Here is a 130,505-nt window from a genome sequence, read left to right as displayed (position 1 = left end):
ATTGTTGATTTGAATTTGTGTACATTAAAAAGTGAAACGAGAAGTAAAAAAAGTTTTCTCAGTTGTAACGATGATAGCAAAATAGGATTACCAGATAAAGGAAAACCACTGACATGAAGGCACATCTGATGAGAAATGTACATTGTTTAGCTTAGAGACTGACTACATTAGACTGATGTACCCAAAAACTTTTATACAAATCAGTAATTAAAAGCAGAGTCCTGTCATTGTTTCTGCTGACTACTGAGCTTGTTAGTCATACCATATTTAAAATTAGCTGTTCCATGAATGGGAAAACTAAAAATCTGTTTCCTTGTGAATTAATTTTCTGTGCTCCTCTATTACAACCTGTCTTCACCTGGTACAGCCTATATGAACCTACCTCTCCCTGTTAAATGTTGCTGGTTCTGCTCACTGTTCCCTAAATTCTCACACAGTGCCTTCTCCCCATCTCTATCTAAGCAAGAACTATCATATGTTCTACCTTTTTCCAAAGCACGTAGGTGCCAGTTGATCATCTACTAGAACTGTGGTGGTTGCCAGACAAATTTTCAGCAGCTGCCAGGCAGGCTGGCTCCCCATCAGGAAGTGGTGGCTGGGTGCTTCACTCTTTTTCCCAGCTGAAGCACTCCTACTTCAGTTGCCTTTGTCCAGGTACTGATTTTCAAAAATCCTATTTGAGCATGGTTACACTAGGACATCACACAATGTAGTGTTCTAAGCCTCATTTCTTTAGAATCCCAGGAAAAAAATGGAGATTTTCATGTGTGCAGACATAAAGTTTTCCCTTTAATTTCAATGTGAGGTTTCATTTTTTGAACATTAGTATTAAAGCACACCAAAGGTAATTAGATCATGGAAAGTGAGCAAGCTGTATGTTAGATAACACTACTTGCAGCGCTTATGAAAAAGTATAAAGATTAGAAGAGGTACATGGACAAACACAGAACAAATTCTGGAGCTAGGAATAGAAATTAAAAAGTGCTGATAGAGATACTGATATTTTGACCAGATATTTCCTGGATATGGAGACTATTTATTTCTTCAAGTTTTGAGTCTGACTCTACAATGAATCTCCAGCTGAAATTTTCTGTAACTGGAATTTTTAAATCTCCTTCTGGTGCTGTGTGTGCCACCAGCCAAACAATTGCTAGGGAAGGATATCAAAAACTGCTAATAAAAATAAATAATATTTGTTTTCACTTTTTATTTAATGAAATAAATTTTCATTATTTTTAGATTTTTCAAAATGTGGCATTTATATAACAAGTGAAAAATTATTTAGCAAACTTAACGTTAAACCATCACAGCTGTGCAGAATAAAAAAGCCATGGATCTACTCTTTTGTTGGTTAGATTTATTCTGTAAATGGTCTAGCCTAAAATGTTTCAGCGTTGTGATGTTTTGGATATTTTTTAACAGTAAAAAAGCTGTTTTAAAAGGATGTCAAATTCTAAGAACTTGCTAAAATAGTTTCAAGTTACTGCATGTCTGCTAAGCTTAACTGTGTGTTTTTATCATTCAGTTTATCATTATGTTTAGGCCATGTAGTTCACCAAAGTCTGTCTCCTTACCTAGATAGATAAAACCAGTAAGGGAAGAGTTCACTTTCAAAACCTTTTTCCTGAACATAGGAATATTATTCTATATATTCCATATAAATTACCATTATTATATATTCCATATATAGTTTGATATAAACTAAATGTGGGAAAAGCTTTCTTATTCAGCCTGGTCATATTGGCAAATATATGAAGCCTTAGGAGACAAAGCACTTCATTTTGCTAAATCTCTCACATTCATACCTGCTTATTTTATTGACAACCCACCATGCCAGAAAAGGGACTTGATCAACAGGGTTAAGAGATGTGGCATTGCATTTATTGTCTGTTAGTGGTTTACATCACGTTTAAGTAATATTGTAGGACATGCTCTTCTGTGACCAGGCATTTAAGGAATTTGGGTAGGACTTAACAAAAGTTAAAAATTACCTTGGAGAAGAACAGCACATCAAGCATATTCATTATTATAAATCAAATAAGGCATTTTTATGAGACGTGTTTCATGTAAGGAAAAGGAAAACGTGCAGTGATTTCACTGAAGAATATTGTTGAACTGATAGTGATAGATAGATAGTGACTGGAGCGTTGTTCAGAAAGCCACTGAAATGGGGTAGGGTCACTATATGATCTACCTCAGTGGATTTGATGGATGCAGGGTATTTCTGAAAAAATGCCATGTACTTGGGAGCCTAGCATCAGCCTTATGTGTTTGAAGAATGCTGCCCCAATTTCTGTATTAAAGGGCAAGGAACTGTTTGAAAGTGGATGGTAGAAGCACACATCTTTGAAAGATTTTTGCAAAATAATGGGCTATAATTACATTTTCAAAATAGAGTTTAGCCTGATGCATACTCTTCATTTCATTGTTCATGAGTTCAAAGGCAGTTGAAGTTAGCATTACCTCCCATGGAATGCAAATGAGTCCCAATCCAATTCACCCTGAATAATCAGGATCTTTCTATAGGCACTATTAGGAGCCAGGAAAGGTTTTTAGATAGGAGTTGTGTAGCACCAACTAGGAATAAACAAGCATAAGAGTCAAGGCCAGCTGAAAATGGCCCAGCATTTTTAAAAGGTAAGAAAGCAAATTACATAGCAATCTATTCTAAAAAATTGTTTTGGCAGACAGTTTTGTATTTTTAAGACTGATATGTTCAGATGTTATGTCTAAAATTATATTTTTAGGTAAATGATACTCCTCACAAGGAGCAATCTTTGTGTGTCATGCTTTACCAATCTAACTAGTTAGAGCTAATTTTGTTGAAACATTACTATAGGTATTACAGAGGCTGAGACCAATGTTCCATATTCACAATTTGAAGTTTTAGTATGTCTGGACATACTGCTTTCAGCAAGAAGGACACAGCAGCTTGATGTTGACTTTGTGGAATGCTATCAGACGCTGAGTGTGCAAATTTTTATCAGAATTAATTTTTAATCACTTTTGTATAATTTTTTTTACAATTATGACCAGATTGACCTGAGAGACAATAAGGCAGATGGCTGACTTCTTGCTTGGAAACATTTGGTTAATGAGGTGAATGAAACTTTCACCATTAAAATCTAAATATTTTCTTCTAGCCACTATGATCTCAAGCTGACAACTTCCATTTGGAACTAAAGCAAAAGGAGTGTGGTTTTCAGCAGAAAAGTATTCAGCAGGAAAAAAAAGTGTGTTAATAGCCAGACTGAGATTGTAGATGATAAATACTTTTTTTCATTCTCACAAATGCATTTTTTCATTATCTCTCTCTCTCCCACACTCACAATTTTACAGAGCACTTACATTTTAGTAAACTGATCTCTCCACTGATCATAAATGTCCTCTGTTTTGTTACCAGAAGGCAACATATTTGCTTCCAATTCTTGGTCTCTTGCATGTCATTTTTCTAACAGATTTTCAGTCCCTTTCTACCTTTCAGTTGGAAGTGTCAAATATTTCACACCAGACTGTGAACGTTAGGACAGCACAAAGAGAACAGTCTCAGAACAGCTACTCTGAGGCAGATTTCTGGTCCCCCAGACACTGTAATGCTCTCCTAGTAGCTCACAGCAGTTTCCTGAATCAATACCTGGTCCTTTGGAAATTGTGACAGCAGCTGTGCTGGATCAGACAAAATCTGGTAACACACAACTTGAATAGTGTCAGGGCTTTTTAAGCACTCTTGAAGGCTCTGCAGGATTTGCTGGGGAAGAAGTGGTATTTTTTGTGGTTTTTGGCCTTACAGGTATTTTTAAATGAAGTTTCCCAATAACTATTAAACAGATGCAGATTTTCATTGATCATGATATTACACAGCAAGGGAGGTGCTAAGTTAGCATGCATTACCTGAATCAGTTTGGTTTTGGTTTTTTTTTTTTAATTTGGAATTACCACTTGGTTCCAATATGCACTGTATAGGAGGAGACAGTGAACTGTCAGCCCCTGCCCACTGCCTCCATGTTGTGAGTCTTGTGTGCCCCTGCTCTATATAACATTATGTAAAATTCTCCCTGTTCTCCATCACCCAACATCTCTTTTCCAAGCTGAAGAGCCTTGGCCTGTGAGCTGCTCACACAGCAGAAATGCTTCCAATACTTTGACTGTTCTTGTTGCTGTTCTCTGCTTGTTTCCAGTTGTACTTTTTTTTGAGATAGGTGATACACTACAGAACATAGATGAGATGCACACAAGGTCCTGAATAGCTGGGAAATTATGGACTCTCATAATGACTTTCTCATTGTTCATGCATGATTGGCTTTTTTGACTGCTACTGAGTAAGGAAGTGAAAGCTCTTTGAAAGTCCCTCTCAAACACCAAGGTCTCATTCCTGAGTCCTAGTTAGTCTGTACTGAATTGAGATCTGGGTAGGTTGCCAGACAGAGTGAAGAGACTCTAGAATCTAGGAGATTGTTTCAATTTGTTCCTGATTAACTTTTTTCTTCCTTCTGGAAAATAAATTTAGTTCTGATGCATTTTTCTGTCTTTTTTTTTTTTTTTTTTTTTTTTTTTTTTTTTTTTAGATTATTTATTACTCCATGTTTCCTCTAATATAGACTTTTCTTTCACTTTATAAGTCTATATATAGATATGTCCTGTCTCCTCAATATAATAATCTGAGGAATAGCTCTAATTATAGCAGTTACTCTTTCTATTTTAGTCTACCATCTCCAGCAGTGAAGAGCCCTCTTGATTATTGCTTCCAAAAGAATTGCAAGAAACTATGCACCAGGCAGAAGCTAAATATTCTGGTAAGAGAACAGAATCTTCCCTCTAAATACCAAGAAGTAAGCTGCTGACATATGCCCAGCTGGGAAAGGGCTTGGGTCCTTCCCAGGCCTTTTTCACCACCCTGGTATTCTTCTCTGTTCAACCAGTTTTCAAACCCCATTTGTTTAATGACTCAAAATGTTCCACTTTCACCCATCCACTGACTTCTTATGCACCTTGAGAACTAAAGGGCAGACTTTTTTCCACAAGGAAAATTCCTTGTTTGTCATTTTCTACCACACTAGTGTTTGTCATTTACTACCCACACTACTAAGTTAACTCATCAGAAAAAAATTCAGCCTGCTTATTGACATTGAGGATATATATGTATATCCAAGTTTTTTAATTGAGTGGTTTGTTTCACTTGGATGGTTATGTAAAACAGTAAAATAATCAAATAATGTATTTCTAATATGCAGATTATTTTTCCCTCTAGCTTACATATATATATATTATACAAACACATATTCATTATTACAAATTGCAGTATTAGTTATCATATTAAAATATATGTTGCTATGTATATTTAATATATGTATGTGTATCATTTTAATCCTGTTAAGTATTACCAATTTTTAATCATGTTCGTCTGATTGCAGTAGGCTCATGCATTAATTCTCACACACGTTTAAGCAGCAGCGCTGGCAACAATGCTGTATTGAACTTTATGTGCAACTGTGGTGTGGCAATGTATGCTAATAAATCCTTCCCACCACAGGTGACCTAAGATTAGGACATATCTGTTCATTAGCTAGGAATGCACATTTGCATGTCAGGGCGAGTCAGAAGTGCTAGGCTGAAACCAGGAGCCCATCCCAGCTAAACAGGTGGGTGCTAAAAGTGAGAATTGGAAAGAGGAGAGGTAACAGTTGAGGTTTTGCCACAGAACAGACAGAAACGTTCTTTCAATAGAATAGTGTGAATTGAACTTTTAATTACTATGTGCTCTTTTCAGCACAACAGATGAAAAACTGGAATTGAACAGCTGGAAGCATGAACTATTTTCCAGGAAAAACCTGCCTTGAAAAGTGCTTTGTGAGCATGTTGGAGTTGGAGAGGCAGATGTGTGATTTCACAATTTGATTCTAATTGTGCTCTAACAAGCTTGTGTATTCAAGTCCTTGGGTTGGAGCACTGGCTGAGGACAGGTGCTGTTTAATGTGATTCAATTAGACTTTTGTGAATCAGTTTAAAAATACAAAAGTAGCAGATAAATGCCATGCATAATAGTAATGAGATTATTACGCAAATGCCTTTTGCAAATACTCTAAAACTTGTATAAGGTTTTGGCATTTTTTGAACATAGCTTCTGACACCGGCATCTCACTCTGATCAGAAGCTAATCAGGAGATCAGAAATTAAGCAGGAGTGAAGATGATTGCAGAAACATGGCTGACACTTATAGCAGAGATGTCAGAAAGTGTAGCTAAATCCTTCTATCCAACTGCAGTAAGTTGCATGGCATCTTTCACAGGACTGGTAGTAATTGCCCAAGTGCATGGAATGGTGCCCACTCAACACCTCAGCTGGGTGTAACTCTCTTGCAGCTAAATGGCTTCCCAACATTTTCAAGGTGTCCTTGAGACAGGTGCCTTCTGCTGTTTCCCTCCTTAAGGGTTTGCATTCTGCATTTATCATAACTTTCAGTTTCCCTTTGCAAATCTATCTTGATGCACAATTTTCTCCCTCTTTCATACTCTCAGAAGGAGCCCACAGACCTTGTTAAGCATATAGCCCCCATAAGTATACAGCCCATCTCTGTGGGCCATAAAGGAGACTTGCACAGTATTCTTGCTGCAACTTCACAATCAACTTCATTTTCCTTAGGGAAGTTAGTATTCAAGAGGAGTTTGTAAACATACAGCATGTTGTTCATGTCCATCCTGAAGCAGAGCAAGCCGGTGGAGATCTTTCCTCTGTGCCCTAAAAAATGCTATGTGCATAACGTTAGCAGAAGTAGCACCTGGGCAGTCTCCTGCCTGTAACTTCTCCAAAGTCAGTCACACTACAACAAAATGTCAACTTGCCTGTAAAATCTGCCTGCAGCCTCATTGGCACAAGTATTACAAGTGCCTTCTCTCACCCCAGTCTTTCACTGCACCAAGTCCTAAGGAACAAGGACAGATCTCCACCCATATCCTTTCTAATTATTTTTCCTCTTCTGATGCTCAAATGCTGCTAAGCATTATAGTAGCTCACTGTCCTAAATATCAAATCAATCCTACCTAAATGCTTTGTGTTAAACAAAGCTAAGAGCCCCCTGAACAATCTTGTGCTTGCTCTTGCCAAATTCTGCCCATAGTGATGCTATGCCAAGCACTATGAGTCAGTCACATCTCACTGCTGAGTCAACCTGCTCAGCTAATTTTATCCTGGACGCAAATATAAATGAGAGTGTTGCAAATGGTAAGGACATGATGGTGATTTGCCAAAGGAGGTGACTGTGGAGTAGACACACTGTCAGGGATGTGTATGGGGAAAAGGAGCACGCTGGAGATCTGTACATGCCTAGTTGTCCTCACCTAGAGGATGCAAATACCAAGTAGCTCAACGTCACAGAGGCCAGAGGAATCACTGTCAGATTGTGCTGATATTTAAGATACACTCTCACACATACAAGATATACACATCTAAAAACACTTTTCAGTGTTGAAGTTACAGTAAGTGAATGATAATGGCTAACCTTCAAATAGCCCTGGTATCAAATGATAAATGTATGTTTCCCATGAACAGCAAATGCACTTCAATCTTCTACTTAAACTCCTTTTCAAAAGATGACCTGGTTTTAAAGGGTTTTTAGCTTTGATTGTGTAAAACACTTGGCACCATCCAGTGGTAAAACGGTGGACTGCTCCTTCATAGCAGTCTCAGTAATAAAAAAGGGAGAAATTATGTAATTGTGTATTGAATTTTGTAAAGAAATTTTGAATATATTTTATCAAGGTTATTTGAAAAAGTTTATGAGGTTTTCTCAGGAAAAGTACTGGATTAAATGTTTTTGTTTCCATCAAACCAAGTTGGATCTGTCATTGTTTCTTCTTGGATCTATCATGGCAATCAGTTTCAGTATTTTTCAGTCTAAATTACTGAAGTTGAGTCTATTTGCATACGATCAGCATAGAAATAATGTTCACTTTAGCAGAGAAGCTAGTATGAACTTTTTTATTATTCTCCTTGGTGATGTCTTAAAACAATAGTTCTATAAAATGGAAGCAGAAGTAGTAACCTGCATTGTTATGAGACTTGCTTAACTTCTCCTTGCTGGCCATTGAATAGGCTTGAATGGGGCCAGCCAGTGGTAAAGGCAGTCTGCAAAAGTGGCAACTGTAGGCAGATGAAATGAGTAGATATCAAATACAGAATTTAAAAGACCACAGTTAATTTGGTTCTAAAATAATAACAGCAACAAAGTCTTTTGTGAGGCCAAACCCAATTCTGAAATCTGAAGAGATTTTAAATTATGCTGTAATCATGCATCCTTTCAATTAGTACCAGCTTTGGTACAGATAACAATTAATATATGCATAACTTGATCAAAGAAATAACAGACCAACCTGTGGGGTAAAATTATCTATAATTATACTGGTTGATTGTTACATAAATGTTTTTAATTTTGCCAATGTGTGCTTATCAAATAAGGATTAAAATACCTTCTTCTTCTTAAAAAAAAAAAAAATCAAACCAAACCAAACAACCAACCTAAGAACCCACAAACCAACCAAAAGCCCAAACCTGCTCCCATTAAAATAACCTTTTTTATTACTTAAAAATTTATTTTAATAAGATGCAAACTCCAGTGAATGAGCTCACACAACTGAAGAGATAGAAAAGACAGGCAGAAGAGCTGATCTCTGAGAAGGAAAAGCAGGTCATTCATGCCAGGCAGCACACCAACCTGAATAACAGTGAAGAGAAAATCCTTGTCTTACAGTCAAAGGTATTTTTCCTGATATCACTGAATAACACAAAGCATTTATATGGATTGAATCCTCATGTTTATCGGAGGAGAAATATCTGATGCAGAAAATATTTCTCCATTTTGCTATGGATACAGAAGATGGAATTCAGCTTATCAGAAAAGGAAATTATTAATGTTAGTTTAAATTAATTTCTTTTAATCTACTCTTCAGACACATAAGCTCAATATTTTAGTAAGAGGTGAAGACTTCATTCTCTACTGTTAGTTGAAATCAGTGTTAACTGAACATGGGACTCCCATAATGGGAAGAGCATTTGAAGACTGCAGCAGGCTCCTTGAAAATCAGGATGCCCAGCATCTTCCTGCATCCATAGCTTGTAACATTATGCTTTTTATATATGTCTTGGACTTCCAAAAAAAGGGGAGAGAAATTTGAAGGGCCTTTTGTGACATCTTGACCAAATTTTAGGATGTTACATGCAGTAAGAAGTTTTTCAAATTGTTCTTTTTTTTTTTTTTTTTTTTTAAGTACTGGGTGCACTCAATTGTAGTAGCTTGTCCAGCTTCAAGAAATAATGTGCTCAGAGAAATAGGACAGTGATTCCAGCAGTATGCAGAAGTGCACAAAACCCTCTTACTGTTTGTCCCAGTGTTAGGTCCTAGAATCCCAAGTACAAATGCAGAGAAATGTGTGGTAGTTAACAAAACGTTACTCCTTAATGATTAATCAGGACCAAAACACAGGAGTGCCGTATCATAGAAGAAAAAAGACATTTATGAGGGAACAATAGGGAGAGAGACAAGGGAGATGCATTGAGTTTCATGAAATCTTCAATAATATTTTGGTGTAATTCCCTTGTAGAGGCCTTGTCACTACTCATAAGAAAGTGATAGCAGCACTCTGCTGTCATCCTCCCAAGCCCCACCTTTGGCAGGGAAGAGGAAGGCTTTCTGCAGGCTTTGTTATCAGCAGGGAAGATGATCTGGGGAACGGCAGTGCTGCTCTGCCAGCGGTGGTGTCTCAGCTCCACCCAAACACCAGACGACTCCCAAGGAGGAGCCATGGATGCCCACGCTGGTACAGCCCTGATTCCAAACTAATGTACCTTGCCTCCAGCTCAGCTGCTTGGCTGGGGCTCAGTGCAGGACTGGCTCGAGTCCCTCTGATCTGGAGCACAGGCCGGCTGCACTGAAAACTGCTATTCATGTGAGCCTCGGGAAGCTTTTGTAGGCACAGTCTGAGTAACAGAGTGTTTCATTTCACACCTTTGAGAGGAATCTGTTCTACAGATCACACATCCTTCAGCTTGATCCTCGTGTCATCTTGACACTCCCTGAATTTAGAATTTGCCAAACCAAAAGAGCATGCAGGGATGGTGCTTTATCACATGGATAAAGCCTTGGCTTAACAAGGGCTTTTAAAAAACCCTGCAAAGTATAAAGACATGTTAAAAAAAGAATATGCAGTCTGTGGTTTGATTGTTTTAATAAATCAGGTAAAAAATGAGAAGCTATTCAGTATTTGCTCTGTTTCCCATCACTCATTACTTAGCAAAAGATGAAGTCGGAATGTGTTGTAGATTTTCAATAAGCAAGCTACCTCTTATCACAGAATACTGGCATCCAAATTACTGGTATGGTTTACAGATAAGCTGTCAGTTAACCAAAACCTGAATCTTCATGTTGATGTTGTTCTACTTATATGTTTACCAAGCTAAAGCAAAGTGCAAAACAACAAACAGCTGTAGAGCAGCCACTTTCTAAAAACAGGAGAGAGATTCTGAAATTGCAATGGCTGTACCTGATGTGGACGAAGAAATTTTTTTAAATAGTGATGGCACAGGAGTAGATAACATGCAATATGAAATTATTTGTCTTATGGTAGTTGGGATTTTAAAGGCACAGAACTCAATTTTAAATGCATTCTAGTTTTGGGAATCAGTTATGTTCTTACAGAGGTTGAAGTCACTCTAACTGGGCATCCAATTCTCTGAATACACTTTGCTCATTGTGATAAATTGCTGGCAGTTCTCCTTATTCACTTTTCTTCTTTAAGAGAAAAGGAAATGAAACTTTATTCTCATGTTTGCTGATTCTACAATTGATCCTTAAGAGGCATCCTTTTTACTGTGAACTCCTTTTAAAGAAATCTTAGGGGTTTTTTTCCATTTTTGGAAGGATCCATATCAAGGGTTTTTCATAAATTGGAATTTTTTTTAAAAACCTAACTTTTCAGTGAAGTGTGATTCATATCTTTGCATCATGATGCTAAATGGATACCTATGTAATGACATTACAATAGAGCTATCTGTTTCTTTCTGCTATTTTTAAAGGAGTTGTTACATTTTTCTCTTGGTGATATAGATAATAGTCAGGGATGTTGCCAGGTTGGTTCAGTCACATGGCAGGATGCACTTCCACTTCAGTCTAGAGATGTAGGATTTAAACCTCAGAAATGGGTATTGCATCCAGCAATGCATCAATAATTCCAGGTGCTACCCATTCCATCAGTATCAACAGCACTTCAAAGAAGAACCTCCTTTAAGAAGTTGAATTAAATGCTTTTCAGCAATAGCTTTTGTACCAGATTCCCAATGCACATATACAGAAATGAATGCTTTCTAAACTAATAAAGAAATCTACTTCTGAGCTATGAAAAATAAATTCTGTCCTTGCTTTTGGAATGGCTTCTTATCTTTTGGGTATAAAGAAAACATTGTAAGAAGACAGAAGAAGCCACATCAATTCTGCTAAGTGAAAACTAAATCACATCTATCATTATTATTTTACCTGTATCAAAGATTGATTTTAACCCATTAAAAATTTAATTGTCATAATATGGATTCACCAAGTCAACTTTCTTACTACAGCATCATTTTGCCAAACCTGGAATTTTATTGTACGGTTTATTGTACAGCAGGATTGGCACATCACTAGATCAATGGACAGAGACGTGGATCCAAAACTGAAGGACAGGGTTCCAAGAGAGTAGCCCAAGCCCAGCTGGAGGCCAATTACTTGGGGTGCACTGGTCTGCAACAGATAGAGTGGTGGTGCCAGTAAGCCAAGTGGGTTGATCCTTCCCTCTGCTTAGCACAGGTGATGTCATGCATGGAGTGCTGAGTCCAGTTGTGGGCAAACATGGACATATTGGAGCAAGTCCAGCAATGGATGATGAAGATGATTGAGAGACATTTATTTGAGGAATGGCTGAGAAGGCTGGGATTGTTCAGCTTGAAGGCTCAGGAGGAATCTCATCACTGGGCATAAATATTTGATGCTTGCAGTACCACTGGGGCAGCCCCTGGGCTTTGTGTTGTGCTGGGGAGCACAGGCAATGCTGTCTGAAAAAAATGGAAAACCTCAAGAAAATTTCACCAAAGGACATGTGCATGGGTACCATAAAGAGGAGCTCCAAAAAGATTCCTAAGCCAGACAATATGAACCAGAAGAATCAGGTGATGGGCCTCTGAATCAGAAATTGCACTCTAAGTTTCACAGAGGGTGACTGGGGGAAGGACCTCCCTCTCCCACAGCCGTGGGGGAACTTACAGCTGCCTGGGAGTCTATTCCAGGGTGCAGGTTGGAGCAATGTGGGTTTTCTTTTCCTCAGGTTAATGGCTTTGTACAAACTTTTCATCTGCGTGAATTAAATTGATTGCCTGGTGTTTAGTTTCTGACATATGTAGTAGCAATGTCCATGCCCTACTTCTCAAGGAGAGCTACTGACTATGTTCTTGGGGAGGTGAGCAGTTTTGGAGTACAAAACCAGCAAGTTTTTCACTCCATACACCACCAATGAAGTTGTTCAAGGTTAATAACTGATCTGAACAAAAGCCTAGACAAGCTGACTTACAAACCAGGATACTCAGAGCTTACATAAAGTGACAAGGATGCTCTTTGAAAGGAATGAGGTGATTCTGGCAGGGGTGGATGCACATTGTCAGGCAGAATTGCTGAACACGCAACAATTCTACAAACACAACATGACATTAAGTACATCCTAACAGGGACTCAACCTACAGACATTTAGCCCACACCTGGCTGCACAAAGCAGGATTCAGTTTTAAGAAAAGCACTTCAGATATTGCAAGGAGTCTCACCTGGTCTGGAGCTGCTGCTGCTCCAGAGAGTTTAGGGGTCACATTGGGGTTGGGCTGCACATCTCCGCTCTATCGAGGCATCCCAGACTCTCCAGGAACTCCCAAAAGACATTGAACGTTTGTCTGTAGGTAACTGAGTGCCTTCTGTACTGAATATTTCAAGTGCTTAAATATCCACTAGTATTTTAGAAGTCCTAGGGTATCCTGCCTGTCCCAATATGACATTTCAAAGAACTCCCACAGATCTTGTGTGATACATGCCAGCTCATGTGGGTATCTCAGGTCTTTTGGACATCTAAAATGGTTCTATGTATATATGTTTAGACATTTAATTGCCTTCCTTCATTCAGGCAGCTAAGTTTAGTCGTGTGCCATCTGGTGTTGAAAGAGCCACGAAGGAATCAGCTCTGAGCTCTCACCATTGCAATTCATCTGAATCACTCTAAAGCTGTGTGTCAAGGTGGCATGAATCCACGCCTAGAATGCTGGGTTTCTTTTGTATTTTAGCATGAAAGATGAGCCTTTACATCAACAAATAGAGTATTTAATCTCACAGGTTATAGGAATGAATGCTGGATTTTTTATGGCAGTGTATATATCTTTTAGAATGTCCTGAAAGCCTAATGACAACACATGCTCACACTGTGGTATCCACAAGCCCCAGCATATGTGTCAGCAGTTTGTAATCACTTAATGTATAAATTCTAGTCTGAACCAACCTTCATTTTCACTCTCTCTCTCTCTCTGTTTTATTGGTGAATAGTTTGATGTGCCTTCCCACTTGCTCATCCTCCATTTTTCACCTCACAGTATCCATTTCCATCTCAGGCAAACTGGAAAAACATTTGAGAAAGAGGAGAAAAGACTCAATTTATAGGACAGCCAGAAATCTGTTGAGCAAAGGGGGAAAAAAGTATTTAATTTCTCAAAAATATTCTAAATGACCTCTGTGAACTGTCAAAACACAGAGTAATACTGTCACTGGTAGTCCTCTTACATATTTATCAAAGGCAAATGCAATGAGTGATCAGAGCTTTATTATTTTAATAGAGATGTTGGCATCAGAAAAGGATCTTGATTCAGATTCTTTGACATTAGGAGCATAGTGATCAATGCTGGATCACTCATGCAAAGTTCAGTTCCACTAATCCCAGTTATGAGAAGTCAGGATGTTTGAAGGAAAACAGAGCTATCCAAGAATCAAGCAGATATTTTTAATTCATATCAGTAATAATGAAATAATTTCCTGCTCATGATTCTATCAGAGAGCATGTTTCATACGAAGTTAAACACACTCAAAAATACCACACAAGGTTTGCGTGTTCATTCTTACATTCTGTTAGTTACAGCTGGAGAAAAAAAACATTTCATGGTAGGAAAAGAAAAAATGAAATGACTTTATCATCAGACCATTAAGATGATTGGGAAATTAGTTTCAGAACCATTAAGACCATCATGAAAATCTGTTGATAAAAATGTAAATTTAAAATTTCAAGTTCAGATTAAATCACTAAAGAGCACAGTGTTCAGAATTTTTTTTTTTTTTTGTAGAATTGTCTTCTGCTGCAGGCCCGGCATGATGACATCCAGTTACGGGGAGTATGACATACATGATGGTAAAATAAATACATACTTAGATTGTATTCCAAATTATTCTGCCTGTCCCTAGTATAGGCATCCTTACAGCCTGACCAATAGTCACCTAAACCAATAGTCAAAATTCTATCTTGCTGAACTGTCATGTCTTCATATAATCTTATGGATCAGATAACGTGTAAAGGAAAATATTGTCCTGTGGTAGACAATTAATGTAATGCTTCTTATTTCCATTATGTCTTCAGACTCAGACCTGTCCTCTGCTACACATTATTTTTTTATCAAGGTGTACCAAAGAAGGTAAAGGAGAGAGATTTTGGAAGAGATTCCAGGAGCGGTTTCATCTTGATATAAGAAAGACATTTTTTACAATGAGAGTAATTAATCACTGGAACAATCTCTTGAGGAATGTGGTCAAGTCCCCATCAGAATTCACCTTCATGAGCTTATGGGATGCTTTAGACACATTTCCTCTCACTCTAGCACCAGTTGAAAATGGAGTTAAAAGTTTTAGTTACTGTGAAGAGGTAAGGTCTAGTGTGTGTGATATTGTTCTCTAATAATGTATTTGTATCATTTATCTCAGTGTTATTTTTTATAGTGTTGCTAGTATCTTTCTAATATTGTTCTAGTACTTTTTCACCCATGGAGCTAGAACCCCACTGTATGAAACTGCAGGCTAAACTACAATCCCTGTCTGTAAAACACACAATGCAAGTAACATCTCACTGTTGTACAGTGTAGTAACACTTCATTTCACACTTCTAAATTGTAACATCGCCCTAGGCATTAAGCATACAAAGAATAAGAGATGAAAATCAAAAGAACTTGCTAAAGAAAAACTCTGAAAGAAGATTGAGTATATTCTATTTTAACTTTTAGTATTTCTATCAAATATCAGAACCCACAATATTCTGGGAACTGAACATTTAGCATAGCACATTTAGCAAAGAACTCAATGACATCCGAATGGAAGGAAATTAATTGTAATACCATGTATGAACACGTGGTTTTTGAACCTTGTACAAGAAGGCACAGAGCATATCCTTGGCTTTTCCATCCATGGCATATTCCTACAAAGATTTAACCTGCTGCTGGAGATCTAGCTTTGATTCACAACTGGAATGCTGTGCTTTGCTGCAGCCTGCCATCTTTTCTCCAAAGTGCATGTATGCACAGGACATAGTCTATCCTGCTAAAAAATCATTGGCCTTTAGGACCAACAAATTCCACTGGTATTTCACAGTCTTTAGATGGTTTGCAAGTCTGTGAATTATTCAGTAATTTTTCCCCATTATTTTCCATGGAAAATCAGTAAGAGTTTAAAATACTCATTATCATGCAGAATCCTGCCTTAATCCCCATAAGCAAAATGCATGTAGTTACTCCCTCCAAGAAGAGAGACATCCACTGAAGGCTGGCACGAGACTGGATGTTGTCACTTTTGTGTTAGAGGACAAGAACCAGTCACTGCAATGACATAAACATGATACATTTATTTGAAGCCTATTGCTGTTTTATTGTGAAAATGGTGTAATCTGAAGTGTGTGATAATACATAATTGTTTCAAAAAATAAAATAATCTGGCTTTTGTTTTATTCTGTCTGACCTCTTAAAAACCAAACAAAACCCAACTGTTTTTAATTTCAGCATGATGGGAGAGACAATGACCTTTCTCAAGCAACAACTAAGCTCCTACAATTTGATTGAGCCCTTTCAAGACAGAAAACAAAGTCTGAATTATGCCAGTCTGTTCAGACATAGAAGTGAAACAAAATCTCTTGCAAGGCAAATTTGATGAGGAATCTCACTAAATCAGTGATATACGTGGTACAATATGAAAATGCATCATGTACTGTAGGTAGAAAATTAATCAGCTATTTTACAATTCAATTCCATAATTTCAATGGAATAGTAATTTTCTCATAGAATCCACCTTTAAAATGCTGATTTCCTAGCTACAGGAGGATATTGTTAATGAATGGTTTCTTTTTCCTGTCAAACATGCCACAAGATGAACATATTACTGTGGAACTCAAGACTTACAGGTTTGTTTTCCTATTTATAGCTCTCTTAAATGCAGAACTAGTTTTGTTGTTCACCATAACTTGTTAGATAAAACACTGGTTGGATTTTCTTTACAGTAGAGGGCATTCCTGGTGTAGAAAAAGAAGTAATGTATCTAAATGTAAAGGATAAATCAAACTGAGCATATAAGCATCTGGTAAAATTTCCTGTTGTTCAGTAATTTGAATAGCATATGCTGCTGTAAGATTTGTAATTAGGTTTGTACATAAGCAGTATTGTTAATATTGTTGTAGCCCTTTAACTAGATTGGGTGCTGAGTTTTCATCATGCTTCATAGGAACTGCTTAGGCTGCTTTAGAAAGCCCTGCCTATATTTGCAGAAAAGTACATTTTCTGATTATGCTGATAATTTCACATGTTGAGAGAAATTTCTCAGGGATTTCATGCATTTGTGGCTGGACTTGGCTTTGTGTTTTTTTAATGTAATAGTTGCTAGCATTTCTGAGCTAAATCTTGTCACGGTAAGATGTCTCTGCATTTGAAATTACATGAGTGCAGGAATTCATTCTTCTGACAACCTCTGTTCTGCTTTTGTCAGTGGTAAATTCCAGCTCAAGGAGATGTCAAATCACAATGAAGAGAGGTTTGCCTAGGAAAAAATAATGATAATTCACGCCTTACGGATATTAAAATTCAAACCCACAAATGTGTGTGTATTAAAGGAAAATCTCATTAGATATGTACAAATTAAAGCTGTTTTGGCCTTAGCTTTCTATTTTTTTTAAAGGTGAGAAATAAGTCATTTTGATGCTTTGCTAGAGAATTTTAAGGAAAAAAGGACCTCTTATTTTCTAGGCATAAACGGTCGTTTCTCTTTGACCAAACTACATAATCATTTTCTTTCAGATAATTTTCTTCAAAGTATGACCCATTTGTATAATTTCACAAACAAATGCCCAATACTTCTTTCATCTGCCCTTACTGTCTAGCTTTGTAATTTTTAGTAGTACAGGCTTTGAGAAGCCATGCGTCCTCAATGTACCCTGGATGCATTCAGTAGTACCATACACTCAAATTAGATACAGTGTCTGACTGATAAATATGTGGATAATCAGCCATGGAGAAGGCAGCCTTGCTAAAACAATATTCCGGACCCTTCCAGGAGTGAAGTTAATGTGGATTGGTAACAAAGTGTGGAAGTTATGTTGGCACGAACAAACCCAGAGAAAATCAGTGCTGCAGTGTGAACTGTGTGTGGTAACAGAGAGAAAAGGATCCATCAGAAGGCTAGAAAGAACAGGAGAGGAGTGATAAGAAAAGCTCGTGACTCTCAGAGAGTCCGAGCCAGCTGACTGTGACTGGCTATTAATTAGAAATATCCAACATGCCCCAATGCACCTGTTGCATTCCACGGCAGCAGATAGTTATTGTTTACATTTCTTTCCTGAGGCTCCTCAGCTTCTCAGGAGAAAAATCCTGCCAAAAGGATTTTTCAGAAAATATCATGGCTACAATACATGATAGCGTGGGCTCTGTCATTATTTTGATGTGTTCCCATGCTTCTACCATAGGAGGTAGAAGCAGAACTTGACACGCACAGGTACTCAGATAAGCCATGAACTCGTTCACCTAGACCGCTTCACTGTGCCCTGACACACCAGCTACGCCTCCGCTCCGGCGGGGAGCCCGTGCCGCCGGTGCCTTGCGGCTCCTGGCTTCCCCTGGGGGGCAGTGCCGAGTGCCTCCCTCAGCGGGGCACAGCCGGAGGTGTGCTGCGGTGGACACGGCGAGGAACAGCGGGGGCGCCGAGGGGCCGGCCCGGACGGGGCCTGTGCGGGGCGAGGGGGCCGCGGGCACGCGGCTGGGCCGGAGCGGCGCCGCCCGGTGGTGGCGGGGGGCGGTGGCGGCGCGGCCCCGGCTGTCAGCGCCGCCCGAGCCGGGGTGCGAGCGGGCTCTGCTCCGCTCCGCGCCGCACGTACGGCTGAGCCCGCGCTGCCATGGAGCCGCAGGCACGCGGTGAGTCTCGTCGGGACAGAGCCCTCCGGGGCGGCGCGGGCGTCCCGTCCCTGCCGCCCGGAGCTGCGCTCACCCCTCGGGGAGGGCCGTGCCGGCGCGGGGACAGCGCGAACCGGGGCGGGGAGAGCCCGAGGGAAGCCGCGGGCGGCGGCTGGGGCCGGTGAGGGGAGCGCGGTGAGCGGTGGCCGTGAGCGCTGCCCGGTGCCCGCCGCCTGCGGCAGCCCCAGGCTCGGCCGTGGAGCGCGGCACGGCCCGCGCCCCGTCCTGCACCCCGAGCCGGCAGCCCCTTGGCTTTCCTTGTGGCTGGCATGTTTCGCGGTCAGGTAGCTGGCTGATAGCTGTGTTGAGTTAGTGCCGTCGAGGTTTGTTGGTTGGGTGAGGTGTCTGTGTGTCCTGCCCCGCTGTGTGTCCCCCTGCCCCGGTCGGGCTGCAGCCGCTGCCTCCCGGGGACGAGCGGGACATCGCCACCCTGTCCTGAGGCAGCCGGAGTGCGGGAGCTGCCTCCAGCATCTGAGACCCTGGGACTCGGCTTCCAGCAGAGCTCTGGATCCACCGAGAGCCGCTTAAAATTCGATCCGCTGAAATATTTCTGCAGCTTCAAACGCGGCATTCATTCACTTAAAGTGAGCATTTTCTATTGCAACAGTTACGACTTACTTAGCTGTTCATCTCTCTCTCTGGAGAAAGTTAATTGGTGTCCGAACAAGAAAAGAAACTTTTCGTGCGAGTTACAAATGATGTTTGTGTCAGCCAAAGAGATTTAGCGCAGACAGGTCTTGCTCACCTTTATAATCTTCCTTCTGTTTTCTAAAGAACCTCATGGCTTTGTCACACAGGACTAAGCTGGTGGTACAAATATTTCTGCAAAATCAGAATGTTTAGGAAACGGTTTATGTTATCTGTAAAACATGGAGATGAAATAAGCATATGCTCATTGAAACTGACAGAAAAAAAATAGGCTTCTTAATTCCTAGTCAGGCAGTTAAAATCTGCCTTGAACAAATACACTTAAAAGAGGCAATGTTGGCTGCAAATGTGTTTGTATGTAAAGGAATACAGTGGAAAATTTGAGTTCATGATGCTTGTGAATGAGAGCCTTTCTGGCAAGTGTTGTCCGTGTGCTGTCCCAATGGACGCATGGCTGAAGCTGCCTGCTGAAATAAATACATCTGTGGTTCAATTCTCGGGATTTTTAGAAGTCAGTATTAAGACTACAGCATAAGACTGTTATTTAAGTAATTCTCTGAATACATCTGTATAGCTACTATGATGGGGTCTCCTATTCATTAAACAGGACCTCCATATGATACAGAATTTGGATAATTTCTTGTTTTGTAGAGCTGATGGAAAACAGTATCAGTTTCTGGATAGTGGTGTATGTACGTGTGAATCTTTTGCCTTTTCTGACTAGTAAGATAAGTAAACACACATGTTCTCAGTGTGTTAAAAATTTAGGTCAATAAATGTGTTTTGCTAATGTATATTTGGGTCAGCAGCTCTGTTACTTCCCCAGGTCTTGAATGAATTCTTCTTCTGGATGACTATTGGCTAGTGAGAGAATGTAAAATTTTACCTGTCTTGAGTCACTTTTTCCTTTGGTTTTTCACCCCTGTGTGTTTTTTTGGTTTTTTTTTTTTCTGTAATCTCTCAGAACAATCTCCCATTAAGAAAGAAAGAAATTAAAAAAAAGAGTATTGCTTTGATAAACTAGCAGTACAATCCCAGATTTTTTGTGGTCGGTATTTGCATGCCAGAAAACCTTTGTTTTTACCCTCCCTTTCCTTCTAGACTTAATTTAGTGCATGCTACTGCAGTTATGGAGCCTTGCTGGCAAAAAGAATCCAACCTGTATGAGTCCAATGCTGTCAAATTCAGTTGAGTACATCTAAGCCCTGGCCAGAAGTCTGAATTTTTCAATCCCAGTTACGCATTTTGCAGAGAACAGTTATAGCACTTTACTAACAAAACAATAGTAATTTCCTTGAAAAACTGCTTTACTTCCAATATCTCCTTAAGCAGCAGGAGAAATGTGTATACATTTGAATGAGTTTATTAATTGCTTCTAAAGAACTTTCAGATGCCCACAGAGAAATGAATCCTGAATGGTTTGTTCCAGTGTGCTCTGCTGGGGTATTGTATTCCAACTGAAAAGATAAAGCTATGCATTCAAAGACATAATTGTGTTGTCTGTGCCATTTTATATTGTCCTTAAGGCAGGCTATGCCTGAGTAGACAAATTTTGTATTCAAGGAATGCATGCAAGTATAAAAAACAGATTTCTTCAGAGCAGAAAAATAATTTTTGTCAGCATTTTCACATAGCAGCATGAGTTAACTTAATGAGTCTTAATGCAACTGTGGACAAAAGAAAAGCATCATGTGTAAATGTATCAAGGTACTGGGCAGAGCTTACAGCTACATTGCACGAGTTTCTGGGGGGTTCAAGGCACAAGGTAGTATCTGTCCATGCCCCAGGACTGTGAAAATGAACTGCTCTGATACTTACTTTATAGTAGTAGAGAGAGTTCATGGACTGAAACAGAATTACTTATACTTGAACATATTGAATGTGTCTGGCATCATTCATGTAGATGAACTAGATAAGACCAATCAGAGGGTAATAGTAATTAATGTTAAAATTATTTTGAAAATAAATAGTCACATGTTCCATGTCAACAAATTAATATGTGTAATAATTAAAAAAATACTTTATCTGAACTTTAAGCCTCTGAGTGTTTTTCTCTTTGATTACTCTTTGTTCTTAATGGAAGAGCTGATCTGGGAGCACACCAGCTAGGCTTGTACTAGGTGCTAAAAATTTCGTAAGAGCATATTTGTTTTCCTTTCTATGGCTGCCAGTCATTTCTCAAGTGACAAGTTTGGAAATCTGAAGAACAGTGTTTCTCTTTGAAAGGGAGGAAGATCCAAACTGTGTATGTGCCTCTCACTATACTCATTCTACTCCAGATCCAGATTAACTGACTATCACATGTAGTCCTGCTTTCCAGTTTAAAACTGTGAATGTCCTGTAATAATGACAGTACCATGGATGTCTTACTCTGTCTCTCATCAGAGAATCCCCTTTTTTAACACTGGAGCTTTGCTCATTACATATTTGTCTCCTTTTGCAATAATTCTCCATTTCTTCATGCGTCCAGATATAGTTGTACCCTCTGTGTCTGTCACATCCTCTCTTGATTCTTACTTTGATAAAAAGCTTTGATGTGCAGCTTTCTGCTCCCTTTTTACATACACAGGTAGCTCAGCCAGCTGCTTGCACTCCTGGCCTCTGAAGGGGTTTTTGAGGCATGACTCTGGCAATTCTGGCAATTCTCCTTGGAGCTGTTCCCGACAGATGTTCTGCATCTTCAGCCAGTTATTTGTTGTAGCCATAATAGCTTGCAGTGGCTACACTCACCCCTGTCAGGTATTGTGGTGAGGGCTGTGTTTAGTTCAGATGTTGGATGACTCCTCCTTGAGGCCTTATCTCATAGGCTTGCAGCACCTCACTTCTTCCCTCTGCCGTGTGCAGCTGGCATGCTCCTTCTGGGATCCTCAAGCCATCTGCATCTGTCCTGTGTAACAGGGCAGAGAGGCAGCACCTTGGCATGTGCGTTTGAGTGGAGCTTGTGATCAGAGGAATGTCATGGGAAGCCATGCATTAGCCCAGTGCCCTCTCCCTGCCACAGTGGCACCAGTCAGGTGGTCTGAATTCTCCGTGGTGGGAGGCAGTGGTGAGGAGGACTTGTGTTACCTTGATACAGTGTACAAGACTTGCCAAAATGGCGTTGGCAGCTTGGTCAGCATTCTCTCTCCTTGCTAGCTACTCCTGTGGCTACCAATCCAGACAGGAATCTGGATAGAGTCAGTCTTGCAGGGGGAAGGTAGGGATAGGGAACACATGGTGAAGCTATCTCCCTGCAGCAGCAGTGCTGTAGCCATCAACCAAAGCAGTGTCATGCTGGAGAGGGCAGCATCTTCCCTATCCTCATGTTCGAGTCTGGTGCTTCACCAAGGAGCACTGACTGTTTTGTTCACCTTTTCCATAAGGACAGAATACAACTACTGATTTGGAGCTGATTTAGTGTAACTGTTTTATGAGAACTGCCTGTCCACCTATGCTTTTTGAGGCATCAGGATTCACTCTAGTTATCCAGGGGTTTGTGCTGTCTCTGTACTGCTTACTAGAACTCAACATTGCCCCACAAGGGAAAGCAGGAGAGAGGACTTTGCAAAGGGGTGAGAGGGTATTGGAGTAATTGAACCAGCCATGCTTATTTCACTGCATGGTGGAAGTTTCAGCTGCTGTGTTAGCAAGATCACATGTGGAAAAAAGGTCAAGAGAAAAAGGCAGGGTTGTAATTTACTATAGGATTCTCAGATATTTAACAACTGTGCACAAAGCTTGAAATAATAGCTCTTTCATGCTTTTTATACTACAAGGAGAGAAAATGCATGTGTGAAAGGAGTTATTTGGTATATCAGATTTTAAGTAAGTAAATGTCTGAAATCAAATGCAGTGCTTCTCTTACATTTTTGTACCTGTGTTGTTTTCAGCTTCATGACTCTTGTCATGGGTTGACATTCAGTTTGCTGAGGCTGAGAAAATTTGAGTGGCTTCATGCTACACCTGAGAACTGAAAATAGTGTACTGTGGGATTCAGAAATGAGATATAAAAAAGAGACCTCATCTAGAATCTAGGACCAATCTTACAAGTATTTTTAACTTTGACAGTTTTGCAGCCATGAGGACATAAAATGTAGAACATGCTAAAACAAAATGTAGAACATGCTAAAACAAAGACATCTAACCGAAAATCATGTTTTAAAATTCTTGCTCTATTTTTTTCTCCTGTGTCTTATTTTGACAGGTCTGATGGTATGAGCCCTAGAAAGCAGCACAAGTACAATCTGAGTGTGCTCTGTGTACTAAAATGTGTTAGTAGAAAGATGAGTATACTGATACTGTCCTGACGTGCCTCACTGACTAGTACAGAAGAGAAATGTGTGGAACTTTTGAGGTGCTTTGTTTATCATGTGCTGCTTGAAGTATGCGGCACAACCTTAACTGAAGATTGCAGAGGGTTTGAAGGAATGTTGCCATATTTAAAAATTTATGTATAAATTGGGAGCTTGTTTTAGCACAATCCTGGAATTCGGATTTAGAAAGAATGTACTCAACCCTTGACTTGGAAAGTGTTTTCAGGGTAGAATGAATTCTTACTTTCTAATTAGAAAATACCTCTTGAGGTAATAAATAAAAATGAAATCTGGGCAGGCTAGTTTTATCTGATTTTACTTGTATCTCATGGAAATGCACAGTTGCAATGTGCATTTCCATGCACATGCATTTCCATACCCGATTTTATATATATGGTATGCTATAGTCATATCACTGTTGTCTAAACTGGGCTTTTTGGCTGCTGCATGCTCTAAACCCATCTTGTATGAGAAATGGTGAAAAGGGAAATATGACAAATAAGGATTTTAGTATCATGTCACACTGACCTTCTTTAAAATCCTTCAAAACTATGTTAAGTGGATTTGTTTCATTCTTTAGGACAGAGGTCATATTACTTAGCCATCTTTGAGGTCCATGGATCAAAATCATATCTATCATGATTATACTTTTGTATCCATGATGTGGTTAAGTGTTGCAGGTGAGTAATTGCAAACCACATATTTAGCAAATGCTTGTATTGTACTTGAGCAGTGAATCTCCCTTTTCTTTCTCTTGTGCTGTCTCTCAGTCCCTCTTTTACTCCATACAAAGAAATAGAATGACAGCAGTGAGGATCTTGTTGCAAATGTTCTTATCGAAAAGTGTAAAACAAGTGCAAGAATGCAACATCTACAAAGTGATACTTCCTGAAGTGCCATTCTACCATGATGATAAAGCTCTGCAGTGTCTTCAATTTTCCCTCTCCCACTTGGGTATATTTTACCTTTTCTGTGCTTTTAGGATTTAAAATCACCAGATGATAAAAAGGGCTCCTAAAAAGCTGCTCTTGTAATTAACTACTTCTGTGTAAGATTTCTTGAACTTTTTGATCCTTTGTTACTTATTCCAGCAAAATTTTATTGTGCATATATTAATGGCATGTGGTTAATGTCATGGTGAAGTGAAAAACCTACTAGTGGATCCCCAAGCAGACAAGAAAAATTCCACTGCAAATAGTTGCATAAAATACCAGGAATTTCTGTTTCTCTTCACATTACCTGTCATGTTTTCGTATGTAAGCTGATTGTTGAAAAATATCTCATTCTTGTAGGTAAAGCCCCAATCTTTCACAGCAAACAAATAATAATACAGCAGTAAAATTTATAAAGACATATTTACAGAGAAAAAGAAAAGCCATCATTATGTGTGTGTGTATCCCAATAAAAGAGCTTCTTTCATTTAGTCTACTCTCCAGCTAATGGGCTTTCAGATGCTTAGGAGCTATGTAGTCAGAGATCCAGTTGTTGGATTTTTTTTTTTTTTTTTTTTTTTTTTTTTTGCATTTCTAGTCACTGAAGGAGAATCCAGGGAGCTGAGAGAACTAGGCTGGGGGTATAAAGAACAGAAGGAGGTCTAATGACTTGTGTCATTTCCAGAAATGGAAGGCAATGGTATGTCTTGAGCAGTCAGTTCCTTCTGAAGCAAGAAAGGCTACCAGGAAGAATGCACACTTTTGGGGCTTTTTCTGTTGGTCTTCTAGGGTTTGGTTTCTCTAAAGCTGTCCTGCTCTCACCACTAATGTACTTTAGCCAGCAGTTATCCTTGCCGTCCACCAAGAACATAATAAGAGTACACAGAAACTAGAACACTAGTGGTGCTTTAGGCAGAGAGACATCTATCTAAAGCTACACTTAGAAAATACTTTTGATATTCATACAAGTGTGAAGTGCCTATAGATATGGTGTTGATTTTCCCAGTGAAAAGTGTTTGCACAAAGTGTTTACATAACAGGCAGCACAGTTTATTTTCATGTGCTTTCTTGCTGAACAGGCTACTTTTGTTTGCTGATCAATGAAGTTGTTAGGACCAGATCCTCTCCAATCTGTTTCTTCCTCTATTGCAAACCATTCTTTCTGGACTTTTTTTTTTTAGCATTTATACAGTCTGATTTTTCTCTAAGCTTTGCATTAATTTGTCAAACACCCTTCCTCCTTAGTCATTCAAGTTGTCTCTATTTTGTACCTGTGCCATGCTTTCAAATTGCATTTAATAATTGCCTAATAATTACAGTTACTAACGTATAAATTGTAAATGAAGCATAATTTAAAACTACATATGATATTAATTTAAAGATCTGTATGATTAATATGCTGTAGATATTTGTAAGTGGTAGCTGAAGGGATGTAATGCTTTCTGTGTTTGCTTCTTCAGTAAAGAGTTAGGTTTTTCTCTGTTCACCTGTTTGTTCAACTGTCTTTTCACCAGTTTCCTCACCAAGAAATTGCCTTGCCACCTGGGTGGGACTAAGGTGATGCAGGTTTGTAGTTACAAAAAAGTGGCTTATCACTCTCTAAGAGTTTTAAAATACTTCTGCATAGCTGCCTCAGAATATCTGTTTTCATTGTGCTTTAGGTGAATTTAGTAGTATCTTGTCATGCTGATATTGGCTAAGGCATTTTAGGTGCTTATCCTATCCTATAATTCCTCTTTCTATGTTTCTCACTTGAATTAAAATGTTCTTAGATGCACAGAGTAGACTTCAGGTCACACTAAGGTTTTTAGAGGATGATACGGACCAAATGTGTCTAGTTAGAAGGTCTTCTGAAGGCCTTAGATACTTGATATTCTTTCTCTGGTGCATGATGGGCTGTTGCAGGCTAAAATTTCATTTTAAAGTGATCAGAGATAGTTGTATTTAAACACATCCAGATTTTTCTTGGAGACAAGTGAAATATATGTACATTACAGAGCTGGAAGGGCAATTATGCCAGGAACAGAAGATTATCTTGTGCTCAAAGTATTTTAGGTAGATGGCAGCTATTAACTTATTATTGTGGGAGGAAGGAATCAAAGTCATAATCAGAGAAAATAATGTTTGCCATGTCATTACCTAACCAGTGCTGTGCACTATTATGTGGATACGAAGAACCAGTTGAGCCATGTGCTCTTGCAAGAGAAAATCCTTTAGTCATGTAGTGAGATAGGTGGTTCAGAGCTCTTGATAGCAAAGAAAAGATGACAGTGAACAAGGAGCAATTACTTGAATAGCCTGTCTGATTAAAAAAAAAAAAAAAGGCTGCTGAATAATGTCATTCAGGCATTCATATAAACTGAATCACAATGCAGACTTGAAGACTTAAATAAGGTCTTTGCAGAGCTAAATAGCAGATTTTACCAGGAAACTGCAAGTCAAATACTACAGGTGGGGGAAAAATGTGTTCTCTTGGTTTTAAATTGCTTCAGAAAACAGAGAAGCATAGATAATCAGCAATATAGATGAAGTCTGCAGTAAGAACAAGGAATAGAGAAGAGTATGTAATGATAGTAGTTTTTACCCATTTAGAAGAGGCTCAAAGATAGGAACCAGATTTAGACCTAGATCCAGAATTAGAAGGTTACTCAGTTGTGTCCAGTTCTGCACAGAAATATGGAGCATGGACATATCCTGAAAAGGGAGCGGCAGTATTTTGGTCCTGGTTATGTGCTGTACGTGGGAGTCAAGGATGGGGAGAGTAAGAAGAGAAAAAAAATTTAACACTTAAGTTGAGTAGGTATGAAGATGTGAATGAAAGCTATTAGCAGGGAGGCAAGTATTGGAGTTCTGGTTTATTTCAGAAAAGTACGTTGTGTTATGTCCCTCTTGCAACAAGTTCCTCAGGAAAATATTATTACTTAAGCTAGTAGAAGAGTGAAGAGAAGATGAGCGCTGTCTTGTGCTCATTTTCTAGACTTTCTTAAGGTGCTGAAGTTAAAATAGACATTATTTCACACTGGGTGATCTGTAAAGATTCTAGATTGGAGGTGTGAATGATATTCTTGCCACTTGAGTGTGGTCAAATGCAACCTCAGCAGCATGGCAACTCTTGCCATGTACTTAGCTAAACCCCGTCCTTCTCTTGCCCATTGGCTTGCCATTGCCTGTGCCCATAGCAGCTGTCATAGAAGCTCACCTTCTTTGGTTCAGGGCTTATCTTCTCAGCTGATCTTCAAGGAAAAAAAAAAAAAGCCCAAATTCTGCCTGTGTCAGCTGCCATTTTCTGCTGGTATTTGAGGGTGAATTGGGGACCTCAAAGATTGAGGCTGTATGGTGCGGCTGGATGCGCCAGTCTCTGTCGCCTGGTCCAATAAATAGCCCCTCTTCCTGAAGCACTGTCTTCGTGTCACTAGGATGCATGGGGCATGCCTCCTGTTTCTACACAGATAGCCAGGGCCCTAAACCCCCGGGACCTCCACTCAGAGCCCCACTAAACAAACACATTTCTTTGTGTGGGCAAAGCCGCAAAGTTAATGATTCCAATAACTCTGAAGGCCTTAAAGTGGAGCTTAACACTAGAAGCAGAATAGTAAGTGCTTCATTTCACACCTCAGGATGCTGGCAAAAAAGCTCGTGGGGAAAAAAAGTGAAACTTGGTGGTGGACAGGCCCAGATGGATGGTGCTATTCTGACTGAGAAGTGTTTTGTGTGGCCTGTGTGCAGAGAATGACTGTTACACTAATTCCCAATTCCAGGTTTATCAGAGCAAACCATTGCAGCAAGACATCCTGGCTGAAAAGCAGTGTATCTGCAGGAGGTGGCGTGGCACTCAAGTGAGCTGTTTGTCAATATATTTGGAGTATTTCCTTTAAAAAATAAAAAATTGTCTCATCTTGAGTAGAGAGCCTGTGCAACAGAATATGGCTGTTGTCTCTATTAAAATGTGTTGTTTTCAAATAATATTCATATAAATGAGCTTTGTTTTTATTGGCTTTAAATAAATTGTGTTGTAGGTAGATGCGTCCAAGAGTAGGTCAAGTTTATTTAGGGAAGACTAGGGGAAGTTTCGACTGTCATATGACACAACCCTCCTCCCCACTCCCCCCACCCTGTTAGGAAGGCAAATGTGGACCGGTGCAAAGTAGCTAGTCTGAAAGGATTATGGGGTGAAGCAGGTGGTGCTTAAAAAATGGGGGGCTGGGAGGAAGAAGGGCACAACACACAAGACATATCTGCTCTGAGAAGTGTTTGATTCAGTGCCTCATTTTGGTGGCCATGAGCTTTTACATAATGTAACATAAAAATTAGGAAAAACTCTGGGGGAAGAAACTGTACCTTTCTCCCAACTTAGGGAATGATGTCAGCTCTGGGGCCTCTTAAAAAAGGCATGGAGGGCCATAGAGATAATGAGAGAGCTGGAGAACCTGTTCTAAGACAGCAGGTTGAGAGAGTTAGTGAAGAAAAGGCTTTGAGAAGATCTTACAGCACCTTCCAATACCTGAAGCGGTCTACAAGAGAACTGGAGGGACTTCTTTCAAGGGCATGCAGTGGCAGGACAAGGGGAAATGGCTTTAAACTGACAGAGCAGGTTTAGATTTCATACTACAAAGAAATTATTTACAGTGAGGGTAGTGAGACAAAAGAAGAGGTTACCCAGAGAAGTTGTGAATGCCCCATCCTTAGAAGTGCTTAAGGCCTGCTTGGATGGGGCTTTGAGCAACCTGGTCTAATGGAAGGGGTTGGAATTAGGTGATCTTTTAGGTCCCTTCCCACTCAAACTGTTTTAAGATTTATTGTTGCTAATTTATAATTTTGCTGCCTACAAAGCTTAGTCACAGATCACGGATCTTTTGTGCCAAACAGTATGCAATAAGGCAGTCCTGGTCCTTTAAAACTGTGATCTTTACTCTCCCAGTATGAGAGATTGATCACAGAGGGGAAAGATCATTTGTCCCTTTTCTTCCAGCATTCCTAAATGTGAACATTAGTCTATGTAACAATATAGAGACATTTATTCTGTGTTGAAACAATGGAAAAAATGAATTTGAGCCTGAAGAAGATACAGAATCTATAATGCACCTAAGTATAATTGTTTCCTGTGTATTTTCTCTAGTACATTTACAGGACCAAAAGTGACACATCTGTCTTACATGTTGAAATAGCTGAAAGGGGGTGTGAGAAAAGCAGGCAACCTGCTGGCTGCAGCATGATTTTGCTCATTTTTAAATTACACTTTTAAAGATCTTGTTAGTTATGTGGTTTTTGATCTAAAGGACACTAAATATGACTACATGAAGAATTTCTTTTGTAATTAAAAAAATATAATTTTATTACTTCTTGTAGTACAGATACATTGTTGGAAGTTAATTGAGGAGGCTTTTGAGTTTAATTATACTGCAGTTAGATTGCTATCTAATTATATTCTTTTGCACCTGGCTTTAGAAAAGTACAATAAACTGATTCATTCTTAGGAGAGAAAGGTTATTAAATCCTGCCATTAAGTTTCAGCGATTCTGATTCAGTGAAGCAGATGCATGATCTTAATTATACAAATGATGGTATTGCCGTCACTTCTACCAGCTGAGGATGGGACCCCAGGTGCCTCTCTGTTCAGAGATGAGAAAAATGTACTGTCATGTATTTTTAGTATGAAAGGGTGGGTTTAAGAAATGTGACTGACAACTTCCACCTCTGACTGCCAGCATTTCCATGTCAGTTCTTATCTTCCCCTATATTACTTTATCTCTAGTTTGATTATATATGCATTATTCCTTCATTTGCTTTATGCTGTGTGTTACAGTTTCTAGAGTACCTTATTTGTAGAGAACAAGTCCCTTTTGTGATGCAATGTTATCCACTTTCTCATTCCCTATTATTCTATTGTGACTTCATCTTTTTCCTTCTTTTCCCCTGTTCTTCCTGAAGAAAAAGAGACTCTTCCACTTGAGGCATTTTTTTTCTCACCATTGACTTCACAGAAAGTTATGCAACATGATCAATAGAAAGCACAGAGAATGGTACAGTGCTGTCATTACTTTCAGTTTGACATAACAGAAGGAACCTTCTACTGTCTTTAAACTGTTACATTTCACAATGTTTTGCTTTGTTTTTCTCCATAGCTACAGCTTGAAAATGTTACCCTTGTCTTGTCCAGGCATTCAGGATTATTACTCTGTACAGAGAGATCTTGCTATAGGGTAAAATGTGCAAGGTCATCCTTGCATTCCTGGATATTTGAGATAATTATTTTGCTTGGAAGATCAGTTCCCAGGTTGAAATCTTAGGTTGAAGTAAGTCATATGTATTTTTTAACTGTTATTGCTATTCTCACTATTCTCATCATGTTTCCATGTTTGGCATGATTATCAAACTCCTTATCAATGTATATGGTTTCTTGGTGCAGTGGTCAAGCTGTTGAGTCTCTTTTCTGCCAGTTTTTTGTGTGTAGATTGTCTGTTTTCACTGGCATAGATTGGCAGCTGTGTCAGCAGTTTGTGGGGGAAAAAGAAGGTAGAGATATCCTCAAGGTATGATTTTTTTATAATTTCTTTTTTTATATACTAAAACAGACAAAAGAATCAGCACAGTACAACTGGCTGTTTATCCAGTGGCTCCAAATAAAAGTTCTCCTTTGTTTGGAAATCGGCCAATCTATCTCATAGCTATGGATAGATTTTCTTACTGCTTGGCTTTGCAAGGGTTAAGAGATGGAAGGCAAAGCTTTAACAAAGTCAGTAATAAGCTGCTGCAGGATGACCAGGGACACCTACTCTGAGATTTTAGACTACGTCCTAGAGCTCTTGAATACCCAAAAGCTGTACTCTCTCCCTATCCTTTACACTACTGCCAGCCTAAAGCTCTGTTGAGAGAAGGAATGAAGACACTTCCCCATCCATCTCTCTCTTTGAAGGAACATACTCAGAGCAAAAAGAAGATTGAGCCCATATGGTTGCAGAAAGTAGAGCCTACATTTTTCTGTTATGTTTATTACATTTTTAGTCTACATCACCTGTGCATCTTAGCCAAAGTGAATCCAGCCTCTGAGTTTGTTTTTCAATCATAACTTCAAAATCAACCTTATCTTTTCAGTTCTAAGTCCTTTAGGAGAGTGGCAGGCTGTATGTAATTGTTAGGCTCAAGCCTAAGCAAGTTCATGACAGATTCAGACTTGTCCACAGTTAGAACCAGACACAGAAGGGAAGATCTTCCTGCAATAGTTTGTTTTCTAGATGAATTAAATGATAACATATTTTCCTATTTTGATCTTCCAGTAATAACTTTGTAGTGGAAAAAAATGGTATGGAAATCCTTGCAACTTCTGTTAGCTTTTTCTGATCAATTTAGTTATTTAGTACATGCTTCTAGCCCCCCTTGTCTCCCCCTTAATCTCTATATCTGGCATTAAGACTACATTATAAAGAAGATCAAAGACACTAATGCAGTGTCTGGACAGTTCCTTTGTTCTACTTACCATTTCATCCCTTTGAAGACTTAATTGCAATTTAAATTTGTGAACAAGTGTTTTCCAAATTTAAATAAGAAACTCTAATGACATGGCAAAAGAAGCTGTAGCAAGTCATTTTGCTTACTAGAAGGGTTATGTAATATGTTTTCTCACTATTTGATGTGAATTCTAGATAACAAAGTAGATATGGTAATTTTAATTAGTTGGAAAACAAAAAGCAGAGCAGTAAAAACACTTCAATTGTTAAATGCTTTGTTAACACAAAGGATCATCTATATATTTCCTTGAATGAATGGTAAAAAATGTACACAAACAGAAATATGATGGTTTTTACCTTAATTTTGCTGTCATTATGGTTAATTCAACAAACATCAGTGCCTATAGTATCAGCTTTTCCTTTGCTGGTTTTTGGGGGGGGGGGGTTGGGATTGTTTTTATTTTTTAAACAGTCAACATACAAGAAATAGTCTGATATGTAATATTCTAGAACATGGGTCTGAGATGAATACAGAGAAAAAAAAACCACAAAAAGCACTAACTAAAACATCTTTGTGTAGTTAATCTTTAGATACCTGAGTAAGTAAAAAAAAATCTGTCATGGATTTTATCATTGTATTATTTGGTTATTTTAAATTTTGTGGAATAGCTACAGATCTTCTAGATTCTAAGTGGCTTATTAAATTTGTCATCCCTACGATTCTACTAGCAAACATATGCACAGGTATTGATCAATGTTGAAACAGTTTCTTGCATTAAATCAGATTTAACAGCAGACCGTAGAATTAGGGTCACTAGTCTTAGCCACAATTACCATGAACTTTGGGAGAAAATAAAAAATGCCCATTTCAGCACACTGGAACTACTTGCATGGTTGTATTATTTTGTCATACAAATCTTTCATAAGAACACAATAAATGTGCTTCCCCAGGTATTCATCTCCTCCTACTTCTTTCTATATAAACCTCCTAATACAAAAGAGGCTCATTTGTTTCAACTTGGGTCCTTCTGTATGACTTGCAGTTCCTATTTACTGATAATCCCATACTTTTAATGTTTCATTCATATCATATCTAATGATATATGTGACAGTAATTACTAAAACTTTCTCTAAACTAGAAGCCAAACCATGTTTTGCACTGATTCAAACCTATTTCATGATTTCCCACACTTTATGGGGGCAGGGTTTTTTGCTATTTTGAAGTAACATAGTTACTAACTACTTCATAGTTAGGCAAACTACACATGAATATATTCTTAGTGTAATTTGCTGTAGTATCAGGAGGTTGTATGAGACCATAGGACCTGCAGTCTTGTCTCCAGCAGTCCTACGCCACAATACGAGGCTATCTAGAAGAGATAATAAGGGAGGTGGGCTGGGTCTTGCATCTGTCTCTGGGCAGAGTCTTGTGGCAGCATATGCCAGAGCTAATTGTTGATTAATTGATTAAGCTCTGGATTGAGCTTCACTGCAAATGGAGAAGTGGAGAGAAGGGGATAGGTAATGAGAGAGAACTCCTTAGCTGACTATGGAGAATGAGGGAAGAGAAGTTCAAGGAACAGATTCTGAGACAGCTTCTCTTCCACTGATGACTCTTGTGTGATTTTTTTGTTTTTTTCAGTGTAATAGAACTGCTGGACAGGCACAGCAACTGAAATTAAATTCAGGAGCAACAGAATTAAGTTAATCTGTATAAGACATAGTAGGAGAAGAAAACAGATGTTAGTTAGTGGTAGTGTCTAAGCTCTGTCCTCATGCCTTACCTGTTAGTGGCCTGCTTGAATGAAACTTGGAAAACCTGTGCTTTAGATCAATATATGGAGGTCAATGCCTAAAATACCGTACTGTTAGTAAAGGACATAAGAGATACAGGACACTACCAATGCCACAGGTTCTTGTAAATGGCTGGTAAACTACTGAATGAGCTCTTAATTCATTCAGGGAAGCTTGTAACACCTATACTACAAGGTAAAGCAAAGGTTATTCAACTACCCAACAACTGAATTGCTCTTCTAAAAGGGTGGAAAGTTAATTTCCAATTCCACACCTGGATATTAGTGCGATTCTGAAATAATAGCAGCTCTGCATCTGAACAATTAATAACAATTTAATCACAATTCCAGATTTTCCAGATCTGACCACAGCTGGAAGCAAGGCATGATCTTCAGTATTTCTGAGAGGAGTAGGTAAGAGGAAAGTGAATGCAACTTGAAGGCAATTTTTTTTTCCTACTACCAATGACCTTATGTTAATCTTGAAAACAACTCAGGTACTTGTACCTGATCACCCTTCCCAGAGTGATCAAGCCTCCATGGCTCATAACTAATACCTATGCATCATTAAGCAAAAATACTGTCTTTCTCCAGAGCAGTTCCTGTGTGTTGTCAGGTTATGTAGCTGGGCAGGAGAGGAAAATGCCTCGGTCTTCTTCAATACTGGGAGGAGACCTCATAGCAGTCTACAACCTTCTCATGAGGGGAAGTGTAGAGGCTGACACCGATCTCTTCTCTCATGACCAGGGGACAGGACCTGAGGGAACAGCCTGAAGCTGTTTCAGGGGAGGTTTAACTTGGATATTAAGGAAGGGTTTTTCACCCAGAGGGTGATTGGACACTGAAGAGGTTTCCCAGGAAAGTGGTCACAGCTCTAACCCTTACGGAGTTCATGACACTCTGAAACACATGGTATGATTCTACGCTTTGGTCTGTGCAGGGTCAGAAGCTGGGCTTTGATGATCCTTGTGGGTCTCTTCCACCCCAGAATATTCTATGATTCTATGCTTCTATTCCATGCCCACCCAGAATTTTGAGGCTGTAAGAGATCAGAACTTGTAAGTGGGCTTACATCCCTTCAGTTGTACTGGAGGGTGCTAGGCTGCTCCATCTCCTGCATGGTCAGGGAATCACAGAACTTCTTTCAGCCTGGAGACCAAAGTGTGAGAGATGACACTATGTAGAGAGAGAAACCAGTGACTGGAAGAAATGTTCTGCTGGCCTTGCAGCGTCACACAGTGCAGAGCACCCACAATCCTGAGCAATAGGTACACCTGTGATCCAAAGCATCCTTGAGTCCTAGCTTAAGGCTCCAAAGCACTGTGTTAGGTTATCAGCATACCCGGGCTGATGAGTTCAGTAATGGCAGTGGAGAACTAGTACAGTACGAGTCTGAGCTGGTGGATGCTAACCTCCACTGTGCTCCATTACAAATGTAATGTCCTAATTGTAACCACTCTGCTATTGTTGCTGCTAGAATCTAAGTATTCTCACATGAGGAAATTTCAGAACTCAGACTGGCCTAAAGAAGGCTGTGACTCACAGTATGCTGTAGAGATGTTCAGACTGGAGCTGTGAGATGGCCAAAGTGAAACATTTGCAGAGGGACAGTGACCATTATGGAGGACTCTCGTTATTTGAACAAGAAAGTAGAGACTGAAGGATCAGACTAGATTTTAGAGGACTTAAACAAGAAGCAAAGTACAAAAACTGGGAGAGAAACTGGATGAGTTTGCAAAGTATCATAGAGAAGATTGACATGTATTTGTTGTTTTGGAATGGATTGTAATTTCAGTCCAGTTTTGAAGTTTAAACTTGACGATTGGGCCAAGTATTAAGTGTTATTCATTTTTTTTCTGGTGATTTTGTCCATGTTGGCTTCCATCTCTTACCTAGCTGTTCCAAAACTAATGTTTTCCCTTGAGCATGGATGTATCTGCCTTCTTTTTGATTTAAGGATCAGTTGCTCTGAGATTACCTCATCTCAACATCCATCCCAAGGCTTCCCTTAAGGGTTTTTAACCCTGTTGCCCCTTAGATCCTTCCCAGCATTTCCAACAGCTGCCCTGTACCACTGCTCCTCCATCCATGAAAAAATAGACTGCTTTCAAGACTGTGCAGACTAAGATTAGCTTGAGTCCCATAGCAACACTATTAATTCTCAAACAAATACCAAATAACAATTGTGTTTAGAGATGTAGGGGTGTTAATAAAGGTGATTTGGGAGCATTCCTACTGAATAAATATGCTTTTCTTTGTCCTGATTTCAGCAATCTAGGTTTTCCTGGCAAGCTGCTTTTTGGATAATAGCTAAGATTTCAGCTACTTCTATATGCCATCATGTTTTTAAAAGGTTTTGTGCTTAAGGGTGGTGATCTATTTCTGCATATGGTGCCAAGCAGGGGTTCAGCACCTGTGTTGCTGCTTTTTGTCTTCCCACTCAGGGAAGATTGTAATTAACAAGGCTGAATTCACTCCATCATGTTCTGCAGGGAAGCTGGTGGTATGAATTGAATCAGTTCTATTCTGTTAAATAGAAAGAAACCCAGGTACACTGGGAGACTCTAGGTGAAGGAAATGGCAGAAGGCTGGAGGGAATTTAGTTTTCTGCATGAAAATGTAAAGTACTCAATTTCAATAGACTTGTTCCTTGTAACCTCTGTTCTTTAATGCCCAAACTTAACTAAGCTGTATTTTAATCTCTACATAATAGAGTATACAGGCCTCTGTGGGGCTAGGAAAGAAATTGTTCTCTTTCATATTAAGCAGTATACAGGTCTCAGGAGTCAGCAGAGATGGCTCATTACCCTGCTAGGGAACTGAAATAAAGGAAAAGTGCTGTCCCAGGTGTAACCTGGAGGAGATTTTTGTTCCACAACAGAAGAAGCTCTAGAATTTAAGGCGAGTTCCAAAGTGACTCAAATGTTTTCTGTTATCTCATGGTTTGTATTGTTTTCTCTGCAGACCATAAAGAATGAGAGGCTTTTAGCAGCTGGAGCCCCAGCAATCTTCTCTTCACTGAATGATTGGGAGATAGGAAGTATTTTGTTTCATCAGTACCTATTATGCCAGGCAGGCCCTGGTCTTGCAAGCATTTATGTATGCACTTATCTTGCTTATTATATATACTGACCCTGATCTTGGGCATGCAGAAGAAGAAAGTAACAAGGTCCGGTGTATTTGTCCCCCCTTCACAGGCTTAGATTGAGCAATCAAGGAATGCTTCTCACTAGCATTCAGAAAATTCAAACAATAGGTGTGGCATTTGCTTCTGCAAACTGTGTGCATCTGTTAGGTTTCAAGTTGCTGCAATCAGAGGTACTTCTAGAGAAAACTTGGCTCTGTAATATACTTCCTTTATTATTCAGTGTACTATTGCTACTCTTCGCAGCGGTGATCCACATTAGCCAGCTTTCTTATTTTGAAGAAAAAGCTTTCTTTTTTTTTTTTCTGTATTGTTAGAAGCAAGAAAATGCCTTATCAGGGATTAGTAGGGTCCAAGGTGATGAATTTCTGGGAATGAGTGGTGTTTACACATATTCAATTGCTCCTGTGCAGACACACTGATACTTCCAATAGCTTTTCAGAAGCAAAGAGAAGCTGAATGCAAATGATTGTAGCAGGAAAAGGTTGGTTTTTCTTTGCTTGTTTTCTTTTTTTTGTTTTGGGGGTTTTTTTTGTTGTTGTTGTTGTGGTTTTTTTTTTTGGTTTGTGGTTTGGGGTTTTTTTTGTTTGGTTGGTTGGTTTTTTCCCTAGTGGGTAAATACTATATCATTCTTGTATTTTAAGGGATGCCAATACAATAGTTGAAATAATAATGGTTGTCTTGACCTTTTAAATTTTTAAGGCCTGTTGGAAACTCAGTCATTCCATGAAGCAGATGAAGACGTGGTCACTGATGTTGATTTCACCAATATGATTTCTGAAGAAGAAAAAGAAGAGTTAAAGATTGAGCTAGCCAAGGTAATAAATTTGAATTTCTGTGAGTGTTACTGTTTCTACTCCCTCAAACTGGAAACTACTAATTTTAGGATGAAGTATACATCATAAAGGCGTGCCTTACCTTTTTGGTAAAATTAATCTAGGCAACAATAATGTAGCTTATAATTTTCTTATATACCTATTTTTTGAAGGTTAAATGTCTTATACTTGATGTTTGTACTTTGAAAATCAAATGCACATTCCCATCTTAGTCAAGATGTGTCTTTATAAATGTTCCTTGAAAAAGAATGAAAGGTGTTCTCATTAGATCTGTGGTATTGTTGTTACAGGGGTTGTGCCACCTGATAGAAAAATTTCTTTTTGTGGTGCTCAGAGGAAAAGTAATGATGACGGTTACAGAAGAGGCTGATGATAACGAGCACAGTAATTTAATCACATTTTTGTTTCCTTTGGCACTGATGTGTTTTGAGAAGGTAGTATCTTTTTTCAGGAGTCTGAAACTCAGGATACTCTGAAGAGGCTTTAAAATAATAAGGAGATGGGAGCAAAAAGGTGTGAACCACATGATCTCTTTATTACAAAGATTAGAGACTGTCTAAATTTGGTCTGCCATGGAAGAATAGACTCAATTTTAATTATTGCTGCTGGATGCTGCAGAAAAGTGAAATTCCAGAATGGAAAATGAGATAATGGGGAAAACTGTGGGTTTAATTTTTTTAAATATGAGTCAAATAACAGAAATCACAGCCATATAAATGTGAGGAATTGGTTTTGCCTTAACTGGAATACTTAAATTGATATAAAGTTGTAGTACTTAAAGTACTTACAAAGTACTTACAAAGTACTCTAAGAAAGAACATCTGTAATGATTTTCAAGTAATTTACCTGCAGTGCTGATTCAGGATGTTCAAGTGAAACAGAAGACTGTTTTTTCACTTTAATATTTTATCAATCTTTGTGTTTCTGAGTTACTAGTTAACTTGTACTTTGCTGATCCTGTCACATCTGTAAATAATCAGAAGGAAGCTGAAATTTTACCTGATCAGTTTATCAAATTAGTTAGGAGTTGGCATATTCATTACTGGCTTTTTATGAGGACCAGAGGCAGTGGACACGCACTGAAACACAGTAGGTTCCCCCTGAACATCAGGAAGCATGTTTTTAATGTGTGTGTGACTGAGCAGTGTACCCCAAGATGTTTTGGAGTCTCCATCCTTGAAGATATTTAAAAGCTGCCTCGGTACACTCCTGGGAAACATGCTCTAAGTAGGGCTTGAACCACGTGTCCTACTGTGGTCCCTTCCAGCCTCAGCCATTCTGTGATTCTCTTCTCTGGTGAAAGGGACTTCACTGGCAGGTAGAAACAAGGAGGGAAAAAAGGCCAGAACTTCCTGCAGTCATCTGAGAATGATACATCTCTCTCAACAGAATTAATCTCAAATGTTTCTGGGTGTCCCTTCTGCTTACTGATTGCCATAGGAGAGAGAATTCGCATTAGCTCATGCTGGAAATGCTTTAATTTCGGTACTAACATGCAAGAGATAGATTGCCTGTGAAATATTATGCTCTTGACTGACCTAGGAATTGTTTTCCAAATTCCTCACAGCAGTTTACTGGCATGAAGCTGATGCTTAAAAGCAAAATAAAACTGATAATTATGCTAGGAAAGGTTTGGAAAACTTGAATGTAGAGTGAACAAAGTCTGAATAAAGTCTAAAGTTAAATGAGGCTTATGACTCTTATAAAAGACTGCAAAAAAATGTGTGACATTGCCTCCTTCAGAAAGAAAAATTTGCTAATGTGGGAATTGGGTAATGTTTCCTTCCTAAAATCTATTAGTCTTTACTTACAAGCCCTTTCTGCTCCACCAATGATAGTTTTGTTTTCTTCAATGTCTTCATGTGCCAAATAATACCTGTTTGAGCCTGTAGGAACAAGCACCTCTCCTACTGTTCTGAGGGGTAAAAATCATCCTTAATTCTTCCATCAATAGTTGATAAAATGGGGATCTGTTTGTGAGCACCTGTTATGCATTTATTTAAGCAGAAAATATGTGTTTCATCTCTGTGTTGTGTATCTAATGTATATATATATTTTTTCTTCCTCCTTCTCACTCTGACATTAGGAGAGGAACAAGAACTACTGGTTTTCTGGCAGGATTTTTTTGTATCCTCTATTCTTATTCTCTTGCTAATAATCTCTTTTTACTGGAAACTTCTCAGAACGTGGACTTGCTCTGTTCTGGTATTTGTAGCCCAGCTAAAACAGCAGGGCTCTGACTCTAATCAAGCCTTAGGATTTCTACAATGCAACTAAAATGAGTAACTCTTACAGAAGCTTCTAACAGTCATTTGAATTTACAGAGGTCAGTCTGACTTTCCAGAATAACAGCAGAAAATTGTCGCCCAAAAGCTTTACATAAGGCCAGAAGATTGTTGGCAGAACAGATTCCCCCCGCCCCCCTCGCTGTGAGGAGCATTGTACAATGACTCTTGAGTCATGCTGGGGGCTGAGATTTTGAGCTACCTTGCTCACTGCTGTCAGTTGTCCTTCCATTACACTCATCAAAGCACTCATTTACTCTTTGGTGTCTTCCCCCTCCCACACCTTCCCAGGAGGAGCTATCTGCTTTGATCTAGCTGATGCACAGCATCAGCAGTGTGTGCTACTGCATGTTTGTTCCCAGTTTGAGGAAAGATTATAATAGTACCTTTTTCTGCAAACTTATGGGACAAGAGAACTTTGCCTTTGTATGTTGTGCCTATATTCTTCTGACTCTGCTGCACTTTGAAAGAAGGGAAGGAACCATGAGAATTAGAAGCTTGTATTTCTCTTGACCTAAGCCCTAGTTTTATAATGGAGTTATAAACACTTACAAAAGTGGACTAAAAAAATTCCTAAACAGGTGATGCCAGACTTCCATGAGAATTAGGTATGTTACATGCTTAAATGCTTTTCAAGATCCTACTGTAAGTCCTAATCCTTTCTACCTACTTCAGAGTCATCACTGATATTTGAGCACTTGAGGGCGGCTTTGTATCTGTCATTATTTCAAAGTGATAGAAGTTGAGGAGGATTTTGTCAATTCAAAACTGATTGCTGTGTTATAAATAATAAATTACTTTTCTTTAATCAAAAATGTTGCTCATACTTCTGCCATTGAGCACAAGGCTAATGCTTGCTTAGGTTATCACAGCTTTAAGATGTCTATTCAATGGAACAGATGGAAAGTAATTTTAATAGAAGACCTGAAATGTTTATGTATCCAAGTACCTGATGATCAATCTAGTGCTGGCCCATAAGTGTCCTTTAGCAGTATTGCACAGGTAGTCATGCACTAAGGGGTTTGCTCTTGGTGAGAAACAACCAAAAAGAGCTCTGAACTGCTGCCTTAGGAATGGTGACATTTGTGCTTTCTTTCTGTAAGCATATAACCAGTTACCTTCTCAGAAGAGAGCCTCTTGACACCTGCCTCTTGACAGTAGTCCATTTGCAGGTTAGGAATATAATGAAGCCTAAAGGACATGGGGAGGAACAAAGCAATTTGGATTACAACAGTACTGGTGAGGCGTTGGCATCACAGGCATTGGTGAATACTAATATCTGCTTCACTCAGGTCATGATTTTGCTTTGTGTTCGTAGCCTTGCTGCTTAATTCCTGAGCTGCTTGTACATTGAAATAGCAGGTAATGACAAAAGAAACTGATAGCTGGGGAATTCAAGGATGAGACTTTTCCAATAACAGTGAGCTTGCAGCCAGTTTTACAGTGAGGCAGAATGCATTAATGTGTACAATAAAATAATGCTGGGTACTGATATCCTACATGTAGCCTCGGAGGTCACTACTGCTTCAGCTGGTGCTTGCATCATTCCCTGCAGCAATGGAGTTAAATCAGAGGGAGACTGTGGTTCCAGGGAGCTTAGCATATGGTAATCAGATAAGTTGCCATATGTTACCTTACTAACATATGGAGGAAAGAACACCGTTGGTAGGGGAATTTCTAAACCTGAAGTGAAAGGCAGCTGCTCTGGTGTCACTTGCCCTTGTTAGCTTCAGTATCTCAGTGTGCTACTTGTACAGATTGGCTTGGGAGGCTTCCAGGTGAAGAATGCAAGCCCCTGCTCACTTGCAGGAGTGCTGCCCAAAGAGCAGGATTCTGAGCCAATGGCAGGACCATTCTGGAGTCCCTCTTCTTACAGGCTTATCTTCTGGTTCTTGCCTTGGTAAAACACTTTGATTAAATATTTCAAAAAAACGTGTACTGCAGAGAGATTTATATTCCTCTGTTTGGGCTGGATAGCATCTTTACAGCTTGAAATTGTAGAATTTGGTTAAATACTAGGATCTCTGGAAAAACTAATCTGCTCTGTCTTCTGAGTACTTTTATGCTTTAGGTACTGATAACTCATGTTAATAGTTCAACTACAAATTTTATGTTACAATTTTGAAATATGTAGGGCCTAAAATACATAAATAAAACTCATATGACGAGAGTACCACCAAACATTATATCCTTAAGTCATATATTATCATGCAGCTTTTTCTGTTTTTTTTACCTGCTCCTAGGAGTTTGCATATGTGTTTTTCAGGACCAGAAGACTAAAAACCTGCAAGTATGATGTTCAAAGCCTGTTTATTTAAAGAAAGATATTTGTTTGAATTTTTCAGTCTTCTCTTGTCCTGTCCATTCCCATTTTACTAGTGAATGAAAAGCTGGTATTTGAGACTCCTAATGCCCTAAGGCAGATTTGGGTGAAGTCGCTTCCTTACTGGATAATTCTCTCTCTTATCAGATGCATGTGTGTGATGGTGAACAGAGGTGACACAGAGGCATTAATTTAAGATAGTGTCAGCTCTATTCTGGGCATGCCTTTGTGACCTCCACAAGCATTTGACTCAGTCTCTCTAGGTACCTACAAAAAGCCCGAGTTTGTGAGATTCCTTTAGCCTCTTAACATTATATATGTTTATCGTTCTGTGTGAACAGGCTAACTCCTTTCTCCTTGTTTCCCTCAGCTAGAGGATGAAATTTCAACTTTGCGGCAAGTGCTAGCAGCCAAAGAGAAGCACCTGGTTGAAATTAAACAAAAACTTGGCATAAGTCTGATGAATGAACTGAAGCAGAACTTTAGCAAAAGCTGGCATGATATGCAGACAACTTCTGCGTGAGTACTGATCTTTATGCTTACACATATGAACATACCATGTTTTTCTAAAACGCTTTGGGCTGAATTAATAGCAACATTGGTAGAAAGAACCACCCACCTTCATCAAGTGCTGCCTGAAAAGTAATTTGCTGGTTTTTTCCTCTTCATTTGACAACTGAATTTGACACTTAAGAAGAAGGAAAAGTGAGTTTCTCCACAACTGAACTGAGCTGGGAGTTGACAGCAAGGAAGGCAGGGGGCAGTGGCATGCATCATCTATGAAGGAGAAGTCTCACAATACCTGAACAAAGAGACCAGAGCAGGTCCGATGACAGCAAAGAGGGTCGAGCAAGAGTTCAGATCTCCAGGTGCCTCTGTACTGGTGAGCCAGGTCCTAGATCAAGCCAGGGAGTCAAATCTGTGAGTTCAAGATCTGTGAGGAACCTAGCCAGATACAGTCAGTAATATGATTTGACATTAAATTCAGTCTAGGCTTTAGTATAGGTCCCAAATGAAGGGAAAAGGTGCTTAACAAGCATTCTCCCAACTCTTGCACAGCATTTTCATCACAATCTTACCCAAGGTTTCACAGCTATGCAGTGCAAGATCTCACCTTGAGCTGCCAAGTTCAGGGGAGTGGGGGAGAAAGCATTAGCAGTTCCTCTTGGTGCATTCAAGGTGCTGACAAAAACTTGGTAAATATGTTAAAATGTACACTTTTACATTAAAATAACTACTCTTTGTATTTTCATGAGAAGTCAAATAAGGCATAAACCCCTTAATAAAAATATATTTTGTATGTCTCCTGTCTCTCACTGTTGGACAGTTTCTCATCTAGGTCCTGTTTCTCATGACATGTCATTAGCAGGGGTATTACTGTTGCCTTGGTGAGGGTGTCTGGCATGTGCTAGGAGAGAGCAGTCTAGAGACACTAAGCTTTAGAAGAGAGGAGAGGCACAACACATCTGAACTAGAATTACTGGGAGAGACTAGCAAAATTTTGAAGTAAAAACTTTCATTTTTACTTGAATTTGATAGCAAGTTCTCAGATAAGTTTTAATTTTTTCCTTCACATTGACATTTGGCACAAAGATAGACTTAGGAGACTTTTTCAATATGGTAGCTGCTACTTTTTATATATATGATGAGTTTCAGAAACTACAGTCCATTAGGCAGTAAGTGTCCAGTAATTTTTTTGTGGAACTGAGCACCAGGAGTCCCATTTTTGCCCCAGAAAATTCTCATGTTTATGGTCCAACTGCTGTATAATTCTGCTAGACCCTCATGCCAGAACACCAGTACTGATATAAATCATGGTAATCCAGCATTCTTAAGAATGGATGTGTTGAGTAATACAGGTGATTCATTGTTGCTATACCAAAATAGCAGTGGGACAGTATTATTCACCAAGATTCTCTGATTTAGGAAGGATGAAAAGCTTGTTAAAAAAAAAAGTTCTAAATATTTACATGTGGTTTAGGGTTCTAAATCTACAATTACTTATTTTAAATTTTAAAATGACCTGGTTTTAAGAGGTGAAATTTTGTTTCACTTAGCTGGTGTGCTTTCCTGTAAGTTAAAACTACTTTTCTTTAGCAGGGAACTTTTCAAAGCCACAGAACACCAAAGTTTTTGTCCACTTATTGTTAATGTTTTTAAGCTCTCCATTTAGGGATACATTCTTAAGTTTAGAGTGGACTTAGAGGAAGAGGGGTGGACTTGTCTCAGTAAGAGTCCTGTAAAATGTGTTTGACCACTAGTTAAGAGTCATGACCTAACTTACAGGATGCATGCCACCCCTACTGACTAAATTTAATCTTGAGATTTTCACTGTTTTAAAGCATTTACGTTTTAAATGGTTGACCCCAAGTTCCTTGTTAATTTCCTGTACTATTCAGTGCACTGATGTTTAGTATAAGCTATTCTATTTTAATATAATGTGTTGGAGGAGGCAAAGGGCTCTGCTATAGAGGAAATCAGTAACTACAGAGCAAATGATTGCCTTGGGTTTGGTTTGGTTTCATGGTGGTGAGGCATTCAACTAGAATGACTTCCCACACACACCTTTTTAATGATTGGTTTTTCAGTGAATAGAGGTGGGTGGATATTCAACTTCTAGCAATGCAGGTTTTTTATATTTTAAAAATAGATAATTTATTCTTATTTAGATGCTAGAAGGAGGGTCATGTTGGTGGATTTCGAGGTTATTTATTTTAGCTTAAGAAATAATTACAAATGTGTTTACATGGATGTTTGTAAAGACCATAATTGAACTTTTCTTGTTCTGCTACAAAAGAAAGGTTTTATATAATCTGTATGTATTATATTCAGTTAAAGCTTCTTGGTGGTGCTTCTGTAAGGGTCTCCTACCTTCCATACTTTAGATTTTCACCATATAGTGGATTAAGATAGAACATAGTATTTATGACAATTAACCTGGTTTTAGACAGAATCACAGAATAGTTGAGGTGTTGATGGCAATATCAGAAGACTCTGGTCAACTGACTCTTTCAGGCAGGACCAGCTAAAGCAGAGCCCTCAGGGCTATGTCAGTCAGGGTTTGAATATCTCCAAGGATGGAGATTCTACAGCATCTCTGGGCAACCTGTTCCATGTTCAATTGCCCTTGCTGTGAAAAACATTTTTCCTAAATACTGAAAAATCAATATATTTTAATATTTCTTGCATTGAATTTGTGCTGTTTGCCTCTTGCACTTTCACTAAATACCACTCAAAAGGTCTTGCCTCTATCTTCTTTCCTCCTTTCATTAGACTGTTTATACACATTGATGAGATCCTTCCATGGGCCTTCTCTAAGGTAACCAGTCCCAGCTTTCCCAGCCTCCTCATATGAGAGGTGCTCCAGTCCTTCACCATCTTTATGCACCTTTGCTGGACTTGTTCCAGTTTGTCCCTTGTACTGGGAAGCACAGAACAGGACCCAGGTGTGGCCATAACCAAGGCTGACGGGAAGAATCACTTCATGCAACCTTTGCTGCAAAGGCACATTGTTGACTTATAGCCAGTTTAGCCTCTACCAGGATTTCAGGCTTTTTTCTACAAGGCTGCTTTCCAGCTGGTTGATCCCCAGCCTCTACAGGGTTATTATTCCCAACCTGCAGGACTCTGCATTGCCCTTTGTTGAATTTACTGAGAGTCCTGTTGCCTCATTTTTTTCAAAGTCCCAAGTAATTGTATTCTTCAAAGCAATTACAAAATTGCATTTCATTATATATAGAGAAGATTCCAAGGGTTTTTTTAGCCTTTCACTAGTCCCTCATATTAAGCACTAGAGATATAGATCCACAAGATATCTTGCCCTTTGCTGAGAATTTATGTTGTAAACATGCTCAGCTTCGTCCCTCAGCTTTTCATTTGATGCTCTTCTATTATTTGGAAAAAACCATAAGATATTATAGTTCTGTCCTCTTGGGAGATATTTCAAGTCTACTGTGTTCCTAAAGAGCAGTTTTATCTGTAAAATTACCCAACAATAAACTCACTCCAGCCTAGTAGTTCCCACAAAATTCTTTGCCATCCTTTCTTAAAATGTTATCAACTGTTATAAGACATAAACCTCCCCTGTTTTAAATAGTTAACCTTTCAACCCATGGATAGAATAATAACTATGAAGAGAGCTTCTAGGGAGATGAAAATGCTTGGTTTGCTACTAAACCTCTCCAAAAAAGAAATACTCCAGAAATTCAGACCGCTGTAAGCATCAGTACTGCCATGGCAAATTAATTATTAGAAGAGCTAGAAAATTAGAGGAAACCCATTCTATCTTCAAGAAGTGAAACTATGTGAAATGTTTCAAAGTCAATATATTTAGTGATTACAACACGGGGGCTGGGAAGCCTTTAATGTGATGGAAAGTGGACCCACACAAGGCTAACACTCAGGATAGGAGTCTGAAAAAGCTGTTTTCAAAGCGGCTTTTCACCTTTCAGCCTCAGAAATTTCACTTGTAGAAAGGGAAAAGCTCATGAACTATAGGCCAAAATCAAGAGAACTGTAAGTGCTGGCTCCCAACAGCATGTTTCCTAGACAGGGCCCTGGGCTTTTTTAGATGGTGACTGTCTTTTCAAGCCTGTTTAGGAAGGTTTCAGTGTTGCTCTGTTCTTGCATGTGATATTTAATTAAGATTTGTGACAAGAACATTCAACATGGACTTGGCCCTTTCTTCCAGAGGTAGAATAAAGATCTGTTCATTGAATACTGGCTGAACTATGTAAGCAATCTCAGTTCTGCTGGTAGGAAACGTGAGGACAACTGCATAGGTTTCAACAACCATTGGGAACTTACTGTTTTATAGTTCAAATTTATGCCAGGTCATAGGAAAATAGAAGGTAATAGCTGCACTGCATGTGTTTTAGGCTTACAATCTATGGTACAGGCAGTCTTTGTTAATATAACTATATATATAGCAATGTGTTCCAAAGTTTCAGAACTTTTTTCAGTAAGTTAGATATAATTTGTGGACAGTCACAGTCCTACTGTGACTTCTAGGAATTAAGTAAACTGTGTTCCCACACACATATTTCTTGTGAGTGGTAGTAAAAGAAATGTGGGTGTTTCTGTTCATTGCAATGTGTAATCACCTTTTGACATTTTCTTCTCTAAATTTGCAAGTAAATGTAACAGTTGTGTAAGTAAAGAAATTGTGTGTTGGCTTTAGCAAGTACATTACCTGTGCATGAGTCTGTAATATATGGAAGTAAAAGGAGCCTCTCGTTTCCACTGCCTTTGCTTCCTTCAGGTCAGATCAGGCAACTTTCATACCATCTTCAAAGAGAATTATTTTGCTGCTTTTCCACATGTGTCTCTGGCCTTGAATTTTGAAAGGCAGAATAGTAAGGAGAAATGACTTCAAGAAGTTAACTTAGTCCAAAAGATTTTTCCTTGTCCAAAAGATCTATGTCCATTTGTTTGCCTGAGAACCTTCAGGTAATGGAAATTCCACAGCAAGGTCAGGTGATCTGTTCCAGATGTTCCTTTCTCAGGGAAAAACCCATTGTAATTATCATGGGGCACCACAAAAATATATACATGTGTATTATAGTGATCTTTATGTGTGTATATCTAACTGTAAGGATAGGAAGGGAGGCCTGAATGTAAATTGAGATCTCTGAAATTACAAGGATTAAAAATATCCAAGGAAGAGTTAGTCAAAGAAAGGAGAAAGGGAAGGGAAAGGAAATGAAAGAGTGCAGAAGGAGAAAGGGAGGGGAAGAAAGGAAAAGAGAGACTGGGATGTGTTTAATCTTGCATACTTATTTTAATCTAATGTACAGTGCATAGCCCACTGACAGTGTTACTGATACAGTTTAAGGGGTGATGAACTGTCTCTAATGCCTTAAGATCATCTGTGCTTCAGCAAACATATTTTGGCTTTTTTACCTGGAGTGTAACCATAGCACACTTCCCCCCCACTCCTATTCTATGCTGCATTGCACAATTAATGCATTTCAAACAACTGTATCCCATATTTTTCCCATGTGTTTGAAGATTACAGAGCAGTACAGCCAGAACATTTGTCACCCTTGTCTGGCACCTTTCCTGACCTGTGACTCTCTCCACCTATTGAACAGTCACCTTTCATGTGCTGCACACAGATTTCTGCTGCAGCCTGCAGAGGTTCAGTTCCCTCAGTTCTCTCCTTCCTCTCCCACAGGGAGAGGAACCACCTGGGGCTTACTTCCTTAGATTTAAGGAATATGTACCCATCCAAATGCCAGCACTGTTTCAATTAATTCTTAACATTCCTGGCAATGGGAAGAATGACAAAAACTACGTCTGTCATTTGGTTTTGAAGTTGGAATGAATTTCAGGAGAGTACTAAAAAAACCTACCAAAACAAAAACCCGAAATAATGCACAACAGCTTAGAGTTAATTTGTGGCAAAAAATGACAAGAATGCTCTTAGAGAATGTTTTATGTACCTTTTATCTGTCATATATGCTTTTATCTCACTTGAACATTAGCATAATTGAGTTAATGTTGAGCCCTGTTTCTCCCAGAAAATCAACAGAAAAATAGTTTTGTAGCTGAGAGTTTCTCAGGGACCCACATGCTTTAGACCAATTGCAGAGAAGTCATTCTTAAGATGACTAATGGTTTAAAAACTGAAAAGAAGTAAGCTCCATAGGGCACAGCTTGTGCTACCAGGCTCTGCTCTACCGTATGGTTTTATTGTTAATTGTTTGCGTTCTATTACATCTTCTGTGAGCCTTATCACAGGTGAGGGTTTCTCAAATTAATTTTGCCAACAAGCATTGATGGAGAGGCATAACACTGAATGAAGATGTACTAATTAGCAAATGTACTAATTTTACAGAAGCTGAATTAAAATTCTTTATCATTTACTGCAGTACATCAAACGTTCAGCTTGACATGCAAAATATAAATATTATATGTGTAGCCTACTTCTGTCAGCACACTCTGTATTGCGCCTGTGAATGAAGGGTACTTTTAGCTCTGTCATGTGAATGGCAGTTCTATACTGAGATGAGATGAGTGTGATTGTCCTGTCGTATCCTGCAGATGATGTTGGCCATTTAAATGTCTAGTTCTCTAGTTCTCTCTATATAGCTGCTGCTTGGCTGTTCTCTCTCTAAAGCACTGGTTCCTTCATATGTTGTGTTTTATGAAACAGTATCTTCTTGTATTTCCTTTCACTGTCTGTAAAAATCACAGTGAGATATATATAGTGAGATCTGGTTGTCACAGGATAATATAACCTAAATGTGGTATATGACACTGTCAAGTGAAAGTACAGTCAAAATATGCTGCAAATCTACTTTGTCTAAATAGTACGTTAGAGCACTGGAGATGTGAGTTATCTTTCAAGCTCCTTTTAATTATGTTATTGGAATATAACTGCAATATCAGCATGTTTTGTGATAACATCTGATAATCACTTTTATAAATAATTGTTTCTGTTAAAGAAATACCCTATTTTAAAAACAAAATTATCATCAGAAGTTGATGGATGAAATTCTTAGGTTAATGTAATATATAAAGGTAATGTTCAGATGTTCACAGTGTTGTTTACAAGTTTAAAATTGAGACAGCAGTTGATATAACTTATTTGTTTAATCCCTCTTGTATATGATATACATTATAAATATTTATTGTTAAGTGCTGAGTGAAAGCACAGAATATGAGCCTTATTAACCATTACCAGCAATTCTTCTGTGCTACAGAGTATTTTCAGATGTTACAAAATCAGAGCAGCAATTCCTGCTCTAACTGAATAAATCAAGTAGGCTGTTTCTACTTTTGCTGATGCTACTTGGTGTACTGCTGATGGTGCCTTTGTATGAGTGTAATGATGTATTTGTGTAAAAATGCACTCAATGGCTTGGATGGAAGGTGGTCTTTCTTGAATCCCTGTATCTTAAATTATCTGAGTTTGGTTTTGCTGGAGTATTTCTGCCTGTAAGTTTTGGGGTCACTGGTTGACCTGAGCTGCTGGCTGACTGATTCCTGAGATGCTGTTAGCTGTCTCCATGAGCTGGTGGTCAGCACTCACCTAAGGATTGCCAGCAGTGGCTGCTGAAAGGATGAGAGTGCCCAAGTGTTGTAGACGACTTAGCATGGAGAGCACTTAGTGGTGCAAGGAGGACTTAAACCGTACATAGAGCACTTTTTCCAATTAATAAGTGTTTGTAGTTCTTACCTGGAATATCCAACTTTATTTCTGCAGGTAAAGGTTTCTGAAAATTATGTGAGCTGTTCAGTGCACTAAAACAAAAGTACAAACTGCTGTAAGTTACATGAGATGATGAAAACTGCTCAGTCAGATTATTAATGTGCAATACAACTGAGCTGATTCCCAGATGACAGAGAGAATATGTTGAAGAGATCATTGTTAGCAGAGTCTTGACAAGATATCAAGTGGATGCTGTAAATATGATATAACTATGAAGATATATTTATCTGAGCCAAAATACAGTGCATCATACATCCAAATATTAACACAGCACATAACTAACTACAGGGAGGCAATGTGCTCTGTGGAAATATTTATGAAGAAGGCATAGTGATACACATAATGGTGATGAGGTGGTATTGGGCAGAGGGGTAGATTTTTAAGCTATCAGAGAGTTCTGCTGAGATGCAAATTATTTTTTCTTGTCTCTGCTGACAGGTATTGCATGTTGTGCTCCATTTTCACCTTTGTTATTTTGTTGTTCCTTAAAACTCTTCTTCAGGCTTGCTGAAGGGAGGAGGGGACATGTCATAGGTCATTTTTGCTGAAGTTGGTGCTGAAAAAAGACTAGTTGTGTAACAGCTTTAGCTGGATTTGTGCTCTTATGTAATGTCAAAAGTATTAGGAACAAAAATGCAGTCTCCATGTCTTCCTCGCTAGTGGAAATACTGGAGGATGTTTGGTTTATGGGATTTACAGAGAAAACACAATATTGCTGGAATGATGGAAAAGCAGTGGCATTCCAACCAATTCCCTGAAGATGTGTTCTGACCAATGTAATGTTCAGAAATATGTAGGGGACCCCAATGTTTCTCAGTGAAATTTGGGTCTCTCCTGTATGGCGCATTTTGGACTGTTCTCTAAATAGTTTTACACAGTGTGAAGAACTTGCAGTGAAAAGGTAAGACAGAGATATTTTATCATAAAGTTAAATGTGCCAATAAATAAAACTAAATCCAAGGTGTCATTTAAAAAAAATCAGGTTAGAGGGTTATCTAAAAAGTATTTTTACTATGTACATTCAACCTGTACATAAATAGTTTGCGCTACAAAGGACCTTCTAGACTTGGAAGTCAAATCTGGGTCTTCATTTTGTCATCAGCAAAATTTCACTTGTGTCGAATAGTTTAGGAATCTTTTCTATTAGCAAACTCTTTAAAACTTGTATGCCACAGGCAACAGAATATTTGATTTTTTTCTTATTCATAGGCAGCTCTTCCTAAAAAGCTATGTGCTTATAGTTTGACAGTAGCATCCTTATTTTAGGGTCTCATCCTATTCTAGTTTATGAGAGTATATCTACTGTCAGCAAGAGGATGACATAGCTATTAAACTAGTTAAGCTAGAGGATGGGGCCTCAGTGAAATAAGAGTATTGCATTCTTGCTGTGTCCAAGGACGACTGGCTAAGAAGAAAGGAGGTTCGGTAAAAGACAATCTTTTCCATCTTCTCTCTATTGTACTAGAATAAATAAAACAAGCATAACCATTGCTTCTTCCTTTCTAATTATAATTTGTGTTCCTTTGTCAGTGTTGCAATGATTTAGCCCTTGTCATTCAACATTGTAAATGTGTTTGGTTCTGCTTATCTAACTGGAGACTCCTAGAGGTTCTGTACCTAGTCTTCAGTTGCTCCCTGTGGATTGCCTTGCTAGTCAGTGAAAACAGAGACAAGCACCTTCGTAGAAAGAGCCCTTTCACTTGGCAGTTTAAGAACTTGTTAGGTCAGTAGGATGTTGTGGCTTAGGGACATAAAATCAAAATATATTGTCTGAAAGGACAGAGCATTATGTGGCCTCTGCCATCAAACTGGTGGTTTCTAAAACACAGTCCTGAGCAGAGGACTTTCAGCAATAGGTCCTGCTGGGGCTAAAACTATGTGACATAAAATGTGATGTGCCATACTGCAAATGTTAATCTCATTTCCCCTCCTTCCTCCACAAAGTTATTACTTTCATATATGTAATAATAAGGAGAAAATACCTGTTGTAAGGACTTAGCAGCAGGATTTTTTTTTTTTAATCAACTGTCAGTGTATTTTGGTACATGCTCACAATCCTACAGTTTTTGTTCAAATGAGAATGAGAACCCAGTGGAGTTTTATTTCTGAATTTTTCATGATTATTTCTTCTTGTCTGCCAACACACACCACAGGATAGAAGGCTGATTATAGTGTGCTCTCCTTTTGTTACTAGGTCAGTACTTCTAATTCTGAGCTTGTCTGCGTCACTGGGAGTATCAGATCGTTTTCTCAGAAGGAAGTCTCTGACATGCTCAGAATTAGTTTAGTCAGCAGAAAATCATCTTTGCAGAAAAGCTTACTGATTACTCTGAGAGTGCAAGTTACCTGTACTGAAGAGTCTGTATGGGTCAGAGTGTGTATTCTGAATCAGTAAATTATGACTCTGTGTTTGAATCTGCATGCTATAAGTGAAATTAGTGACATGTTTTAAAATAATTCAGTCCTACTAAGAATATGCATTCACTCTCTAGGTTTCTTCATCTTCCTTTCTTTGTCCTGCCCCAAACCTTGTTCCTTTAAAGAGATTTTTAAAAGTGAAAAGAAAAGGAAAATTGTGGAATGTGGAAACAGATTTGATGATTTTTTTCTGTTTTAAATATCACAGAATCATTTTGAAGTGTATCTGTTAAGTGTACCTAATATGTATATGCTTGAAAGAGCAGAATTGTATTTGTCCTGATTCTTTTCTGTGCTTCAGACAGCAGGTCAGTGTCTTCTGAAAGAACACTTAGTTGATGCAAATGTGATTTTTTGTAAACAGAAGTTGTATCAAGCAGGTATTCAACAAATCACTGCATTCTGCTTTTAACCAGCATGCACTGGCCCATCTGGGGGATGTCTGCAAGGGCGAAGGAGAGGATTGCTAAGTTAAGCATTGCTCTGGAGAACCCTGCACTTAGGAAGCTGTGCAGAAATGGGCATCCTCACCCATGTTTGTTTTGAACCAGTTACTATGTTTATTAACATTTCATTGGATGGGACTTTGAGGGAAATTAGTTGCATGGATTCTAGTCTCTATTTGTTAATACTTATCACTATTTCTGTTCTGTTTTTTGTTTCCAGTTACAAGAAAACACATGAGACCCTGAGCCATGCAGGGCAAAAAGCAACAGCAGCTATCAGCAATGTAGGAACAGCTATCAGCAAGAAGTTTGGAGATATGAGGTATTGGCATCTGCTGCTTCTCTAGTCTTATTTAGAGGACTAAATGTATAAATCATTTGTCAGCTCTTCATTTCCTTCTACATTAGTGTTTTAAAGGTTCAAGTAGTTTATAGTAAGTCATTCATTTAATAACACTTATGTTTTTAACTGGAAAGAAGGCATAATGATGACCAAAGATAGAATTTTTATATGAGTCCTGTTTTTAATTTAAAAAAGTACAGTCAGAAATTCTTTTGTAATAACTTTGCAAATTCAAGAAAACGTATAAGTAAAATGGAACAAAGAATTGCTATTAGATCTTTATTAACCCAGTTTTGTTCTTATGTGGATGCCGGAGAAAAATATCATCAGAAGAAAAGAAGCCTACCTAGGAGCTGCCTGTGATAAGAAAAAAATATTTCAGGCTATTTTAAATTGGTTTTTATTCAAGATATATTGCAAAGTTTTGTTCTGCAGTTGTATAAAAATAGATATGATAGAAGTAACAGGAGTTGAGGTCAGTAGAACTGCCACTTAAAGCAAAAACTGTATACTGTAAACCAGCATTCCAGTTTTCATTAGGTAGTAGAATTACAGAACTTCCTGAGTGTTTGAAAGAGTTGATTTTTTTGTTATAAGATAAGTGGACATGGATAACTCCACAAGTGCGTAATTAGGGTCTCATTTATTAATAGTGCATATTATCCCATTGGTATGTACTCACTTTTTTGTTATGATATCCTAAGATAACCATATCCTAAGATCTGTGTGTGATGCAAATGAGTGAAGCTTAGTTCATGGCAATAATTTTTCCCCCTTTTTATTTTTATTCTGGATCTTAAATCTTTAAAGTCCTCCCCTTAATACCTACCTTTTATATACAGCTTACTAAATCCTCTAAAGAAGTACTAATGTTTTTCTAGGTGAAACTAAAAAGGAAAATTTACATGATACATATTACTGTATCATGTGCTTTACAGTGTCTTTTTCCACACTACAGTTCAAAATGGGAATTTAGTGAATGACTTGCAACCTTCATACATAACTTATTTATGTTTGAACATAACTAAGAATTTTTTAGTTGACACAGTTAAATATTCATGAGTAGTATATACCTAACATAGGATAGAAGAATAAGCAGGCATGCAATTATATTTTCTTAGTGTATTTTTTAGTGTTCAAAAATCTAAGAGCTGAAAACTTTCTAAAACATAAATTTGAGCCTTCATTTAAAAGTTTCTTGAAGGTTTTTCTTCATAAATTTATCATTATTTAGAATTTATTTTAACTTATATGAGCTTTTGAAATTCATAACACCTCACATCTCCCCAGAGGAATAGAAATTTATGTGGTAAAGTCTGTGGTTTATTTGTTCGTTCATTCATTCCCTATATGGAGTCTCCCTAGTCTTTCCTTTGGTGCCTTCTGGCTCTTCCATTATGAGAGACAGTGAGTGAATTCTTCTTCTAACCTTCATTTCACTCATTATTTCTTGTGGGTTTATTGTATTTCACTTCAGTTCCCTCTTCCCTCTTTCCAGGCTGCAGTTGGATGAGTCACTTTCACAAGCTTTTTTGTTACCTTTGTTAATTCTTTCTGCCTTCCCTGCAATTATAGTTGTATTCTGTGTTTTGAGAAATATATAAGAAGTGTGTGATGCATGTGGCACCAGCATATTCCCTGTTTCATTTTGTTTTCTTAACACTTCCTCTTGCAAAAAAAGACAAGCCCACAGCTCAGCAAACAGATCCTGTTCCTGCTTCCTTGCTTTAGATCCTACAGCAGTGACCAAAGAGTTTCTGTGTGAATACCTTGAGCACTGGCTCTGGATTTTAGAGGGAAGGATGACTTAGCAGTTCAGGTCCTATTACTAGTGCTTCACACATGGTATGAGATTAACTGCAAAGGCAGGAATGTCTTCAGTGAAATACAGTGTGTTCAGCCTTTAGAATTTCTCTTAATTAATCACTGTTACCAAATGCCTTTGTCTTACCTGTCAGTATCAGCCCATGACAGTCATGCCTCTGACATGGCAGATGGGAGGTGTTTATCTCATTAGATCTTTAGCCAAGGGCTCTAAGCAGAGGCTGAGTCCACAAGCATTTTGATTAATCAAAAAGAGGATTTCTAGTAGGTTTCTTTGATTGAAATTATTATCTTGAACCTGGTTGGGTATTTTTCAGGAAAATGTGAAGTACCAGCACTGCCTCTTTTGTGGATACTTGCTGTTTTCAGTTGAGTCTCAGTTAGTAGTTTTCTTGATGCTTGATGATGAAGCAGCAAGTGGTCTAGCCAGGTTCCATAGTTATAGAGAATGGGGTGACTTGGATCTTCTGCATGTGCTGCACATCCTAAATCTGGAATGATGGTCAGTATGCTTCCCATAGCAACAAAGCTGGCCTAAATTCTTGGCTCAGCTTGGCCAGGTTCTCTGTGGGGTCACATTACAAACCATATCGCTTAAATAACCTGTTTATTAAAAATCTTCCCGCTCTCTTTCCAATCTCACTTGCGTTTGGGGGAGTAAACTGTAAAGAGGCAGGAATTTTCTGTGTCATTGTTGGCTTGCTTTTTTTGTGAATCCAAATAATTTTATTTCAGTGATCTAGTGTATGGATTATCACCACCCCCTCCCATACTGCTGTTTTAAACAAACATCAGACTCTAGCTTAATTCTTTTGGTTAGGTATTAAGGCTGATAGTCACCAATGAAATCCAGATGCAAATCCCTCTTCTGCTTTCACTCAGAGCAGACACTTGAAACTGATTTCTAAAATCCAGATGTCATCGTAATTCCCAGTATGTTCAGCAGCCTTACCCCCTGGTGACGGTGATTTTGAAAGGATGTTTAGACAGACTGACTAAATACTGAAACCTACTTTCTTTATGAAACAAAATTCTGTTTTCTATGTTACCTGTTATGTCAACTATACAGAGCACTATATGAAAAACATATTTCTGTTCTGAAGTTGTTGGGTCTAAATTTTCATTTTGTTTTATCTCTAAAAATATTACTAAAATGTCATATAAAAACAGGTCAGATAGACTCCCCCAAATGTGCTATTTTGCTATGTTAGCATTGAAGAAGATAAAATCTGTAAAAAAAACTGACAAAATTCTGTGTGTCTGAAAGAACAGATGCCACCCTTTGGGGACCAAGTGCTTTTCCTGCAGCTGCTGTGCTTCTCTTTCATCCCCACCCCATCTTCCCAGTGTCGCAACTCTCTAATTCATTTTGTGCATGAATAATCAGTAGTGTTTTAGATTTTCTGAATTTTGTACTAATAAGCTTGTAAGGAATCTTTGCAGTCATAGTGCATCCTATTTGATATTGTGTTTCTAGAAATACAAGAAATACATTTAAAACCAGTGTACAGATACTTCTGCTTTAGGATATAAACCAGACACTAGCAATATAGCTAAGATAATAGATTCTTCATTAATAGGCCTTGTGACTAATTCTATGCCATCAAAAAAATTTTTTTTGCTCCTCCAGCTCACATTGTCTCTTTTAATATTTATCTGGTGTGGAAATTAAGTGGAAGGGGGTAGTCCCAGGTCACTCACAGGGCATTGATCAGAGGCTCAGGTCTCTTTGCATTAGAGATTGTACTGACATTTTAACGTGGCTCTTGCTAAGAAGAGCAAAGATGTGATAGAGCTGAGGGCTTTATCCTTTTCTGCTTTGCTTTCTGCTAAAGTTTGAATATTTTCATGCTATACTGCTGGACTACTCTGCAGTTGTCTGTATAAATCTGTCTCATCCCTGCTGATGACCTTTGTAGAAACAAGTTTGTGATACCAAGTGAGAGATTTTGTGGTTTTGGGTTGCTTTAAAAAAAAAGGAGGAAAGAAAGAAAAAATAAACTATGTGCACTACACTACTATATGCACACTACCACATACATTGCTGCTACTCAAGTAAAGGTATTTAAAGATTAAGCTAACAAAGGCATGCATGCAAATTAGGATGTCAGCAGTTACATTTTGTATAGCTCCTTCATTCAGCTGTCTGGTACGTTTTCCTTAATTACATGATCACACAGACCCCTTTCAAATTCAGTGCCTGGGATGAGCCAGCTCCCAAGATGAATGAAGGTAATATAATGCCTCGTTCCTGCCAGGAGTTGGAAGGCACAGGTGGAAAGACACAAAAGACTGCAGGGAGGGACAGCCTGGGGACATGACTGCAGCAGTTGAATGTGCCCCTCAGAGATCAGCACAGAAGGCACATGAGGCACCAGAGGGGTGGAGGAGGGCAAAGTTAATTCCTCTCCGGAGGTGCAAGGGGGATTCTGGGAACTACAAAGCAGATACTGGAGGAATGCATTAACCTGTTATTTTCTAAGCATCTAGAAGATAGCGTGATAGCAAAAACATAAAAGGGTTTGTCAAGAACAATTACCTTGAACTGACAGCACCTGTCATAGAGGATAGATGGGAGGTAGGAGATGTGATAGAGCTTGACTTTGATAAGGCTGTCTGTACTGTTTATGCAGAACTAGAGAAATATAGCTTAGGTGTTATTGCTTTACCAGGAAGAGAGCATAGGGAATTGAAAATTGTATCCAAGAATAGGTCTCAGTAGCTGACCATAATGTAGGATTTTTCAGGCATCTGTCCTGAGTCTGTTACTCATCAGCATTTTCATTGCTGGGTTAGATGAAAGTGCCAGGATGGCATCGTTTAGAATTCCCATATAAATGCAGTGGCAGGGTATGCAAACACTTCAGGCACCAGGATTAGAAATCCACATTATTTTAAATGATAAAATAAAATTCAGTGTAGGAAAGTGTAACATGCTTTATTGCCAAATGGGGAAAAAGTTCAAAAGCAGAGATGGGGAGCACTGACCAGGCATCTCTGCAGAGAAGGGCTAGCAAGTCTAGCCTTGTGGCTCACAAGTGCAGCTGAACAGGGGTTATTTCTGAAGGCTGTGAAATCTCTGACATTTAAAGTTTTTAGGAGCGGGTGGGGCCAAAATCGTTTGGTGATGGTTCAGGTATGATTAATCTGCTTTACCACTTTTTGAGTTGATTTTTGCTGTGCCTTTATTGTTGTGCCTTTTGTGGGTTTTGTTGTTGTTGTTTGTGGTGACAGAGTTGTTGCACAACCTTTTAGGATTTCTGTGATGTAGGGATGTTCTGGGCACTTAAAACTGCTGTCAGATCTGAATTCCTTCAAATGCTGTAGCTGTCATGGCTGAAACTACCATTCTCAAACCTTTGTTTTTTGATGCCCCTATAAAAGAAATAGCAATACTACCTTGCTTCAGAGCATAACTTCATAAGCATTTATTTTGCTGATGGGTGAGGAACTTGTTTTCCTCGCTTTCATGGACATTTGTCCCTTAATTTGTGCTGATTTTTAGAGGTTTGCAGTAACAGAGATTTCCTTATCATATGTCTGTGCAAGTATCTATACTGGCATGGAGAAGGGGGTGGCTGTTACTGGGAGCCAGCAGGTAGTAAAAGGAGGACAACAGTATTACTTAAAGGGGTCTAAGAAGAAATGTGTTGTGAAGACAAACCCTTGAATGTTTCAGAAGCACCAGTGTACATGATGATGCGCATAACCTTGTAAATTAACCTGAAGAAATCAATGCTTTTCTATGGAGCTAAGTATGAACATTGCACAGTAAATAATGCATCACATCACACATTGAGAAAGGATGAGAAAAATAAGTATTTGAAGAGATGTTCATTAAGTGTGCACCACCTCTCTGGCTCACTGCAGGAGGCAGGTGTTCCCTTGAAGTGGTCTGTAATTAAAGACTACATCACTAACACAGATGAAGGAGAGGCTTGTCTGCCTCATCATTTCTCAACTTTGGAACATTAATGACATCCTTTGAATATTGTATATCAGTGTGTCTCTCCCATTTCCGCCTTAATTAAGTTTCCTTAGTGAGTTGGAACACAGTGTCAAGGTGTTTCAAGTATTGTTTTCAACAAGGAACAAGTATTTTAGAAAATGTTGTTTTAGGAATTAAAAACTCGTTATTTTTTCCATAGCTTTTTTAAACTGAGAGATGATTAAGGGATTCAGAGGGGAAAAAAAACCACATTTGCTTTTATATACCTGTACAATTCCAGTTTACCTATACTTTAATGATATTAAGAGAGGCTATGAGAAAAGAGTTAGCATTGTTTAAATCTATTCTAATGAAGAGAACATAAAATTTAGATTTTAAAGATAAAACTTGTTTTTCAATGCATATAGAATAGGTGACTGCATAGTGAAGGACTACGTGAAAATTTTTGCTTTGGAGAGGTCTGAACTGATCCACATTCTACTGTGAATTCCAGCATAAAGATTTGAATGTAAATTATTTTATTTTTCTCCTTGGGCAGTTTGATATGCTACAGATGTGTATGTCTATTTTTGTTACCTTTTCCTAATACTTTTAACTCTTGCTTTTCTTTCCTTGTGCATCCACCCCAGATCGCATTCAATTGGGTAAGACACATTACTCTCCTTGAATACTGTCTCTGTATTTGACAAGATTTGTTTTATGGGCTGTAATGCAGTAACCTCTTTCCTTCCAGCATCATTATATGCTACTTAAACTGTTATGCCTCATTTTTACAGCATAGTGAGTGTAACAGGAAAAGGATTGGACTAAGTGTTTGCCTTGAGTAGATTAGTATTAAATTCAAATAATGGACACATTCAAAAGATGTTGGTCTTGGGAAAACCTACTTATATATAATCCCATTCTCTCAACCATATTCTTTCTGTCAGAGGTTTGAACATGAACAACAAACAGTAAAAATTCTATTCAGCTGAGTTTTGTAAAGATTATAGGAAGTATTTAATTACCTCATCTTCAATAGGGCAAAAGTATCTTAGTCATGATTCTTTAAAAGTCTTGAGTCCTGGGGAAAGTTCCAAGTTCTGAAGATGATAAAAGCGTTATTTATAATTAGAGTTTGAGTTTATTGATTCTGTAAAGCACTTGAATGTATGATAAAAAAATTGTTAGAAAACAATTTCATGTGTTCTCAAAGATTCTATAAGCAGTCTGGCTTTAGATCAGTTCACCCTGAAGAGAGGCTGAACAGTCCTGAAGGCCTTGCCACTCCCTCTGGCCTTGTAGTATCTTCAGAGCACTGAAAAGATGCTCAAGAGCATTTTTTCCATTCAGCTACTAACAAGGACTCTAATTCACTGAGTAAACTTCAAAGTACAGCATAGATTGACCTTCTAAGCTCACTCTGACATGAAACTAAAATGTAATATTTATTGACCTCTGTCATGAAGGATTCCTGTTCTGTGCAATGATCACTATCACAGTCATGCATGTCTTTAAAAAAAGCTTAATATTTTAGGCTTGTATTAAAAGAAGATGTTGCACTGTTTCCATAACTTGCATTCTTACCTCTTTAGAGAAATTAAAATATGAACTCAAAAAATAAGCATTTAATATTTTGATTGTCTGTCATGTGGCATCTCTCAGCTGTGTGAATTTAATCTTCTGATTTAAACTTTTATATTTGGAATGTTTTTCTTTTAAAAGAGGAGCAGTCTATGCTGAAATACTTCCAAACTCTATTTTTGCCTATTTGTTGTGGGTTGCAAAACCAAAATGGCAAGGATGCTTGCTTAATTTAATGAGGACTGTTAAAGATTTGCTGCACTTTTGAAATGTTTGGGCTAATCTTTCATAAGTCTTAAAAATGATGTGAAAAATTGAACGTGAAACATTAGCATTGTCTGCTGTCAGTTCTTGTATATCTGATCTTAGCAGAAGACTTATAACATATACAACAGCAAACAGTTTGTATTAGATCTCACTATTCCACCTGCTTACCAAATAGCTCTTCCCTCCCTTCCCCACCCCCATTTTTGAATCTTTAATCTGGAAAAACAAAACTGTATATAGAGCCAATGCTGCTCTGATTCTGTATAGTTTATAACAAGCACGTGTGCTGTTTATATGAGAGCTTTCATTTTTTAATGCTATAATCATGCTTTGCTTGCAGCCAACTGTTGGTGATGCTTACAGTAAAGCTCTCCCTGTTCTCAGTCAGACCAGGCTGCAGCTGTCAGTCAACATCGAAAGTAGCAATGCAGGGATTTTTGGAAAAAGACACACTCTTGCATCACACACTTTACTTAAAGTGTTCAGATTGAAATGTGCTTATGGAAATTTCTTAAGCTTCAAATAAAGATTTCTATTTAGACCAGGCATGAGGCTTCCCAGCAGCAGGGAACAGGTGGTGCTGTGAAAACAGAGTTGGTGTCTCAGGTGGGAGAATTTGGCTCATATAAGTCAAGCAGTCAGCATGGGTGGCATCTGGAGGTCTAAAGGTGTGCAGCATGATTTGAGGATCTTTGAGTAATGCAGAGGCGCCATCCTCTGTTTCCAAGCTTCCAATACTCCTGCTGCTGGGAAGTCTGAGGAGGGAAGTCACAAACAAACTGGATGACAGCTGTGGAAAATAGCTCCGTACCTTTGGTAAATTTGAGGAGTGAAGGAGGAAGTGAAATGTCCTTGAGAGGTGTGGATATGTGAGAGTACTGCCTCTCTGGCAGAAGAAACCTCTTGTTTAGGTAAGCAGTTGTGCAGGAGCCTTTTGAGATTGGCAGTCAGCTGAACCAGCTCCACTGATGTGCACAAACCTGGGGTGTATCCCTCCTGCCCAACGCAGAGCTCATCCTCTGTCACTGCATGGCATGGAGGTGGCTCTCTGTGCCACTCTCATGTGTCTCTGTAGGTAGCCAGGGTCTGCACCATTTCAATGGATTTTGCCAGGAGCTGTTTTGTATCATTCTTTTGAGCCCCCTTGCTGGTCAGTTGATATGAGTATGTGGTGATAAGATCTTTAGAGCTGAGAGTTTGACAAGTCCTTGCCATCAGAAGAGGAAGAATACCAGCTCTCTTGACTATATGTACATTTAAATGTTAAGTTTAAAAATGCATTATAATCATATTGGAAATCGGATTTTACAGCTTTTTTTTCATATGTTTTGCTTTCATCCCACAGCTATTCTATTCGCCATTCCATAAGCATGCCTGCAATGAGGTAATGTGCTACCCACATTCTGTTTGCTGTGGTGATGTTGAACAGAGTAATGAGGGGGGATTTTCATACTTTGATCCTGATCCTGCAGTTTTTAGTTGCATGAGAAGTCTCACTTCAATCAATTAAGGTTATTCATGTAGATGAAGGCTGCAGGGCAGGCTAGCTGTGGTTTTGGGGTGGTTGTTTTTTTGTTTTTTTCATTTTAATTGTATTAACTGCTTAATCTCTTGTACAAGCCTTTGAGTAAATTAAGCAGTTCTGAAATGTATTTGGGTAGCTGATTGCTATCAAGTTTGTATTACTGAATCTGAAATTCAGTTGTTTTGCTGTCTCTAGAACATCATCCAAAGCCCATTAACGTCAGAGATGCTTTCCACTCCAACAGGCTTTGGATCATGTTCCTATGGAGGGATTTTACATGAGTGCTTTCATATTTTAATGGCTATAATCATGCTTTACTTGACTGCAGCCAAATATTGACGTCTGTTCAAGTAAAGCTCTGACTGTTTTCAATAAAATTAGTATCCAGCTTTCTTTTTATTCCCTTGACCTCTAAATACATGACTGTCCCCACTCTGTGCTAAGCATGCATGAAAAACAAACTCACAACTAAATGATGGATGCTAATTCATTCAACTTCAGCAGGTGGGTAGTTTAAGGCAAGCATTCACCAATGTGACCTATGGATCAAATATAAGTTATAAAACTCAGTTTCTCTCTCCTTTTGGCTCTTCTTGCCCTATGAAAAAATCTGTCATCTAAATAACAGAAACTAAATTTGCATTATTTTTTCAACTGGCTTCTGTTTGCCCTTTCCTTAAATTGGGATCATTTTAACTCAGCCTGATGGGGGATACGATATAAATGTATTTGCAGAACGAGAAACTGTGTTGGACAACAGTGCCTGAGTTTCAGAGTATTCACTAATAATGAAGCACAACATATGCTTTAAATGAGGTCTCAGGTGCCAAGCAAGGAGCAGAGAACTAGAAAAAGGTCCCCTTCACCCACTGTAGACTTGTCCAAGTCTCCATTGTGTTGGATGAACACAGAGAAAAGCTTAGCTTAGAGAGGCACCTTAGGAACACAGTCTATCTAAAGTCTTTGGCTTTGAAAGCAGCAGTCACAAAATCACAGGGAAGGATGGGGCGGGGCAGGATTCCTCAAAGACATTTGGGAACCACTTCCCATGTGGTTCTAATCGCCTTCTTCCCAACCTTAGGACATTAAACTGGGCATCTTTTTTAATAATGTAGATTATGGACTTGCTCATCACCTGAAAAAAAAAGTTTATTTCTTTATAACAACAATACAAATTGATAAAGCCATAGAAAAGCAGCATTAGAGGCAGAATTGTCTGCTTGTTCTGAGAACATGTATCATAGAGTACACAGGCCAATTATAATTTGGTTTCAATTACTATGCAAGTTCTACATTTGAAAATTTGTAGCTAAAAAATACTCATCCGATTACCATAATTGGATTTGACTGACAGAGCACAAGTGAGTGTTCATAGCCTTGTGCTGCCAGCCAGCCTTCATTCTGCGCTGGCAATGTTGCCTGATAAGAACTGACCAAATTGTGGAATTATTGCATGATGTTGGCAACTGACTCTTTTTCCTCCCTTCAACTTTTTTTCTCCTAGGAATTCTCCAACTTTCAAATCGTTTGAGGAGAAGGTTGAAACCACTGTCACAAGCCTTAAGGTAAAGGTTAGGGGCAGTTTGCATGGCTGTGTGTGTTAAAGTGTGACAGCTTAGTTGTCCTTGACAGTTGTCCTGTCCTTTGTACAGGAGACTGATTTAGTTTGTTTTTCCATCAAGAATTTCATTGAGCACTAATGGAAAATGAAGGCAATACACAAAGAAATTGTTTTCCTTTTCTTTGTTGCTAAGAAATTATTTCTGATGCCTGTCAAAGTAAGGAAGTGGTCTCGGAAATGCCAAAAATAGTGGTGGTAAGGAGTGTCTGTTCCCAGTCAATATGTCATTCAGAAATAGAAAAAGGTAATTCAAACTGCACAGCTAGAAGACCATTTCTGCTCACAGTGATCTGCTTGAGAAGCCTGATCTTATTTAGTTGATTAAGTAAAGGTGTTCTAGAGGAGAGTATTTGTCATGCCAGCTCAGCCTGTTGTGTTCAGAGTGCTCTTAGATCATCCTTTAAGAAATCTGTAATTAAGCAGGACAATATAGTAAGTTCTGAGTCTGAAATAATCCTCCGTATCTCGTGAAACCTTCATTGTCTATCTTTATTGACAAACTCACTGACATTTTCTCAAAATATTTTCTTTCTATATTCTCTTTCTTTCATTTCCTTATGTGAATGGGGAAGGGAAGCTGGAGTCATGGATCTAGGGTGCCAGCAGGGTAGACTGTGGACAAATGGGAATGTTTCAGCATTGCTCTTCCTTTTTCCTACCTCTGTTTCAAGGCTTGCAAGATTAGAAAGACAGGAGGTGGGGGGAGAAATCATGGAGTTACCCTTCAATTCTAGGGTTTTGTTGTGGTCTCAAAAAGTGGAGAACTACCCAGAGAGACCCCTGCAAAAAAGAACAGCAGTAGTTTTATCATCTTTCCAACCCCCATATCACTTACAGATCTTCAGTGATCCTACAGTGTTCTGCAGTTTGCCAAAACTGATGTTCAGGTTTCATAACATTTAGAAGTCAAATTCCAAATTAGATTTTATTTGCTCTTGAAGTCTGGACTTTGGGTTGCAGCTTTCTTGGGAGAGTATACTAGTTCACTTTCCCCTGGAAATCAAACAGGATCAGAGTGCCTCATTCTTCTCAACTTTTCTGAAAATCTGAACTCTGATGAATTAAATGTTTTATTGGACTTTCAAGCTAGGTAAGCTGCTGTGCTAGCTAAAGAAACAGGATTACGTAGGATTAACCCTTTGGAAACTTAGAACACAAGGTTCATTTAATTAAAATAATCTTCCTAAGCATTCAGTGGCTGAGAGGTTGAAAAAATATCAGCTTGTCTTTGAGTTCTATTTCAATTATAGGATGGAGTAAAAGGTTTTGCCCTATTTTCAGGCTTGAATCAACTTGGAGTGGGCATATCAGCAAGCAAAGCCACAAAAGCATGCTCTCTTACCAAGACAACCTAGTCACAACAACTTTGTCTCTTTGTCACTTAGTCTTATCATTTCCAAATCTTTAGGTACAGCTCTGTCTTTGTAAGGAAAGTTATTTTTCAAAGATTTAGTCTTACTGATTTTTAGTTTTAATACTTATTATAAATTCAGTGACCTGAAGCATTCTGGAAGTTGATGTGTAAGCACATTGGATTTGTTTGATTAATGTTTTTTGGTATCTCTTCTCTGCCTTCTCCCATGAAAATGCCACTGGCAGTTTTATATTCCAGTATCTAGCAGCTATAAGTGCCTGAAGGGATTCGGGTCCTTTGGTTACTACAGTCCTTCTGCTATCCAAAATCCCAGTATATTTTATGAATTTTGCAGGCAGCTGTGTTGCTATAGCTGGCATGTGGGCCAGAGCAAATGAACCAGTTAATTTTAGTATCCATTTCTTATCCAGCCTGCATAGAATTGGAAAAAAAGCAGTGAAACCAGTGTGAGCTACTCAGGTAACCCGCATTGGGTTTACTGCTAGGGTCTAGGATCCTACCTAGGATCTCCTTAGGGACTGTCTCCTTTGAACGTATGAGACATGCCACTGTGGCAGCCTAGTTTAGAAATTGTGGAGTAAAGAAGTTGCTTTATTTGACTGGTTTTATAGCTGTTGTTCTAAGGAACCATCCCTACACATTCTCTGCCTGCACAGTTCCTTGCTCTCCTTGGCCATGGGGTGGATTGGAAATGGGATTTGCTTCAGTGTGAGCAGAGTATCTTGCTGTTCTCTGTTTGCCTTATTTCAGACCAAGGTTGGTGGGACAAGCCACACGGGAGGCAGTTTTGAAGAAGTTCTCAGCTCTACAGCCCATGCTAGTGCTCAGAGCTCCCTGGCTGGCACCCGACTCCCTGAAAGCGAAGAAGAGCTTCAGTGCTAAACAGAAGGCCCTCCTGAGCCCCACATGCCTCTCTTCAGAGACTTGCCCAGACAGTGATTTTCAGCTCTCCCTCACCACACAACTTGTGCAAGGTTTTGTCAGCTTTGGAAAATTGCCATCCTGGCCTTGTGTTGGAGAATTTCCTCCCCTTGTGTTGGAGGTATTTCCTCCCCCTATTTCTATTTTAGATGGGCCATTTTATCACCAGGTACTTTGTGCATCAAAACCACACACAAGACATTGGCTATAATGCACTAAATTCTGTGTTAAGTGACTAAATAGTTTTCAGTTACATGTAACTTCCCTCTAACAATCTCCCAGTCTCTGTTTCTTATTTATTTTGGTTTACTTTTTTCTATCTGTTGGTTTCTGGCTTCCCTCTCAGTGCCACATCAGACAGATGGACCTAGAGCTGTGCAAAGCATTCAGCTGCCAGCAGTAGCCCATACACCAGCTGTCTACCATCCATACCAGGTGCCCTTTGCTCAGGAGTGTCTGTATATCATCTATTTCCTAACAGAATTAAAATCACTTACTGTCACAAAAAGCTGTTTCTCCTTCAGTGGTACAGTCTGGCATTGCCCTACACCTGTTAGGCAGCAGAGTTAAGGAGGGCAGGAAGAGAAACCTGGTTATTCACAGAGAAACAGCTTCTCACAGCTGCCGATTTCAGATCGTCATTTTGGCTGGAAAGGTTTCAGTTTCAAAATGTGCCCCATTGCTTGCTCTCTTCAGTTTCCTAAGACTTGGCAGTGAACTTAATTAGAAAATCAAGTGGAGTGGAGGGAACCTCTAATATTTTTGCCTCTGTATCTCCCCGTCAAAACCAAGGGAAAATATATTTATGAGCCTCTGTCAAGATACAGCCTTAAGTGAAAGAATACAAACCCAACATTTGGCTTCAGACGTGCCATAGGTTAGAGAGCCCATGCCTTCAGAGCTGCTAGCGTAGATCCTGTCACCTGACAATCCACAGGATGAGTAAGAACTTCACTTTTGGTGTCAAATTTTGCTGTGCTTCTCTCCAGGATGTTAATTCCACCAACCGCATTATCTCTGCTCAGTCACCAAGAGCCAGACATCTCTCAGCTTTGATTCAGCATGTTTTCTGAATTGCATTCTTTTAACATGTTTTCTAAGAAAAGAGCAGCACATTTGTGACACTATCTTGCTGTGTAGTGAGCACGTGTCTGTCCGCATGCTGCGTTGCTCAGCTCACCGCACACTGAGGTGGGCAGGACGTTATCAGTAAGCAGGATGGAAAAGAGCCTGGCTACTTTGAGAATGGATGTATTTTTGAGCATACGCCAAAGCTTCAAATCAGTGTTAGTGACTTTGACATTACAGACTGCTTAAAATTTTGTGAGAAAATGTGGCTTTAAGTGATTTTTGTTTTTTCTTGTGTGGCTTTTGTTAGTTTTTACAAAGTTGAAAGTCCTTTTGTAATGTTCTACTGGACATAAGCTAACTTTGGACGTTTATATCACATGCCTCTTTAGTGTGATTTTTAGCATGGAAACAAATCTAATTGTTTTTCTAGTATTCTTGTGACAATTTTCTAACTTATTTTATGTGTTTTTGTGCATAAATGTGAATTTATTTAAAATGGAAGATACTGACAATTTAGTTTGTGTAAATGAAGTTCTTGATATTCTTATTAAAAATAAATTTCTCTCTCTTTTACCCTTTGTGATGTTTTAATTCTGTTTACCAGTAGTACTAAGCAACCTAGTAGAAAGTCTCCCTGCCACTGACAAGGTAGCTGGAACTAGATGATCTTTAAGGTCCCTTCCAACTCAAAGCACTCTATGATTACTGTGCACGGTGTTCCACACTGTTCCCTCGGTCCCCTGCAGAATGGAGAAGCCTCCTGCTATGCTGCATGAATGGACTGTTCCTGCTTAGGGTAGTATTTGTGCTGGGTGTGTTTCTACCAAACATCTCTTCAAGGCCACTTTGCTGCTTTGTCAAGAATGTTGTCAATTCTACCCCTCCATGCATCTGTAGCTTTTACACTCCGCATTCAATGCAAACTAATGGACACTGTGATTTGTGTGCATCTAGGTGGAATAAAAAGGCTGACAAAAGCTTGGTGGGCCCCCTGCATCCCCCTGTGCAGTGTGGCAATCTGTTGCCAAGATCCACTAATCAGCTCAGCAAAGTGCAACCTGTTGTTCCAGGGTTGCCACAGGGCCCGACTGCTGCCCCAGGGAGTTCCTGAGCAGAGCAGGCAGCTCGCATCTCCTCTGAACCAGACCAATACGCTCCGCAGATTCTGAGCACTGTGCCAAGCCATTGAGGCAAGAAGCTCCCAGCATCTCTGCACAGCACTCTGTGCTCTAGGAATGGCACCAGCCACAGAATACTTGTGAGCTTCAGTCAGGCCTCTGAGGTTTGTGTAAAGAAAGCATTTCCTGAGTCACGGTGCCTGAAAATGTGTGTTCAGATACACTAGCAACCTTTAAAGGATATGACAATTGAATTTAGTTTTATGCTGTGTCATTTAACATGGAAGACAGAGAACTCAAAGTCTCTACCATGCAATTTTTACAGGTGCAAATTTTGCTTATTTGGTAATCATGGCATTGCCCTCATCTCCAGCTGCATGCAATTCAGCAGTTGGGTGTGCAGACACTTGCCTCATCATGGCATTTACCACCTCTACAGCTTTACTTCACAATCATTCTGTACCTCTACATTAGTGTGCACTTCTGCCAAAAACTCATTTACGGCAGAACTCATTTACGTACCAACGTGCCACAGCCTGGAGAAGGGAGCAAGCTCTACATGGATGTACAGGCTTCTGCATTAGATTGCACAAATTCCAAAGGTCCCTCCCAACCTCAGGTATTCTGTGATTATTCATTACCTGTGAAGGAATCTGTAAAAACTGCCAGTCTTGGGTGATGGGGAGCGAGGAATATAGACCTTATGGAAATACTGGCACCATTCCCTGATACAATATATGAACAGGGGAAAAGTTGTATGAAACAAAGAAGATACTCAGAAAATACAATTAATGAGATTATCAGTTTTATGCACCAGCACTTAAGGCTTATGCACTCCAATGAAATCTCATCTCTAAGCTCAGCAAATAGCTTCTACAGATGCTCATTGGTCTCATTTCTGTATAGCACTGAGTGGATATTAACCCACTTTGAAGGTACTTAAATCCATACGTATCTAGAAATTCACAGAACAAGACCACCTGCCCCACACAGTGCATTACATGAACAGATTAGATTGCAACCAACTAATTTTTAAATGTACATGGACTTCCCCAGTGGAGAATCTATTTGTAACTGAGACTGCATTAATCAGAGGCTGATTAAAAAGAAGGAAAACCCCGAATATACTAATTCTTTGTTCCCTGACACATCCTCTGATGTGGGAGGCAACTACATTACCTGCTCCCCTCTAAGTGGTCCTGGGATTTTCAGCAGTGAATGCACAGGAAAAAAAAAATCTGCTAGCAGAATTAGTGATGTTAGAGGAGAAAAAATAATGACCAGAATATAAACCAAAGTATTTATTATGGTTACAGCATTTAAGAACACCTCAGGAATGTGGATGAGATGTGGCAGCTATTCTTTTCTTCCTTTCTGTGTTAATCAGAGATACAAGCTGGAGTATTTCTGGGTGAACAAACTTCCCTGCAAAACAAAAGAAAAGGAAGGTTAATGAAAAATGCTCTCATTTTGCCACGTGTGAAAGGCTGGAATTGAAATGATGGCAGAGATGTCACTTTAGGCTCAGAATAAATGTCAAATTATTCCTTTAAGAAAGTTAATGCTCCCAGTTCAATCCAGCTATGGAGTAAGTGTAGCTACACCCCTTCTTCACAAAAAGGCTTGTATTTTGTGCTTTGTTAAGACATTTAAGAGCTGAGAAAGGGATGCACCCTGACCAAGATAATCTGATGCCATGTATCATGCTACAGGAAACCCGTGCAGTTAACAGGTGCACTCAGGGTATACGCTGTAGGCTCTACTCAGACATCAGCTCAATTTAAGTTGCTGGATTCTGGTAGGTAGCAAAGATGTCAGTTAGAAAATAAAGCATTATCATCTTCATTCACATTGTCCTTTCTTTTCCTTTGCTAATCAAAGTCTTACAGTGAGATTATTATTTCCCTGGGGAATCACCAAAGTCAGGGACTCTGCTGGGTGACTGCTGGTCCTCTCATCCCTATAGTTAGTCTATCCCTATTTTTTTTCCCAGGACAGGATGAGTTAGTTACAGTTCTCCTCTGGTGTTAACTACCTTGCCAAAATGATAAAGATTATTTTTTTTACCTATCTCTGCTTTAAACTATCAGTGGATAGAATAAAAAGTAACACAGCTGCAATCATTTCACTGAGGTGGTTCTCACAGGAACCTTGGGTTGGTCACTCAGCTCACTTGGAGATAACAAATCCTACTTCACTGGTTCCTGAAGCACTGACAGAGTACAAACAAGCTGCTGTCAGAGCATGGGTGAACACTGAAGAGTCCTTTTTGAAGACTCTGATGTTTCAGGTTGATCCTTACACACATACAAGTGTAATGAAAGCCAAGCCTCTCTCTAAGGTGAAAAGTGATGTAAAAGGAATCTGACATAAATTAAATTCAGGTTGAATACCTACAGATAAATGTCAGGTATGTTCACAATGCATCAAGTTTCCCCAGAAATATTAGGGGACTTGAACAATGAGTAAAATAACTAGTTCTCACTTGTTCTGAATGTCTGTCAGGGAAAAAAAAAAAAAGGAATTTATATATTTGATTTATGAAAGAGGAAAAAAAAAGCCCAAATGTCATACCAGCAGTTGAATCAAAAAAATCCTGCAGTCTGCCAGGTGTCTTTTCCAACTCTTCATACTCAAATGCTTGCAGTATCATCTCACACTGATCCAACTGCTTTACAAACTTGGCCTCTGCAGTAGACTGGTTTTCATATTCCTGAAAAGATTTGCAGTTTTAAGAAAATAATTCTGTTACTCTGAAACAGAACATTAAAATCTCTTTATATATCTAGAATTTTCTTCATTAGTACAAGCCACTCCAGAAATATTCAGCACAAATACATGTTTCACCTTGATTTTACAAACACACAGTGGTGAGCAGAACACTTAAAATATGTGCCAATTTTATATTAAATGCAATGGGATGTAAAATACAGCCTTTTGCATAATCTAACTCTAAATATACCAATTCTTTTGGCTGAATCAGGGATGATATGGAGGCAACTCCGCATGACACACAAGTTAAACAATAGGTTTGATTTAACTGTATTTTATGTAGAAAGATAATTTCAGGCCTGGTTAAGGCTATTAATTACCACAGTGTGTGCCTATGCACTGTCATCACCTATTTTTAAGACCTATTTTGCACTTTTCTCACCACTTACTGTTTCTATATGGAGTTGTTCTTTATATTTCTCTTGTCATTCCTGCCTAATCTTTTTGCTCTAATCTGTCTGAGCTGCTTATGTCCTTATGTCTCTCCTAGGAGATAGGGAGTGGTTAAGGGGTTTCCTCCCCTTCAGAATTTAAGTCCTTTAATCTCTCTGCTATCTTTTTCCTCTCTACAGTCATCATCAGTATATATTTATGTGTGATTCACATTTCTACTCATCTTGAACAATTTTGCTGTCGTTTGCTTCCAGTGATGGCTGCAGACAGGTCTGGCATTGCATTTTCCCTTTTCCAAATCTACTGCATTGTGTGAAATGTCTCATGAGCAGGTCTTCCTGACTCTCCTGACTTCCAAAACCAACCCCACAGAAAGGGGTTTTCTTCTGTGCAGGTTACCTTTACCTTGATACCACTAGCATGTCTAACCCTATTCATCATCCCCACCACCATTAATCACACCAAAGTACACACTGGGACCACCTAAGCTCCCAAATCCACAGAACCTGTGCATCATAGCACTTCCACAGAGAAGAGCACCGTGAGTGCAGGAAGAGGTCTGCTACTCACCACAAAACCTGGCATTCCTTTCTGCATCTGAAGACAACAACTGTGGTGGGAGTGTCATTCACAGTGGAAAGACCCTGGCTTTGTAATTCCAGCACATTGATGCTCAGGTAAGTGTGACAGTCTATTGCATACTATTAGGAAGCTGTTCTTAGGCTTATTACTTTACCTTTGAAGTGAGAAATCCTGATTTCAATAGCCATGATTACTGTTCTATTTAGATTTCAATGGTACTTATGAATTTTCAGTCACATCTTCATCATTATTTTAATAATAAATTTCATTTCAGTGTTTTTATCTTGTTTTTCTCTTTTCAATCTGAGCTTTGTCTCATTTTTAAATTGCTTAAATACTTATTTTCTTAAATCTATTTATTTGTACTCTATTTTTTAATAATCTATTTTTTAATACTCTATCTTTTAATAATCTCTTTTGCGGGGGCAGGGGTCCTTCAAAGACAACAAACTCCTGGCAGCATTACAAAGGAGAAGAAAAGAAAAGAAGCAGTAGGGCTGTTCACCTGTAGAAGTTGGTCTCACCTCCAACAATTAGGTGGGAGTATCAATCTGTTGCCAACCTCTGTGCTATAGACCCGATGTTATTCACACCTCAGCTCACACTGCCCTCAAGAAACATGAGCTATTACATGTGCAACTGTGCACAGTGCTGAAACAAACACTTACTGTTTCCTCCCCACAGGTGGTTAAGACTCTGAAATAACAGTGTACTTTGGAAAAACACTAACTGTACTTTGGAAAAACACTCCAACACCACAGGCCATCTTTTAAAAATCATTCCTGTGCTTTTGCACTTGAGAATTAAAAAGCAGGACAGAGCTGAAACATGCTGACTCATTTACTTTACTGTTTTTTCAAACATGTTTGGGATTAATTATAAAGTGAAAATATATCTGAGGCCTCTTTCTGCTGCCTCTCCCCTACACAACACTCGCCAAGTACCCACCAACACCTTCCAAAGCAGCAGTTCTTGTAAGGATGAAAAGCGAAGAGAGACAGAGACAAGGGCAGGGCAAAGAAGGAAGGGCTGGCTAAAAGTGTTGAGAAATCTTGTACTGCTCAGCACCATTCAGCTCTGGTCCATGACCACCTTCATGCACAAAAAAAATATCATAGGGAAATGTTTCTGGCTAGCTGAGAGCAGAGCAGCACACCAAGTTATCAGAGGCTTCTTATTTTCTCTTTTTTTTTCTCTTCTTAAGGAGTAACTAGCTGTTCCACTTAAAACAAGGGACTACATGTGAATAGTAGATTATTAGGATACCCTCTCTGCCAGGTGGGTTGCACACATGCCAATGAGTTGCAGACACAATGCAAATAAATAATCCTGAAGGTAGAAACAAAGACCAAATTATCAAAGACGTGCGTGTATTAAATTATGGTTAATGAGAATGATGAAAAACTAACATGCTAAAGAACTGACTCCATACTGAACCAGCTCCTACAATGTCACCGGAGAAGACTGAGACCAGCAAAGAAAAAACCCAATTATACAGAACTAACGTTATCTGTCAAAACCTCATTTTCCTCAATTATAACAGTTTCTCAAGGGAGAAAGAACCAATGCTCCCTAAAAAAATACGCACATATTATTTCCTATATCTGATGATGTTGGTTTACCCCCTTTACTTTAAAATACAGCTCTGAGTGCCCATCTCACTGCCTGTTCAACCACACAACTACACAACTACAACAGGGGAAAAAACCCCAAAAGCAACCCTAAACCTAAAACAAAACCATAAACAGGGTGTTGTAGCAAAATGCAAAAACCGGATGCAAATATTTGGAATTAAATACACTCTAAGTAGAAAAGAATATGAATGTAAGATACACATTCAGGTCATATAGTCCAAGAAACACAGTATGCTTGCACAAGAGGTTGTGGATTGAATTTCCCCCATATGTCAGGAGGAGATAAAGCACAGTAATTGTAAACTTGAATTGTTTGGAAATAACCTAATCATCCCTCATTTGCAAGTATAAAAGATATTATCAATTAACAGCATGGGTTCGCATAAAAATGGTTAAATCACCTTCAAACACGAAAGATACTTTCTAATACAAACTTTTAAATAACCCAAGACCAGAAATCTCTAGTGTTTGTAGAAAAGTGCTTTTTTTGCCACATTTAAGTTTAAACATTAGTTTACTTAATCATTTTAAGTTACTACTAAATATCTTGCTAAAGTCTAATGGACTTTATTAGAAAGAAATTAAAGCCACAGAAATTACTTCCATAAAAAGCAGAAGACAAACCACAGCACCATCACCTACTATTTTTTTTCCTGTGTTAAAAGCTGCATATGGCCAGATATGAATGAAAGTGATAATGTAATAAAAAATCAGATTTATATCCAGAGGGATATATGTAGAGGACAAACCCTTCCTTTAGCCGTACAAACCAAGCCCTAGACAGGCTGATCAGGAACTCTGAGAGGCATGGGGCAAAAGACGGTTAGTTTATCAAAGTCCAGGCTTTCTGTTTGAAAAGGATCCAAAAGTGACCATTACTCATACTGTTAGGCTTTATCTTCCAAGCAAATAAATCTCACTTTCTTGAGGTCAAAACAAGAGCTGGCACAATTTCACAGGTATATGGGAAGAAGGGAATGGGTCACCCTGAATTTTAACACAGGATTAAAAGAATGCAAACTTACTTCCCAGAGTTCAAAGATTTCTTTTCTGAGGTCCTCTGATAGAAGGTGGGTCAGCTGTTGCATAGCTCTCTGAAAAAAAGAAGCCATTTTCTGAGCAACACTTTTATCATTATATTTTCTGAATAGTTATCTAGTTGTTACCAAGCTAGCAGAAACATCCACTACACAGCAAATTACTGTATTGTTTTGGCATAGCAATGTTTGGCTACAGCTCTGGCCAAGGTGGTAGCACCTCTGGGATAACATATTGAAGGGCAGGCGAAAGCCCAGTGCAACTTCACCCAGGGGAGGAGTGAAAAGTGAGAGGAAGAACTCTGCAGATACCAGGGTTAGAGAAGGAGAGGGAAGAGGTGCTTTAGATGCCAGAGCAGATTCCCCTGCAGCCCGTGAGGAAGATCCTGGTGAGGCAGCTGTGCCCCTGTAGCCCTACAGAGCAGCAGAGATCCACCTGCAGCCCCTGGAGGTCCGTGGTGGAGCAGATATATACTGGGGCCCATGGAGGATTCGAAGCAGGGGGATACCCAAAGGAGGTTGTGACACTGTAGGAAGCCTGCACTGGAGCAGGCTCTCAGCAGAACTTGTGATTCCAGAAACTGTTCTGCACGCTCTTTGTGCTCTCCCAGCTGATCAGTCTCATTTCTGTGTTGTCTCTACTGTTTGGCCAGTGACACGAAGGACTGCTTCTAAAACAACCAACATCACAGGCAAGACAAAGGTTTCATGCCATGATTGTTTCTCCACTTCAGAATACAGTGTCACAGTATGGCTCCAAATTGCTTGGCCCCACTGAAGCATCAAGATCTCATTCCTTCTCACATCTTTCCAGCTCTGGAACTCATCAGATTTCAAAGTTAGGTGGCTAAAATGACTTACCTGTCAAAAACCCCTACTCCAAAAAACATTTTCCCTCATCCAAAAAAAACCCCAAAACTTCTTTTATTAATCAGGTTCATTTTCCACTGCCTTAGCGTTGATGAGACTCACTGGTTAAAGTTACTGCACAAGCAGCAAACTTTGGAGCCAGCTCAATGTTGGCTGTAGAGCAAACAGAAGAAAGGAGAACTCTGCAGTGCAGAGTATTGATAACTCACCTCAAGCCACCTCCTGAAGCGGCTACCCGTGGTCTATTTTTACAACAAAGTATTTCAGAGTCATCCCAAATATTTAATGCTTTATTCTCCTTCTCACAAAGTGAAGAGAAAGTCCTCACTGACTGAAACGGGAGCAGAAGGAGCTGCAAATACTTAAGAAAACTTCTTAAACATACCTAGGCATCGAAATCTCTTTTTCCTTGCCTAAATTCAAATGAGACCAAAGCTGAAGGCTGATCCTCAGTGACACAACAACCTTTACAGGCTTCCAGTAAAGAGGTTCTTCTGTTCAGTGTTTTGAAGCTCTTTGAAGAGTGTAACAACCACTCCAGTGATTATTCATCACCCATAAAAGGGAGCCCCTTTTATGCTTATCTGGTTAAAACTAGGGGCTGGGGGGCCATGACTAACTCTAGGAGTAAGCTCTTTGCTAAGGAAGTGGAAATTAAAGATCTAAGGTGCATTTGGCATTCTTGAAGTACAATCTTTACTGACTGTAATTTTGGTGGTTTTGTTTTTTTTTTAAACATACTTCCTAGTGTGTTCTTACACTGAATGAATAAAGCCTCTGAAGAGTTTCTAAGGCATGACATTGCCCTCTAGCTGTGGCTACAGAAATGGTTTACATTTTCTTCAAATAACGCCACAAACCAGAAACCGCAAACCAGCAGTTTGGATAAGTGCAAGGCCAAAAATAAAGTGACTCTAGACATGCTGCACTCAAAGAATCACAGCAACAACAAACAAGACACCTGCACCTGAGGTTCTGTGCAGAAGGCTTAAATGAAGTCTCTGTCAACCTCATGATCTGGCACCACACACACGATCTGACATGAACTGTCATCCATCCTACTCAGTGCACCTACTCCCTGCTCCTCACCTCTTGGTAAGGCTGCTGAACATGACTAATTCAGGCTTACCAAAACTGCAGCTAGCTCAGGAATAAATGTCCAAGGTGAAGATTACTTCAAAGATCCTTCCATAACTTTGTACTTGATGATGTTACAGGTCCAAAAATCTCAATAAGCTGAAAACTCTACTTAGTTGTGGCAGGTTTGTCCAATGCCAGTGATTGTATTATATTGCTTATTATATTCCTTCACCACCAGCAGAACATTAAAACACACAGAATGCTCTGCAGCTGTGGCTTCACACCTTATGTTCATACCTCTTCTCTCCTGTGTTTCTCCTCTTTTGGGATATTATCTGCAGGAGCAATATCTCCAACAATGCATTCAGCCATATCATGAACCAAAGCTAATCGTATGCATCTGACAAGAAGGAGGGACAGAATAATTAGTTTTTCAGCATTTTAAGTTGAAAACTTATCCAAAAGGCTAAGAGACTGCAGAATTTACCCCCCTTCATGTACTCTAAAGGTTGGTTGGAGCCTTGCTTAAACTTTATACAACATTTTTCACTTTTTTGTTAAAGGAAGTATTTTCCACCTAGATATGATTTTGATTTTTGATTTCTAGTCCTTATTACTTGTAAATGTAGATTTAAGTATAAATACACTGTGTACCAGAGCATAATATTCAAAAGTAATGTACTTAGCTTTTGTATACTTGACTTTTGGAAATGTTGTGGTAATTAACTACACATTATTCCCGCAGCAGGTAGAAGGTAATCATATTGGAGCAATCCCAAATTCAGTACATACTCTGTCACTCACAGCTCTGCCAGTCTGCAGCAGAATAGTCAAAAAAGCCTTCATATCAGCTCCTAGAGCTTTCTCTGCTATCCTAGAGGATTTCTGTGGCTCCTTACTGCTGCTGAGTGCTCCTTCAGTCTCTCAAAATCGACATGGTCTATGGCTCTGACACATCTGTTGCCTGACATTGTTTTTTAACAAGGGTTTTCAGCCTGCTGCTTGAAAGACCAGCTTAGAGCCTCTGCACTAAGGACTTGCCTCAACACTCCTAGTTAAGCAATAAAGTTTTTAGCTCCTTTCCAATGCCCAGATAAACTGGACCCTGTCCAAACAACACAGGGAAAAGAAGAGGGGAAAGGCGTGATTTAAGAACTCTTACTGGGGATTAACAACGTTAATATATGGTTGTGATAAGCAGAGGCAGTCTCACCTGTCCTTGTTAAGGCTCTTGTCTTCAGTCACCAAAGCCATCATGGCCATCCTGTACATATGGTCGGAGACGCTCTCTGGCTTTGCCACGTTCCTGTACACCCATCCCGTCCGCGGCACTCTCTGCGCCCGTGTCACAGAATCACACAATCAGTTAGGCTGCAAAAGGCCGCACACATCACCGAGTCCCACCTCTGGGCGGATACCACCGTATCCACCGGACCACGGCACTGTAAAGGTTAAACCCCTCGGTTTTGCAGGCCCTCGTTTCAGAGACACCGGCAGAAATCCCCCCCACCACGGCCTCCACGCTGCGGAGAGCTTTGATGCTCGCAGCGAACACCGGCCCAAGGCCCAGCCCGGCCCCCCGGCGCTGTCCCCGGCCCAGCCGCAGCCCAAGGGCCGGGACACGGCGGCACCCACGAGTGCCGGCCGGGCCCGCTGCGCTGGCACCAGGCCCGGGGAGCCCCGGCTCACTCCGGCCTCCGCCCCCCGCCAGCCCCGGCCCCGCCGCCAGCCCGGGCGCTGCCGAGGGAACCCGGCCCCAGCCCCCATGCCTGGCCCTTGCCCCGCGCCCACCTTGAGCTGCCCCAGCAGCCGCAGGAAGGGCAGCAGCCCGACCCCGCCGCCCGCCGCCATCGGGCCCCGGCAGCACGGCCCGGACCGCGGCTCCTCCTCCTGCTGCTGCCAGGACGCGCCCGCAGCGGGGCCCGGGCGCAGGCGTGCGGGGAAAGTGTCGGTGGGGGAACCGCGTCCCCAAAGCTCTGGCGCCTCGGCGTTCATTCACCACAAAAAAAGAACGACGCGGGCTGCGACTGCAACGAGAAAAGAATAAAAGAAGCCGGGCTGCTCACGGGCATGGGCGCTGAGTGGGGAAGGGAAGGTGGCAGGCGTGTCCTCTCCTCTCTTCCGCTGCGGTCCAGCGGGGAGGAGGGACAGTCAGCCTCCAAGGTAGGAATAGCTCATAATTCTGTCAAACTGAGCGTCTCCGTGACCTTTACCATGAAAACAAACAAACAAACAAACAAAAACCCAGCGCAAACTCGTTTATTGTTTAGAGACGAATGGATAGTTATCAGGGTTGCTGATGGGTTTTAATTATTCTGTGGACTCCTGGCATCTTGCTACAAGCGCATCCGTCACTTCTATGAGTTGAATAAATAGCGCGGTGACTTACCTGACAATTTTTTGTGGATCTTCAAAATACATTGCATTTCTTTGCTACTTTTATCCTGCCAACTGAAGTAGCGGGTAATGGTTTCAATGTGGTGATGAAATAGTCTGTTTCAGGAAAGAAAATCTGCAGTTTTGCCAGCTATCAACAGATGGCAGAGTATTTTACTTTCGTTTCTGTAAATATTTAAACTCCTAAATTAATAATACAGCCCAGACAACACTTTAGTGACCATTTCAAGGCTGTTTTCCCACAATAAAAAACAACAAGGACCAGGAAAGTCATCACCTTTACACCTGTGTACACAATCATAGATGCCTTGGGTGTGGCAGTACAGCTTTCCTGGTTGAAGTGAATCACATATCTGTGGCAGATTTGTCTTGACAGCTCTTGAAACCATCCATAATAAGAATTTCATACTTGATCCAAGCTGTCTGCCTTCCTTGTTTCATAATGGATCTCCTTTAGAATGAACACTTGAGCAATAATCATGAGGCTGGATTCACAGGCACTGGCCTCAGCGTAATTTTTGTAATATTTGTCCATTTTGTAGCGTTTATATGTATATAATTCCTCTGCATGCATTTTGTGTGCTGTTTTTGCATATTGCTTATTGACACTGGTGTTCTACCCAGTCATTCTTCAACAGCACTTAGAGACATCATTTATGTGGCTTTCCAAGTACCTAATAAATGCATCATGTGTAGTGTTAAATGCATGGACTCTCTGTAGGCTGGAGGACCCCATCATAGTACAAATATTAGCTCTGTCAGGATTTTACTATTCAGTAAGTAGCCTGAAAACAGAAACAAATCAGCTCCATACTATTTTAAGCAGGTTTTTTATGTAATTCAGAAACTTCAGCAAGGATTAGCAGTCTCCCTACAGGATATTAAGGTAGTGCAAAGGCTTAAGTCTTAATCTTTCGTCAGTCTCAGCTGGCTTTCTTCTCCATCTTTTGCCAAAATAGATGGCAGTTTCAAAAAAGAAATCCCAAATAAGCTGGTTATCGCAGAGTAATTATGATTTATAAGCTGGAGATGGCGCTCTCTGCCCACAGATTTCTGCTTCCCGCATTTGCTGCTACTCAATGCTGGACTGAAGTTGTGCTTCCATTTCTTTAAGAAATAGCGCTGGAGGAGTTGCACACTTGGTGCAGTAATGTGAAAATCATCTCCCCAAACGCCAGGCTGGGAGGAGACCCGGTAATTACTCCTAAGGTGGATCATAATCAGTTTGTGGTTTATATAACGTAGCACCAATGATAACACGCCAGGTTTAGAAAACCCTTATATGTTCTGCCAGCATGGGCACAGTAAAAATTGTATTGGCAAAATATCTTCAGGAAAAGTAATTAATTGGTGAGATTCATTCATTATCATCTGGCAGGAAAAGAAAAAAAGAAAAGAAAATGTTGTGTAGTTCCGTGGACAGGACAAAATGGTTGGGTATCACAGAACCATCAAGAAGGAATAGCAGCCTTGATGCCCTTCCTAATAGAAACACAATTGATGAGCACCTGCCAGACACTATAAATGGTCATTTCACTTCTCCAGGCTATAATATCTTCCTTTGTCTGAGGCAATCTTGGCAAATAGATAGTTAGCTCTGCAAGAATTCAGTAAGGGTACAGAAGTGCAGACCTCTGGGGTGAGAGTACATGTGTACCATGTGGCTCCCTTGACTTTGCCATGCACCTCACAGTGCTGGAGTGTGTGTCCTTGTGCCCCACTCCCCTGTGTGGGCTGTCAACGCTGGTGAGAAGCATCTGAGAGATGCACCGTGCACTGATGTCTGTGCCAAGGGCTGGACATGTCCTGCTGAGACTTCACATAATCACAGAATGGTTTGGGTTGGAAAAGACCTTAAAGATCATCTAGTTCCAGCCCACTGCCATGAGTGGGAACTCCCTCCATTTTAGCAGCTTGCTCAAAGCCCCATCCAACCTGGCCAGGAACACTTTCAGGGATGGGACATCCCCAGCTTCTCTGGGCACCCTGTTCCAGTGTTTCACCACACTCACAGAAGAGCATTTCTTCCTAATATCTAATCTGAACTTAGCCTCTTTCAGTTTAAAGCTCTTCCATCTTGTCCCATCACTACCTGCCCTTGTAAAACATCCCTCTCCATATCAGAAGAGTAGTGCTTATGGTAGCATTCCAGTAGTCAGCAATAGCTGCCCAGAGTGCCCCTGTTCAGTGTAGCTAACCAGTGGCATCACTACCCAAAAGAAAAATGTTCTTGCTGCTGTTGCATTAACATCTTTGGCTTTCTGTGATGAACAAGAGATTTTCTATCAGATCCCTTAGGATTACCCTATCTAAGCCTTCAAAATGAAGAAAAAGTTGTTTTATCTTATATGTATAATGGATCTGCAGGGCCAAGAGTAGAACTTTAGACTAGCACATTTTGGGGAAAAAAAGTCAATTTAAGAGCAAATCAGTCTTACATGAGCAGAACATTTCTAATGTAAAAAGGCAGCTGAATTAGAGGATTAGGTCACACTGCCTGATTAACATCATTTGATCTTTTGCTATTGAAAAGCCACTGGTCTTCTCAGAGAAAGGAAGCATTCAAACTTTAAATGACACCACAAGCCTGGCTTAGAAAAAAACCTGCTAAACTGAAAACAACTTGCCTTGCTTCAGTAATTGTTGGTTTGTCTCTGCTGTGGGGGGATGCATCCAAATCAGGATTTAGAAATCTCTCACATTTTGCTATAACAAAGGAGGACTGGAAAACTGAATGAGGGCATCTTGGGCACTATGTGGGAGAGGCTCACAGCATGTGGATCTTGCCTCGCTTTGCCACATCATATTTATTTATTGTTTAAAGGTGGAAGACAGATACTCAAATATCTGTTTGATGTTCGTTTTCCTTATTACACTTTCCCTGTTGGTTTTGCCTTTAAATTTTGCTGGGGTAAGAGGTAAAAAAAAAAAAAAAAAAAAAAAGAAAAAAAAAAGCTCACCTTGGCCCCCAGAGCCCACTCAGAATCTGAGAGGTACCTGCTGATGACATTTGATAAGTGAGGGAGTTCTAGTTACAGTTTTTATTGTTTTTAAAACTGAATTTGTTTTAACTAAGGAACATGTTTAAACAAAGAAGCTTTCCTTAAAATTATACCTCTTTCTTCTGAGCCTCAAAGTAAAATTGTAACAGATCAGCCTTGGTCATCTGAAATTTTCTAAGGTACAGCAAGAATGAACCATTCTATGATATAACTAAGCCTTTTTCAACTGGAAACACCAAGAACAGAAATAAATCCCATGTAAAAAAAAATCCTCTGGCTACCTCTTATATCTTTTCTGTTGAAAATCTTATACTGTTTTCACTTAATTGTACTTAAATGAGTTTTGAAGGGATTTTAACAATCACCTGCCACTAAGTGCCACTGTAGTAAACAGCACTTAGTAAACAGCAAGCAGACAGAAATCAAAGAATTTATTTCCTCTAATAATCTGATGATCAGTTTGCTCAAAGGATTTTTCTGTGTTTTTTGTGAAGTACTAAGCACTATTCACAAGCAGTGTATTTTTATTATTTTTAAAAATGCTCATTTAATATTCATTATATTATTTTCCATCGTAGTGTTATTTCAGTTGCTAGAGATGGAGAAAAGAAGTACTTTAAGATACAGAAAAGCTGTGAATATTCTTGTTATTCCCCCAGTCATGTGTTGCACATTCATATAATGAGCACACAGATCCTGCTCAGACTCTTGCTTTTCAGCCATCTCCCAAATGTCAGCCAAGTCAGACCCTGCTTAGCTTCCAAAATCAGATGTGATCAGGCATGTAACAATGTAAAGAAAAATAAACCCTGAAAGGCACTCTGAATTATAATGTACATTTTTTTTCCCTGACAGGCAAGAAAGAACAAAATGGAAGTTTTATCACAACTCTGCTTCCTTTTGGGTGCCCCCACCCTCCCTTATTACTGTGAGTAACGTTTTCTCAAAATAAAGGCACACTGATTTGTTTGTTATTTTAGGCTCTGAGAAGCAGGTCAGGCTGGAACCCTGTCCAAATACATGCCTCTAGTCCCATGAAGGGCCTGTGAAGGTACTTATCTCCGTCCTTGCACACCAGTGCATTGCCTTCCATGAGAGCTCCTGACACTGCCCAGCTCTGTCCGTCCCTTATGGCTGTGCGTGCTTTTGCCGCCTGGCGCGGCCAGGAGCCGCTGCGCTCCTGTGGCTTCTCGCACAGGGAGAGATGCACGTAATTAGCTGCCTGAGCTTCCTGCCCCCCTCTCACGCTGCTCGGCTATTATTTTGACGGCTGGTGACAGGGCTCTGGAGCCTCCCTTCCCCTCTGTCACCCTGCCTGGCAGCCGCAGCTGGGCGGCCTGATTTGTGCCCTGCCAGCCCCGGAGCGAGGGGGAGCAGGGGAGAACGCCCTGAGGCCCCGGCTCCGCCGCAGGGCTTCAAGGGGGCTTCTGAGGGCAGGGTCGCTGGCCACAGCTGGGGGTGGCACTCCCTCCTCTCTCGTGCGACCAATACAGCACCTACTCTAGTAAAAAACTCTGCTTTGCTATTTTGCGTCCAAGTATTTGAGCCCTTCAGACACCCCTGAACAAAACACACCAGCCATAGACATGCTCTTGCTGATCCAAGGGAACCTCTTGCATGGGCCTCTGCCTTCTAACCTGAGATTGACTTTAATTATCCATTATTTTGCCTTCCTCCCTGTGAGCCTCTTGCTGAATGCATTGTGCCACCCAGCATATTAGTCAATCATCGCAGCTTACGGAGCGCTATACTTCACATCTTGGCTTCGGTGTCATTCATGTGCACTGAGTGGAGACAGCAACCACTTTTAAGACGCTGGGTAGATTTAAGCATGCTAGGGCCTGTCTGTCCCTGTAGTAAATAGCTTTGCTGACATTTAAGCTGCACATGGCTTGATGTTAGGTCAAACAAAAATGTCACACTATAATCACTTTTTAAATAGCTGTTTCCGGCTCAGTTAGTACTGTATAGTTCCAGAAGAGAAAGCACTTACAAGCTGACAGGCAGAAAGGGGAACCGTCTGTATAGGATGTTTGCCTAATCCCATCCCTGCCCTTGCCTGTCAGGCTTGGAGCTTTGTTTGTTTAAAAAAAAAAAAAAAAAAAAAAAAGAATTAAAAGAATTGCGTATACAATTTAATGCCACTGTACTTTTCAGCTGGGCAGACTCTAAAGAAAACTCACAAATAAGTTCTGGGGAGAACTCTCAGCTTTGATGTAGCTGTGAGGGGGTTGGGTGGCCCAGGGGGCACCCAGCCCTCAGCAGTTTTGGGGCTGATACTGTGTATTGAGGCACTGTGCTGCTGAGATTCTGTTGCTGTGAGAAGGCATGTAGGTAAAATCCTAATGATCTTTGACAGCAGAAAATGTGAGGGTTTTCACATTCCCTGATACCACTCCTTAAATTTGTCTCTGCCTCTGAAGCAGCCTGTGAAAGACATGGACCATGGAGAAGCCATGCCAGACTTGCTTTTCATGCTTCTCATACGCCTCAGTTTGTGTGTTACGGTGTCCATATAGAATCACAGAGTCATTTAGATTGGAAAAGACCTTCATATGGTTTCACTGAGACTCTGGCATCCTGCCCTACCCTAAGGAGGAACTAGAGTCCCCATGGGGCTCAGCAATGGCTTGCTGGAGGGCACCGCAGTATTCCTCAGGTCCTGGTGCCCCGTTAACACAAACGGGCGCTGGGTCAGAGCACCCTGTGATGAGGCTGAAGTGTTTATGTCTTTACCTACCCTCCACCCCAAACATGGCTCAAGGGAATACTTGCATCCCACCACTCAGACCCACTGTCCCAAAATCATCTGTGTATTCAATGCTGCCCACGTGTAGTTTTGTCTTTGCCCCACAAACTCTCCTGGGCGTTATCATCAGTTTTTTTGTGGCAAAGCACAGCTGTAATCAGAAGGTGGATCAGTGGATCGAGAAGCACTTATAGAAGGCAACACAAACACGAGAGATCTACAAAGACAAATAAGAATGCATGATGTTTTGGGAAGAACAGAACCCATGAGGGAATAAAGCAGTTTGTCATCAGCAGTTTATCAGGGAGGAGAAAGCCAGCCTTTCTTGGCTTCCACTTTTTCATCTAATTTGATCTCTGGCTCTATTATTTCTAACGAAGTGGCAGTCTGAGAAGGTGCTATAGATGTGACTAAATGTCACCATGAGACCTGAGCCCAAGCCTTGAACAGCCCTGGCTGTGGCTTCACAGAGGCTGCTGACCCCTGCTTGTAGGGCTGTTGTAAGTCATTTCCTTTCCTGATTAGGTCAGAACAGTGGCACCATCTGAGTGTGTCAACATGGGTATTTCCTGCTATGTTGATTTTCCTCTATCTGAAGCAAGCCGTATGCTATACTTTTTAATTGAAAAGCTAATTTATTCCTGTAGGACATATATTTCCTAGCTGCATTTAGACAGTGAGCATTAAATCTTAGCACATTCCTCATTTCGCATCATAGTTACAGCAGGTGGTTGCTACTGTCTGATTCCATAATAGATAGAAAATTATAGAAAAGCAAATCTCTTCCACATTCAGGCTGTGGAAGGTAAGCTTTTTCCAAATATAGTTGCAAACTGTGGGCCACTATGAAGGGCGTGTTGAGTAAAATACTACAGTCTCCAAGAGGTTGGACAAGTTAACCTTTTGTTTACAGCCATCCAACATTCCTTAACCCAAATGTGACTTTTGTCACACCTCAAATTTGTATCAGCAACCCTTTTTCTTATAAGCATAGTTTGCTGGGAATGACTGTGCCTTTGTTCAACCACCAGTGTGAGGATGACTGGTTTCCATTGCATGCAAGCTGTGGGGAGTCACTCTGGGCTTTTGGAGAGTTCCTTCTGTCCAGGAGGTGGGCAAGGAAGAAACAGAGAGATGGAATATATACAGTGCACAGTAAATTTAGTGAGAATGACCATGCATTCAAAGTCCAGCCACTTGTCCCTGTTTTACACTCTTTGCCAGTAAAAAGAATGAAATGGAACTAGAGGAGCCAGGAGTGAGTGAGTGTTCCTGAAAGCACAAAAAATGGCATGCACTGAAAAACAAATGCTGTGATTTGGGATCTTATACAGGCTCACTAGCCAGGGAATAGGAAAGGCCCCACTGATGATTGAGATAGAAACTTTCTAAATATGAGTTTACATCCTTGTGTTGTTGAGTTCTTCCTCGTAAAACACACAGAGCAGAGTATGGGTGGGCAATGGCAGTTTTATTACCAGTTAGATGTGAGATCATGTATGCCATGATGAACCATCAATTAAATGCAATGTTTAAAGATGTAAGCTATCACCTTTTGTTTTGTCTGCTCATCATCAAATAAAGACTTAGATAACTCAGGCAAGAGAATATTTTCTTCAGTCTTACAACATTTAAAATACATTCAGGCATTCAGCTGAAAGACATTTCCTAGGAAATCAAAATTTAATAAGTAAGTATTACTTAAACAGTCACAATTATCTCTTTGAGGGTCTCTTTTCCCTGTTAAAAATACTTAGCTTCCTTTTTAATTGTACATCACATTCACAGTATTCAGTGATTAGTAGCACATTCTTGCAACATCCCAAATCATTCTTTTTAGTGAAGATCACAGAATGACAGAATGGTTGAGGATGGAAGGGACCTCTGCAGATCATCTGGTCCAACCACACTGCCCAAGCTGGGTGAGGAAGGACAGGCGATCCAGGACCATGTCCATACAGCTTTCACTATCTCCAAGGATGAAGACTGCAACCTCTATTTGTCATCTTCAATGACAAAATACCATCCCTGTGTGCCAGCCTTAAAAGGAGAGGAACTTCCCATCAGCTGTTTAAGTGAAAAAAAAAAGGACACAATAACATGAGATCTAAAAAGATGTTAACATTTCCAGTTTTTACTTTGCTGACTCCACAATCTTTAGTTATATGTACAAATTTACGCAAGGATTTTATTAAGTGATTCTTTACACCCACAACTTTACTGTTTCTTTCTTATTTATGATCCACTTTTGAAAGTGGATCATAAATCCCCCAAAATTTTTAAAGCTAAATCTGCAGCCATATGCCATTGAAGTTCCCAGGGATTTTTCAGTATTACAAATTATCTTCTGAGGTACCACAGCTTTTCATATCTTCTATTTTTTATATGGGAAATCTATCAAGCATCAATATAAACCTGAATTTCTTCTGTGCAGAAAAACATTGATTTTAACTTACCTGCCTTTTAAACCATGTTTCTTTTGATGAGTTAAATATTTAGAGTGGTTTTTTTTGTTCTGTTTATGGTTTGGGTTTTGGTTTTTGGGTTGTTTTTGGAGAAAGACTTCATTTGGACACTTGATCTTGAATGTATTTTATATTTAAATGCAAATTTTTAATCAGTTTGTGAGTTGTGTGGATGTATCTAAACAGAAGACACACTTTTTTTATGAAGTGGGTATCTCAGTTTGGCTTTTTGGCCAAGTGCAATGACAGACATCATCCATACATGCCTTCCCAGGTGGAGTGGTGTATCTGCTCTGTGAGAATTATTTAGTTTTTAATTGTTTTCCTAAGAGTAAAATTACTGAATGTTTTCACAAGCAGAGGAGTGAGATCCCTACCAGAGAGCTCTCTTGAGTGTGAGAGTAGCACAGCATGCATATGAAGACTGAAGAAAGCATTTAAAGACTGGAAGTTGCAATACCCCTGTGCAAGGCACCCTGACAAACCGCTGTGCAAAAGTGTTCCAGTGCACTGACGGGTGGGTGCAGTGACATTAGGAGGATGACAGCAATGCTGGAATGATGATTCCATATGAAAAATACTCCCTGCTCTTTGACTGCTCAGTGGGTAGTTCAAATTAATGACTCAAAAGAACTGCATTATAAAATTGTTGGGGTGAAGTTCGTGATTGTCTTGGATAAGGTATCTGGCTGGCCTTTGTAAACTGGTAAACTTGTAAACTGAGGAATTCACAGTTCACAACAAAAGCTACCCCAATAAAACATTTATCTGCTGGCTTCTTTGTCTGGCTGTTTTGTTGGGGTTTTTTTAAATTTTTTTTAAATGTTTGATTTTTACATGGCTTGTCAGTAAGATTCTTGATCTCTCAAAGTTCTGTATTTTCTTTTTCTATGCAAGCATTTCAATCAAACCAAATATGACAACTTAAAGACGTGCAGATGGCTTTTGAGCTGGAGAGAACCGGTTGTCTAAACTAACTGGTAGAAAGGGGAGTCTTCTACTTGGTTGACTGAAATTTGGCTCTGTTAATTTAGTAATGAGCTTTTCCTCAGCGTTTGTTCATATCTTAAAGGCTTTTACCTTTCCTGATATGGAGCAGTAAGCATTTCTTCTTTTTTCTTTTTTTTTTTTCTTTTTGAAAGGGATAAGTATAAATCCCCTCAAATACCCAATTTCATAAATATTTTGGGGTGCTTTTTTTTTGTTTTGTTTTGTTTTTTACACTGGAATATGTCCGTTATTTATCACAGTTACTTGACTTTCTCTGGTGGACATTTTGATATAAAAATTTTTTAAGGAATAAGCATGTGCAGAAAGGTGAAAGAGAAATTCTTCCTTTCTCACAAAGCCACAAAGCTTATTTTCGATAATTGAACACTTGTTTGATTTCTTTTTTATTTCAGTTTTTTTCTTCAATTCTTTTTCTTTTCAATTTTTTTTTTCAATTTCCTGTTCCCTCATATCTTAGCTCCTGGCAGCTATGTTATAAGGTTAAGTAGTCTAAGTAGATGTTAATCTGAAATAAAATAATGTTTTGCTCAAAAAAAGCTGTAAGACTCAGTTTGTTGGCAGAGGAAAAAGTGTTGGTCTCGCCCTTCCCTGTTCTTACTAAGGAATGTTTTAATGTCCAAATTAGAAGACTAAAGTACTATCAAGTAATAATATTTCAGGTAATTGAATTTGGGATTTGTGAGTTTTTTTGTGGTCATTGCTTGGTAATTAAGGGCTGGTCTTGGATTTTAACTTCTCATTTTTGAAATATGAGCTCTTTTTTCTTTTTTTAGACAGATTAATCGGACATTTTGTGGCTGATGGCCAAGATGCTCAGTTACAGATTTCAATATAAAGTTACAGCTCCATTTCGTGCAACTTTTTTGCTTTGAATTTGTGACTTACCACACGCACAGTAAAAGGGAAGAGCAGCAGCGAGCAGCTGGCACAGGGTCCCCTATTTCACTTGCAAGCAGCGAAGCGCTCGTGCGGCACTGTGCATCACCCCTGCGGGGAGCCCATTCCTGAGCAGGGAGTCCTTGGACCCAGCAAAATGTTTTGTTCACCTCTGAAAGCAGCTGTGAGCAACAGGCTGTACTGTACCAAATACAGTTTGTTGGCATCAGCTTGAACTTTATTCTGCTGGGGTTTTTTTCCCTCTTTTCTGCATTTAAACATTTCAGTAAACCTTTCTGTTGGCTTCTTGGCTGCAGTATCCCCGGGGGGAAAAAAAGATCTTTTGTGGCCTACAAAACATGGAAATGGGAGTTTTAATGAGCGATTGGAAGTGGTGCCTCCAAAATCTTGTTTGCAGGTGTTTTGTGACCACCCAGCTGAGCACAGAAAATGCCACAGCCACACTGTCTGTGAGGAACACAGCTAAGATGCAGGCTGGACAACACTCTAAGCTTCTCTTAAACAGCTTTCTGGCCAAAAAATATTCTGCTAAAGACGTCATGGGTAATTTTTAATGGTAATTATTTTCATGACTTGAACTTTTCACTACAAGAAAATACAAATGTGTCACTTTTAACATACGCTCATTGGAAATCATTTGCAAGTAAGCAACTGTGTCAAAAATAGCCTACTGAAATAATTATGAAAAGCACTTTTATTTAGGGAATTATATTTACCACTCCAGGATCAGATCTTCTCAAAAACATGTTGTGAAAAATGATCCCATGCCAAAATCTTTGGGATTCTTCCAATCCCACTGGAGTTGTGTGAGTTTAATTCAGTGCTGTTCTATTATCATAATTTATTTTTGATAACTGAAATAAAATACTTAAGTGTTTTATCCAAAGTATTTGATAAATAGGTAAGTTCTTTATTCAATGCATTTTCATGCATTTTTCTTTCCTCATAGGATGCCTCTGTTTAAATTTCTCCCTCATTCAGTCCTTAAAACCTTTTTATGTTCAGGGAAGGATGGACACTGCAAGCATGTTCTATCAATTGCTTGTTATACTGAGTGAGAACTGGAAAAAATTACTTATCTTCAAATCAACAGAGTAATCTGGACAAATCAGTCATTTGTTTTAATTTTTTAAATTAGAGCAGGAATACCAGGCCAGAAACTATCATTCAAAATTTAAATAAATATTTCTAAAACAATTTTTTTTGTAATTGTAGTTCTATTTCTATATCCAAAACTCTTTTCAAATTTGACATAAGTTATTGCATAGTTTCAACCTGCATCTCCTTCTACTGACAGATAAGCTATGTAGGTTAAAAAAATTTACTTGCTCCAAAGGTACCACTTGCATATTGGACAAGTAACTGTTGCTTAAACAACAGCAGTGGTTAAAATGACAATAAATTTATCATCCAGTCCTATGAAACAAAACCACATTATCTTTTTAAAGAAGAATATATATATATATATATATATGTATGCTCTGCTGTTTGCTTTTGAATCACCCATGGCTGCTGCTTGATCACAAATTTAAATTATGGAGACAATCTTCCAGGCCCTGGTAATTAATCGCTGTAACTTGTGTGTGCCTTTGTGAATCCAGCAGTGTGGCTGCAGATAAACAACTAATTAGCACTTTTATACAAGTGAAATGGATTTCCAATTACTGCTATCTCTCCCTTCCCCCTCTTCTTCGCATGCATTTTTCTGAGGCATGAGGGATGCCTCATGGCTTACCAAACCAGATAGTCTTGTCTTTGTCCCTTTCTGTCTCCACCATTCAGCAAGGTTTTAATCCAAGCCAGGCTGCTGAGCTGCTGTGCCTGCCCTCACGCTGCTGTCCTGGTGGGAGAAACCTTTTGTAAGCAAGAATGAACGATTTAGGTAAAACAAGAAAATGTAAAAAAAATTTGGGCAAGAACAGTGGTGGTAGTTTATGATCAGATGTAGCACTGCCAGAGAGCTGTACTGGAAGAGGCTCTAGAATTATCCCAGGTCCCTAGATTAGCTCAGGACTAAAAGGAAAAAAATGTGACCAGTAGTATGTAGTGTATATGGGCACAAACTAGGAAATCCAGAGGAATCTGTAACACGGTGTATTACAAGCAGCATAGAGGTGCAAACTAGTCCTGTGACCTGCTTATCTGCAGAAAGCTGGGACTGGATCCAGCTACTTTGATCCTCTGAGAAAGGAGGGAATGCAGCATCATGTACAGCTAATTTGGTAGAGTTCATCTAGAGTACAGCTCCAGCCCTAACAGGGGCCAGATGACGTGACCCCGTGCTGCGCTGCCTGCCTGCCCAAAGCACAGCACTTCCCTTTGGCAGACAACTGCCTTTCCACCATGTGGGATTTCTGTCTTCAGAGTTGCTTTAAGAAAAACAAAATGCCTTACAATTCTTTTGCTCCAAAGTGGGACCCACCTCTTGAGCACAGTAGTCCTCTGTTTCCACCAACGTGTTTGGAAATCTTTACAGCATTCCACCAGAGCCGATGCAACGTTGATGCTTTATTTCTCAGAGGCAGACCAAGTACGGAACATATTACCTTGCTGGGAAAATTCTGACTTGGATTATTGCTTTGGCACTTTCCAAGTGGCCTTCTCACTCTGTATCCCAAAGTGTCCCCCAGGGGTAATAAATTACATTAATCGTAACCAGTATGACCTCAGTAAGATCCACCTATGGCCAAGTATAGCTCCATGTTACTGTCAGGTAATTAGTGGTGTCATTAACTAACTGAGAAGTGAGAGCCAGGAAGCAACCCTTTACCCTTTATGGACAGTGTCACAGCATGGCACAGAAGCTATCTAACCAGCCACCATCAGCTGGCTGGAGGGAGGTTAGGTATTGACAAGGAGTTTGTTCCTCTGGCCCATGGCAGATGCATGGCACACAGAGAGTCACCCTTGCCTTCACACCCCATCCATGGTCACATTTAGGGTTGTCATCCCACTTTCCTGCAAGCAAGGCCTGAGCTGCTATCGCCTTAAGCTGTGCACTGCTCTGACCTTAAACCTTAACCCTGTGTAATCTGATGGGGGTGGCTTCCCAATCCTGCAGACTGGTGCCCTCTAAATTCAGGTAAAAACTTCCTGATGCACAGAGACCAGTGTATCTAATCACACACAGCACACTGATATAGATTAGGGGAACCCAGTTAGGCTGCTTGCTGCTTCTCTGTGGCCTTTCTGGGAATAAGGATCAAAGAGTCCCTATTTCGATATGGAGTGAAAAAGGCATCTCTGCTTCTGCGCCCTGATGTGGTTAGTGCCCAACTTTGATTTTTGCAAGCCCAAGTGCTAAATTAAGGCACAAGCCCATGGAGGGCTGGAGGAGCAGAACACAGCTCCTTGTGCTCCAGAGGGAAAGGTCCACAGTGCCCACAAGCTGGAAATGCTGGTGTGGATGCTGCTGGCAGCATGCAGAGAGGCTGATACTGCTCACAGTCCCCCACAAGGACACAAGCAGTGCCCAGCCCTGCCCTTCTCACTGAAGGCATTCTTCCCTTGCAGAGAGAGCTGGAGGTGAGTTGTTAGGAGGATTTTGATCCACATGAAAGGCAGGCAGAGAGCACTGCAGAGATGTGTATGAGCCTGAGTGCATCTGTAGTCTCAAGATCTCATAGATATGCACATGTACTATGATGGGCTTCTCCCTGAATGCTGGCATTCTTGGTCTTTCTGCTCCTTCACAGACACCTCTCTGACAGCCTACAGAGCTCTTTGGTATCACTTCTTATTCCATTCAGAGTTCATCCACCTCTCTTAACCCCCTTCACTCTGTCAGCAACCTTCCTCACCCTCCCACAGACAACAGACAGCTAGCTCCCCCTTAGAATTTTTTTTTAACATATGAAAAATTCCTTCTTGCTTTTCCCTCTCCACCTCTGCTCTGCTCCACACTGCATATTCTGGAAGTCACCTTCAGACCACACTGGAGTGTTACCTCTATTGCCCAGGGCTAGGATCATGTTACAGCTTTCCTCTTCTCACTAAAGATGTGTGCTCTGATTTGAACTTCACCAAAGTTCAGGGATGTTTGGAATCTGGACTTCTGGCTTGGACCCCTCTCAGTGCCTCGTGTCAGCATCTAGGAGTTGACAGAAGTTGTTTGCAGCTGAGGCAGCCAGATCTACAAGATGCAAATGACCAGGAATAAAAGAAAGAAACTCTAGCCCTCTAATTAAAGCTGGCCCCATGAGGAATTGCCTGGCCTCTGGAGACATACCAACATATCTTTCTTCCCACACCAGCCACAGGTCAGGCAGTGCTCACCTGGCTACTGGAAATCACAACAAGCAAGAAGATTCCATGAGTGTAGGGTCACACATCTTGGCCTGGATGGCACACACCTTCATATTCTGGCTTTTCTTTTAAGGAGCTGGGCTAAGAGAAGTGATGGGGAAGATCTCTGCAGATGGATAACTCAGTTTGGCACATGGCTGCTTTCCCTTTGCATTGGCTTTGGGGGAGAAGAGGCAATGGACAAAACAAGTGGTTTTTTTGCTTTTTATTTATTTTACCAGAGTAGGCTTGGCCAGCTTAGCTTTGACTCCATAACAGGACTCAATGCGCAAAGGATGGTGGGGGGAAGATGAGAGTTGTTTCGAAACCCTTATCACAGTGCAGGCTGTGTTTCTCTGCTGGCACCTCATCTCAGCAGCATGGCACCCGTGGGGTTATGCCTGCTGTTGCTGGGGGATGTGAGAGAGGCAATCCAAGCCTGTGCTCTCAACATGCCCTCAGCCTGCCCCTCAGGGAGGGGATCTTACAGCACCGGCCAGGTGTCTGTGCAAGCCCCGGGGAGCCTGCCCAGTGTCAAAACAAGCAGGGCTGTCATTTTCTCTTCTTCTGCCTGCAGGAACTGAAAATTTCCTTCCTGCCCTTTCCTCCTGGCAGAAAATAGGCAGCTGAGAGACAGGCCAGAGAGGCCAGGGAGGACCAGTGGCCCACACACTCCTGGGACAGGAGGGAGCTGTTGCAGCCCAGGCTATTTTTAACCTGTTTTTGTTGCACACTGGCAGTCGCGTCTCTCGTTGCTTTCTTCCTTCTCCGTGTCTCTGTGTGTCTTTGCAGCTCCTTCCTGCTGCCCTGAGATGTGTGAACTATATATGGCCTGGGAAATCGGCACCAGGCAGTATTTTTAAACCAGGCCTCCGCTTTGCAGGCTGCTGTGACGCAGTTCATCCGACTTGGCGAGTTTCTCATGGGAATGCTGGGTGCCCGGCAGCAGCCTGTGATACTTGGCTGTTGAGTTTTTGGCCTGCACAATGCAACCCTTGGGGCCCAGGCTAACATCTCAAGACTTGGGAAGCAGCAGACCTTGTGTGTGTGCAGGGGAAGGTTTGAGCCTGGCTGTCATCACAGTGCAGCTTTTTGGGTGTCAGCTGCAGGTCTCCGAAGTGAGGTGACTTTTCCAGCTGGCCAGGTGCTGCCATTGAATCTGGGGGCTGGGCACAGGGATGACCTCCCTAGGTACCTGCCCTCCTGCAGAGCACGTGTCTCTCTTCAAAGTCCCTGTTCATGCCCTCTGTGGAAATGGTTTTTGTAATATTTGGAACAGGTTTACAGTGATGAAACCCTGGAAAATAGCCATCCAGTGTAGAAAAGACTGAATAAAAATACATGAAGAAATATTTGGAAGCAAATAATTTAATCTGCTTTCAAATGCCAAATAAACCTTTAATCTTTCCTCCTCTTCCACAGCTAAAACTCTGAGTGAAAAGGTGGAGCTGAGGACAAAAAGTTTCCTTATGAGTTTTTTTTCCTCATTGATACTTTTAATTTCTGTTTTATATTCAACAGAGGAAAAATAAAAGGTTGGTTTGAGATTCTTTGCTGGAAACGTTCTGTCCAAAAACATTCTTTGAGCATTTCCACCCTGAAAAAAGACAGGAGTAATTTTTATTTTCTACAGCCTGAACACCCATTTTTCTCATGGTGCTAGCATTTTTACTGAAATTTTTGAAGAAAATAAAAAATATGTTTTAGTCACTCAGAACCTTGTAAATTAAAGAGTCACTTAATCAGATTTTTTTTTCTGTGAGAAAATAGTTTGTTTCTTCTTCTTCTAATATTTATAATGCATATAAGCTTAAATTAAATAACCACTATCTGAAGATTCTCTTATATGACTCTACTGCTGTTATAGAATGAATCATAGAACTGTATAGGTTGTAAAAAACCTCTAAGATCATTGAGTCCACCCCCTAACCCAGCACTGCCAAGTCCACCACTAAATCATGTCCCTAAGTGCCACATCTACACGTCTTTTAAAATCCTCCTGGGATGGTGACTACAGAAGTTCCCCTAGCAGCCAGTTCCAATGCTTGACTACTCCTTTGATGGAAAAATTTCTTCCAATATCCAATACAAACCTCCCCTGGTGCAACTTGAGGCCATTTCTACTTGTATTTCTCATTACCTGGGAGAAGAGGCCAACCCCCAGCTGGCTGCAGCCTCCTTCCAGGCAGCTGTAGGGAGCGATAAGGTCTCCCTGACTCTCATTTTCTCCAGGCTGAACAACTCCAGCTCCCCCAGCCACGCCTCACAGGACTTGTGCTCCAGACCCTTCACCAGCTTCATTGCTCTTCTCTGGGCTCACTTCAGTGCCTCAGTGTCTCTCTAGCAACAAAATGTTGAAAATTTAACACAGGATTCAAGGTGTGGCCTCACCAGAACTCAGGAACATGGGGATGGTCATGGCCCTGGTCCTTCTGGACACAGGATTTCTGATACAAGCCAACCTTTCCTGCATCAGCTAACTGGGCTACTTTGCCATAGGAGATCAGGTTGGTCAAGCAGGACCTGACTTTTACAAATCCAGACTGGCTGGGCCAGTGCTTCCCTAGCTCCATGGGCTTCCCTAGCACTCAGTTCAGCCTGATAGACCTGTAGTTCCCCAGATCTCCCTTCTGACCCTTCTTAGAGATGGGCCTAATTGATGTACTTGCCTGCAAACATGTAATATACTTGCAAATATATTTCTGTTCCTATATAAATACATACTTTTATCTACGGTTGTTTGTATTCTTTTTCTTCAGTAAGAATCCCAATTCTATCAGTGAAGAAATTATGTCTTTGAGATGCAAAGATGGAATTTTTATAGATTTTGCTGTGCTTTGGACCACACCCATCTATTTTTTTATGCTTGTTTCTAGATTCATGAAAATACCTGTAATTTGTGAAGATTATCCTTTCAGACCTTAAGGATTTACATAGTTTAAGGAATGCTGACCAGTGTTTATACAGTAATAATTTGTCCTCTACACCACTCCATTTAATTTAAGTGCTAATAAGGCACAGTATTTCAGTTTCACAAAAAGTTTCACAAAAGATTGCAGATAGTCAGAAGACCATGGGGTTTAGTACCATGACTCTAGGCAGTATTATGGAGAAGATTGATTTCTCAGGCCCAACTGGACCAGTGTAGGGAAGTCTCTGTGCCCAGGAAACTGTTTTTCATGCATGGTCACTTCTTGGATTTATATTTAGGTAAAACAACACCAAGGATGTGAGTTTAACAGTCTTAAAAGAAAGCATGGGATATGTTTATTACTAATAGGTAAGGCAAAGGAGACAGATAAATCCTTATTATTCCACTGATGATAACCACCTCCAGGAATTATTTAGGAGCCCAGTGACGTTAATAAAGATGCACTCCCATTTAGTAAAGAAAATTTGGGATAAAATTCTGTCAATCTGGAATATTAGATTAGGTGAAGCAAGGACTTTTTCTTGCTTGGTGAATTTTATTTTCCAAGTAGATATTTGCTCATGAAAACAGGGTTTATCTTCATATGGTATCATATCAAAACTTGCCTTTAATTGTCTTCTTTCTGTCAGAAAAGGTCTTAGCTTAAGCACACGCATTTTTTTGGGATCAAAATGGTTTTATCATTCCAGAGATGCTTTGCAAAATATTCCCATGACATGAAGTGGTCAGTGGACTTTTAAGTCTGCAGATACCAATTAGAATCCAAGGTCTAAGAGGAAGTTCATTTCTGGGCAGTGAGAGCATATTCTGGGTGGTCATAGACGCCACAAAGCCTATGACTTCAGCCACCTGAGAAATTAAATAATGAACCCTGACTGAGGAAGTTTGTGGGCATTACATCATTTACACATAAAAACAAAAAATAGATTTATAGGGCACATGGGTGGCTGTGAGCCAGCATCCACTCTAGAAGTCTCAGCTATATCCAACAGACTAATGCCCTTTAATACCATTCTTTGTAGAAAGGGATCCCACGAACCTACTCCTTCTCTACTTCAGGTTTCTGTTTCTCAGTTGTTGCTACAGATTGACTGTGACTCTCAGATGTGTTGCCTAAACTGCAGCTGTACAGGGTGTGCTTTGCACTGAAGGAGTAGGATGTGTGCCAGGTGGTTTTCCAAACCGGTGTAGCCCTGGAGAGATGAACTGTTGCTGCAATTTTAATGGGGATTGGAAACCAATTAAGGGGTTTCTAGAGATCTGATGTGTTTGAAATATTTTATTATGCTGGTACTGACTACTCAGAAGTGGGAATAGGATTGTTCTATTTCAGAAATTAAACTAAAGGGTTACTAACAGTCTGAAAAACAATTATTTGAAAAGAAAATTGCCTAATATAAAAGCTGGAGAACTAATCACTTACAGTGGTAGCCAAGCAGCAGCAGAGCTGCAGCCAGCAGTGTCAGAGGGCATAGCTCTGGTGGGCTTTGTTGGGAATGGGGAGAGGAGGTCCTAAGAGTGGCTTTAAAGGAAGGAAGAACCACAGGAAGGATTGAATGATTTTGCGAAGAGAAGGGCAGTGAGGCTGATCAGCCATGGAAATAGCTGCTGGCAAAACAAGAAGGCACAGAGGAGGCAATGGTTGTTCCTTGGAGTCTGGGCCTCCGTGTACACAAAGACAATGAAAGAGTCTTTCTGAGTGTCATTGATCCCTGCTGTTTTAGGCTCTGCAACTCCTCCCTCACCCCAAAACACACCCGTCACCTCAGGGAGTGGGTTGGACCATGACCAGCTCATATCCCAGAAAAAGCACCCTCTGCACACTGACCCTGGGCAGGCTTGCTGAAAGCATCTCTGAGATTTCTTTAATTAAAACTTTGATTCGTGCTCAAGCAAGAGAAAACAAACATTGCCTGGTTCCAGTGTTCAGATTCCTCAATGGAAGCCAGATGTCACAGCTGGTTCCTACAACTGCTCTCGGTGTGGCAGCGTGACCTCCTGCGACACACCACACAAGGGCAGCAGGCAGAGACGAGCCCAGTAGCTGCCCCAGTGTGTCTTGCTTTGCTATTTAGTCTCAAAATATGTTTCCTGACTTTATATGCTCACTCTTCTCTCTCCTTTTGTTCCTCTTTTCTCTTCGTTCTTCACTCCCACCTTGCGACTTGGCACACAGGGCACAATCTGAGTAGCAAAATGAGGAAAGAAGAAAGAAAAAGAAAGGAACAAAGAGCACAGGCTCATGTCTCTGTTTCTAAGGCAGCAGGTAGGAGCTGCAGAGCATGGGCATTCCCCCAGCCAGGGCTGCTCAGTGCCCCATAGGGACTGATGGGAGGCTGTCTGTCTGTCTGTCAGCATGGGCACTGGGGAAATGGTGCGAAACAAATAGGCCTTGCTTGTGCTCCCATGTCAGCCCTTCGTGCGGGGCTGCCGCTGTGGCTGCCCCATTCCTGGCTCCTCGTGCCGGATGACTGGAGACCAATGAGCAGGCAGGCAGGTGAAAAACATGATCTCAGGTGGCCTCAGATGACAGCTGAGACACATTTAAAACAACAGGGCTAGAAATAAATTACTTCCTCCTCCCAGGGTTACAGCCAGGTCATACAGGAAGGAGTGCAGGATTATCACTTCAGGAAAGAGAAGATGCATTTGGCAGTTAAAAATTTTACTGAAATAGATAAAAGAGAAGGATTTTTCATCTGTTTTCTTTCCTTTGGTCTCTGGACTTCCTTCACCTGCCTCCATCCATCGTAAGCAATCATTATGGGACAACACATGAAGCTGGGGTCACAGTCCAGAAAGGACAGGAGGACACTCAGGTCAAAGTGAGTCAGAAATGAGCAATGCTGAGCCCAGCTGAGCTGTGTGGGCACTGCTGAAAGCCATCCTGGAGACCCTCCAGAGCCTTGTGGGTACAGTTAGGGGCATGGGCTAAAGCAGAAAGAGGCTTGTGGAGGGGTTGGATGGTAGCAGCCATAGCAGTAACATCACTGTTGCAAAAAATCAGTGTTGCAATTAGTGGCTGGCACTAATGGTTTTCTGCCTTTCCACCATGTAAGGGCTAGGAAACATTTTCATACAGATTGGTTACTTTTAGCTAGGCTACTGGAAAATACAGAAATATGGCAGAGGAAGATAGAAGTTGTGATCAAAATGTAACAGATGTGTCTGAGACAAGAGGAGATTTACCCAAGGCAGTCTATGTGAGCTTGACTGCTTCCCTTCTTTTACTGGTGGGGACACATGCTCCTGCACCATGTGATGTGGGCCCCAGTCCTAGAGACTGAGGATGGGACTGGGGTCTGATTCCTACCCTGACTTTGCCTGAATGTTTTTGAAGGCATTTAACTTACTTGGAAAGGTTTCGCTGAGCTGACCTGTCTCCATTTACTCAAAAATATCAAGCATTCAAGTTTCCATTATCTTCAAAATTAAGAAGACTCGCAGAAAGCTCTGCAGAATTTTTTTCCTGAGGTTTTCTGAAATATCAAGTACTGACCTGTCTTTCTAGATGTTGCACTAAATTTCAGAAAAAGCCTGGAGAGTATCCTGGATACTTTTTAACAATAAACTTAATTTCATCTGACTTCAGTTAATGTCAGCTGAACCACTGGTGCCTGAAAAAAACATATGTTGTTTGTAGGATCCACAGAGAGTGAAGGAATAATATGACCAACAATAAATAGTTACAATTGCTGGATATTCTATGACAAAAGAAATTATGCCAGAGTTCAAGATGCCAGTCTCTGTACTTTCAGAAGTTACAGTAGGAGTTTTTCTGCAGGCAGGTATGTTGCAAATCTAAAATTGTTGTCAGAGAAATCCAGAGTAACCCTGTTGAAAAGAATGACAGCATTTCTTTCCTAGATTATGATGATTAAATTTAAATATGGGGCTAATAAATCACTCCTTGCTCAGTCTAGCTGAGCCTTCCATGTGTGGTAATGACTTTTCCAGTCAGAACGGGTTGGGTGTTGGCAGTGAGTAGTGGGCTGTACATTGCCTACATCTGTATCTGTGTGTGGCTATGGCTCTGTGTCCGGAAGGTGTGAAAATGTGTGTGGATGCTGCAGGGGATGTTCCATGGAAGTGGCAATAGCAGCAAGAAGCAGAAATTGCCTCTCCCTGATGGTGGCTGAGACCCACCAGGGTAGCTGCTCGTGCCTCCTGCTCTGAGAATTGTCCGGCATGTACATGGTACCCAGGCTAGATTAATGAGATGGCTTTGCAGTTATATACCCAAATAACCTCAAGTGAATAGACAAAGCCAGCAGGATTTCCTCCTACACCTACTTACCATTTTTGATTCCTATAGGATGGTTAATAAGTAATTTTTGGAGCAGTAAAACTTTGCTTGCTTTAGAAATTTTTTCTTGTCTTGGAAAAGCAATGCCTTCTATTTCTAAATTAACACTAAAAAGACATGCTTTAAAAGGCATTTTGAAGCCCTCTTAGTTACTTGGATTTAAAAATTCCAATGTGATTTAATTTGAGCTCCAGGCAGGGTTTAGGAAGCATCTTGAAAAAGATCATAGTCTAGAACTTCCTTTCATTGGTATGTTAACATAAAATATTTTGAGTTTTTTGTGGTTGTTTTTTTTCTACATTTGGAAGTTAATGTGTCCCCGATCTGTTGTACCTCATCTTTATTTATATCCAAGTCTTTTTTTTCTGTGCAACTTTTATTTTTTAGTGTGGCTCCTTTTGAAAGAAGAATGATAAAAGAGAAAATTGAATCATACAAAAAAAAAAGGTGTCTTTCAGATTGTCAGAGGTAAAGAACTGTAGCTTTTATTTTACTATAGGGAGCATGATTACCTCAAAAATCACTTTATATTACAGCACCATGCTTTCTTATATTCTTTATCTCTCTGTGTTTCACTTTCTGTTATGAGATTTTTTTCAAGATTTCCCATTCTATAAAAAATTTGCATATTGCAGACACAAAACTGCTTACTAATGAAAAAAAAGTATCAAGATTAAATTTCTATGTACAAACATTTCTGGGACAGATGTGATGAGTAATTATAGCATCATAACAGTGAGGAGATGTGATGTTTCACATGGTAAGAGATAACGAAAACTGAGCTCTTTGCCCTACAAAATGAACACTAATGACGCATGAAGAACCCCTGTGATTACAGCTCGCTCACAGTTCAGGCAAAGAGGAATTCAGATCTGTGCCATCCCACACTTGAGAGACTCCAGTCTGATCTGGGCAGCACAGAGTTTATATTTTCCATGGTAGGAGGGGACGTAGTGACTGCCTGTATGACACCAAACTTGGGAAAATGGTGAAGGGTGTCCCGGCTGAAGCACTTGAATAATCGCATGGCAAGTCAAATGTTCATATGGAGCTGTCAGGCTCATAAGATTTAGTGTTTGGCCAAATGCATAAATTAAAAATAACTTCTCCTGGCTCTCCTAACAGCACCAGGAAATATCAAAGGAAATATCATTTGTATGTCACATATCCTTTGATTGCCCAAAAGGCCTGTACCCAGACACGTTCGTTCAAAATGCAGCTTCTTTTTCAAAAATAAGCAGATACTGGAGAGCTGCTTATGCATTCAGTGTGCAAGCACCACTGCATTTAGGTCAGTGCCTTTACAATGATTGTGATGGAAAAAGACTATTCCCCAAGGTTTGGGGAGCACAACTGCTTTCTAACACAATTTCCCTGCAAAGGCAGTTGGAGTGAAAACCTGTCTTCTGGTCATTTCACACCACCTGGGGGTGCTCAAAATTCTGCAAGAGCAGCCCAGGAGGGGTTTGTAGCATCTCTGCTGCTTTGGGGGTTGGCATTAGGGTCAGTGATGAGGGCCTTTTGGCAATGCACAGCTTAAACACCATTACTGATAGGGCTAGTTGTGATTCTGTGGAGACCCTATGGCCAGCACTGAAGGTTGCTCCCCTAGGGGTGCTTCAGCTAAGGCAGGGAGCCCAGAGGACTAATTCTTTTTTTCCTAGAGAAGGCAGAGCCTCAGAGGCATAGAGGATGCTATCACACATAGAAGTCCACCCCAAGAACATTATTCCCCTGAAAACTGAATAAAAAATTATTGTTTTTGCAGGGTGCCCCAATGAAGGAAGGGAGGATGAATCTGACTGCATGTTCTCAGAAGGCTAATTTATTATTTTATGATACTATATTAAAGAATACTAAACTATACTATACTAAAGAATACAGAAAGGGTACTTACAGAAAGTCACAAGGTTTTTTGGGTTTTTTTACCCAAAAAAACTTGTGACTTTCTCTAGAGCCTCAACACAACTTGACTCTAGCTAATAAATCAAAACAATTACATCAGAAACCAAATAAAACAACCACCTGATGGTAAACAATCTCCAAACATATTCCCAAGGAGCAAAACACAGGAGAAGCAAATGAGATAAAATTGTTTTCTTTTTTCTCTGAGGCTTCTCAGCTCCCCAAGAGAAAAATCCTGAACAAAAGGATTTTTCCAAAAAATGTGAATGCCACACAAAATGAGTGCCTTTGACAGGAAACTCACTGACAAGTACATGAACAAGCAGTGTGCTCCCACACCAGGTGCTGGCAGAAGGACAAGCCCTTCCTCCTACCCCCTGCATGTCCTGCTTTAGGCGAAATACCTGTAACCTTTAAACTCTTGTAAGAGTTAAAAAAAATCCAGATCCTGAAAGATGTGACATTATCTGATACTGGCACCAGGGAATTGTAACTATGACTACTGAAGCAGCAGTATTTCCTTTCCCCCCTTTCTTGCCCTTGTGGTTCCACCTGAAACAAAGGAGACACCTCTGTGAACTACAGCCCACTTCTGTTTATTACCAGCTGAGTTTTCTCTGAGGAGACAGGAGGAAGACAAAACTTCAGCTAGAATTGTACTTGTTACAGGAATTTTCAGAAACTTCAATGGCAGTTGCTTGATTTATAAATTGCATCCCATTGCCAGCTTATAAATTATCAGCATTATTGTGCCTCTCCTTTCAACATTGCCCATACTCTTTGCCTGATGGAGAGAAAGATGGAAAAATAGGAGGAGGCACAAACACCACTTTCCAAGATCAGGTCTTATGTTCTCAGGATTTTGTGCCCAGTATCTTTCTAGCCAGGGAGGCACTGAAATGTTGAGTTTTCAAGCCAGTAAATGGCAAAAATAATCTGCTGGTCCCCTTAGTGCACACAGAAATCTGTTCAGCTGGACTGTTTCTACATATGCTGTCAGACGAAGATGTCCACCAATTGTCACCTCCTCCTTTGGCTTCGGAGGTGACTCCACATAATTCACTGAGTGTGCATGGATGCTGCTGGCACACACAGCAGCGCAGGCAGCAGGGAAGAGGGCAGGACTACCAGAGGAAACAAGGCACAATGGGAGCACAGTTTAGCACCCCCCCCCATATGTGTATGCACACACATATACACTCACATAGTGAAATATGAGAAAGAAGGGAGAAAGTGGGGAGCAGTGAAGTGTAGCAGGAGTCCAGGGAGAAGGGGCTCGACTGTTGTGGCTTCTTTTCAACCGCAAGGATTTAATGCAACATTAACCTCTGGTGGTCTTGACATCCCTGATCACAGTCTTCTGATTTCATGTGAGTCGGCATTTCTAGCACAAACATCTACTTTTTGTAGGAGTCTTGATTCCACAGGAAAAAAGAGACCCTACATCTCAGCTGGATACTGATTTTTATTCTCCAATTAATTAAAATAGAAAGCTCTTTCCACCCTTGAATGATGTGAAAGCAAAGAAGCTCGGGGATGGCTGAGGTTGGATTTATTTCACTTAATTTCTGGCATTTAAGGGGAAACATGAAAGTGATCGACTTAAGTATATTTGAAAAGAGACATTATTTGAAAACAAGTCAAATATTTCAATTGACTTATCAGCAGGTGACTGAGAGTCAAGTCCTTTGCTGTTGATACCAGTGGCAAAGCTGATTTGGCTCAACAGCAGTGGGCAGCAATCTCTGCATATGGCCATAACCTGATAGCTGCCACTGTGGTTACATCTCATTCTCACATTTTACCCTGGGCTAAATAGAGCCAACTTTCAACAAAAACCACCAGTGACCCCTGAGGCTTCCCTCTCGCCTTGCCACGCAGTCTGTCTCCACTGGCAGCCAGCTTGAGCTGTCAGGGCTGCGTGTCAATGGAATTTGCACAAAGCATAAGTGCTCCTACTTGGGAAGAGAAACTGGGACACTTCTATGCTTGAAAACATGGGACAACTGTGGCAGCATCTTTGCAGGTACAAGGACACTAACCCAAAGTGTGACCAAAATAATATCTCAGGCTTTTTGAATTGTTTTCTAGAACAACTGTGTAGTTCTGTAAGGTTGTCATTGACATTGATATAAGCAGATCACTGGGGTCTAATTTAAGAATGGGCAAAGTGTGGATGTGCTGAGCTTCCAGAGGAACTGAGGGTGCGCTGACTGCTGTGATTTTGTCTACCCATTTTTTGTCTGATGACTTTTCAGAAGGCTCTAAGGCAAGGGGAGGGGGCTGAGTTTGGGAAGTGTTTTGGGAGCTTATATCTTTACCAAGGGCTATAATGCTCTTCTACCCTTGTGTTTGGGGATTTTTTTCATGTGACATGGCTGCATACTCTTGGACAACCAAAAATTTCTGCTGCATATGAAAACCAATGAGCAAACAATGCTTCTTGTCACCTCTGAAACAAAATACCAACAAGGGTAAAAAAATTGGGAATATGATGTGCTAATAACAAAATACTTACGCTCATCTAAGCTGTAACTTCCTTCTTTGGTCGAAAACCTGCCAAATAAATATAGTCCATCTGTCAATATGGTTGTCATGCATGGTTGACAGTGGGAGTCCAACTGGTAGAAAATGTGCTCTGTGCATGCTAAGTGGCAGCTCTGTGTATGGTGAAACTTTGTCTAAAAACAGTCAAGGAGAAAAAACATGCCCCAAATTTATTATCCAAAATTATTATTTATTATCCAACAAATTTATTATCCAAACAACTGTATTTACTGCACTGTAGTTTAAAGTCATTTTGGCATGGCTATGTGAGTAGGATTCAAATCCACATGGAAAAAAGTTCAAGACAAAAAATAGTGACTTTAGAGAATACATTGGGAGTGTAAAGCCATTATGTCTCCCTTCAATCTGTGGTTTCTCATGGCCTTCTGGAGCAAACTAGTAACCTGAAAGCTAAAAAAAACCCAAAAACTGTGTACTTGAAACATATGTCTGAACACTTGGGGTACGCTGTCCTTTGTGCCAAGAATTTTTTTCACATGTGCTGTAAAAGAATTGATTGCCTTTGTGATTTTTATCCTAGCTGAAACAAATGCACATGTTGTTCTTATTTGTATGAATGGCTAATCCATTTTAATATGCTGTTTTGACACATGTACATGACTTTTGCAAGTTAATAGAGGTGATTCACATCTGTCATGCCTTCCCTTCTGTACATTTTCCTCTATACTGGCTTATGTTAAAGATAAGAGGGAAATATATCCCTGTCCCAATGATAATGACATTAATTTTCTTAAGGGCTGCAAGGCATCGACTTGGTACGGTACCAGTAACCCCAAGCAGCTTCCCTTTTGGAATGACCCTCTACAAAATCACCAGCATATGAAATTCCTTTAGGCATTTTGTCTCTCTTCCTCAGCTTGCCCCAAAATGCCTTCTTTCTGGAACACTCTGTGTGGGAGTTAGCATGAGGACAACCTTTTGGTACAAGGAATAGTCAGGGAGATTTGTGGTATTTTTGATATTTTTTCTTGCCAAAAGGCAGGGGTCAATCAGGCATAAAGTGGCAATGAGGAACAGTATTTTCCTGCTTTATTTGTACATGTCTAAACCATTTATCTGGATATTAATGTTATCTCTGAAAACAAGCAGATGACTCGGCAAATCTCCCACAAGCTGGTCCGTTAGTCATCAGAAAGAGCCAAGGGAAAGAATTCACTTGGCCTCTCCTTACACACCTAATTTTGGTGCCATTGCCAGATTCAAAGTAGGAGGCTGAAGTGGGAGCTGTGAATCATTGGCTGGAGAAGCAACTTTCACTCCACTGATTGTAAGTGGAAGTCTGTGGAGAGTTCACTTTGGGCAAGACATAGGTTTTCTCTCTAAAGAAGTCAACAGTTCTATTGAATTCCAACCCAAAGTCCAAAACTTGTAATCAAGATGCTCTTAGGAGAGGAGGATAATCTTTTGCTGTAACAGATTGGAGAACATGAAAATAAGAGTAGTCAAACTCTAAGCTTTGAGGAAAAAAAATAAATCTCCTATGGAAACTGAATATTTTCCTGATTATTTCCATCTGCACTACACCCTGGCTATCCCATGCGATTTTAACCGATTAGCAGGGAGGAAGAAAATAATTTTCCAGAAATATTTTGCTGCACTCATGCAATAAGTACAATCCAGTTCACAATTACTTTGTATGTAAAAGCCAGGCCCTTTTACATTATGTGTATGAAAAGAATTATCTAAACAGGGGCTGTGTACATTGTAGCTGCCAAGGTGCTGACCACATGAATACCCTGTGACATAGATTTGGCAAGAATGAGATTAACCTTGTTAACTTGGCCAAATTCCAGAATAAGTAACAAAAGTTGGATAAACCTAATTTTCTCTCAATTTTAGCAGAAAATATTGAACATGATGCTGCTGGTTTATATTTTAGGTAGGTGCTCTCTTTATACAGGGAGGATATAGAATATTGCCCTCTTGACTTCACGGTTACCCCAGCAGTCCAGAAGTAGAAAAGACAATCATACAAGGCAATCACATATTTACTTGGCTCTTCTGACTCTTTTCTAGTGCTGCTTCCTCTCAGGCAGATGAGGGGAATATCCCCATACCCTCAGCAGGTTTCAATCTGTAATAATTTCTTTTGGCTTCACTGAATTGTCTGCTTTCTTTGCTGAAAGGGTCTCAGGAAAGGTTTGTCCCAGGACCATTAAGTCAGAAAGGTAATGTGGAGTGTACTGAAACTCACAACTTTATAAAACGCTCTACTTGATCAGTGGTCTCCATTGAAATTTTCCTTGGTTCTGTGGGGAAGAACATGGCATCCTATCTTATCATTGCAGGGTGAGTCCTGAAGCAATGTCAAAACTGATGTCAAAAAGAACTAAATAGCTTTGACTGACAATAAGGGACTGCTGTTGTCATGGCAGAAAGCCCTAGATGTCCACAAGAGAGATCTGGGGCCCTTCAGGCAAAAGGTCTGTTCCCAATGTACACCCTACACATGGCCTTTGTGCAGGCAAAGGCTCCGTGCTAACAGCACATGCTATTGACACTGTGAGCTGCTTTAAGAGCTGCTGGAAAATGGGAGCTGGGCATGAACAAGGGAGTCTCTGCGTTGGTCTCTGATTAGAATCAGGGCTTGAGACAATGCTGGTCTTGCAGAGAAGGCATTGGCATGGAGTTAGGATTCCTAGGAGATGGAAATGACTTTTTCTCCCAGGGCTAACATTCCCATTAACTGGAGACATGAGACCTCCCCCTTGCTACAAATTTGACTTCATATCAGACTCATTACTCAAGTTTTCTTCATTCAGGCAGTGTGGCAGGCAGCAGAATACTGGCCAAACATCAAGCAATGGGGTATAGCACCCTGCAGCTAAGATCCAGAACTCACTAGTCAATTTCTCTATACAAAAAATACTTCTAAGCTATAGTATCATGTGTTTGTTAAAATGTTATGTAAATGGTGTAAACATTTTAGATGTGTGTGTATGTAGTAACCACTATGCTGCAACAATAGCTGACTACCAGAATATCCCCATGATTGCTATTGAAGCTCTTCCTGCTTGCAGGCATTTCCAGCTAAAGTTACAGATCTCTTTGGGCTAGCTAGGTTGTAGACCACTTGCTTTTATTGGTCTGTCAACATTGACAGTACTTATATTATTCAGCATCTTTTCTTAATGCAGAGTTGAAAGCAGCTGACGGGTTCCCTACTGGAATCCATGTACCATTTTCCTGAGCAGGAAAGCCCCAGGTTATGTCCCAGCTGGTGTTGTAACAAGCTGGGGGGTTGTGTGTAAACACACCCTAGATGAAAACCCGAAGCTGTGCTATTTGAAACCTGAGTTACCATCTCTTGCAGAGTTACAGCATAGCACGGGGCAGCCTCGTTGTGCCTGGATCTGCTCTCTGTAGATCCCTCTGCTCATTAAACTATTTCTGCTCTCATCTCAGGGCAGGTCAGCAGTGCTTCTGCTGCCTCCTTCAGCTAAACACTCCTGGAGGAGTGTTTAAACACACAGGAACCTGGGCACCTGAAGCTGAGCGCGCAGAGCTGAGAGCGCAGAGCTGAGGGGAGCTCTGTGGCACGGCTGCTCTGTGCTCCTGGGCACCCCGGCATCAGCAGCTGGGGAAGATGGGGGAAACTCAGCTGGAATCGTGCAAGAGACACTGTTCTGAATGGTTCAGTTAAGCTTCACAGTGACAGGGAACTTTTTTTCATATTATGACTAAGAATTACGGTGGTACAAGTTTACATAACAAAGTGAAAGAAAAAAAGGGGGCTTGGTTTTAGCGTTAATGATGTTGTGTCACCATTTAGCACGAAACTTTCCTAAACTCCCTCTGACATGGAACTAGGTATTGCAAAACTAGGTATTGCAAAATAATCACTGTTTTAAATGCAGGTTTTAAAAACTTGGAAATGGCTCTAAACCAGTATGTTCTAGAGCATGTTATAGGCTTGCAGTAAATAGCTTCTGCCATTACTGTAGGCATTTCTTAATATTAATTCAGTCTATACTCAGTCAAGACTTCCACTGGTATCAGTGGGAATTTTCCTGAAAAGTGATTTTGCAAAGCCTGTAAAGGCTGCTTTATGTGTTTCATTTTTAGTTACACCCTCCCCTCCACAAAATCAGTTAATTTCATCTTTGTCTCCATAAACCCTTAGTACTTCTCAGTGCTGCTTAAACAGGGATCTAGATGAAAGTGCTTTGTGGAATATGGCTTTTGTCAGGGTTAGTAGAGCTGTTAAAATTCCAGTCTTTCAATTTTAAAAATGACATTTCTTTGCAGGCTTATATTAAGTACAAATACACACATGCACGTACGTGGGGGGAAAAAATGAAACAAACCCTCAAAACTCAATCTAAAAAACAATGCAGGGAAAATGAACTGGATTGGATATTTGAAAAATGCCACAGAGTACCCTGTCAGTTAATGTCCATTTATTTTCCCATCCATTTTCATTCATGTATTTTATTTGTGTTCAGGCTCTCTATCCACTTATTCCATTTAATTAAATAGAATATTTTCTTCTAAAATATTCCATGTGCCAAAAAACTAATGAAGGGCAAATATTTCTCATCTATGGACAAAAAGATGCCATTTTCAATGGAACAAATTCACCTTTTGTTGGAAAACCATTACAGCAGCCTTCCAGTACTTAAAGGCCAGCTGCAGGAAAGATGGGAAGAGACTCTTTATCAGGGATAGGAAGAGGAGCAATGTCTTTAAGGTGAAGGAGGACAGAATTCCATTAGATATTAGGAAGAAATTCCTTCCTGTGAGGGTGGTGAAACATTGGGCTGTCCAACCTTCCTCAGCCTCTCCTCCAAAGTCCTATGCCACAGCCCACAGCCAGTTTGGTGCCCATTCTGGGCTGGCTGCAGGATGCTCCTGTCTCTTGTGTAGAGGGGAGTCTGGACCTGGAGCCAGCACTCATCAGTGCTGAGCAGAGATGAGGGATCACCTCCTCTGACCTGCTGGTGATGCTGCCTAAAGCAGGTCTGCATGAGGACATTACTTTTATGGGCAACTATAGAAGGAAAAGAATGTTTTGTACTGTTTGAAACACAGGTGAAATAACTCAGGAAGGGCAGAAAAGGTAAAGATGAAAGATGACTTCAACAACAAGACAGGGCAGGATTTTTGAAGAAAGATGCAAAAATGCATTTTCATAAAAAATGCGTTTGGAATACAGCACTACAGAAAAAGAGTAGTGATGTATAAGAAGGATGCTGTGACAAGACTGAGACACACTGATTTTATTCTGATTCAGCGTGATGTTACAGGAGATGGGAGAGTGATACTCTAAGGAAACTGGGATGACAATTACTACAGCTGCAAAATTTGCCAGTGTTTATGTAGAAAATAAAGGTCAGCAACTGAGGGAGCAAATTCAAGGCAAAAATATAAAGTATAAAGCAAATAAATAATAAAATTTTGTTTTCTACATACAAACAAGAAACATGCACATCATTCCTTGTGAGTTTTCATGGACATATTTTTTTCTGCTTCTTTCCTGCTTTCGTATAAAAACATCTTTTGGGTCATTCCATTCAACTGTTTATGGAGTGTTTGTACTAAAGAGATGTTCATAACAAATAAATATACATAGTTGATTAAAATCCTCTTTCTCAGACTGATGAGCCTTTACTTAGAGAAACCTTACAATATCTGTTCTCCATTCATGCACATAAATCTTCAGGAAAAAAAAATAATGTGAAAAATGGGTATATGCAAGCAAACATACTTAGCAAACATTTTAATGCTGATTTAACTATTATTTTCTCTCTTTGCCTCAGACTACGTAGGGTAAAAGAAGATGACAAACCTCTTTATCTCACTTCACAGGGATCACTTTCACAACTATCTCTTGGATGTCCTCCAAAAGAAGGCCAAATCCTATTAAGGCTTACATAACTGCAAATCAATTAGAAATATATTGGAATTATTGAAATTGCTGGTAGAATCACCCCACAAATTACAGAAGCTGAGAGTTCTCCTAGGACAGCTTGACTGTTAAAGTGTTAAACCCATGAGATTTAACTCTTTAACCAAATGTCAATGTCAATTATTTGCCATTGCAGCAGTACAAAACTGCAGGAACAGTGTGTATGTGTAAGGCCACTGGGAGAAACAAGAAATTATACAGCAAATGTTCCTTATGAGGACAAAGATTCTGTAAAGGGGAGTGACTTGCCTGGGGTTAGGTAGAAAAAACAAGGGCAGCCCAGCTTCACTGCTGGTTGGGCCTGTGTGCAAGCCTCAGACACATATTTCTTGCCGAAGCAGCTCCTCAGCTATGGTCTAGAGACTCTGCAGACTTTCTGATTCAACCAATATGGTTACCCATAACAATTTCATTAAACTATTTCTGTACAGTCTTTTGCTTGTTAGTCTTTCCCCTGGTAGAAGTCTGTATGTTCTGTGCTCCACTCCTAAAACAAACAACATGCAGATAAATATGGTGCAAAGCACTTACCACAACTGAAAAATAAACTTCTAACCACAGTGAGGGAGAGGAAAAGAGCTGGGTATTTTGTGGTCCCCAAAGGAAATTGAAATCTGCTTTTTGGTGGAGACATGCTTCAAAAGATGAAACCAACCAAATGGGGAAAATGTCTCTTTTTCTCGGGTATGTGTGCAGCACATATTAATGGTTGCCAAAAGTTAAATGGGAAGCACTGTTGATATTATTGTCTGTTTGTTATTAAACAAAAATCATTCAAGCTTTGTTCTCTTCTCCAGTGGATTAATGAAAGACATCACCCTGAATCAAATGTGATCAAGTTTCCCTTTAGCATATCATGCCTTGCTGCAATACACTTCAGACAGTGGCTGCTGCAAAACATTTTGTTTAGTGCCTTGTTTATTATTGTTTTTCTAGTAGACAAATGGTCCCAAATGTATTTTTTTCCTTAAATTCCAATAGTCCACTATACTTTGAAAGAAAACAGATTATAAAAGCTTACTTTAAAATTTTATGTCTTCTTTTAGTGACTTCATAAGTAAATTGAAATTATTCTTTAAAAGGAAAGAAAGAGACAAGACAGGAGGAAAGAGAGAACAAGAGAAAGAATGAGGAAATGAAAGACTGTGGGAAGGGAAGGGAAGGGAAGGGAAGGGAAGGGAAGGGAAGGGAAGGGAAAACTTATGTATATTTTACATAGTTAATGGGTGGATTTGTTTTAAATAAAAATTACTAGTGTTTTCTGGACTAGTATTTTTATAAACATTCAGAAAGTCACAGAAACACTGAATATGCTGGATCCTCTGGGGAGGAACCCACAATGATCATCAAGTCCATGTTCTGGCCCTGCTTGTTCATCCCCAGAAGCATTCTAAGAAAATAATTTATGTATGTTATTGAACCAGACATTTTCATGTCTCCACAGACTCAGGAATGATTCATGTCCTTTCCTAATGACAATAATACAGTAGGCTTTTGACCACTCTGAGCCGAGCTGGCTTGAGCTGGTGACCTGGAGATGAAATGTTTACTGCCAATCTCCCGGGCAACCATCTCCCCCTACAGGCACCTTTCAATAAATCTGCCCTGCCTTATTTTCAAAAGACACTTTGGAAACATGCCATTTGAATCTATTGAGAATACTTCCAAAAATCCTTTTGTTTAAGGCTTGTTTTTGTAAGTATTTTGTGTAAGACAGGCAAAGTTTTCTTTCCTTAAATTTTAAGTAACTTGCAGATTTTACATGGTTTTATTCCTTTCATTTCTCAATGTCTTATGCCGTAGCCTGTGGCATAGCACTTTGCTGGCAAGCATTCCCACATTAGACACTGCTTAGGCACACAAATCCCAGCTGTCATCTCTGCTCCTGGGAGGAGCCAAAAATGCCCTACATGCTCCCTTCCAGCTTCCTCACCCACATTGCCTTACACACCCCAGGTACCTCCACCTTTATTAAAACTGAGTCCTAAGATAAAAAGAGTGATGACATTACAGAACTGGTCCTGATCTAAACTACTAAGTACCATTTTAGATAGGGAGTATGAGAGTACATTACTCCACCATAGCCCAGCACACATGCAGAATTTTGTGTAAAAGCAGAGAAAATAGCACCTGACATATAGCTGTGTTCATGGAGATCAGTTTAATACCTCCATGTTAAATATTCCCAGGAGGCAATGCTTATTATTCCCATTAGTTTCCCATTCAAAGACATGCCCATCTGTTTGTGAAACTATCATATAAAAACAATGGTTCCCATTCTCCATGCCTTACTCATGCCTTTGTGAAACCAGATACTGGAATTTTTATCTGGGTCAAGGAATTCAAAGCAGGACAAAATAAATTCAAATTTAATATAATTAATCACTCGGAATGGAAGTTAAGTGTAGGGTTTTTTCATTATTTTTGTTGGTCTAAGTGCTAAGAGGATATGCCCACCATATTGGTAAATGCTCTATTGTAATATTCACAATGAATAGCTTCTTTCTTTAAATTTCCATATGGGCACAGTAAATTCTGTTACTCTGCCTTCAGATTTTTACTAGTTTGCATCTTTTAAAGGCATGGATGATATACTTAACTGGGATGCAGACTCAGACACCTTGTGTTTTGAATTTCTGCTACAATTTAAGTCTGTATTCTGTAGCAAATTCATTTTATATGAGTGATCCACTCACAGCTTTTTCTCTTGAATCTTCTGTTCCACAGATGTCCAAATCAGACCGCTGTAACTCAGCATGTCTATGCTGAGGGCAGCAGCAATGCTCCTCCTTCCATGTGAGCTCATCCCTGGGTGGAAGGGATAAGACACTTCCCCTTACATTACAAACTTTCACTCCCATTGCATTTCCTGTGCCAGTTCAGGACGTGTGGTCTGGTCTCTCATATCACTGCATCAGGCTTACACACAGCCACATCTCTGTGTCCTGGCCAAGCTTTTCTGGGCTGGTGCAGCTCATCAGCCACTCATGTACATGCCAGCTCCACACTTAGAGTATTTGGGCTTGGCTGATGCCTGACAATCCAAAAAATTTATATGACTTTCATTGCTAACAACCACCAGAGTGGGCTGCACGCACCCAGTCTCTGAGGAAGGCAGTGTCTGATTTTGAGGATATTTAAACTAGAGGAAGAGAAAAGATCCCACTTTTCCCTCACATTCTTGTTGAGATGGATGCAGCCTCCCATGGGGGCGAGCAGACAGGTTCTGTTCTAAGCATCTTGGTAACCTGGTGCTCCTTCCTTGCAGCTGGAGGCTAAAATTGCTACCCAAAGACAGCCAAACTCAAAGATTTACCAACCAAAGTTAAGAGCACTGTTGCTGCAGCAGGCAAGGGTTTGTAACCTATGGTGAGTAGGAACTCAGAGGGACCAAGGAGCAAGGGAACCAGGAGGACTGAGGAGAAGGGAAAGGATGAGCTAGAGCAAAGGGCACTTGTTTTGTTACCAGCCAGTGGAGACCAGGGAGAGTGTCTGGTAGATGGAAAGCGATTTGGATGATCTGATCTTCCTGGAAAACTCCATTTCCCTCTTTAGAAATTGAGCTGTGATCGCCGCCAGCATTATTATATGCCAGAAACGTATGGCATAATAGCTTTGTGTCTTCCTTCTGTCTCTCTTTGTGGCTTTCTTCCCCTATAAGGGGAGCCATCAGCACAATAGGGGATCTTACTACAATTTGGGTGCTGCTTTCAAGAGGTTTCAAGAGCCAGCAGTGCTCTGGAGCAGGTGCTTTTTAGAATATGAGTTGGATTTCTTGGTTTTGGAATAAACATATGTACCTAATGCCTTTGATAATCAATATTGGAGTGGAGATGAGTGGAATGCATGCAAACAAAAACAGATAATAATTTTCATCATTGACTGCATAAGAATCATTGCCATAGTTCCAGGTGACCAATTAGTGAGCAAACCGCAACTCTTGATCATGGTCCCATTTTGGATGAGACGTGTCAAACTGGGGAGAGAGAACTTTTGCAGATGCAATAAACTGTGAATGCTGCTGAAGTAGAGGGTAGAGGACAGAGAGTAAGGAGGCAATGAAGAGCCCTGAACAGTGCTAAAGTGGACAAGATTTACAAGTTGTTGATCAAGAAAACAAAGAGTAATACGGGAAGAAACTTCCACAGGGAAAGTGTGCAGAAATCTGGGGCACAGAAGATGAATGGGTGGATTACAGGCAATTTATCAGCTTGACATGCCCATTTTCATATATGACAATACACCCCAAGGAAAAAAAACAAAGAAAATCAAGGAGAACATGACTTGCAGCTGCTGGGAGTAATTTTTTAGCTACAGTGAGATGGCAGTAAAACAGCAACACAATAAAAATTTTTTAAAATGAAATGTCTTAAATATAGCATGCCCTGACAAAGAGCAACAAAATGTGCTGGGATGCCAGCTTTGAAGAAAAACAATGAATTTTGCATTTGAGAGGAGAAGCAGGTATTTCATAGAACTGCCTGTGTATATCATGATCAGATGAGGAGTTGAGCAACATAAAGAGCTTGCTCCAAGCCAGATTTAAGAGGCTGGGGCAATGGCTCTTGTTTGGGGTTGTTAGAAATCACGTACTTGATTGCTCAACAATGCAGTTGTAGTTAGAAGAGTAAAGACAACTCTATGGAACAAGAAAAAATTTAAGAGTTTATTCTCCCCAATGGGATGGTGAAAACTGATGAAGAAGAGCTTGCATTCCTTCTCAAGGGGCATTCATATATGCTCTGTTACAGTGTGGGACTGCAGAGACTTCTGAGGCATCCTCACAGGCCCATCAGTGGTGGCTCTCAAAGATGGTGATGGAAAGGAAAGAAAAGGCTTAATTTTGAATAAGAAAGTTGTAATCAGTCACATTCACAAGGAATATGAGGAACAACTGATCAGGCAACTCAGCAGGGATCTCTAAGCACGGAAGACAGCTGAAGGATTTTAAGTGAGCTGCATTCACTAGTGACAAACCATTTCTTTTCCACTTTTGCCTTTTTCTTTCTCAGCAGCATTACAATTGCTTGAGATTTTGCCAAGTACAGAACAGGTCTGATTTGAGAGGTTAATAGAACCAATGAATTCCTAGCAAGAAAAGGAACAATTTTTAAGACCTATCTTTGTGTTCAACCCTCAGAATTTAATAAACAATTTCCTTGGCTCCCAATTTAGATGTTTCTAGCTGTGCAGTAAGCAGAGACACATAAGTTTCATCCTTTCTACAGGGTACTTCAGATATTTTTTGGCAAGAAGACAAAGGATTGATAAGACAGCAGAAGAAAGAAGCTGTAATTTTAGGCAGAAGCTTGGCAAAAAACAGCAGGGAAATTTTCTCTCCTGGTTGGATAAATCTGGTCAAGGCCTTGAGAGTAATTGCTAAGGTTTCCAAGATGGAAAACAGGAAAATAACTTTGTTCTTACCTTATTTCCAGCCATGACATTTGCATATTATAACTGTAAGTTCTAGCTGATTGTCTTGTTCTTCTGTCCTATGCAGCTTGTGGATTTTTTGTATGTAGCCTTTTGTAGGTGGTTGAACATAATGCCAGGCTCTTCCAGGGTGAAGTAGAGTATACTGGTTACCTATTAGCACTTTCTGTACCCGGTAGGCACAGCAAGGTTCTGGGCAGTGGCCAAGATGGAAAAGCCACCTCATGTCCCATGGGTTTTCTTTTTCAGAGAGGTGAGAAAGCTGCTGAGCAGCTTTGGAAAGAGCAGGCTGCTGCTAGAAACTTTACATGTTTCCAGAAATGGATCCTAGAATCACAGAAGTACAAAGCTGCAAAGTACCACAGGGGATCATCTGTGCCCTCCTTTCACCCAGAGGTAAGATGACATTTACATTTGCCAAGACAATCTGAATGGGAGGATTATCTTCTTCCAAAAATCTCTAATGAAGGAAGAGTTCTCTTCAGCCTAGGCTGCCTGTACAACCTGTTTCCATGTTTCTTTAATAAGAATTGCTTTTTCCTAATACATAACTTAAATGCCCTTTATTTAATCTGATTATTTCTTGTCCTAAAACTAGTGAACATAATGAACAATAAATTAATCTTTTTTTATAACCCTTTACATATTAGAAAACTGCCACCATGTCCTCCCTCATTTTCAAGACTTCTAGACTAAACAAACTCACTTCCTCTGACCGTTCTCATCGGTCAAATTTCCCTACCCTAAGCTCCTTCTTCCTTCTATTCTTCTTAGTACATACTTCACATGGGGTAGTGTCCTGGGGTCCCAAAGTCACTTCACTTCCCTAGGTAAGGCTTGGACTACTTTTCTTCAGAGGAAGAGGAGACAATAACCTCCTACAGTTTACAAATGGAAGTTCTGAAGCTGCATTCCAGAAGTCTTTCTTCTTTTTTGTTACACTGTTCATCTATAATAGCTAAATTAAAATGTAGGTGGGAATTCCAAGGTCCTCCTTCACCTTACTGGTGGATGTAAGGATCTTGGTGGACTCTCTCAAACGGAACTGTAAATGTAAAATATATATTCGTCAAATTAATATTTTTATGACTGATCTTCAGTTTTGGTTTATGAACAGAACTGTACTGTAAAAATATTTTTGCCTCCAGATGGGACAAGATTGTAGAAGAACAGAGACAGACTTGTAGTACTTTGACAAAGCCAGTCAGTTTTGTACTATTTAGAATCACAGAATCATTAAGGATGGAAAATATCTCCAAAATAATCAAATCCAATCTTTGAAAAAGTACCACTGTGCCCACTGAACCATATCACACAGCACCACCTCTGCTCGGTTTTTTAACACTTCCCAAAAGGCTGACTCCACCACTTCCAAGGGAAGCCTGTTTCCATGTTATAATTATACTATCCTGTCCTATATACCACCATCTTAAACCTGGATTTGCAGTGATTTATATTTTTTTCCTGTTCTCTACATCAGTAAATTTAACAAAGAAAAATGCTGTCTGTCAATTAAGACAGGAATAACATGCATTGTGGACTGCAATTTTCAGAAAGTTCATGTGTCAAAGAGTAAGAAATGGCTACTGATCTTTCAGAATAACTAAGCAGCACCATAAAAAAAGGGAAAGGATTTCCACAAAGAAAAGCCCATACAAAGTTTGTAGTCTTTATGCAGCTCACCAGGCTACTTTTACAGGATTTTTTTTTTTTTTTGATAAAGGTTTCTCTATCGGAAAAATTCGTGCAATTGCACTCTACCACAGGAAGCAAGTTCAAGATATAGCAACATGGAAAGATCCCCAAGGAATATTTTTCAGAACATCATCAGGCAGTCTTATATTGATTACATGGCTGTCTCAGCAGTCTACTTCGTGCATTTAGAATAAAAGCATTCCCTCTAAGTGCAGGGATAATAATGACAGACATTTTTAAGGCAAACTGTTTACCAGAAACAGCCTATGAGAAAAGCACATAATAGACAAAACTGCCCCTCAGGCATTTGCTGTGGATTGAAAGAAACTCAGAAGTTTTGGGTGGGTTATTTTTGTACTATTCTGTTCCTTTATTATCCAGGATGAAACTGAGAGATCCAAGACAAAAGTTGTACATTTTGGACTTTTTGAGAGCTTGAAGGACACCTTTTCTTCCCATTTAATGAAATAATTTTTTTTTGCCAAGTAATTTGTTCCAGACCATCACAAGTATTACAGAAGTTACCTTACCTATGGCCATGCTGTTACAATTCAAGTTGGTTGCTCAGTTACTGGCTGTCAAAGTCTAGCGAAGTGACAACCCTGAAGCAGCTGGTAGACACAGAAGCAGAGGAAGAGAGAAGGAACTCTTTTTAAGTCTTGGTGTAAAAACAGGAAGTTTTTGACATTCGGCCATGGCTTTTGGGTAGTGTCCATAGGTGTTATTTTAATTTTGGAATTTTGGTTCAATGAGTATGAAAAAGAGGGAGGGAAGGAGGGAGGGTGGGAGAGGAGAGAATACTCTAAGCAGAGTATCTTAAAGTAGCAGGAAAGTACCCCAGAAATGCCAGGAAAACCTGTTTCAAAAGCAATGTATTAAAATGCACAGGATGATGCCCACTTACTGCAGTCGATACTGGGTCTTGTCCTGAGCACACAGACACAGATTTTACTTCATGTGTGACATACAAAATTTCAAACAATGTGAACTAACTAACCCTAGCAACACATTGATGGAGGAAGAGGGGATTTTACGTCTTGTTCGTGATTAACTGCTTTGAGAACCTTCAGTAATTTTGGTTTTAGCTCTACAGCACTGAAACCAGTAATAGCTTTGTCATTGCCATTAGTAATAAGAGAGGGGGAGAATGATTATTCCTTAGTTCTGAACTTGGGCAAGGCCTATGTGTAATAGGTACATTAAACAGGATGGAAAGAGGATGATCTGAAAGCTGTAAATTATTGAGTGCTATCTAATCCTGCACAATTGCTTTTTATTAGAAGCACTTCCTGGAAACTCAGGCATTTGTGACCTACTACATAAAGGCCTTCATTTAAAAGACATGAGAGTTGAGAGACTAAAGATAAGGCATTCAAAGGAGGTTGTGTAGATTTGTCCTCTCTATAAGTTGCTCTGTGAAAAAGCAAAACTCATGCAGTGTCATGAGCTGAGTCTTCACTTCCAAGTCAAAGACATTTGCCACATTTTTCTATGTTAGCCTTTTATATGTGTTATCATGATGTTTCTCATAAATGTCATTTATTAGTAGATGATTTTCCCCTTGATGGTCTCCTAAAGAGGCCAGCATACTCAGCAGAAGCCTGGTAAAGTCAGCTGCCTTTTGCCAGAACCCCACATGTACATCATAAGTGTTTTATCAGAAATTCACCTTTCCATGTAGGACAGCAGAGGTGTGAACCTGAGTTTCAAGGCTATGCTCAGGTTTCCTTCCACACTCATTAAATTTGCACAAAGGAAACAGTGGTGTTCAAACTTAGGCAATTCTGTGTTAGCCACAGACATAATACAGTTACTAAGACTTAAGGTAATGTTATTGAGAGACATTTAACACCAACTGATTTAAAATAGGGCATGAAGGGACTACTAGGCTTTCATGCATTTTAAAAATGCAGTTCTTAGCCTTTTCTCTATGAAGAAACAATGAAAATATAAATTATTCCTCCAGGGAGAGATATAAACAAAGAAATTTGACTAGAGTATTAATTACAATGGTAACATTAAAAGATAATTAGTGTTTATAAATCAAGGGTGAGGTTTCATGACTGGCTGTGCCCGGTCTGTGAGCAAACCAGGCAACTTTCTGTTGGGCTGCTCTGGAGCTGTTCAGCCTGGAGAAGAGAAAGTTGTGTGGAGACCTCATAGCAACATTCCAGTATCTGAAGAGGGCCTACAGGGAAAGCAGAGAGGGACCCTTCACTGAGATCTGTAGTTACAGAACAAAGAGTACATAGTAATGGGTACACACTGAAGGAGGGGGAATTTAGGTTAGAAATTAGGAAGAAATTTTTTAATGTGAGGGTGGTGATACACTGGAACAGATTGCCTGGGGAGGTTGTGGATGCCCCAACCCTGGCAGTGTTCAGAGCCAGTTTGGAGAAGGCCTTGAACAACCTGGTCTAGTGGGAGGTGTCCCTGCCCATGGCAAGGGGCTTGGGACTTGATGATCTTTAAGGTCCATTCCAACACCTTAACATTCTATGGTTCTATAAAATCCCTTTGGGGCTGCCAATCTTCTCCATGTATCATGATTCTGATGTGCTTATTCTGGATGTCTTTCAGGACATCAAGATCATAAAGTCCAAAACATTGTGTTTGGCTTCCAAAGGGTAGCAGTGGGTTTATGGGGTCTTTTTTGTGATTTCCAAGGAAGTTTTGTGGGTTTTTTTCAGTTGGTTGGTTGGTTTTGTGTCTTTGATTTTGATTTTGGGTGTTGGTTTGTTTGGTTTCTTTGAAGAGGCTTGTTAAAAAGAAGCTAGAAGATGCTGCTAAGAACGTGATAAGGATAACAGGGAAGAATTGAGTGCTGAAACCTTGCTATTTGTTCCTTTTTTGTCATCTATTAGGTAAGCCTTGAAAAAGGTTAAAGGGAAGCTTATATGATTAAATAGCAAAACTGGGGTCTTTATTATAGACACAGGAATTTTCTTCTGGAAAGATGAAGTTGTATCCAGGCAAGGAACATGCACTGTAATACACATTCTAGCAGATCAAATACAAAAACTTAAGTAAGCCAAGAGCAAGAAGAAAATGCTGAGGTACTCAAAACCAAGTCTAAATTATTCTAGCCCATTAGGAAGGTGCAAAATGCCCTCTAGACTGTCCAGAAGCTGAATGCCATATCAGTGTGTGATGTACTGGTGTCCTTCTTTTGAAAAGGATATATTAAAACAGTGAAAGTGCAATAAAGATGAGAATGGTGCAAAACATCTTCCTCAAGAGGAACAACTAAGTAGCAGTAGTAGTTCTCAGACTCAAAGAGAGACAACTTGAGTGAGATATGATAGATCTCTACAAAACCATGAGTGGTCTAAAGCAGGATTTAACTTTTTATCATCTACTCCCATATATGAAGTAGGAACCATCATATAAAAGGTGTAAGATTCAGGGCTGGAGTAAACAAAAGGGGATGGTTCTTCATGGGACAAAGATATGCAGCTGTTCATGTCTGAGGAAAGAGTTCATATGGGCACAAAGACAGACTGGAGAAGTAGTAGGAGCAAGAATCCATTGAAGGCTGTTGAACAAACAAACTGCATCAGGTCCCTAAAAGTTCCACTCACTCAAAAAGAGTTGGACATGGCAGAGGACCTAAGGAGGGAAGAACCATACATGCTTGTCCTGTCCTTATTTACTCTTTATCATCCATATATGGACATTTAGGGAGAAGGAAGACCAGGTAAAAGTTGAGTTGAATAGACCAGTTGAGTTGCTCTCAACTAGTACAGACATTCCTGTAGCTCCTCCTGCCTCTCATGCTTGTAGAGTCAGATGAAAGTACTCCAGAGAGACAAAGAATTTTTTATTTTTAATTTTTATTTTACTACACTAGGTAAAGTATCTCTTCTTGGATTTGTAAGATGCAGAGATCTGCTTAGGTTTTTTTCTTGTGATTCTTTATTGAAAAACAAGTTGATCCTTCTTCCATTTTCAAGCAGTTCATGGGGTCACAGGGTCTCGGACGAATACTGGTCCCTAGTTCTTCCTAAGTACTTTCCTCATGTTTTCTTGTCAGGCTTTTGGAGGATTGGGGTGGGGGGTGGGTGTGGTGCATTGTTTTTGGATTTCTCAGGAGACCGATTTTCCATTTCCAAATTTTCCACTTCCAATTGACAAATGATATTTCATCCAGTATCTTTTTTACACACAAGACAGTCTAGTGGTGTTGGTTTCCCAGCAGTTAAGCCCTAAATGTCCCAACAGAGTAGTTCAAGAGGTGTACTTACTTGTTTGAATATGTTCCTCCTCTGAATGAAGGTTTGAGTGTGTGCACACATGGCTGTGTAGCTCCTCAGGAGAATATACACATCTGCTCTTGCAGTGGCAGCTGCTTAATGCAGAACCATCTGTACAAAACGTTGAAGTTGTAGACTGTGAGATATCTCTCAGCCGTTATATATTTTAAAAATAATTTGTACTCAAAAATTAATACTGTTTATTAAATACATTTTTCTCACAGGTTATCTGAACAGAAAATACCAGCTGCTCAAATGGTGTAAGTCAGGACATGTGTTTTTTAGGCTAGATTTGTCAACAGCCCATAAAATGTAATTCCTAGCCCTGATGGACTGTACCATGGAAAAGCACCAATGAGTTAACTTTGTACACATGTGTAGGCAGAGTACTGTCAATGTATAGGAAATACTGCAGGTAGGTCATGAAGAATATGACATGACTGTAGTGGCAAACAATTTTTTTTTTAATTAAAAAGGATTCCAACTTCACATAGTGGTTCAGGTGTTTTTCTTGCCTTTGCTCTTGTGTGCTTGCATGTATGCATATTTCATCAGTGCTGGAGGAATTTTTTTTTTAAACAGAGTACTGCTAGTTGTCAGTAAATTAACATATATTTTCCAGGAAAAAGGAAAAATGTGTAGAGCATTAAATGAGGGTGCCTTCCCTTTCCTAATCTAGTGCTAAACCCCTCCACCTTACTAAGAATGTCAAAGTTTTACCACAAAGGTAATGACAGTGTAAATTAGGTAGAGTCAGTAAAAGCCTATGCATGCAGTTAGTTGACATCAGCAAGAGCTATCATGCTCAAAATATGTGCAAATAACATGTATAAGATTGCACAGACATCTGGTAGAGACAAAATTTTTGCTTAAATCCAGTACTGACACAGACACTAAGATTGCTGTCTTCAACGTTATAAAAATGCACTCATATGGTTATGCTGAGCATGCGGTTGCTCAAGGAAGATGTTTCTCAAAGACTGTCAGGAAAGGGAAAACACAACCAGGACTGCTTTCGTATTTCCATGTTTAGTGGTTTACAGCAGTGGAATTCAGGGCCTGCAATCTATTATAGTGGGAGTGAGTATGTAAGTCATGGCATCATCTGGTTTAAAGGCCCATAGCTGTTGTTCTTTTCCATCTAGGATCAGACAAAGCGGCATGAGGCTCCACATAATTAAGAGCAACTATCCCACAGCAGCAAGGAAAGCAGAAAAGATTTCATTGGGAAGGAGGACAGACTACAGTACTTTAAAGACATGATTGTAAACAGAAGAAACAAACCAGAGAATGTTTAACAGGAAAATAGCACTCTGACCCTCCCTGGATTAAATGCTATCAATCAAGTTTAAATTTAGGTCCTACATGGTCCCACATGAAAAGAAGGCAGTAGGGGCAAGGAAAGCTTAACGCCTGAGAATATTTGTATTGCATGGCAAGGAAAACAAGCCTAAAGTCAACAAAGAGCAGCCTGTAAAAACAAATAGTCCTGATGAGAACAGCACTGCCACCCAAAAGCTCATTAGCAGCCAGAAACAGAAGAATTGTCTCTCTGCTCTTTCTTTGCTGACTGCCCCCAGCCCAGCGCTACCACAGCACTTCTGACTCAGCTGCTGCCTCCCTCCTGGCGTAACCCCTGAGCACTCGCCAGCACCCACACAATGCATGCCCTCAGCATGAAGAGTGTTTCCCCAGGGTGGGCTGGGCTGGTCTATGGTGGGAGGCAGGAGTGGAAAAAGAGCAGGAAATATCTGAGGGTTTTTTCCAAATAATAGTAATGTATGCATACACGTATAGTAATTGTCTTTGTCTGTTCTAAGATAAACCAGCAGAGGGAAATTTTGGGTGTAAAATGATGAGAAGAAACACTGCCATGCCCACCAGCAAGCACATGGGATTTCAGAAATCATGTGAATTCCAAACCCAACGTCCCATCTGTCATCGCCTATTCACTGCTGGTGGAGTCACAGCTGTAGGGCAATGAGACGCTCCATTTCCTCCTGGTGCATGGGAAAACACAACCATGCATTTGGACAGAGATGAGATGTCTGGTGACCAGTAAGGAACACCAAATACATTTTTTAACCTTGAGAGCCAAGATGTAATTTTAACAAACTTGCATTTAGGTACCTGAAAAAAGCAGTTGGATAATATCAGAGCCCATTTACAGCATTTTGAGATATTTTTTTTGGTGCCTGTAGGTTTTACACTGGTCACAAGATTCTCTTCTGTAGATTAAGTCAGTCTTAATATGTGGCAGAGCCCAAGGTCTCCAAGGAGACAAAGTTATGTGTGCAAGCACTAAAAAGTATGTTCAACATTGCAGTTTTATTTGCAAGTGCCATTTTTTCCTTTTCTCTTCTCTGTTCAGATAACCAAACTGTAGATAAATGGACAGAAAGGAAAAATAACCATCAGGGGAGTTCTTCAAATGTAAGAAGTTGAAAGACAATAGCTATTATACACAATCTGAATACTTTCCTGCATCACTGTAGCACCTTTCAGCTTCCCCATCCTGCTGCACTGACTCCTTTTCTGTTCCAAACCTGCAGATGCACACCAAGCAACCAACACCTGGGCAGTGCCCTGGTGCCCTGACTACTGGTACATATTTGTGTACCTAAATATATTTGTGTACCACACACAGTCTGTTTATGAGCTTTATGGGTTTGTCTCTTTGTCTTCTGGTGTTTATGTATTTGTCTGTATATCTGTGGAAACTGAGCTTAGTAGAAGCATTGCCTACACCAAATGCATTGGCCTAGTCACTATCTATTGCCCCATGATGAAAACCACTGGTTTGTGTATAATTTGGAATATGTGGCAGAGCTAAACCTGTGCAGTGAGGGGGGTTCAGACATGTTGCTTGCAAAATCAGGGGCAAAGTTCCAGTCAGGTCAGCAGTGAAATCCTTACTCCAAGGCTGACTCTTCAGTTCCTTACCTATTACCATTCTCTCAGTATGCAATGGGAAGATGAAGTTCAAGACTAAATGTACTGCATTTAAAGCACCTGTATTTGTATAACACACTAATACACAGCACTGACAGACATTTGATCATTTTCTTATGTCTGTATCATTTTTTGTCCAATTACATGCATGCAGAGTAGAAAGAATATCCATCAAAGTAGAAGACCCATACAGCATATACATGCATTTAGAAATAAATTTAAACACTCCATTTAAGAAAAAGCAGCTCAGAGTAGAATCTAACCTCTTGGAAAACACTTTTAAAATGAAGTAGTGAGAACATACATCGATCTTCTTCTATATGCAGTTTTTATTTTTTAGAAGGCATTGAGCTACAGCAGTAAAATTACAATTATGCAGGAAAAGTATCTAGGTTTTTTGAGAAAAAAATAGGAATCAGAATTTTCAAGAATTTTTAGTTATAAATCTATCAGTTCAAGTCTCTGATTTCATTAATCTGTAATCTCAAACTGGATTTTCTTAAGAGTAACTTTACCCTATAGATTCTGCAGTTAAACAAGGTTATTTCTCACTCTTTTCATGTTCTTTTGGGTTTTTGGTGTTACCCTCAATTGCCATGAGAACTGTAGCATAATTGCATTTTCTTTTGCAAGCAGAAGGGGGAAATTCCAAACAGGCACAGGTACCTATTATGCTTCTCATATTGAGATGACTATTAATACATAAGAAAGAAAAAACCTAAGTCCAGAATTATTAAATAATTTGTTCATTAAACAACCTGCCTCACAATATTTGCATACTCTTGCATCAGGTTTAGAGCAAGATTTCTATGAAAATGAATTTGAGGGTCTTCCACTAGAAAAGGTTCAGATAATAAGCATAAAATATGAAACTAGCAGGGAAAAAAGGTCGAATTTTCCCTATTTTGCTGAGAAGAATGTGGGAAAATAATGGACACTTTTAGACTGACATATTATGTTCCAGAGGTATTTAAAATAAAATAAAGTCCTCTTTGACTCCCTTGAGAAACACCCTTGTCCTTGTATGTTTAGTGGAAAAAATGCTAGCAAAAGTATTTGAAAAGTCACACAAGTGGTAAAATATCCATAGGTAAAAAAATTGGGTGACTCCCAATAAATACCCTTCTTTCCAGCTCTGCAGCATGGCAGGTATTTACATTCAGAAAAGTGCACTTCTGACTTGGTGAATATGAGCATGAGGATGAAAGAAAAATTTCTATCTGCAGGTTGAGTTTTCTTCAGCTTCTGCATCTGTTCATCCTTGATTGCTCAATAGAGACTGTGAGAAAACTTGCTGGCTCATCTCAATGCTGGTGGCAAAAAAGGTGACAAATGCAGAAAGCGTCTCCATTTTTTCAGGTTGATGACCAAGCTCTGACTGTCCTGGGTTGGCAGCAGGCACTGGAAGATATGGTGTGGAACCGCGGAAACACCCCACCACGTCTCTGGTTGTGTGATGTTGCAGGCTGCCCCCCAGGCAGCTTTACTTGTCCCTCTGCCTAAAGACCTGAATCAGGACAGAGGGGAAAAAAAAAAGGCAGAAATCTCAGAAAACTGATGGCAGGCATTCAGGATCTCACACTGATTTACTGATCAGCCAGACCTGTCAATGGGAGCATTTGAAGATGTGTTTGGGTGGAGGTATGGCTCCATGGGGTGCCTGAGACCAGCTGCAGGAGCTGAGCTGGTGGGTCTTGACCTCCCTTTCCATCCTTCTCCCCAGAGCCTGAGCAAGGCTGCCTGACTGCCCTGTGGAGCTGGGTGGCTTTGGGAGTGCTTCTTGTATTAAACCCTTGTCACAGGTCAGTTGCTTCCCCAGTTGTACTTCCTCTAAAAATACCCATGTCTTATGGCTTCTGTAGTCACATAACTTCATGTCTCCCTTACTCCTTCCCCAGAGGAATGAAGAATGTTGAGCTGCTGGCAGCTAAATTGTATTTAAAGACATTTTTATTTTCTGAATCATATTCAGCGTGATGCTTGTTTTAATTATATTTTATGCCGAGTGCTGTAAGATGCATGCATGAAAGCCTGTCCATAAATAAACATGTCTTTAAAAGTCCTTATTTATTTTCCTTGAGTCAATTCCTGCTTCTTTGCTGAGGTGCACAAAAGCCAGGATATACATTCTCCAAAGCCCAGCCATGGAACCCAGACACCACAAGATGCCAAAGAGCCTCTTTGCACCACTTCTGTGTGGGCTCGCCTGTGCTGTGGCACTGAGGGGACACCTGCCTCCCTGATGGTGGCTCCAGGGGCCCAAAATGCCCATGGCTGCCTGGGGAAATCAGCTGCTGTGCCTTCTGGAGAGGCAGGCACTCTCCAAAAGCCTCTCTTAGGGCAGCTGTGGGGTGAAAGACAAAAAACTCGCCAGGCAAACACATTGTGAACACCAGGCAAGCTCTCACAAGCTGCTCCTGTGCGGGAAGCAGAGCTCAGCCCTGAGCTCAGATCCCAGTGGAGGTGCAGTGACCTGGCCGTGCCCCTTCTCGGGGCTCAGACCCCCTCAGGGCACCTGTGGGATGAGGGAATGTCACCTGCTCCTGGCAAAGGGTTGGCTCAGCAGCGGGGGATCAAACAGCGATGGCAGGCGTGGGCCTGCCCATCAAAGGAGCCTTTTGAGTTCAATAAAGAAGGGATTCACGTTCTGTTCCTGGCTGGATCCTGTGGACGAGGCGAGGCTGAGAACAGCCTGTGAACAGCGTGGGTTGGAGGGCGGCCAGGGGAGGCTGTCCCGCTGGCTTTCACAGGACCTCTCGCTGCCACCGGCCACCCGCACGTGGCCTGGAGCGCGGCTCCTGCGGCCCGGCCATGGCAGCCCTCCCTGCCCCGCACCCAGCCCTGCCGGCTCCTTGCTCAGCTCTGCCAAACCAGCTGTCTCCTGACGGGAGAAAATAATCTGGGATCAAGGACAGGAAACTGGATCTGCACACTCAGGCGAGATGAGAAACTCATGTTTTGTGGCAACCCCCCTCAATCAAAGTGCTCCACCTCCCTCTCCTACCTCCAAGCAATGAGAAATGAAAATAAAAGGAATGGAATAAAAGCAGGTACATGCCACTATTTTTTTCTAACCTTTGTGTGGGGAAAAAAAAAAAAAAGAAAAGAAAAGAAAGGAAAGCATCTAACTGCATTTTTTTTCCTGGCATCAGCATGCTCTCTGGCTCCCATTCATGTGACAGCTCCTGTGCCCTCACCACAGACACGTGAGACTGTCCAAATAGATAGGGTTTTTTGGAGAGGTGTCCCATATAGAAAGCCACTGGCAAACACGAAGGAGGGTAGGGCAGCAATCCTTTATGGCTGCAAGCCCCAGCCACTGTCTGCCTCTTGCTCCTGCCCCTCGCACATCTGTGTTTCCACATCCCATTGGTCCCTCACCCTGCTGCTGCAGCCTGCTGCTGCCTGGAAATGTTTCGAGTGACTGAATGTGTTGCTTAGAAGAAGAAAACGTCCTTTGATATGTTTCTCGAAAAGAGGTAATTAAAGAAAAGCAGCCCACAAGCCTTCTGAACTGGCTGTCCTTCTGGAACGCAGCTCCCAGTCAGCCCTGCACAGAGCGGTGGCCAACTGCTGGGAATGAGTGGAACCATCTGGTTCTGCTGCCCTCCGTCCCCATTGCCCTGGGGGGGTATTTAACAGTGATGTGTTTGCTACACCAGCACCATTGCCTTAGCAACACAGCCAAAGTGTTTGTCAGCATGCGAGCAACATGAATGATGGCGCCTTGTCCGAAGAGTCTGGGTTGCATGTGTGGCTCCCCTTCACAAAAGCCAGTCTCACCACTCGCCTCACAAAAGAGCTGAGCGGGAAACTGGGAGCTGGGAGGGAAACTTTCCTGGGAGTCAAAAGCATATTTTTCTTCTAATTGTGTAGGAACTGCCGTGGCCTTTTGGAATCAGTGGCGTCTAAACTAATAAATAGTACCAGGCTAAAGCTGATGAGAAATAGCTACATTTTAACAAGTGTCTGCTATTTTTAAGTAGTAACAGATCTACTGCAGAAGTGCTGGAGGCCCCCTATGACCTGCCACCGGACTGCCTCAGCCTTCTGAGAGCCTATTTCCTTCAACCTTCACTGAATTAGGTCTAAGGAAACTGCTTATATCTCCCTATTGTACTTCTGTCAGTAGGTTTAAATGAAAATCTATTCACTGAAATCCTTTTTCTCATCAGCCATTTTTCCCCAGATCAGATCAGATGTCAATACAGTCTTTATTGAGAAGGAGCAGGGTCATGCCCGAACAATGTTGTGTTCTTTTAATGAACAACGCAGCTTACTTTTCATGCCCTCATGTTCTCAGGGGGAAAAAAAAAATCAAATTCCTTACTGCTATCCCTATGACACTTTCCTTTTCTTCTCATATTTTCCTGCTCTGGTTCATGTCAAAGTGCATGTTTTCCAATGACCAATTCTTCTTGATGCTCATCTCTTCAACTAACCATGCAGTTACTCTCCATAAACAAGATTGCAGAAAAACTGTTCACCAAAAAGGTACAAATACATTAAACT

At 40.2% G+C, this 130,505-nt stretch overlaps 2 protein-coding genes and 1 long non-coding RNA gene across 5 annotated transcripts; 2 read left to right on the top strand and 1 right to left on the bottom strand.

Moving 5' to 3' along the window:
- The first annotated feature begins 18,344 nt into the window (after window positions 1-18,344).
- On the top strand, window positions 18,345-68,327 carry TPD52L1 (TPD52 like 1). 2 transcript variants are annotated; one of them, XM_039707706.1, is made up of 8 exons: window positions 18,345-18,474; window positions 37,471-37,586; window positions 42,583-42,731; window positions 53,512-53,613; window positions 60,037-60,051; window positions 62,583-62,621; window positions 64,267-64,327; window positions 66,509-68,327. In XM_039707706.1, exons 1-8 carry the CDS (start codon window positions 18,456-18,458, stop codon window positions 66,638-66,640), a joined length of 633 nt encoding a protein of 210 aa, XP_039563640.1. In that variant the 5' UTR covers window positions 18,345-18,455; the 3' UTR covers window positions 66,641-68,327. The 2 variants fall into 2 exon arrangements, with proteins under 2 accessions (XP_039563640.1, XP_039563641.1); XM_039707707.1 differs by lacking the exon at window positions 60,037-60,051.
- Window positions 68,328-70,142: 1,815 nt separating this feature from the next.
- HDDC2 (HD domain containing 2) lies at window positions 70,143-79,738 on the bottom strand. 2 transcript variants are annotated; one of them, XM_039707639.1, is made up of 7 exons: window positions 79,626-79,738; window positions 79,028-79,263; window positions 78,450-78,571; window positions 77,534-77,636; window positions 75,275-75,343; window positions 71,443-71,581; window positions 70,143-70,293 (listed from the first exon to the last, which is right to left on the bottom strand). In XM_039707639.1, the coding sequence occupies exons 2-7, from the start codon at window positions 79,229-79,231 to the stop codon at window positions 70,199-70,201; spliced, it is 732 nt and encodes a 243-aa protein (XP_039563573.1). In that variant the 5' UTR covers window positions 79,232-79,263; window positions 79,626-79,738; the 3' UTR covers window positions 70,143-70,198. The 2 variants fall into 2 exon arrangements, with proteins under 2 accessions (XP_039563573.1, XP_039563572.1); XM_039707638.1 differs by lacking the exon at window positions 79,626-79,738 and having other exon boundaries at window positions 79,028-79,315.
- On the top strand, window positions 79,269-117,481 carry LOC120501415. The gene is made up of 3 exons (XR_005627286.1): window positions 79,269-79,399; window positions 83,491-83,563; window positions 117,343-117,481. It is a non-coding gene; the product is annotated as an uncharacterized LOC120501415 (long non-coding RNA).
- The last annotated feature ends 13,024 nt before the right edge of the window (window positions 117,482-130,505 follow it).

Source organism: Passer montanus, unplaced genomic scaffold, assembly GCF_014805655.1.
Source record: "Passer montanus isolate IOZ18808 unplaced genomic scaffold, ASM1480565v1 scaffold2, whole genome shotgun sequence".
In the NCBI taxonomy this organism is placed as follows: Eukaryota; Metazoa; Chordata; class Aves; order Passeriformes; family Passeridae; genus Passer; species Passer montanus.
This window is presented reverse-complemented; position numbering and strand designations above follow the sequence as displayed.

What these genes read in the sequence shown, in the direction of transcription:
- TPD52L1 (XM_039707706.1), top strand. An exon ending in TAAAGATTGAGCTAGCCAAG is followed by an intron (nt 37,587 to 42,582) that starts GTAATAAATTTG and finishes TGTTTCCCTCAG; the next exon opens with CTAGAGGATGAAATTTCAAC. An exon ending in CCACTGTCACAAGCCTTAAG is followed by an intron (nt 64,328 to 66,508) that starts GTAAAGGTTAGG and finishes GCCTTATTTCAG; the next exon opens with ACCAAGGTTGGTGGGACAAG.
- HDDC2 (XM_039707639.1), bottom strand. Translation starts at nt 79,231, where the DNA reads ATGAACGCCGAGGCGCCAGAGCTTTGGGGACGCGGTTCCCCCACCGAC. An exon ending in AGAAACACAGGAGAGAAGAG is followed by an intron (nt 75,344 to 77,533) that starts GTATGAACATAA and finishes TCTTTTTTTCAG; the next exon opens with AGAGCTATGCAACAGCTGAC. An exon ending in AAATCTTTGAACTCTGGGAA is followed by an intron (nt 71,582 to 75,274) that starts GTAAGTTTGCAT and finishes AAATCTTTTCAG; the next exon opens with GAATATGAAAACCAGTCTAC.